The following is a 122,574-nucleotide window of genomic DNA, read 5'->3' as shown; positions in this document are numbered from 1 at the left end:
GGAGGCTGAGGAGTGTGATCCCCCTAAAGTTGGAGCACACCCTCCGGTCCCCCTTTTTAAAGAGGGGAACCACCACCCCGGGCGGACCTCATCCACCCCAGGGGCCCTGCCACCGCGGAGCTTTTCAACCACCTCGGCGACCTCAGCCCCAGAGATAGAAGGGCCCTCCCCGATGTCCCCAGACTCTGCCTCCACGTCGGAAAGCGTGTTGGTGGAATTAAGGAGGTCTTCAAAGTATTCCTTCCACCGATCCAGGACGTCCCCCATCGAGGTCAGCAGCGCACCATCCCCACCATATACAGCGTTGACAGTGCACTGCTTCCCCCTCCTGAGTCGCCGGATGGTGGTCCAGAACCTTTTCGAAGCCGTTCGGAAGTCATTCTCCATGGCCTCGCCGAACTCCTCCCACGCCCGGGTTTTTGCCTCCGTGACGCCAAAGCCACATGAGGCCACCTGCGTCAACGAATAGCTAGCTTTTCTTTGGCGTAGCTGGTAGTGGTTGCGCTTGGCAGTCAGAGGTGTCGTGTTCGAGCCTGGGCAGGGACTAACATCGGCCCAGGAAGCCTTCAGGACGGAGCAAGACCACGTCTGTTACACCCCCCGTTACACAGGGAAACATCAAAAACAAGCAATACAGGGGTCCCTGAGGACCAAGGTTAAGAAACATTGTCCTACACGTTTCCCTGCTCCAACACACTGGACTCCTTCAAATGATATGGTCATTATCAAGATCTGCAGTACAATAATGATCCTTCATTTGAATCAGGTGTGTTGAGCAGGGAAACATTTATTCTAGAACATACAGAACAAGTTTTAAACCCAGGAACTTGAACAATGAGATACGAGCATACCATTTTGATTAAAAAGAGGCGACAGGCTTGATAGGATGTCATTTAATTTTTTTCTTCAGTAATTCAGCAGCTTCTGACAGACATATTACATTAGAAGGTTTTGTTTTCTGCACAGGGCCTCGGGGGCTACGCTCCCTGGATAGGCGGAGGAGCATTTTGAAATGAGAGTCTGTATTGCGATGGAGACGGGTTTATTGTAGGTGAAGGGGGGAGAGTAAACTCATATAAATGTTTAAGTACAATCAAGTTTTTTAAGTTTTTTATCCTCCACCCTTTTCCATTTCCAGTCTTGCTGCTGTAGTTGTGCAGATAACTACTTGTGTTCTATGGATGTATGTACAAAACAGCAATGGGACTGGGCAGCTGTGAGAGACATTCAGCTGGACTAGACTGGACTATCAACTGGGGATAGGACTAGTCTAAATCCAAGAGTAGTTCCTGGTTATGAAAAACAAAACAACAACAATGAATGACACCAATCCTAATGGAAGGGCTAGTAGTCAATAATGTATGCGATGAGCCAAATCATGTTATTTCCAGACAGTAAAGCATGTGTCCTTCTACTGTTCTCAGTTCTACATGGAGACAGTCCCCAATGATTCCTCCTACACACAGAGGCACACAGCACAGAGTAGCAGCAGGTATAGGTAAGATGACACAAGGAAGGTTATGCAAATTGAGTACACGCGCGCACACACACACACACACACATGTAGGACTGTATATAGCCAGGCAGCTTGCACGTGCCTGTTTTTATCCTGCATTGATCAGAGATGAGGGGACATAGCAGACAGTATAGAAGCTATTCTTTTTTTTCATTCTTTTTTTTCATATTGGCTTGTACGCCAAGTTAGTGTACTCTCCCCTCATTGGTTGTTTAAGAGTTGACCGGCATGTGTTCTATGACCGGTTTGAGAGGTACTTTCATGTGTGGGAGATGTGAGTCATATATACAGCGGGTTAGATTCAAAAGTGCACATGTAGGTAGCTATTTACATGTAGAAAAATAGGGGGAAAGCCAGTGAAGCCAGTGCAATGAGACATTTTTGTGTTCATCAGGAATGATTGAGGGATATGAAAAGATAAACGTATTCTATTTCATGAAACGCTTGTTCAGGTTGCACAAGAAAATAAAAGAACAAAACACTTGGATCAAACACACGCACACACATGAAAATACTGCGTAACCTTGGAGAATCCTGTTGTAAAAAATCATCGGGTGTATGTATTTCACATTCGTTTGTATGTACACGACCATACACACGCAAAAGGACAATTGATGAAAAGCTAGACACTACCTCCCCACTCAAACGTGCCAAACAACGAGTTTCAGTTCATGTGCAGTGCAAAATTTGTCTCTCTTTGTAAGACATTCCTCTGAAGATATGACATTCAGCGTTTCTCCACACCTCTAGTATACAGTTGAATCAAGTTGATCAGATACACCACCCACCGTCCCCACACGGTTTTTGCATGTTACTATAGAGTCAAAGGATGTGAATGGTACAGCAAGCCCCTAAACCGGTGTGTGTGTGTGTGTGAGGGGGGGGGCTGCCTTCTAGCAAAGCACTGTTATTTTGGGGATTTCAAACCCTGCTGATCCTCCACGCCCCTCTCCATCCCTCCTTTCAGACGCAAAACCCGCGTCTGCTTCTCTCTCGGAATCTCGTAATAGGCAGCCGCAGCTTGGGGCGTCGCAACAGCTAAACACTTAAAAACTCAAATAACGACGACCATCGGTCCAAAAAGGGAGGACCGCGTCACAGCCATCTTCAAGTATTTATTTTATATTTAAATCTATTTTTTTTATTCTCGTCACGAGCAAGGTAGTGCTATGCTCTACAATGTGGGAAGGGGGGGGTGTAGCAGAAAAGCACCTTGATAAGACTGGGACCAACCCACCCCCCCTCACCCCCCTTGTGTCTTCATCCTGTCAACACTGGCCTTCCTCGAGGCACCTGTAGCGAGCAGGCCTCCCTCCGTACCCGCTACACCCTTGTGGTAGCTCACCCCTACTGGTGGGCCGGGGGCCTCCAGCTAGCCTAGCCTCTAACCTAGCTGGTGTTCACTTTCAGGCTCTTCATTCGGTGCAACAGCGAGTCTTTCTCCATTTGGGCTTCTGCCAATGCCATCTTGGCTCGAGAGAGCTCCACTTTCAAGCACTCGTTCTCCTCCACCAGCAGCTGCGAGGAACACACAAGAGGTTTAGGAGAGAGAAATCCCCTTAAAGTGCATGTGTGTGTGTGTGTGTGTGTGGGTGCGCCAACTGGGGACATGTACCTGTTCTCTGCTTGACGGACGAGGGCTGGTGGATGGGCCAGGGGAGGTCTGCGTAGCCTTTGAAACGTTGCTGACCGCACGCAGGGCCTCGGGTAACTGGCTCAGAGGACTCTCAATCAACAAGTCCTTGATCTTGGGCCCGCCCTCGGAAGCATTGTCCACTATGTATTAGAGAGAGAGAAAGTGGTTAAATCCAGTGCATGTTGTTTGTGTGTTGGGTGGTCACCACACATACATGTGTGTCAAGTTGAGTGAATGTACTCAAAGTGACTGTTACATGTGGGTCTGTATGTTTACATACATATATTAAGTGTGTGTTGTGTGTGTGTGTGGGGGTGGCTACAATAAGAGTGTGTGTTCAATACCTCCTATAGAAAAGGCTCCGTCATCTCGTCTGTGTATGACCAGACTGTCCACATGGAGGGTAATAGGGCTGGGCCCCGGGTCGGAGGCGTTGTCACGGGGACCATCATCCTATCGGAAAGATCACAAGGTGAGTGTGTGCGTGTGATTGGCTGGCTCATATGTAGGACGGCTACTTGGCGGTATTTCTCCCCCCCGAGGAGGAACGCGAACCGATTCAGGGCGTTGATTCTGAGCGCTTACGACACACACACACCTTGATGTCGACGTGCGTGTCCCGGACGCTGATCTCCATGGGCAGCACCTGCGGGGCGGAGTCGTCCTCCAGGAAGTGGGCCAGGTTCCGCAGCGTGGACATGAGGAAGCCGGCCCTGTAGCCGTGGAGACGCAGCTGCAGGAAGCCGTTGCGCTCGGCCAGCGGGGAGTGGGCGGCGGCCCGCGGGCCCGTCTCCAGCCGGGCCCGCACCTCGGGGTGGGGGGGGGAGTTGCCCGCTGCCGCCCCTGGCTCCGTCTCCAGACCCCCGCCTGGGAGAGAGGGGGGTGGGGAGGGGACAGGGGGGGGAGGAGCATGGCCGGTGGATAGAGAGAAGGGAAAGGTGGGGATTGGGATTAACAAGGTTTCAAAGAGAAAACTGAAAATACTTTCCTTATTTCATGACGTAAAAGGCATCATATCCCGGAAGACCGAGAGGCTAACACAGAATTATGACTACCACCAACGGAAGATGAATTACAGCAATTATGAGTTTTACCAACAATTTATCAGCAAATCCATACCGCACACATTTGGGAGGGATTTGGGAGGGGCTCAGCTTGGAATTAATCCCACAAAGCGATTTCAAGGCCGGCAAGCCACCACTGCGCTTTACAAGCGCTTGTGCACAGACACACACACCCACATACTATCAGATAAAATGAAGCTCCACCCCGTGTAGGAGTTGGGGAGAAGAGTAATAGGGAGGAATGGAAAAAAGATAGAAGGAAGAGAGAGAGAGAGAGAGAGAGACCGGGTATGGAAGAGGGAAAGAAAGAGGGAGTAAGGAATGTGGAAGAGAGAGAGAGTAGAGGATTACTCCTGTGTGTGTGCGTGTGTTTGTATCTGTGTGTGTGTGTGTGTGTGTGTGTGTGTGTGTGTGTGTGTGTGTGTGTGTGTGTGTGTGTGTGTGTGTGTGTGTGTGTGTGTGTGTAAGAGAGAAAAGCTGGGGTAAGCTGGTGTTCTCTCTCATTGACCAAACCAGCCAACTGAGACGGCCAAACCTGCTGCAGTGGAAGGATGGAGAGAAGAGAGGTAGAGAGAGAAGTAAAGAGAGAAGAGAGGTAGAGAGAGAAGTAAAGAGAGAAGAGATAGAGAGAGAGGTAGAGAGAGAGAAGAGAGGTAGAGAGAGAAGTAAAGAGAGAAGAGATAGAGAGAGAGAAGAGAGGTAGAGAGAGAGGTAGAGAGAACAGAGGTAGAGAGAAGTAAAGAGAGAAGAGATAGAGAGAGAGAGAGGTAGAGAAGAGAGGTAGAGAGACATGAGAGAGGTAGAAAGAAAGGAGAGAGGTAAAGAGAGAGGAGAGAAACAGAGAGAGAGGGAGAGGTAGAGAGAAGAGGCAGAGAAGAGAGAGCGTTAAAGGCAGAGAGTGGTGGAGAGGGGAGAGAGAAAGGAGATGAGAGAGAAGGAGGGAGAGAGGGCGGTGACGGTGAAAATAAGAAGAGGGGGGAAATGGGGAGGTTGGGGGGGGGACATAGGAGATAAATACAGTGAGGTACAGAGGGGGGGAGGGTTCTATTTCTACCTGAAGGGTGTGTGTAGCCCACACAAAGAGAAAAGGGGCCATTTTCGATTTCATATATAAATGTAGGTGTGTATTCACACGCACACACACGCTAAGTTCAAATTGAGTTGCTGTTGGAAGAAAACAGAATGCCGGCTTTTCGCCGTGCTGCATGTCTTGAAGTACACATTTCTGAACCACGGTCCTGATTCATGCCCAGGAAATACTAGAAAGTGCCATGTTTGGAAGGCACACACAGCGACACACACAAAAAAAAGAGGGCCATGCACACAGACACACGTTTAAGGTGTCGTTCGATAAACACACGTCAGGTAAGCTGCCTGCTCTGTGCATGCTGTGGAACACCTTGAAAACAAGGCCTGTTAAGATGACATATGAGTCACAAGCTGTGACTCACGGCGTTAGGAGAACACAGTGAACGTGTCAATACCATGGTTGTACACACGCACACACACACACGCACACACACATGTACGGACATACACGCGTGCACTATTATGCACACCCCAATATTTGCATGCGAGCAGTGATTCCACCAGTGTTCCACCTGTCAGAGGTCTTGGGGGGAGGTGGGTGATATACACTCTGTCATGTCACTAATGGAATATTGAACGGGAACACTGATGTCCACCACTACAAACACACACACTCACACACACACACACAGTTACCTGGGCTGCTCAAAACCGTGTGTGTTGGTAGTGAACACACCATACCTGTAGGGGATTGGGGAGGGGTCAACTGAGGTAAGGATTTAAAGGAAGAAGGGGAAAGTGTGTGTCTGTGTGTGTGTCTGTGTGCTTGTGTCTACACACATAATACGGAGAAAAAGCTTTCTGTATATTTGTTTGCCTTATGCATGAAGGATATGTATGTGTGTGTGTGTGTGTGTGTGTGTGAGAGTATAGTGTACATGTGTGTGGATGTGTGAGTGTGTTTCTATGCGTGTGTGTTTAAATATGTGTGTGTGTGTGTTAAGCATGTGTGTGTGTATGTATGTATGTATGTGTGTGTGTGTGTGCGTGTGGCCTTACCAAGGCTGCGGTTGCTGAGGTACTGTCTGAGGCTGATGTTGCCCAGCTGGGTGGGGCGGACCCGGCCGGCCTCCAGAGTCACGGCCGTGCTCTCCCCCACCACCTCCACCCCCACACACACACCCTGGACCCGCAGCACCAGCACCGACACCTGCACACACACACACACATCCACAGTCACCACCATCATCATCATCATCATCATCATCGGCTTTATATACATCATCATCATCATCACCATCTTCATCATTCACATGCACCATCACCAATTCATCGTCATCACTACCACCATCGTCATCAGATTTATACACGGAGAAGTTTCCCAAAAATTGAACTTGAAAACTGGACCGCGTGTATGACCAGATCATGTCCGTGCGTATGTGTGTGTTACCATGTCCTTAGTGGGCTCGTCTATGCTCTGGGAGGTGGCGCTGACGGTGTCTGGGGACACGCCCCCGTCCTGCTCTGGACCAATGGCCTCGTTGGCACTCTCTGCTGTGGCACTCTGCTGGGGCACCGCATCCTTGTAGCCGGAGATGGAGACGTCATCTGTACACACGCGCAGACACACATACATGCACACCAAACAAACACACGCATACACACAGATACAGAAACACACATGTATGCACACCACACACACACACGTACACCACACACACAACTTCAATAGGAGTGGTAATAACTGGTATTTAAGCTGACACAAAGGTATTTTCCAACAAATGATTTTTCCTTTTTTGGTATTAATTTGACATTGGTACACTGCTGCCCCCTGCTGTCAAAACCTGATGTTACAGTCCTGCTACATGCTGCATTCATACTGTACCCTGTCCTCATTACTGCATGTTTGTGGACCGACCAGAAGGTTTCAACGCACTCTGCAAGTCCGAACACGCTGGACTAAACACACCCCATGGCTGTATATTTCAAAAATGGCTGTGGACTTTTTTTTGTGTTACAGACTCAAAAGGTATGCCTAATGTTCGTAAACCAGCCAGCAAGGATGTTTCGAAACAAGTTTTTTCAAGCCACACAAATCAGAGTCCTCCAACTCAGTGTCCCGCCTGTGATCCTGCCTGCCTGTGTGTGTGTGTGTGTGTGTGTGTGTGTGTGTGTGTGTGTGTGTGTGTGTGTGTGTGTGTGTGTGTGTGTGTGTGTGTGTGTGTGTGTGTGTGTGTGTGTGTGTGTGTGTGTGTGTGTGCGTGTGCGTGTGCGTGTGTGTGTGCTGAGATGGCTCACTCAGATGGCTGAGTGGTGAGGGAGTCGGGCTAGTAATCTGAAGGTTGCCAGTTCGATTCCCAGCCGTGCCAAATGACGTTGTGTCCTTGGGCAAGGCACTTCACCCTACTTGCCTCGGGGGAATGTCCCTGTACTTACTGTAAGTCGCTCTGGATAAGAGCGTCTGCTAAATGACTAAATGTAAATGTGTGCGTGTGTGTGTGTGTGTGCGTGCTCCACCTCGTTCCAGCAGGCTGTAGGTGTCACAGTCCTCCATCATGTAGCTGTCTATGGAGATGTTGTCCAGGGACTGCAGAGATGGGCTCTTCTTCATGTTCTTATAGGAGACAGAGAAGCTGGACTGGGACCGGTCTCTCATCAGACGACCACTGCAACACACACACACACACACACATGCGCTTAGAGGGATGTGTGTGGGGGCGGTTGTGTGTGAGTGGTCGTGCACGTGAGAGGTGTGGTTGGTTGTGTGTGTGCGTGCAGTGTACGTGAGGGTATTTATGTGTGTGGTTGTGTGGGCACTTGAGTGTGTGTGTGTGTTTGTGTGTGGCCCTTCTAAACCATCTGATGGACAGACGAGATGAGCTCTCTCCTTCCTGTTTGAAACAGACACACAAGCACACAGAGCCCCCCCACACACCTATAGGAACTGAACTCCAGTTGCTTTTCGGACCCGTCTCTCCAAAACCAACTGAACGAACCCTAAGTTAACCTAAACCACAAAACTGCTGAGCTAGCTGACCACGCTATCACACTATCAACTACAGGAACACACGTGCACGCTCAAACCAAACAACTGTGGGAAAACACACACACACACACAGGTCATGCACACATGCACATCCATGAACACGTGCATGCTTCCGCACATGCACAGCACACTAGCACGTACAGACATGTACACACCACTGGAACATTATCAAACCCCAACACGCACACACACACAAAGTGGACACAGATTAGCAAACACACCCACCTCAAAAAAGAAGCCATTTGGAATCACTCCGTTTGTAACGACAGAGGAACGTCATTTAAAACCCCTTTATTTTTGGGGGGGTATTTGTATCTCCTTAACATGTCTGAAGCTTACAAAAGTCAGGTGGGAGTCAGGTGGCTGAGCGGTGAGGGAATCGGGCTAGTAATCCGAAGGTTGCCAGTTCGATTCCCGGCCGTGTCAAATGACGTTGTGTCCCTGGGCAAGGCACTTCACCCTACTTGCCTCGGGGGGAATGTCCCTGTACTTACTGTAAGTCGCTCTGGATAAAAGCGTCTGCTAAATGACTAAATGTAAATGTAAAAGACCTGATGGCCAGGTTCTCTCTGGTTACAAACAGAGCTGGGTAGCCTCTTTTTCCTCCAAAGACTGTAGCAGGCCTACACATCTAGACATGTACACAGCCAGGGGCTGTTGGGAGGACCAGTCTTACATGTTGGATATGGAATAGAGAGAGGAAGACCTGCTGGGGTTTGAGAAGCTGAGCTTGTCAGAGAACGCTGACAAGCTGCCTTTCCTTGGTGGAGAAAGAACACACACACACCGAACACACACTCAGTATGGGTCAAAGCGCTCCAAAAGGCAGTGGGTATGAAAGGGAGAGGAGAGTCGACACACTCACGTATGTTGGTCACACACACACACGCGCACACACCAAAAGACCTTGCATATCATGTAACACCATAGCATAGAGAAGCTCAAAACGTATGCAAGTATAGACATTGATATGCAGACAAACACACACACACGCGCGTATATACAGTGTCATCTAGTGTGGGTATGTGTGTTGCTTCTTCTCGACAGTGGTCAGTAATGCCAGTGTGAGTACCTTGACATGGACTGAGGCATCTTGGCTCCAGAATTCTTCTCCCTGCCGTCGCTCCAGTCAGAGAGGGGGTCTCCCACACCAGTCCTTCCCCCCGAGGGCTCACCCGGCTGGGCCACCCCCTGCTCTTCTCCCCCTGTCCGGGCCTCCACGGAGCCCTCACCAGTCTCCTCCGAACTGGACCTCCCCGTGACTCCGGCCCTCTCATCCAGAGAGGCTTTGCGGCCAGCGGGGTCGAACGGACGAGCGGAGGATGCGGATGAGGTGGGGATGAGCGGGGCGGGGCTCCCCTCGGCCTCACCTCCTCCGCAGAGGAGCTGGTCCACCGTGCAGCCCCCGGCCCCGGCCTCCGTCTTGTCCCCGGCCTCCACCGCCTCCACCCCGGCCTCCAGGGTCCCCCTGCTCTCCGAGGGGGACACCTCCGAGCCCAGGGGGGACCCCGGGGGCCCGGGCTGGGGAGCCGGGTTGAGGAGAAGGGCCACCTCGGCGCTCTTCAGCAGGACGGCCAGGCACACGGAGAAGGGCTGGGGGCCGGCGGGGGAGGGGGCGGCGGGCTGGGTGGGGTGGGGGCGGCGAGAGCCCATCTCCTCCAGGTCCTGCTGCAGGGTGTGCTGGAGAGCCTTGATGCTGCGCTGCAGACGCATCAGGAACACGTACTGACGGTGGCTCACCTGGACACACACAGATACATGCACGCACACAGACACACGCAAGCAAATATATATGTATAACATGTATTTCATTACATTTTCCTCACATCACTCGCAATAATGATGGCTTGATAATAATAACCTTTTATCCCCAGATACTGTTGAAACACACACAAACACATCTATTAAACTACATTAACATAAATGCCAGTGCCACCAGTCTCACACATTCGCCGCGAGACTCACGCAGTTCAACCAGTTCACACACAACACCTTGTATTTATCACGCTGAGAAGTAAGGGATAACTTGTCCCGCTACATTAGCAATTAGTGAGCGTTTGGTCATGAAATTAAAACAGGTCGCACCCTAACGATTATTTGCTCTCGCACAAATGCTCCCTAATATATTTTGAGGTCGCATATACACAAATTTCAGAAGCATATGCGTCCGAAGTGGTCACAATGTCAAGCCCTGACACAAAGACAAGGTATGATAAAAAATTTTTTTAAAGCGCTAGTTGTCAGTCAGCTCCTCAAGCCAAAAGGGAGCACGTCACACTGCAAACATTCCCAGATCAATCCACATGCGCGCGCGTGTGTATGTGTGTCCCGAAGCTCACCTGCGCGCTCAAATGCTTCTGCACGTGCACGAGCACGTGCACGTCGGCATCCGCGCCGGCCGAGGCCGGCGAGAGGCTGTCCAGGGAGAGGGGCTTGTGGAGACCGTTGCTGGGGGCCGCGGGCGAGGCGGCGGGCCCCGGCGGCGCCGCCCGTCCCTCCGTCCTGTAGAACTCCCTCAGCCTCCTCTTCCTCTCCTGGCGCCCCTGCTCCCCCGACTCGCTCCGGGGCAGCCCCGCTGCGGCCGCCCGCAGCCTCTCGCGGTGCTGGGCGTGTCGAGCCGGCTGGCACGCCCACAGGGTGAGCGGGAAGGCGTCGACGAAGGGCTGGGGCCGGCCCTTGGCGCCGCCCCGCGAGCCCTCGTAGTCCACCCAGAACTGGGAGAAGTGCAGGGCCCACAGGTCGGCGGCGGCGGGGGCCTTGAGGGCGTCGGTGGCCAGGCCGGGGGTCACCAGGCCCCGGAACACGTCGTGGAGGAGGGTGTCCTGCTCGTGGGCGTGGCGCTGGAACACGGGGTGGAGGAGGGGAGGGGGGGGGGGAGGAGGAGGAGGAGGAGCGAGGGAAGAAAGCGGAGGAGAAGAAGGGCTCCTCTCGGAAGGCCTGCAGGAGGGCCTCCAGCTGGGAGCGAGAGCAGCTGGCCGCGTGACGGGTGTTGCTGGCCACCATCTCCGAGGTCTGGACCGACACGGAGCGGGGGAGGTCGGCGGGGGCGGAGGGGTCGCGCTCGGCGGGGACCACCAGCTGGGGCGGGGGGAGAGAGGTGGGCGGCAGGAAGGGAATGGTAAACGGACTGCACTTCTACCTTAACGGAAGTCAAAAGGCGCTTTGCGTTTCTTGGGGGCGTCTCAGGTCACCAATACACACCCACACATCAAAGTGTTGTGAGTGTGTTATCCCAACTACTGTCCTGCTCGTCGTGTGTGTGTGTGTTTGTGTGTGTGCGTCCTACCTTGAGCATGAGTCCGTCCACACGTATATCCACGTGCTCCTCACTCTTCTGCGAGTCGTCCAGCTTGTACAGCTGCATGAACTGCTCCAGGCTCTGCTTCAGGTCCAGCCCAAACAGGTTGAGCCACACCAGGCTGCGAGGGTCCAGCACCAGCTGCAGGGCGTTCAGCTGCACGTACAGGTTGGGGCAGGGGACTGGGGAGGAGGGGGAAGGGATACAGAGTCATATAACATCCTGGGTGGGAGTAAATGGTAAATGGGGGGGGGGGGGGGATTAAGATTAAGAGTAGGGTAGGATAGGGTAGGGAGCAATGTTCCCTCTAAGATGCGTGCATGCACGGCCACACAGACCAATTCAATAGATATTTCGGACCGTGCACAAAATAAATCAGTATTTTTTCAATCATTATTTTAGAAAAACTAGTAATGTTCAGTTGATCGGCCAAATGTGGCCAAGCCCACTTCATACTGTACGTTTCAATGTCACTCTAGGCTACTCAGCCAATCACAATACAATTACAATAATAACGCCCGGAACGCACTTGTTCCGGGAGTACAACGGTACTTAGGAATGGTTCGCTTGACCCGATGTTAGTTTCCTCAAGGATCACAATGACTCTTGCTTAGAGACTTGTTGCTCTTGTGGTTAGTGGTAACTGATTTCAATTTTTGTTCTCGCTGTGATATATTGTTTTTATTACTGTTGCTTGCTTTTTTCCACAGGTACACTTGCACTTATAGCGGTTCATGTTGTTTAATTGTAACTTGTTTAACTACATGCTCTTATGGTTCTTCCCTTTGGCACTTACTTTGGTTGTTCACAATGTGTGCTTCATGTTTTGGCTACTCGCAATGTTTTTTGGCTATCTTGTTGTTATGATCAGTGACCTATGCACTTTGTAAAGCTCTCTCTTGGAAGTCGCTTTGGATAAAAGCGTCTGCTAAATGAATAAATGTAAATGTAATAATGTTACATTTGAACATTCGATCTAACGTCCATTTCGTGCTCAGAGTTTTACATTTAATCACAAATGGCTCACAGTACTGTAGTTTGCGCTCAGACAGATTTCTATTTGCTCAGTGCGGGAAAAGATTCGAGGGAACATTGGTAGGGAGTGTAACGGTAGTGTAGGGCTGTAAGGGTAGGGTATGGCTGTAAGGGTAGGGTAGGGCTGTAAGGGTAGGGTAGGGCTGTAAGGGTAGGGTAAGGCTGTAAGGGTAGGGTAGGGCTGTCAGGGTAGGGTATGGCTGTAAGGGTAGGGTAAGGCTGTAAGGGTAGGGTAAGGCTGTAAAGGTAGGGTAGGGCTGTAAGGGTAGGGCTGTCAGGGTAGGGTAGGGCTGTAAGGGTAGGGTAAGGCTGTAAGGGTAGGGTAGGGCTGTAAGGGTAGGGTAAGGCTGTAAGGGTAGGGTAGGGCTGTCAGGGTAGGGTATGGCTGTAAGGGTAGGGTAAGGCTGTAAGGGTAGGGTAAGGCTGTAAGGGTAGGGTAGGGCTGTAAGGGTAGGGCTGTCAGGGTAGGGTAGGGCTGTCAGGGTAGGGTAAGGCTGTAAGGGTAGGGTAAGGCTGTAAGGGTAGGGTAAGGCTGTAAGGGTAGGGTAGGGCTGTAAGGGTAGGGCTGTCAGGGTAGGGTAGGGCTGTAAGGGTAGGGTAAGGCTGTAAGGGTAGGGTAGGGCTGTAAGGGTAGGGCTGTCAGGGTAGGGCTGTAAGGGTAGGGTATGGCTGTAAGGGTAGGGTATGGCTGTAAGGGTAGGGTAAGGCTGTAAGGGTAGGGTAAGGCTGTAAGGGTAGGGTAAGGCTGTAAGGGTAGGGCTGTCAGGGTAGGGTAGGGCTGTAAGGGTAGGGTAAGGCTGTAAGGGTAGGGTAGGGCTGTAAGGGTAGGGTATGGCTGTAAGGGTAGGGTATGGCTGTAAGGGTAGGGTAGGGCTGTCAGGGTAGGGTATGGCTGTAAGGGTAGGGTAAGGCTGTAAGGGTAGGGTAAGGCTGTAAGGGTAGGGTAGGGCTGTAAGGGTAGGGCTGTCAGGGTAGGGTAGGGCTGTCAGGGTAGGGTAAGGCTGTAAGGGTAGGGTAAGGCTGTAAGGGTAGGGTAAGGCTGTAAGGGTAGGGTAGGGCTGTAAGGGTAGGGCTGTCAGGGTAGGGTAGGGCTGTAAGGGTAGGGTAAGGCTGTAAGGGTAGGGTAGGGCTGTAAGGGTAGGGCTGTCAGGGTAGGGCTGTAAGGGTAGGGTATGGCTGTAAGGGTAGGGTATGGCTGTAAGGGTAGGGTAAGGCTGTAAGGGTAGGGTAAGGCTGTAAGGGTAGGGTAAGGCTGTAAGGGTAGGGCTGTCAGGGTAGGGTAGGGCTGTAAGGGTAGGGTAAGGCTGTAAGGGTAGGGTAGGGCTGTAAGGGTAGGGTATGGCTGTAAGGGTAGGGTATGGCTGTAAGGGTAGGGTAGGGCTGTCAGGGTAGGGTATGGCTGTAAGGGTAGGGTAAGGCTGTAAGGGTAGGGTAAGGCTGTAAGGGTAGGGTAGGGCTGTAAGGGTAGGGCTGTCAGGGTAGGGTAGGGCTGTCAGGGTAGGGTAAGGCTGTAAGGGTAGGGTAAGGCTGTAAGGGTAGGGTAAGGCTGTAAGGGTAGGGTAGGGCTGTAAGGGTAGGGCTGTCAGGGTAGGGTAGGGCTGTAAGGGTAGGGTAAGGCTGTAAGGGTAGGGTAGGGCTGTAAGGGTAGGGCTGTCAGGGTAGGGCTGTAAGGGTAGGGTATGGCTGTAAGGGTAGGGTATGGCTGTAAGGGTAGGGTAAGGCTGTAAGGGTAGGGTAAGGCTGTAAGGGTAGGGTAAGGCTGTAAGGGTAGGGCTGTCAGGGTAGGGTAGGGCTGTAAGGGTAGGGTAAGGCTGTAAGGGTAGGGTAGGGCTGTAAGGGTAGGGTATGGCTGTAAGGGTAGGGTATGGCTGTAAGGGTAGGGTAAGGCTGTAAGGGTAGGGTAAGGCTGTAAGGGTAGGGCTGTCAGGGTAGGGTAGGGCTGTAAGGGTAGGGTAAGGCTGTAAGGGTAGGGTAGGGCTGTAAGGGTAGGGTAGGGCTGTAAGGGTAGGGTATGGCTGTAAGGGTAGGGTAGGGCTGTAAGGGTAGGGTATGAACTGAGGAAGGCAGGGTGGCGTAGTTTATCTTACTGGGGTAGTCTTTGCCGTCGGGAAAGTAGTACTCTGTGAACTCCACGTGGATGGCGGGCATCTCTGCAGGCAGGTACAGAGACTTCTTATTACAGGAGACCATGGTTCTGGGACTGGAGCGCCTCTGGTCTGCTGTGGAAACCTATATACACACACACATACACAGTACTGATTTAGCACTATTTAAACCGTATGTTTGAATTTCTACTGCGTTTATTAGTGTGTGTGTGTGTGTGTGTGTATGTGTGTGACCTGGTAGATGCTGAAGTCAGCTATCCTGAGGACTATGGAGCTGGACATGAGCTGGGTCCTGGGGGGCTGAGGAGGAGTGAAGGCAGAGCTGGAGCTGGTGCTGATCTTACCTGGGGGGAGGAGGGGAGGCAGGGGGAGAGAGAGGGAGGGAGGAGGACAGGGAGGTGGCAGTAGGAGAAAAAAGGAAACGAGGACAAGGGAGAAAGATGAGAGGAAGCCGAAACGCATGTCCACCACATCTCACCGAAACAAAACTCACCCCACCGCCCACCCCCCTCCCCCCCCCCGCCCCAAAGAAAAGTGTGTACACCACCGCACCGCGCGTGCGCACACACACACACACACCACCGAGGGGTGGGTACCTGGCTCCAGGCACCAGCAGCACTGTCCCCTCCCCCGTGTCTGCCTCTGTGTGTGCGTGCCCCACCCCGGCAGAGCGGTGTCCAGCCCCCTAAACTCTACTTCTCCTCCTCCTCCATCCACTCCTCCCTCCTCCTCCTCCTCCTCCTCCTCTCCTGGAGGACCATACACACCGTCCATAGCGGACGTCGCTGGGGGGAGGAGGGACAACACAACCCAGGGTTACTACGTCACCGGTGGCTGTTCATTCTGGTGGCCGATATGAGGCTGTCTGACCCAGCTACTGCCCTGTGGTGTGGGGCAATATGGTGAAGCCATATGCCCATTTGTGCGTGTGCATTACCGGGGGTGGTGTGCTGGGGGGGGAGGTGTGTGTGGCGTGGGTGTGTGTGTTTCTGTTACCGTGCTGGGGGAAGGTGTGTGTGTATGTGTGCGGTGTGTGTGAGTGTGTGTGTGACCATGCTGGGGGAGGTGTTGTGTGTGTGTGTGTGAATGTGTGTGTGTGGTTTGTGTGTGCGCGTGTGTGTTACCGTGCTGGGGGGAAGTGTGTGTGGGCCCCTGCTGGTCTCTCATGGCCGTCTTCAGCATCTCCACATTAGACCTGAACTCCTCGAGGAGACTGCGGGCCCAGCCTTCCCTGGCCTTGGTGGCCTCGCTGTAGTGCATCCAGTGGACACAGCTGTCACCTGGGGACAGGAGGGGACAGGAGGGGGCAGGAGGGGGCAACAGGAGGCAACAGGGGGCAGGAGGGGGCAACAGGGGACAGGAGGGGGCAACAGGGGGCAGGAGGGGGCAACAGGGGGCAGGAGGGGGCAACAGGGGGCAGGAGGGGGCAACAGGGGACAGGAGGGGGCAACAGAGGACAGGAGGGGGCAACAGGGGGCAGGAGGGGGCAACAGGGGACAGGTCTTGGTCTCAGCTGTCAACATCTTAGACTTCTCAGAGAACAACTCAAGATACAAGATACATACACTTGTAGTCAGTTGCGCAGCGCTAGCACTAATGTTGCTGCAGCGTTGTGAAGAGGTTGTGGATGTCGCGCGAAGGTTGTTTGCGTAGTGTGGAGGTTGTGTGAGGGTTGTGTGGAAGTTGTGTAGAGTTTGTGTGAGGGTTGTGTGGAGGGTTGTTTGGATGTCGTGTGGAGGTTGTGTGAGGGTTGTGTGGAGGTTGTTTACCTGCTCTGTGGGAGGGGTAGTAGTCCAGTGTGATGAGACTGAAGGACAGCTGCATGGCTCCTCCTGTTATCCTCTTGTTGACCACTATGCAGAGAAAGAAGTAGGAACACACACAAACAGGGCATTCAAAAAAGACTATCTAGAAATGTGCCCTTGTGTCTTTAATAGCACGTATGGCGATGTTATTCAGTCTTCAGAGCGCGTGTGCAGTGGTGCATCCGACTGCCCTGCTGGCGTGAACGAAGCCCTAACCCGGGCCGCCAGCGTGCAGGGGTGTGCACCTTTGTCCTTGGCATGGATGTCGTCGCAGATGTGCAGGTCCAGGTGTGTGATCTGGAGGTGGTGCGAGGTCTCGCACACGTCGTTGTCGCTGAACAGCCGGGCCATGCTGGCGCCCTGGTCGGCCGCCGCTGCCGCCTGCTGCGTACGCACCTGCTGGGCCGACGGGGGTGCCGAAGAGTCCTGGAGGACACACACACACGTGAACACACATGTAACACCATGTAAATACAGGCCACGAGTAATTCCCCAACATAAACATGACTTGGACTCCAGACTTTGATGTTCAAAGTTCCTAATTGACCATCGAACATAACTGCAGACCAATATGGAACTCCCTATCTGTATCGCCTACGTATTTTATATGAATCAACCCACGTTCGACCTAAGATAACAATTGACAAGACGCGTGCGTGTGCTACGCACACAGTGAACAGTTACACAGTTAGCTGCTGTGCCACATACGAACGCTGTGAAATAGATGCTTCCAGAAGGTCCTGGTCATGAGGACAGGTCTGGGTGGTGTGAAGTCGACTGCCTGACTCCTAGCTGGGAGTCAGTGAGCACCCACTGCCCTGCTAGAAGGTCTGAGCAACTGCTACTCTGACCAGTAGGTGGCACCAGGTACCATGTCAAGAACTGAAGGGGGGGGGGGACGAGGACAAACTGACCAACCACAGACTGAGTCACTTGATAGGGAGGGGAGGGGGGAAAGTAGAGTGAAATAGAGAGAGTGAGAGAGAGAGCACTAATAGAGCTGTGTTGACTGGCGGAGGGGGAGGGAGGTAAAGAAAAAGGGAGAGAAAGAGTTGGAAATAAAGGCAGAGAAAAGAGTGAGAGAGAGAGAAAGAAAGAAAAGAGAAAGAAAGACGCTCAGTCAAAAAGAGAGAGCACGACTGACTGTCAGTATACTGGACCATGGCGTGAGCCGTGCATGTGTGTATATGTATGTGTGGGTGTGAGTGTGTGTGTATACCTGGTCCTCGGTGGACATGCTCTTCCTCTGCTGGGCGGAGCGCTCCATGGCTTCGCTGAGGGACTTGGCGTACTGCACCATGGCTTTGAGCTGGGAGTCAGTCAGCACCCACAGCAGGTCGTCCAGGATCAGGACCAGCTTGGACGCCACCACGTTACAGTCCTTCATCTGCTCCCACACACACACACCCCCACACACACGCATGCATGCATACACACAAGCACGCAGGCGCACACACACACACACACACACGCACACGCAAGCACATACACACACGCACACACACATATAGATGCACACACACCGTGTTAAGTCACCTTTCTGGTAGTGCACACAGACCGCGCACACACACACACACAATGTTACAAATGATAGGCCTTTACACAATGACACACGCACACAAACACACGCGTTGTCGGGAAACTCATCTGCATATAAACAAACATGTTTTAAGTCAATTGGGGGGCAGCATAATGGTGTTGGCTCTAGTTAATCTCTGATTATTCTGATGAGAAGTGAGTGTGTCCGTGTTGAAAGGCCATATTCAGATTCATAGTACCCTTTGTACGTATTCACACCCACATGCAAGCAGACCCGTGCACGCACATCTGACACACATACACACACACACAGTAATCCTTTGTTCCAACACACACTCCTCAAGGCCTGCTGGTGTGTGTATGGTAGATACTGATCATTGTTTACAAAAGCCATCTTTCCAAGCTGTTGGCCCACACACATTCATCGTGTTTCGTGTTGGTGTTTGGTGTGTGTGTGCATGTGCACGTGTATTTGGTGTGTGCATGGTGTGTGTGTGTGTGTATATGTGTTTGGTGTGTGCTGGGTGTGTGTGTATATGTGTTTGGTGTGTGTGTGCACGTGTGCTGTGTGTGTATATGTGTTTGGTGTGTGTGTGTGTGTGCACGTGTGCTGTGTGTGTATATGTGTTTGGTGTGTGCGTACGTGTGCTGTGTGTGGTGTGTGTATATGTGTTTGGTGTGTGCATGCGTGCGTCTCACCCGTCTCTTCAGAGTGACCCTGATCTTGGACTGGTTGGTGATGAGGCGTATGGGGGCACTGAGCACCTCGTGCTCGCCGCTCTGGATGGCGTCCGCCTCTATGCGGATCATCTGCCAGCTGATCTCCTTGAAGGTCAGGATCTGGCGGGCACACGCAAACACTCAAGGCATCAGTCACGACAAGCTGTGACTGCCCTTCTCCGGTCTGTGTGTGGACATTTACATTTCTTGTATTCGGTTGCCCACCACCCTGCGGGTGAAGCTCAAGCTACACGTGTGTGTGTGTGTGCGTGCGTGTGTAAATGTGAGTGTGTTTGTGTACCTCTCCTCTCTGGGGGTCCTGGATGCGGGTGAACTTCAGGTCGCTGGCGCTCCAGCTAGTGTTGACGCTGTAGACCTGTAGCTGGGAGAGCTCGAAGGAGGCGTTGAAGGCCTTGGCGCTGATCCGGATCACGATGGAGTTTATAGACAGGGACATCCCCTCCACCACCTTCTCAGCAAAGCCATACTCACTGAGATGGGGAGAGGGAGAGTGGGGGTTTAGGAGGGGGTGAGAGATTAGAGTGGGGGTTTGGGAGGAGAGGGAGAGTAGAGTGGGGGTTTGAGGGGGGGGTGAGTGAGTGGGTGGGTGGTGGATGGGTGGGTGGAGCGGGGTGGTAGAGAGAGGAGAGAAAGTAGAAGGAGAGAACGTGAGATTGGGAGGCAAAAATCCCAGTTATTAACGAATCAGGGCCATTAACAAACAAGCGGGTGTTTGCTCTGACAGATAAGGTCCGCTCTGAACCACCACTCTGCTTCTGGTTGGGAGAGTCAGCACCCACCTTTGCCCCGAGGCGGTTGCTATTGGAGATGGGCCATTGGGGGGGCGGGGCTCGTCGCAGGTACTCATCTCCATCACCACCTTGTCCAGAGTCTGAGAAACAGACCCATGACAGGAATAAAACACATTTCACTAACACGCTGCAGTTTTCCAGGTCTCTGCTGCATGTCATCGACTTATTGCTAACATGCTAACAAACACTCACACAGAATCATATTTGAGTCGATTTTTTGTGTTAATCCTACTGGATACTGTTCTTCCATACAGATCTACTGAGGCTTAGTAAGACTTGAGGACAGCATGCTTTTGGGAAAAGGATGATCCTTCTTTTAGTACATTTGAACATTTAGCTTTCAGTAAATTATTTATTTTGCAATTTGTAACTGGTACAAGTACAGGGACATTGGAATTCTTGGTCCTGTTTTTATTAACAATTTCACGTGAGTGAGTAACTTGAAAGGTGTTCATCCATGCCCAGGGGATTGATGCTCCTTTGAAGAACTCCACCGCAGTGTCAACACCCTCAATCAGTTTTCTTCAAATCTGCTTACAACAGCAAACTCGAGAAAGAAGAATGGGTGCAGCTGAATGAAAAGCAAAACTGCAATAAATCTTTGTTTTTCCTGTAAGCAATTTAATCTATCTTTTGCGATTCAACCCAGGGGCATTGTTAGACATAAAACTACTGGGGCACAGGCCCCTATTCATATCCCTTTTTTTCTTCCAAGCTTGCTGCGCACAATGCACGACTCAGCTATAGAAACTCCCCTTGCTTAACCCACTATTCAACAGTTCAGGGACGCAAGTTTGATATCAGCTTTCAGTGTTTCAGGCTAATAGAAAGCAATTTGTGGTGGCGGGGGGGGGGGGGGGGGGTCATTTCATTTGGCTGGAACAATGTGTGTTCGACTTCATGCAGCGCCGGCGTCGCCTGCAGCCGCCTGCAGCCCGGCTGACTTGAAGCAGACAATGGCATTCTCAGCAGTGAATTCTGGTTATACTTTTTGTCCGACTTGAGAAGGCGCTGAGGCTAGGTCACTGTGACGTATGCCATCAAAGTACCGTGAGATCGATTTCAGAACATTTTCTCAAGAGCAAATGCACAGGTTCTAATGACGACACAGCTATTTCATGATTGGCTAGACTCAAACACGACAACTTTGACGCGTGTTTTGTATTTATTCTAACACCTTCAGTTTCGCCAATGCTCAAATCTAGATTTAATTGAATTACATATTTGCCTTTATTGACAGACTGCGATAGCCTACTATTGTTGAAGAAAGTGCTTTCGTCCGCCTCTTCACTAACAGAAAGACTAAGTTTAGTTGAGTTCTGGTTGTATAATCAATCTGCAGATTGGAGAAAGTTTAATTTAGCCCAATACATATGTAACCGGGTAGCTTTAGGACCCAGGAGCTTTTAGGTAACCCACGGCTGATGCGGTGCTTCTTTAAAGATCCTGTAAAGTAAATTCCATGTTTTGCTTCTAAGTACATTATATATGTGTGAAATGAGTTCCTGAAAGCATGTGCAAAGCGCTAAAACTTTTTCGCACTGAAATGTGGAGTTAGACCGACGAACAGTTTTTCTTCCGTTTTCAGATCAGGTTTTAATGGGTGGAGTCAAAAAATGCCCTATCTACGTCATTTCGCCCCATCTACGTCAGATCACTGAATGGCTCCTCCTGCTGTACTGTTATTGTAGCTTACATCAGCTAGCTAGCTAGCTTCAGGATGTCTCCCACCACCCGCAACTGCCTCTTCCCTGGATGCAAGAACTCCAGCTGCGCTGCAACGCCATTTACTGTAAGTTCCCTGTTGATAATGAAAGGAAAAAAAGGTGGATAGATGTTGTGAAGAGCCACGCTCATGGAAAGCTTCGGATAAACTCCAACAGCCGCCTCTGCGCCACTGACCATTTCACGGCGGACAGTTTTAACATGGACCAGACACAGACGGGGTTCACCAACACATGGCTTCTCTTGCAGCGCGGAGCCATACCGAGCATAGCCCCCCCGGCCGTTCATCCTCCGGTCGCACCTGGACCATCCACCGCCGCCAGCAGTTCATCACTCAGTTCTGTGTGCTTGTTATAATTATACTAGATAACTTTTCCAGAGGTATCTCTGCTATAATTAGTGCAAACCGCTAACTTGATATTAGGGTACTCGGTGTAGAATGATGGTATTTTGGTGAAATGGTAGCTAATGTGTGAGAAGGAGCCTAGTTGGAGAGCTCACTGTCTGCTGTCTCTGGTGTCCATTTTTACTTTTACAGCTCAGGGGAACATTTCATTTATATGCATCTGTATGTTTCACTCATTGAACAAATAAATTCTAATTCTATACGGTTTTGTTCGGCTTGACATAGCGTCCATTATCTGGGTCGGACGTAGGCACTAGGCAGCGAGGGGCGGAGCTTCAGCTCCTTCAGGCGACACGCCCCCCCAGTCTCAAGAAGAGAAAACTGCTGATTTTTTCACGATTTCAAAGCCTAATTTAACATACTTGTCGGTGTTATTTTTTCATTCTAATTTGGATGGGTAGTTAATAACACATTATTCTGTGGTGTGGCGAACTTAAAACTCATTTCCAGGATCTTTAACTTCCTTGAAGGCGGGTACTCTGTTGAAGTTTAAAACTATTGGATCTGCGCAGAGCCACTCTGGATCTGCCATAACCAATCGCTAGCATTCGCCTTAAGGCCGATTTATACAGGGAACGCCTTCTCCGACGTGGAATTCCCTCTCCGTGCCCTTTTGAGCCCCTCGGAGAGCTCTACGTGCACCTACTGATTTTCCTGACTATCCGTCTGTCCGTCCGTCATTTTACGGATACCCCTTGGCTGTGATTGGTCCGTATTAAGAACCGCTTGCGTCAGGGGCGGGGTTGCTGTGATAAACAGAACAAACATAATCCTTTGACCGCCATTGCTTTAAGTTTTTACAATTCATATTTCAGCTAAACAGTACATGTAAATCAGCATCTGAATTAAAATGTGACGAGAATTGGGTAGTGTAGTTGCTGAAAATGTGCGTATTTTATTGATGAAACGGCTAATTTGTAAATTTGCTCCGACTTCTCGATAACCTAGGTAAATAAACACTCGACGAGGACGACTTACAAAAAAACGTTGCACTAACCCTAACTCCACATTTCAGAGAAGACTGCTGATTTTTCACGATTTCAAAGCCTAATTTAACATACTTGTCGGTGTGATTTTTTCATTCGAATTTGGATGGGTAGTTAATAACACAGTATTCTGTGGTGTGGCGAACTTAAAACTCATTTCCAGGTCCACTTTAAAGGATCTTTAACTTCCTTGAAGTCGGGTACTCTGTTGAAGTTTAAAACTATTGGATCTGCCCAGAGCCACTCTGGATCTGCCATAACCAATCGCTAGCATTCGCCTTAAGGCCGATTTATACTTCTCCGTTTTTACGGAGACGGACACAGGGAACGCCCTCTCCGACGAGGAATTCCCTCTCCGTGCCCTCCGTTCCCTCTCCATGCTCCGTTTGTCCACATTTCAGTGTGACAAAGTTTTAGCGCTTTGCACATGCTTTCAGGAACTAATTTCACACGTATATAATGTACTTAGAAGCAAAACATGGAATTTACTTTACAGGACCTTTAACGCTAGTCAATGGAGCAGTCCCAGACTCTCTGTACAAATGAAATGTACGAGAGTCTGGTTAGGACCAGGCTAGTCGGAACCCCGCCACACATAAAATAACAAATTTCAGTGCACTGGTTCGTGCAAGTTCTAATGCGAAAACAATTAAATTCGCAACCATGCAGTTTGTCAGCAATAAAGTAAGCAAACAGCGCTTGATAGGCCATAACTGACGTCAACGCAGCAAACCAGGAGAAGCAGGTCCGACTTTACGTAGCCGCGAGGGCCGAAATATAATAACTCCTCCCCGACTGCAAGCGGCAACTCTCGCTGGTTGTTTCATGCAGCCGCAGCCGATGTCAAACGCACCTGATAGGTGTGGTCGAGTTTATGCAGCACCGGTGGCGAAACAGCCAAAAGAAATGCTTTCTAATCTGTGGGAAACACTGAAAGCTGATATCAAACGTCCCTGAACTGTTGTATAGTGGGTTTTATGATTTATGTTATCTAGATGAACTACATTGGGTGAAGAAGTGAACCAAGGGCCTGGAGCGATCTGTCCCTGTCAGCCTGAAGCCTGCATGGTCCTCAGCGAACACGGAGCCATGAAGGAGAGACTGGGATCCGTGGAAGCCAAGCTACTAACAATGGTGAGCCAGGTCGAAGAGTTGGGCCGCGTCAACCAAGCTCAGGAGCAGCAGCTGACAGCATTGAAGGAAGTTCTGGAACGGTCCAGAGTAGCGTTCTCCGCCGCCCTCAGAACATCCGGCTATGCGAACACGGGCCCATTTGAGCAGGACAGCATCATGAAGTACGAGAAGGTCTTCTCCAACTCGGGTAACTGCTACAACCCTGCCACAGGCTCGTTCACAGCCATGGTGAGAGGGATGTACTACTTGCGCTACACCATGTACAACAACAATTTCGGGAACTCCTGTTGGTGTCTACTTGGGACACGGATCAGCAGGACTCCCACGACAGCGCTAGCAACGCAGTCGTGGTGCAGCTGGAAGTCGGGGACAGTGTTTATGTCAAGCTTTGGGCGAGAAGGATAGTCTATGATGATGGCAACCATTATAACACCTTCAGCGGGTTCCTTTTGTTCACCTTGTAATGAGGCACATTCAAAAAAGTAACTGACTCGGCTAAAATTGTATCTCTAGTATCACTCGCATGTTTGCGCTAGTAAAGTTAGGCCTTAAGTAGAGTATCGTTAGAGCCTTGTTTTGATGATTAAAATCGTGAAATGGCACAACTGTTTTTGTCACTGAATGTTAGCTTAGATTATCTATTGCTCACAGGCTTTCACTGATCAAAACTGAATCACCTCTTTCTATTATGCTGTATGTACTCCCAGATTCTTTTGTAAAGACTTTCTAGTCCTAGTCTTATTTAGCAGCATGTACCCATCACATCTTATTCCCAGCCATGGTTTAGCCATAACCTGTCATTTGTGGTAGTTATTTGTGAAGTAGGACAAGTTTACACAAGTAATCACTTTTAACCCTTGTGTTATCTTCGGGTCATTCAGACCAATCAGTCATTGTGACCCACCGTCGTAGTGCGACAAATTTACCGCATACAAAAACAAAGTGAAGCAATTTCTTTTAACCGTTGGGGGGGGGGGGGTAAAATTGGGTAAACACAACGATGGTTCGTTATGAACCTTTGGGTCATGTGACCCGAAGGCAGCACAAGGGTTAAAGAAGACGCACTGAAGATGCCTTTACGATTTAATCAACAACTTAGCATTGGAATGGTTTACAAACAAATGCTTACCAGAGAAATGGGGTGAGTCTTCAGCTTGGTCCATGGAATCTGTTCAAAATTTAAAATAATTTGGGTAAGCCATGACTACGTCCATCTCAGACAATCTCAACTGGGCCAAACACAGCCCTGTTATGCCCCAAACCATTGCAACGCAGTCAAACATCAGAACAGGGGAAGTTTTGTTTTCTCTCCAATAAATCTTTATTTTTAAGGTGCTTTTTACATGAATATAATTGCTTAACAGGGGATTATTATTCCAATGAGTCCAGAGTAAGGTATTCCAATCCAAGTATTACGTAGCCAAACCAAGTGGGCATGCATTAAATCAACTCAGAATAGCGGGTACTCCAAGGGAGCCAGGGTAGAACCTCAGAGGAAATAAACATGTACACTCCCAGCAGGCTAAGCCACTTCATTCACCTCAGCTCCAAAGTCTATTAATCCTGTTCAGAGAGCCTCTTACTCATGTCCATGTCCAATTAAACAGCCCATACTCAAAACCAATGACAGATTTAGGGATGTTTAGTGGGTTTTATTCCCCGCTTCTAGAAGCAAACCGGGAACTTGAACACTGCGATTTGGGGAGCTCATAGAATTAGTAAAGGCTTAATAGTTCTATTCATGGAAAATATCTGACAGGGAGTCCACATGACTATCAACATGGTGCATTAGGATATACACATTCAAATGTAGAAAGAGAGAGAGAGTGAGAAAGAGAGATAGAGAGCAGGGGGAGTGGTGGAAGTCAGAGAAGACAGAGTGATGCTTATTAAGGCTGTCAGCATTGGTGAGAATGGACAGAAAAGGAGGATGTGGCTAGCGCTGTACGCCTGAGCAACAAGGGCCCACATTCACTTAACATTTCATTTGTTTGGCTACGCTAAATGAACAATCTCTTCAGAGCCCTACCTGGCTCACACACACATCCTTTCACTCTATAGAACAGCCTAGATTGCAGTGTGTTGCAGTGACTCAATGATGTTGTGCTCTGGAATTGTGTGTGGTGCAATGCTGGTGCAGTTGGTCGTGTGTGTGTGTGTGTGTGTGTGAGCCAGATAGGGCTTTGAAGAGAAGGGTGTTCTTGTTCATTTAGCATAGCCTAATGAATCAAATGTTAAGTGACTGTGTGGACTTCAACTTTTTTTGTCAACTGGTTTTGATGCAAGACATAGATGCAAGATAGCTGAAATACAAATAAAAAAAGCCAACATAGGGTACATCAAACAGGGGAGGCACTGAATGTGCAGACTCAGGCAGAACAGCGGTCCTAAAATGACCTTCCAAAAATGGGATTACATTTGTGAATACACTTTTAAAACGTTGCAAAACTGCTGAATTTCAGGAAATCCGTTACAACAAGAATGTCATCATATCACCAATTTTCAATCAAATGATGCGGGTGTGTCTGTGCACGAGACTGTGTGTGTGTGTGTATGCCTGCACATGTTACCCGGATGGCGGCCTTGTTGCACTCCACCCTGTTGATGGCAAGCCAAGTGGGCAGGTCCAGCAGGCTCTGCAGGACCTCCTCATCCAGCTCCAGGTTGGTGAGCTGGCCTTCGCCTTTCAGCGTGCTCAGATTGATCTTGTCTGGGGACAGGTTCTTGGCAAACCTGCATGGAGAAGTGGGGGGGAAGAGGGGGGGGGGGTAGATAGAGGGGTGACGGAGGAGAGAAAGTGAAAGGGGAGATTTATCTCTTTTTGTTCATTTATGGTCCTGTGGTTCTTGCTGTGAAAGTCACCGGGTGGAGGAGGGAAGGAGAACGGGGGCTGTTGGGGGGTAGATAACCGTTTTGAGGCTGCACAGAGTGAGCCTGAGTAAAAGCCGTTGAGAAATCACCAAAATACAGCACGCACCCACACACCCTGCAGAACAGCTCACCAAGTTATTACAGCGAAAGTGAGGGAGAGAAAAGGGTGGGAAGAGAAAAAAAGAAAAGATGTAGGCAGCAGGATAGAGGGGTGAGACAGAAGGAAACATAGAGAGAGGCCAGGCCTTGGTCTACTAAATTATATGTTTCTGTTGAATGTTTCTGTTATTGTCGTATGAGGGAACCATGTAGGACATGAGTGAGGATCCCAACTGGTAGCAGATGTGACATGGCAGGGTGTTTGTGTGTGTGTGTCCATGTACTTCTACATTTCAGTGCGATGTTCACCCCAAGTTTTCCCAATTAGTTAATCAACTACAGGAGAGGGGTGTGTGTTTGACTATCTATGAATTTGCATCACGACTTACCGGTAAGGGTGCATGTATGTTTGTCTGTGTATACGTGTCCACTCTGTATCTAAGTGTATGTGTCATCACCAAAACTCCAGGTCAAAGATCAGTGTCTATAACCCCTGTTCTTATTTAGTTAATAGTTAGCAGAATAGCCTCTATCTACATACCAGAGGGTTCACTGACCCAGTCAGTTTCCAGGTAGTTCACTGCTCACCGGCCCAGCAGACGACGCAGATCCTATATGTGTAGACGTATTTCGGTTGCACAGGCTTATGCTATATTATTACACAGTGTGTGTGTGTGTGTGTGTGTGAGAGAGAGAAGCAGATGGCTATACTCCGGAAAATGCATAATCAATCCATAATACCCAGCCTGCATTTGGCTCCGTCTTGGCAGACGTCCCCTTCCCTTAGGTAAAACTCCCATCTGCTGGGGTGTGATTGCAACCAGTTCCAGGAGTCACCTGCTCTCCCCTCTGAAGCTACTTTAACTCCTGTGGTTTGAAAAGAGACTGATACACTAAAAACACAGGCGCACACACGCAACCTTTTACACTGCCATGAGGACACCGCGGTAATCTCTTTATTTTGCTAATCTGAGATGCAGACACATCCAGTTTCAAAATCAAATCAATGTTCAGGGCTCAACTGGATAGACAGCCCTTAAATAACATCAACAAGCTGAATAGATGATTCATGCCGCTGCTGCTAACCTGGAGACGACAAGCCCAGGGATGATGACCTGCTAACCTGGAAACGACAAGCCCAGGGATGATGACCTGCTAACCTTGAGACGACAAGCCCAGGGATGATGACCTGCTAACCTTGAGACGACAAGCCCAGGGATGATGACCTGCTAACCTGGAGACGACAAGCCCAGGGATGATGACCTGCTAACCTGGAGGTGACAAGCCCAGGGATGATGACCTGCTAACCTGGAGGTGACAAGCCCAGGGATAAAGGCTAATTGTTATTCATTACCTTCACTCTATCCCCTCTTCTCACCCTCTCTCTATGGCTCTCTATCACTCTGTACAGTTTCGGAAATACACGAGGGCAAGGGCAAAACTGCCCCTAAGAAATATAATTTTGCCCCTTATATCACTAGGAGAGGGGCAAAAAATGCCCCCATAATTTCCTCAAATAATAATAATAATTTAACTTGAAAAAATGTAGCGCTTCTTTATCAGACCTGTGAGTGACTGCGAGTGTGAGGAGAAATGAGGAATCAGCAAACACAGTCTCCGTCACCATCTCCGATTCTAAAGATGAAATTCACTCACTCAGCGACCATCAAAAAATTGAAGCGAGATTGGCTTGGGGTGGATGGAGACGACGACGAGAAAAATACCAGATTTTTTTGCAAAGCATGTCGAACTTGTGGACGACGAGTTGCCAAAGTCAATCCGGCACAGGCGAATTCTTCTGCTGACTAGTTAAACAAAAACATTAAGAAATACGTGGCCTTTCGTCACCAGCGACCAAGCAACACGCCATCGCCTACGGTGATAACTATTAATAATTATTTGTAAATTATTTAGTTCGCTTTAGCTAGTTTAACGTTAGTAAGCTGTTAGCTAGCTCTGATAGTGCGTTAGTCACAAAGGCTTGCTTGCAAGTTAGCCTAGCTAACTTAGCTAACGTTAGACAAAGTGCAGTCAGGGAATGATTTTCCCCCCATCCTCATAAGTAACTGCCATCTTGTGGTTGACAACCAATTCTTTATTTGGGTAAAGTTGTGTGCAGTTGAAAAAAAAAGTTGAAAAATGAATACAAATAAATGTAAGAATAACAATTAATAACCACAAAGAAATAAGAATACAATTGAATATGATGGTCTGACTTGTGTTTTCAGTTTTTTGTTAAAAGAAATCTAAGAAAACACTTTGAATCTGTAGACTACTGCTTAATAGTCATATTATTGCCATTTGATGACAATTGCTCATACTGCAATCCTAAATAAGTATATTTATAATCTTGAACAAAGGTTAAATGTTGTTTCACAAGTTTCAAAAAGTTCCCCCAATTTTTTTTCAATGCCCCTGGATTTCAGTCAGTGGGGGCAAAAATGTAACCTGGCTCTGCCCTCCTACGTACTTCCGCTCAATTTTCATTTTGCTTCTGTACTAGGTCTGGGATTTCGGTGTATTAGTCGTTTTTTGGAGAGAAAAAAATGTGTAGGTCCAATCAGCGAACAGAGGGAATGGCTGAGAACGATGACGTTGATGTTATGTGCTAGTTTGAGTTGTAGTTCAGTAATGGCGGCGGAGAAAAATGCGAGCAAAGCTATTCGGTCCGTTGTGTCAACGCTGCCGAATATCCAGAGCAAGAACAATCTTTTCTGAGTTTTGTTGGTGGCCATGATGTTGTGGCCTTCCTCCCCACGGGGTTCGGAAAATGTTTGATTTTCCAGCTACGGCAGCCAGCTCCGTTACAGTAGTGGTGAAAGAGTTGGCTAAGGCGAACGCTAGCAATTGGTTATGGCAGATCCAGAGTGGCTCTGGGCAGATCCAATAGTTCAAAACTTCAACAGAGTACCCGCCTACAAGGAAGTCAACGCTTGTCTGGATCCCAGACTATCTGTACAAATTAAATGTATGAGAGTTTGGTTAGGACCAGGCTAGCAAAAATTGCCCCCTAAAAAATATCTGTAGACTCTGTAGGCCTCTCTCAAGATCTGTTTCTCTTTCTGCATCTTCCTCTTTGCAACTGTCACTGTCTCTGTTCCTCTTACCTCTCTCCAAGCACGTCTCTACAAGTATATTGGGTGTCTGTAGCTCTCTCAGCATTCATGTCTCTCTCAGCATCTCTCTTTCTCTGTGTGTGTGTCTCGCTCTGTATGCGTCTGTCTCTCTATGCATTTCCTGTGTCTCTCTCCAGCTATCTTTCTCTCTCTCATAGTTAATTATTCAGAGGTGGCAGAAGTCAGAGACTTTCATCCCAGCATGCGGAGCAGAGGGCCAGGGTGAACGTACAAGACAAACACACTTGCACACACCCACACACACACACACCCCGGTATACAGATGCATAAGCACACGCTCACACAGCAGACGTCAGGGTAAATTCTACACTGCGTAAGCAAACACAGTCAGTAGTCCAGCGCTCAGTTAAATATTCATTATTTCCAAGCTCACGGTCTGATCAAATGTCAACTTCTCCAGATACAGCTCCCCTCTTTCGCTCTCCCTCTCCCCCGTCTGCCTGTCTGTCTGTCTCTCTCCTGTTCCCCCGTCTGTCTGTCTCTCCCTCTTCTCCATCTCTCTGTCTGTCTGTCTTTCTGTCTGTCTCCCTCTCTCCGTCCCTCCCTCCCTCTCTTTTCCTCTTGTAACTTTGCCATGACAAATAACTTGCCTGGACAAACCCACTCCACTACAATCTGGGATGGTGACCTCATATGGTAGCTGGCAAGTCAGAGACACAGAGAGAGACAGAAAGAGACAGAGAGAGACAGAGAGAGACAGAGAGAGAGAGAGAGAGAGAGAGAGAGAGAGAGAGAGAGAGAGAGAGAGAGAGAGAGACAAAGAGAGACAAAGAGAGACAAAGAGAGACAAAGAGAGACAAAGAGAGACAAAGAGAGACAAAGAGAGACAAAGAGAGACAAAGAGAGACAAAGAGACAGGGAGAGAGAGAGACAGAGACAGAGGGAAAGAGAGATAGAGACAGAGACAGAGAGAGACCTCACCAGAAACAACACAATCTCACTGCTCTGATGTGATCCGCTCTGAAATCCCAGTCAGATACTCGTGAGGCAAACAACAACAAGAGAGTGATCCATGGGGTGAGGGAGTGAGAGAGAGACAGAACGAAATGGAGGAAAACAAAGGAAAAAGTGAAAGAAATACTGAGAATGTTTGCGGGCAGCAGAGAATAGAGAACAGGAACAGGGGCAAGGATACAAAGAGAGGGAGGAGGAATGAAGAGATAGAAAGAGCGAGAGAAATAAAGAAAGAAGGAAAGAGAGAGAGAAAGAGAGAGAAAGCAAAGGCTTTGTGGGGAAAAGAGTGCTAGGAGAGCACTCCAAAGTGGGCCAGCAAGAATGTGCTTTCTGGAAATACGTTTTTTTTTCTTTTTTTCTTCAGCACAAGGAGTAGACAGAGACAGCCAGGACCTTAAAACCCTCCTGACTGTGCCCCGGCAGCAGTTGGAAGGAAGGACACGTATGTCTTAGGTCATAGAGGAGACAAGCTGATGAGTCAGCAATTACAGTGACAGTGTCACATTTAAGCGTAATTTAGTAAGCATGAGACTAAAGTATAATAAAGTTGGATAGAAAATATGTTATACAGTAGGTGGAGTCTGGTCACCGACATGTTTTTCAAAGAAGTTGACTTTATGGTGGAGTGGCATTTTCACTATAAGACAAAGTTACAAAAATCAGCAAAATAATTTGACGGCCAAATTAGTCTACCTATTTAGACAACCCCTTTAGTCAAGAAGTCCCAAATTAGATATAGTTAGAACATCAAAACATACAAAAATTATTACATTAACGGTCACTGAAATTCTGGCTGGATAGATACATTGATTACGGTAGAAGGTGCTTCTAATAGGACATGAGTGAGTTTGTGATCAAATATCATCAAGCAGGTTAGCGAACTCAAGTGAAGCTCATTCGTTTACATCCAGGGATTGAGGAAGCAGGATTGAGGGAAGCCAGTGGCTCTCAATTAGATGACTGGGCTACAGTGTTAAATATGCCAGGGGAATGCTCTAGAATAATCGAGTCGAATCAAAATTACTAACCACTTTCTTACACACATTTCATAATCTAGAGACTATTGGCCTACTTGAAACATGCAGGAAAATCTTGTTCGTTCAACATGGAAAATCTACACAATTTAAAATGAGAACAATTAAACTAACACACAAATGAAACACCTGCAATACAAACGTGTGGGCCAACCAGAGACCCTAACATGACTCACAAACAAATGCAGACACACCTGCATTCTCTTTGACAAGGGCTCCCTAAATCCATACCTAAATGAATAAGCCTGGTCACTGATTATTTACGCCTGTCTGGAGTTGACAACACACAGTGCTAGCATACACACAGGCAGTAAACAAGCCTTGCTGCTCGACACCATCTCAAATTAAACTAGAGAGGGTACAATTTCTGGGGAAATTGTAGGGTGTGCTTGCTTGCGTCGGTTGCAGGTGTTGCAAGTTTTTCCCTTGTAGTGATATTTTCAAGCATTTAGCCTACTCATATTGCATATTTCATTAAGAACACCCTTTGAAACAGCTGCGAACCCCCTTTGAAACAAGCTACTGTAACAACGTTGTCACTGGCAGTATGGAATCGCGATTCAAACAGTACTGTACCGTCTGCTTACTGAAAATATGCCGGCCCCCCAAAACGTAAATAAGTTTGACATGAATGTAGGGGGAAATGGCTACTTCAAAATAAGTTTGCTAGAGGCAAGCTAGCTGCTGTTGCTCCACAGTTCACTGATTGTTTGAATGCGCCGGTAATGAGAAAGTTTCTTTTGACATAGAGTTTAGCTGTGGCATTGAAGACAGTACTACTACACACTGCCAGTGGGCGAGCCGAGTCTGACTGAGGCTAACGTCAAAACAAGCCGCGGTGTCACTCAAATTCCAAGTTTTACACAAATCACAAAAATATGCTGACCCGCTGGCTATCTTCGCAATCGTCTTATCTTTAAAACACTGCCCTCCTTCTGATTTTTTTATGTAGAATTGACCCTGGTACGAAATTAAGAAAATACTCATCAGAGATCGACAACAGCTGACGCAATCGTCAACGGAGGCTGACGGGGCTCTCACGTAGCAAACCAATCAAAGTTTTTACAGCAACCTACATTAAAATCTCACCATCTGGCTGTCTTCACAATAGTCATATCGTCATAACATTGCCCTCCTTCTGTTTTTTGGTGTAGAATTGACCAAACTATAAAATTACGAAAATACTAAACTACGATGACGATTGCATGGCTGCCGCCTGAGCAGTCTCACGGGCGAACCGCACTCGCTCAAATTACAAAGACTTTCACGACCTAAATAAAAAATCCTAGATTGCAGTTCCACTCGAAATTGCTTTCTCAACAAAACCCAATGGTTGGTAATTTTGGGGGTTGGCATTTTTCACTCATAATCCAAGCTCCAATTTGCGTGCTAGAACGTCTCTATCACGTTGTATCCATGCGTCGTTGCTAACGTGTGCTGACGTAGTGACGTAGACTAGCACTGCTACCCTTCGCCGACAGAAGACACTTTTTGCCACAAAAACGTTGTAACCTCCTAAACTGTGCAACGGAGTGTAAATAAAAATACAAGCAACTCAATCGCTACCAAGAAGAAACTTTTGACACCTAGGTTGTCTATGTAGGCCAAATAATGACTGAGTTTTAGGGGGGCAAAAAGAAATAAAAAAAATAATAATATATATGTGAGAGAACAAAGGTTGTGCCCTTGCCGAAGGCAAAGCACACCCAACAAGTCCAAAAGAATCCCCTCGCTTCCATGACAAATGCATGTCACACAAACACTCAATACAAGACACACACACACACATTCTTTTATCCTGCAACAAATAGCCGACCTGTCTAAGTAAAATGGGCTTGTGTTGGCACAGTGTGCCCAAGGGCAATGGAATATTTATGCCTCTGTGGGGATAGAGAAAAGGTTAGGCAAAGAGGGGGGATACAGGGCGCCAATTACACAAGTAGAGGACACCGAGACCTGGAAAAAGACCACAGACCAATGTCACAATACGCACACAAAAGTGTGTGTTCTCATCCTCACAGGAAACACAGACACACACCATCCAAATAAATACACCACATTGTGCTCCTTTAAATTTTCCCAGAAGCATCCTTTGACTAGACTATGAAACGGTATCACTGGTACTGTACATCCTGAGAGGCAACACCAGGAGTCGATATTAAAACCGTAATCCCAGTCAAATTATCACACGAGCAGATGTTGACCACTACATCCATGAACACTTCAGCGATCACTCAGGGTCTCCCCGAGCGTCCTTGTCTTATCTCAGTACGGATCCAGGAGGCCGTCTGGAAAGTCTTAAAGCCCAGTGTCCCCTTGCTGACCCCCCCCCCCCCCACTCTCTTCTTTTAAGACGTAGGGAATCACACTGAGACCACGATCAAACTTGGTTTATACAGTCTGTCTAGAGAACAACCAGACTCAGTAGTGTAGGGGTCGGCAAATAAGTTTGGGCGCATTTTTTTCTAAGCCATTAGATGGTGGGCCAGAACATAATCTAAGGTTAATTTAAGAAATTGATTGATAAAATAAATGCCACTGGTAATTGCGACAGACTGTTACTGTGTGTCTTGTTGTGCCTGCTTAGGAAACTGCTGAATTGCTTGCATGCTGGTGGTACGCTATTACATGGGTAGAGTGAAGTTAGCTAGATGCTACACACTACCTTTAAGCTAGATAGGAAGAGTAAAATGTTACGATAAAAAAAAGTCTAAAGAGGAAATACGTTTCCAGTAAAAATAGAGCATACAAAGAAGAATGGAAAGACAACTATGTGTTCATCCTACCTGGTTTCATTCCTGCAATGCCTGTGTGTTAGGGTGTACAGTCGTGGCCATAAGTTTTGGCAATGACAAATGTGTTTTGCAAAGTTTGCTGGTTCAGTATTTGAGAAAAATGTTTTCACGTTTCTATAGAATACTGGAATAACAATATGGCACATTTAATATTTTTTACAGCTTTTTGGGGGCGAAAATGTTAAATACATGCAAATAGTCCCCTCTTTTACAACAGTCAATCTGCTCGTAAATCCCATCAGAATGATATGAAAGTGATTTCACCTGGCTAGAACTAGTTCACACTTCCCCTGTGCCGATGATATGACTTACTGAAATTATATTAGCATTTTATGCCAAGACCCAGCAAGCTTTGCAAAAACAAAATGTATGTCGCTCCCAATGCTTTTGGCCACAGCTGTAGGTTTGATTTAATCTTTGATAGAGACAATAGTTAATTCCAAGTCAACACTTTGCAATTTTTGGTAGGGAAAGTTTGTGTGTTTCCGTGTCTTTGTTATGTATATGTAACTAGCATCCCGACAAATTCTACGCCCTTGTCGGATTGGACCAATTGGATTATCAAAATAATTTGTCATTATTGCTGGGGGGACAGTTTTGGGTCACCTGTTGCCAAACGCTGCAAAAGTGGATACTTGTCTTCCACACAGTGCTAACTCTGAAGGCTGACACTGGTCCTCCGCCACCCAGATCAGTTTAACCCAAAATAGGAAAAGTAGGGTACTTCTCAAGCACAGGACACTGAGCACTATCTTAAATGTCCAAAGACATCTTGTGCGGTGTGGCTGTTAAATGTTTGGAGGGTGATCAAAAAATGGCTTTAGACTGTCTGAGAGCTTGAAAACAACTACTAGAGAAGCAGACTTTAGGAGCTTTCACAAGAGAGGTAGCTAACGCTAAACACAGGGGAAGTACATAATGAGCTGTATGTGTTTGTGTGTGTTTTTTTGTTGTTGCTAAAGGCCAGGGAAGCTGATTCAATCTCTACTTCAGTGGCGGCTGCTGGTCTTTCAAACAGGGGAAGCTCATTTTCGGCCTACATCATATACATTTTCAGTTCACTGGCTAGTTCACTGGCTAGTTCACAACTCGTCTTCGATATGAACGTGTTCTAACGCATTTAAAATGTTAACACAATAGTAAATATTTGACCATGAATTTTTTGAAATGTTAGGGGAAGCTGAGCTTCCCTTGCAGTCTTAAAGAAATCGCCACTGCTCTACTTCCCTAAGTGGGTCGCCTATTTGAGTCAGGGGAGGGTTTGACAACAGCCTACTTGATGTGTGTTTGTGTGTGTGGTGTGTTTATAAGTGTGGTTGTGTTATGTATCGAACAAAAGTCTGTGTGTGTTTTTGTGTGTGTAACCAGACACTGCCGTGTCTGCCATGGTACTGGGTTCTGTCGATACCCGAGCCTGTAGGTAATAGGGAGAGTCAACGCCTTATCAACTCACCCCTAGGGGCCACCTGAGACTGGCATCATACACAAACACTGCTGCTGAAAACACCTCCAGCTGCCACACACACACACACACATCAACGACTGGATTTTTTTATAGTATCAAGAGAATGGGATACACTACCTTAAGGATTGTGTGTGTGTGTGTGTGTGTGTGTGTGTGTGTGTGTGTGTGTGTGTGTGTGTGTGTGTGTGTGTGTGTGTGTGTGTGTGTGTGTTTACAGTACTCAGAATGTGTTGACACACACAACATGGCACCAAAGGCAAGCCGTCTTTAGGCAAGAACACATTAACTATTACCTCCAAGGTAATACTATAAAACTCTTCCACCATAACAAGCTACAACTTTCAGTTAGGCTACGTAAAGTAGATCAGTCTATTCTGTTGACTGCAGTCTTTATTCTGTTCTACTCCATATCTATCTGGACACCTTTGTGACGTTGCTCCTACAGAATGCCTACCTCAGGCATTGGACGTTGCCATGACTTCATTATACTGAGTAGTTAAGGGCTGGGCTTCCGCCAATAGCTTGACCAATCACAACAGGACAGTTGAGGTCACGTTACAGGCCTGGGGACTGAGTGATGACATCATTTCCTTCTAATGAGTCTCTGATGCTAATTGTGGGCTTGCATACTCGCAAGTCTGTGCAAACAAACATACACACACACACACACAATTTAGAGACGTTCACACACTTTTGCTGTAGGACAAATGCAACCCTTGGGCTAGGTGCTGTGGACAATACAAAATGTGGCTTTGGTATTGTTTATGAACATGAAAATAAATCATCCATAGCCAATAGGTTTTCAACAATAGCCTTTTATAATGGGGCTTGTAATACTTGAAAAAGCTATGATAGACAGACAGACCCTAATGAAGTATGAACCAGTTAAAATGCACAGACGGTACTACCAAAAGGTGTATCCCTGTAGTTCATTCTTAGCTGGGCTAGGAAGTGGAGTGCAACCTGTATTATGAGGTAGGATGTTGAAACAATGGCATTGGCCTGTCACGCTTGGTCAAGTATCTTTCAAAGTATAAGGTATAGGTTAGTCTTCACTGATCAGTTTAAAGGGACCACTGCACCTGTGAAGGGTAAGAACTGTTGCTCTGAAGTTATCACTTAGAATAGGAAGTATGAAAAAGTATTCTAATGAAGGTCCCTTGGGCGCAGAATGGAACAATAAATAATGCAAGTGGGTTGAAAGGCTGGTAGCTCGGCTGCAACCTGTAATCCTTGTCCTGTAGCCTAAAATATTTAGAAACTAGACAAAATTAACCGAGTCAGTGACACTTGTGTGTAAACTATTAAGCTAGGAGACAAGTGAGTCACATTTGGACCTGGTGTCGCAGGTGCCCGATATAGGTGTGGAAGATGCAGCGGATAACGGAATAAGCCAGTCTGTGTGCCCTATGTTACTTGCTCAGGCTATAGTTAGCTTTTCAGTCGTGACTACAGTATGACATGACCGAGATTTGATGTAGAGCAAACATTGCTCGCTTGCAGAACGGCGCTGTACAGTCAGTGTCATCCTGTAAGGCTAGACAGATCCAAGTTAGTGGTTTCAATGCGATGTGGCCTGTGTGTTAGCCATTTATACAATTATTAGCCAGATAACGTGTTGTCTACATACACAGTGTTGTTAGCGAGCTAGGTGAGCTGAGAGGATCCTGCTTGTTAGGGTTAGCATGTTGGTAAACTAGACTAGACAGTAGAGGTGACTGATACTGACTGTTTCGCAATAAACCTCACGATAGCTAGCTAGAGCTAACCGTGCTAGCTAGCCAGCAACATGAGCCAGCTAGCTAGCTAGCTAAATACCAAGCTGCTAACATTATCTGGGCTGTCAGATTGCACCTCAAGGGGATATGCCCTTTGTTTCTCCGCCACATATCGATTGAGACTGACCTGGAGAGGTGCTTCAGGATCTGTTTCTTGATTAGTCCAGCCATGACCGTATTAATGATTCAGCTTTCTACTGTACTCCAAGGGATGCGGTAAAAAAAAATTACTTCAGTGACAGTTTTTCGGGGTGCATCTTTAGTGGTCAAAGGCAACCAGTCCTCGCGTCCTTCCCACGGAAATTAGGAAGGTTAAAACATGTGTATTCCAAGCAATCGAGAGAAATCTAGCTTGCTAAACTACCATTCCAGAGAGCGGGTATAAGCCATTATATCCACTTAGCTAGCTGACAAGCTAGCCCCCAAGTCCATCTTCTCCAGCAATACCTGTCCTGAGGCGGGCGGTGTGTGTTGTGCTTGCCCCTGTCACAGCTTCTAGAGGGCGGGGCAACAATGACAGCGAGTTTGCAGGCGGGCTAGGGATGACGGTCATTACGGGGGTGTGTGGGGGGTGTGGGGGTTGGGGGGGGGGGGGGCATGAAGATTGTAGCTAAATACTGTTTTATTACAAATACATAACTAACAATCGAGACCCTTCTATTTGAATAGGTACCCAGCTTTCCAGAGAGATATGGCTCGAATGGCTATGAATGTATGTTGTCCAATTATGTTATTAAACTATGTAAATGAAGAAAAAAAATTCATTTTCTCAAGTAGTGCAAAAAATAGTATAATGTAATCATACGTGGCTCTATTTAGCATTACGCTGCTTCTTGGGGCAAACTTATTTATGGCCATAGAGTGGTCGATCAGTCCTTTTCTGACCTCTAGTGGATAATCACCATATTACAATGCAATCAATGCAATAACTCAAATTAAGACCCTAACGTTAAATAGCAGGACATCCAGTAGACAACACACTTTTCCTTAATTTAAAAAAACATCTGCAAACAAACTGCAATGTTGCAGCTGCGAATAATTAGCATGTTAAATATTTAAAATATGCAGGTAGCCCTAGGGCGTTTTGTAAATGTGTTTTTATGACGAGCTATAGGCCTATTCAGTGTTATGGTCATGACATTGAGGTATGAGTTGGTAAAGAATCCTACTAAACATAGCTCATTTAAGAGGACTGGACACTGAGTACACTGTATGGAAACCGCTGCCACGTATGAAGGGGAGGAGCAAGCCAGAGCTAACCCCCTCTCCTTCCCTAACCCTGAAACTTTGATTTAACCGAGTTCTGGTCTAGGCCTAGTGCATCACTACATTTGTCCTTAACCCCTGCAATGTACATTAGCATATTATCTCATATGTAGACTATGATAATACTATCATATGTTTCGTTATATGGCTGAAATGATAGGCTCCTGCAGAGCATCACTACCCTATCACAGCCAATAACTATTATTGTCACACCTGCTTCAAAAACACGTTTTAGTGAAATATTTTGTCAACTTGGACTCGGAGGAACGGGATAAGGCGCTACAAAAGCCACCAATTTTAAAGTCGCCCAGCCCAGGACTTTTGATTCAACAAGAAGAGACGCCCCCTCTTCTCATACCTCAACGCAAAGCAACCTCCAGGAGAGACACGAAGCGCTCCCTGATACGCCGAATGTAAAGTAAAGCCATTACCATCAGCATCTCTTTTCTACCGCAGCTATAATAGCCTAGACCTCCCTGCTTGAAGGTCTATCTCTAGCCATGACGAAAAACAGAAAGCCCAATACAAGCGAAAAGAATTCAGCCCCATCTATTCAAGATGACGTGGCGAAGAAAATTCAGAAAACTAGCAATGGGGTTAGTGGCTCTGCACCCCATGGGTCAGGGTCGGAAAGTTGGGTCAAAGTTATAGCAGTTGTGTGTTATATCGTTTTAGTTGCTGCTGCAGGTTTTGCCGCTTTTTATCTGCAACAAGTACTAGAAGAAGTCCATGAAGTCAGCACCAAAAACGAGGAGAGTTTAAAGGAAAATGCAGAGCTCACGCGTAAAATGGAAAATGTTCTTCAGCAGGTAGGTAAAGCAATCAATAAAACAAATAGATTACGCCCGTTTAATTTGATTATGATGGCAAAGACACCAGATAAGAACAGTCGTTGTAGATTGTGGAACTAAACGGGGTAGAATACATTGACATTGAAATGTATCACTTTAGGACATGGTCGCCTTCAGAGGAAACGGGTAGGGAAACGGCTACCTCCCCCTCCTGTAAAAACACGATGAGTTGGCACAAGAAACGTAATGTATTAGCTTAATCACTGAATAAACAAAGTAGCCAAATTAATTTGCGATGTGTAGTTAAATCGGCGTACGCCGATCATAACCAACCAGGGACGTTCCTGGAACGTCCCCTGAAAGTTAAAAAATAAATGTCTATAACTGACTAAATTGTGACCTTTCAGGAACTTTAATAACGTCCTAAGGACCTCCTAAGGATAACGTCACGGTATAACCTATAGGGGACCAAATAGGAACGTCACCGAACGTCCCCAGGACGTCCTTTGTTAGCTGGGGTGTGACTGAGTTTAGTGTCTTTTTAAAACTTATGTAGAACAAATAAAAATCGTCATAATGTAACTATTTTCTTTGTTAGATTAGCTTCATATCTGTACTCATTCATATCATAAATTGTATTTACTCAATGCCTTAACGCACCCTGCTACTACAAAAAGATTTACGCATAGGGGTTTACACATTCCGGTTTAACGTTGACCTTTTTGTGGTGGCAAACATGTACAGTACGTACACCATAGCGCAACAAGATGTACACGGTAAACCTCCCATTTACATGTTAACATTGCTCGTTTTGTAGGCTTCCAAACTCCTTCCACCAAAGTTGGATTTTTATTTTCGTACCAACAGACATTTAGTTTGTTCTGAAGTAAATCATGGATGGCAAAACAGATCATCGATCCATTTTTGGATCATGTTTACAACTGAAATCTCAAAACAACTTGTAATCCACAGGTATTTTGAGACAACGTTGTACAACTGACTGATAATGTTTATAAATCATGTATTAACAATGAGAGAAAATACTGTATCACAGTTTACTGAAGTCTTTGGAGTTGGTTAATTTGTCAATTTATTTGTGTTGTAACACTTGAATAGATATGAAAACTGTAGTAGAAACGTTTTAGAAATGGAGACAATAGCCACCTGTGAGGTACAACAGTTGCCCCAATCTGTACTGATGTGTTTGGGTTCCGCCTTGACTTATTTTCACAGGTGGAGTCTTTGAGGAGCTCTGTGGATGGGCTGGAGTCGGTGCTGGGCACCACCCGGACCGAGCTAGAGGGGGCAAGCCGGGCGGTGAGGAAGGGTGAGGCGGAGACCAGGCGGGTGGAGGATGCCCTCGGAAGGCTCCAGAGCGAGCTACTCCGTGACCTCTCTGACGGCATCAAGGAGGTGAAGGAAGCTCGAGAGCAGGACTTCTCCTCCCTGGAGAAGACCTTGGAGGAGCGTCTGGTGGAGCTTAGTCGCTCCATCGCGGCAAGTGTGGCTGAGTTCACCGAGGCCCAGGGTGAGGCGCAGAGCCAGCTGGCTGACATCAAAGCCCGTCTGGGTGACATGGAGGACCCTAACCTGATCAAGCAGGAACTGTCCGCCATCGTAGACACCGTTTCTGAACTCGGCACCAACCAAAAAGCCGTAGAGGCCTCGGCCATTTCCCTGGGAGAGCAAATCACTGCGGTGGGGGCAGAGCTCCACACACGCAACCAGGAAGTGGGGTCACTGTCCCAGGAAGTGGAGGCAGTGCGAGTTCTGGTGCTGGAAACGTCTGGAAGTTTGAAGGAGTCGCTGATGGGGGCAGAAGCCGGTGTTCAAGCGTTGACAGACCAAGCTCAGATCTTGCAAGGTGGCCTCGAACTTGCCACCGGCGCTCTCCACAGTCTGGAGAAGGAACTTCAAGCGGAGGTTTCCCGGGCAGAGAAAACGTCAGACGACCTGGACGGACGACTCAGAGCTTCAGAAGACACCGTTGAGTCACTAGTAGCATCTGTATCAGACCTGAGCTCCAAAGTCGAGGCTCTGCTCGCTAAAGTTGACTACCACGACAGTAAGCAAGCAGCACAAAGTCAGGCCATGGAAAAGGCCCTGGAGGGGGAGCTGGATGCTCTGAGAAAAAGCCTTGTGGAGCTGCAGTCCAACATGGCTGCTCTTAGCGGTTCTCAAACTGAGTTAGCTGCCAAGGACTCCGACGTTGTTGAGCAGATTGAGGGGCTGAAGAGCGTGTTAGCTGCCCAGCCTCCACAAGACCTGGAGAATCTGAGGAGCACAGTCGACGGCTTGGTGGAGAAGGCAGCTAGGCTGGAGAAGCATGACAATGCAATTTCTGTCCTTCAGGGTGAACTGCAGAAAACAATAAGCACTCTAGAAGCGCTGTCCAACGTCCCAAAACACAAAGAAGTGAAAGTGGGAGCGAGGTCATAAAAAGTGAATAAGCAGTATGACATCATCCTGGGGTAATAACATAAGATGTTAAGGTTCTTCTTGTTTTGTAATTGTATATTCTCCCTTGAGGTACAACTACATTGGCATACTTTTAGCCAAAAGAAAATCCCCATGGTCATATTTCTGAGACATCTTAATAGGTGGAGCTAGAAGAGAGGTAGTTTGCAGGTAGGGCTACAGTAGATTGGGTAATAGGGAAAAGGAGTGTCACCTGCTGTTCTGTGAATCAAAACCAATATTCAAAGTGCACTGTATTTTTTTTTATATACTGTTGTTTTTTTTCAATCCAGTTTCTGATTTCAGGATTGTTTCAGACACCCAAATGCAATAAGCTCTTTTACTGAGCACATGTCATGGTTTACTGATTGTGTTTTGTTGTAACAAAAATAAAAAATAAATGTATAACCAGTGTTGTAGACTACTGATTTTTACAACTCCAAACATATTTAACTTTTCTTGCTGCCTATTGAACTTGATGCTTAAATGGGCTATTATAATGTATTTAACATAATATTTGCATGTATATTTAGTAACATATAATCTGCCAGATACATACCTGAATGATCAGAGTACACAATTGAGTTTTTTCCGTATATCAGACAACCATAATACCTCAGAAAGAGTCAGCTGACTTGTTTCCTGTTGATTGAAGAAAGATTAAAGAGCCAACAAGCCACAAGGTCAACACCCTCTTTAGTTGAAGTACTTCTCTGGGACCTAATGGGTAATAAGTGTGTAAAGATGTAAAGAGTGATGCTTCATTAAAAGATCACTGGAATATTTTATTATGACACACTGCAGGAATATATAACAAAACATGATTTATCGCGCTAATTGACAGTAATTACTTTCATCTGTAGTGGGGACAATCACTGCAAGATTAAACTGCTCATGGCAATGAAACTGAGGAAGATGAAATGAGAACTTGATGAGCCACTTAGAACCAATTTAGCGCTAACACACAAACGTGAGTGGATACACATTTGTGTGTGCCACTGCCTTGGTAGATACCACATTAATCAAATTAACTGAAAGTTAATTATTCCTTAAGCGCATGTGCTTCAGGACAAGCTCTCCCAGCTGAACGTGCCCGACTCCACCTGCAGGTGGATAAAAGACTTCCGGTCTGACAGGAAGCAGTGTGTTAAGCTGGGAACACAAGTCTCTGACTCCCGGTCCATCAGCACCGGATCTCCTCAGGGCTGTGTCCTTTCCCCTCTGCTCTTCTCCCTGTACACCAACAGTTGCACCTCCAGTCATCCGTCTGTCAAACTTCTGAAGATTGCGGACGACACCACCCTCAATGGGCTCATCTCTGACGGGGACTAGTCTGATTATAGGTGGGAAGCTGACAACCTGGTGACCTGGTGCAGCCAGAACAACTTAGAGCTCAATGCTCTTAAGACAGTGGAGATGGTTGTGGACTTCAGGAAGAATACAGCCCCATTCACCCCCATCACCCTGTGAGACTCCCCAGTCAACACTGGAGTCCTTCCGCTTCCTGGGCACCATCCTCTCCCAGGACCTCAAGTGGGAACTGAACATCAGCTCCCTCACCAAGAAAGCACAACAGAGGATATACTTCCTACGGCAGCTGAAGAAATTCAACCTGCCAAAGACAATGACGGTGCACTTCTACACAGCCATCATTGAGTCCATCCTCACCTCTTCCATCACCATCTGGTACGCTGCTGCCACTGCCAAGGACAAGAGCAGACTGCAGCGTATCATCCGCACTGCTGAGAAGCTGATCGGCTGCAATCTGCCTACCCTCGAGGACCTGCACACCTCGAGGACCCTGAGGCGAGCGAGGCCGACCGAGATTGTGGCCGACCCCTCCCACCCTGGCCACTCCCTGTTCCAATTACTCCCCTCCGGCAGAAGGTTGCGGTCCATCAGGACCAAAACCTCACGCCATAAGTTTCTTTCCATCTGCTACTGGCCTCTTCAACAAGGCCAAGGACTCCCACTGACATTCATTCATTATTTAACCCAGTATCTGATTGCACTACGTTGACCACTCATGCTGCTCATTCTTATTCTTATATATATTTTATATTTAAATTGTTTTATTCTTAGATTGTTTAGTTCTTAGGAATAGTTAAACTTCTGTACCTTTACTTAATTTAAGATTTGTATATGTTTAGTGTTTGCACCTCCCTGCCACAGTAAATTCTGTGTTTGTATAACATACATGGCAAATAAACCGAATTCTGATTCAACAGAAAATCTTGTTTAAATTTCTTCAATTATTTAGGATTGGGATTTTGACTGCTCAAAGGCAAGACCCAAAGTTTACAGAAGCAAGTGTCATTTGTTATTCTAGTAATTATCATCAGTAAAATCATGGTGACAAGGTGTTAAACTGCTACTTGGACTGCAAACTGTAAAGACTGCTTCTTGATGTTAGGCTGTTGCCGAGCAATTTCAGGTATGTAAACGTTCGATTCCCTCATTGGATGGAGCATGCCCGGTGAAATGTGATTCGCTGTGGGTTGTCTGGTGACTGTTCTGCTGTGGTCCAGGTGTTACATGCTTCCTCCTTGAAAAGAACACTTCCTGTAGAACACCTTGTACCTACATGTTTCGGACACAATGACTGAGCCCCAATGTTGGTTACTCAAACATCAAGAGTGCATCGGGTTGACATTAAGGAGAGGGACATGCTTTGAGTGGACACTCCACCCCATTGAACAAACTGACTTTTGAAGTTAATGCTGAGAATGCATTGGGTAAGTGTCCAGGGAGCAGGTCATTTAGGTAAACTAGGTAAATGTGATATACAGCCTGATGTTCGTCAAGCAAGAGGGAGGCTAGAAGGAACTTAACCAACATTGCAAAACTGGTAAATAACAAGACCTGTCAATCATAATGACAACCTATTCTTCGTGGAGAACATACCAAAGAACTGGAAAAGGAGCAATTCAAGGCCAAGTAAAATTAAAGTACACAGATTCCAAGGGCCAACTTCTAAGGATGCATATCACACTCATTCATGTATATTCAATACATAATTTCTCAGAAGAGGACAGATTAAGTGTGGGATGTGGTGTATAGGCTGTGCAGTGGTCACCTATACATTTTAGTTCTCATAACCCTAACCATATTTTTGTTTTTACCAGACAACCTTTTAAAAACTAAAAATAGACAAAACCAATTAAATGTTTTATTCAACCATAAAATCTCCTTAAACATATTTCCTTTCAATTGAGTTCAAAATCTTCAACTTCCATGTCCCTTCAGGAGTTCCTTACTCTCCCAAACTGTGTGTTTGTGGGAGAGCCTCGCTCACGTTTGCCTGCGGCAGCATCTCTCCTACATGTGGAATGTCAGAAATCTGGCTAAACTGCTTTGTCACAACACCCAAGTCGCCCTCAACAACGTTTAAATGATCAAAAGTCTGTCTGAGCTCTGCGATGTCCGCCTCCCTTTTCACCAAATCCTCTGCCAGTCGTCCTATGCGGAGGGTCAAGTCTGCCAGTTGCGGCTCGAATGCTGCAAAGTCCCTCTTTATGGTAGCAACCTTGGGCTTGAGGTCGCCAGCAAAGGTCACGGTACGGATCAGGCGGGCGCGTCCGCTCTCTAGCTCCCTCAGCCGGTCGGAGAGCTGCTTGTCGGCGGTGGCGAGCTCAGGGATCCGGCGCCGGAGCTGCTCCAGGGCCTGAGCGTCGCTCTCCGAGGCAGCGCGGAGACCCGCCATGCGATCGATGCTGGCCCCCAGGACGTCGCCGATGCGTTTGACCATGCTGCGCTCCATTACGGCTGTCTTGTCCTCCAGCTCACCAACCTGGGTCAGCAGAGACTCCACCTCCGACTGGAGGCCGTCCATCCGACGCACGTCGGTCCTCACAGACGCCACCTGGGACGAGAGAGAGTAGAGAGGGAGGACAGGGCGGAAGGAATGCAAAGAAACGCAAATACTTAGGTTAAAGGCAGGGTGGGTGATGTTTTTGAGAAGCACTTTGTCATATTTACTGAAATAAACTTCATATTCTGATAGCAATCAATATATTAAATGCTCGGAAAGTCAAATAAAATAAATCCTATATCTGTGGCCGTCGCAGGACTGTAATGAGCACAACCAATAATGGGAAAGTGGCTTTGAAGGGAGTGGGAGGGATATTTTGGGTTGGATACTTTCAAACTCAAGCCAAAATGGCTAGTTTTGCATTCAACACATTCACTCGCAACACACTACTCGGTAGCCTAATCACTTTGTTAGGAGCACATAACAAAAAACTACTGCTCATTAGGGGTGGGAATCTTTTGGTACCTCACGAGGGGTCACGATTCGATTAAAAATTCGATTTTTAATCAAATTTCAATTCGATATATGATTACATTTGATTCCAGTTTTCTGTTTAGTGTTACTTGTTTCTATTTGACTGTGATAGGCAGTTTAGTGTCGAAGAAAAAAATCCCAATGCATCAAAACCTTGAAATGTATTGTTTTTCTTGCAGTTTAGTAAACTCATTGTTCTGAAAAAAAAGAAAAGAGAAGCTAGAAGAGTGAATCGCGATTCAAATGCGAATACATTTTCCCCCCCACCCTTATTGTTCATTCACTCAATTACTATTACCATGCTCGACAATGGAACTGAATCAAAATGGCATTGATGTGAAAGCTGAGGTCAGACCTTGTTCGTTACATCCTTGGCGATGGCGGAAGTGCGTTCTTCAATCTGCCCCACAGCGCTGGACAGGGCGGCAAGGCTGGCCTGCAGTTGGCTGTGTGTCTCTGTTAGACCGGCAGCCCACTCCTTCAGCTGGCTCACATCCTGCTCCAGATGGGGGGCCAGACCCCCCCGCTGGCCCTCCAGCAGGTCTTGGATACTGTCACACTGTGGAGGGACACAAAGAGGGAAGGAGAGTGGAGAGATACATAGATAATAGTTATGCAGATTGTAACCACAACTGATTTTGTCAATAAATGAAAAAGACAGGAAATCCTTGGCACACTTTTTATTAGAAAGTCAGTCTCTTCAACAAGTTTACCTTATACTGTTTGCCATTTTTGCCTCTAATGAATAATACCATGATACACCTTGAGAACTTTCTCATTGCAACTACTTAGTAGTATAACATTACCCTACTGTACCTACTCAGAATACTTAATCGGCTGTTGCCGAATCACAGCAGTGCTAACGACAGTGCTTAATTGTGACTACATAAAGCCTTTTTTTTTATGATAATAACAGAAGGTTTTTGACATGAAGTCACATACAAATGTAGAAAAGCATAACATTGTGTGCATTGACAGAAAAAAATAAAATAAAAATAAACCCCTCCCTTCCCCATGCGACCTGCCACAATGACGTCACACAGTGCGATCATCGTCCAGCGCTAGCTGGGATTGGTCATCCGCTTGTGGGTCCTCCCACTCCTCATCCTCATCCTCCTCTGCCTCCATAGTCTCAGAATCCTCTGCTCTGAGCGACCCCACACCCATCACCACCATGCTGAGCTCTCGGACTGCCTCGGCGACCACTCCCAGTTCGTTCTTCATCTTCAGGATGCTGTTGTGGGCCTGGAGAGCATCCAGCCCTTGCTTGATTTCCAATATTTCTGTCAACGCCTTCAACATGCTGTCCTCAGTCCCAAACACCTGGAGGGTGAGCTCCTCCAGCCTCCTCTCCGCCCCACTCAGGTCCCCCCCCAATCTGAGGATGGACCGGACAGCCTCCTCCACATCGGGGAGGTGGGCCTCGCATTGCTGGGCCCTGGGAAGATGCTCCTGGAGCTGGGCGCCCATCTCGGCGTCAGCCCGGATCAGGGCTCGGACTTGGTCCTCCATTTTATGGATTTGTTTTGTGTTCCAGTCCAGCTGGTCCTGGGCCCGTTTGGTGTCTTCATCCTCCGAGCGCTCCAGAGCCCGGGCGTTCCTCCTGGTGCTGTCCTCCAGCTCCTCCAGCCTCTCTTCCAGGGCCAGCGCTCTCCGCTCTGCCTCGTTGACCCGGTCGGTGGCCCCGCCGTGGGCCTCCCGCGACTCCACCTTCAGGGTGGCGAGGTCGGCCGTCACGGCGGCCAAGCGCTCCTGCCACGTCTCTGTTACGTTGAGGAAGCGTCCGTTGACCACCTGGAGGTCGTGGGAGGCCGATTTTTCATCCGCTTGCATGGCATTAATGGCGGCGTGGAGGGAAAAGATGTCTTGCTGGAGCCGTGCCGCCACTGACGCAGTGGAGAGCGCCCCCTGGAGTTCCTTCTCTGAAGTGGTGAGCTGCACCCGCAACACAAAACAGGGAGGGCCGTTTCTGTTGTGGCTTGCAGTGCTTCAGTTTTCAAATTAAAATACAGAAACAAAGTGCAAGCACACCATGCACAGCTGTGTATAGTTGGAAACACAAGTACATGATTGTCTTGACCAAAAATGCCATGCAAGACCATTAGAACTTTTACACACGACACACATACAATACTCTTGCATATTTATGCGCACAAACTGTCAGGAGCAGGAATATTATACCCTCAAGCTACATTAGGCCTAGTTACCTTTTTAGACACCTCGAGTACTTCCTCCTCCATTTCAAGGAGACTTGCAGTCTTCCCATACAAGTGTTTGTATTTCTCCTCCACGTCGGTTAACTTTTCATTCTGCTTCAACACCACCCTGTAGGAACACATGTTCCAGTATCAAATACTTAAAGGTAAAGACAATTCTAACATATCCTAATTTAATAATATGTTGTCTTACCAGGTTAAGACAGCACAAACTACCACGGATAGTAGACAAGCAATCGTTCTTAGATCCAGAGAGAAAACCGAAGTTTTGCGTCGATCTAAATGGACCCCTTTAGTCGTTTCCACTTTATTCGCCTCATCTTCGCAGTTGTTTGGCTTATTGGACATCTCCTCATTTGGTTTTTGTGTCTTCTTTCTTTGCTTTACTTCGTTATTAGGCATTTTGGTACAATAGTGTTTCAACTTGTAGCTTCAACCAAAGAATTCAGTGTAGCGACGGCAAAACCCCCCACAGTTCTAGATTTTGTAATACAGTCTAAAGCAAGAAACTCCATTCAAATGCCGTCCATAATTAGTTATGCTTGATACACTTTCGTACATAAATAATGAAGATGATAGACGTCTACAACACAGTCTTAGCCTACATCCCTGACAGAATCAACTTCCTTGCTCCTTAGTTTGAGGAATATTAACAAATACGTCAGCCACGTAGGCGACTGCCAGCCGTTTTCCGTTCCTTCAATCCGTTATAGTACGAGTGCGTTCATTCTGTGCAGTCGACGTGCCCTATTCTACAAGACTGGCGGAACCTACAAGAAAATACATAAAAAGTTCATGTAGTGCAGTAGAATTGGGCAGCTCCGCCAAGTCATCTCAGTATACAAATTCGTATATTATGATTTATAATCAATTCAGAATTAAACAGCTTGATTGAGAGTCTGTTAGATTAGATGCCCACTGGGCAAACGATGGTTTACAAATGTTAGTTTGCTGAGCAGTAGTGTTTAAAACTATAGCAAGCAGTAAAAAGAGGGTTTTGTTGAAGAATATATGGGGGGGAGGGGGGATCTGACATGCAGTAGGAGTGGATTGGCTGATTACGAGATCTGTGGAGAGCTGTCCACATTAGGGGACTGTTACAGATAAAAGACAATCGGGAAAATGTTAATGTGATTTTGTGAACAATTTATGTTCACAATACAATGTTTATTATTTCCATGCCTGCAGGAACACTGGGAGAACAGCATTATCTCATCCATACAATATCATTTTCAGTAGCCTCACCTAAAGTTGAGTATACAGGAAAGGTTTTGAAAGTAGAAGGTTTGTATTGCTTGTAGTGTTAAGTCAAAAATATTTCATAATGGGGTGTAGTTTTAGATCCAGACCATCACTCATCACAAGCTTGCTCAACACATTATTTCCTGCCATCAAGAACAACAGGAAGTGTTCACAGTCAGTCTAATTTCGAGATCAATGTGCTGCATATCATCACAAGATGTGATGAGAAGTTCAAGATACCAAGCACAAAGTCCTCCTTTTGGTTACATCAAGACCATCAGGCTGAGCAAGCCAACAATCAAAACTAGGGATAGAATGGCCTCCGTCAGAAACCTCAGTGTTGTGCTGGCAGTTCTCATGTGTACATACCATCCAAGTATTTTATGACCAGCATAGCCACTGGTCATATCAGCCCCTCCCCTCACACTGCCAAATACCTTGTGCCCAATTCTAAGAAAGAATGCAAGGTGATACTAATACAGGTCTAAGGGAGTAACAGTTTATTTGGCATTTTCACAAATGACATTATGCCTCATTTGAACTACATAAAGCATGAAAATGTATAAATAATAATAATAGCCGTCATACATTTTCTTTATCATTTTATAAAAATGTTTTCTACTAAAGCGTATATCTATTTACCCCCCCATGTATTGGTGTATGTGAGCTCTCAATGTAAACTAACCAACTGAAGTATTGAGATATTAAAATTGAGATCATTGTTAAGTCAGGATGCACAATGAAAGCTGAAGAGCCATGCAAAATCAACATTACTTTGTATATATCATTTAATAGTTCTAGACAAAACAAAAGCATCACAATGACCTGAATTTACTGGATCTCATGTTTATGGTAACATTAGGGTAAATAATACGGAAAAAAACTAAAATGAAGCAGGTGCAAAAGGTGTGCATTAAAACAAAAAACCCCACAGCAACAAACTGCAGATACCTACATGACTCCACCATGTCTACTGTTTTTAGGGCAAACGTGCTACAATGCAACTCTTTGGATTAAGGCATAAATTAAATGTAAAAAGATGAACCGTATTATTCCTATCTTATCTTTTATGTGATTCAGATTCATAAGGACAACTTTTACCATACATAAATATGTTTGTTGTTATATTTTCTTCATTCTATAATGGAGTACGTATAAAAATGATTACATGAGAGAATTGGGCAGTGTGCTATAACATTGTCTAGAACCCAATCCTAAATCAGATGCTTACAACCAAAACACTATGCATTTGCAGGAGGTATTCAACTGTAGCAATAACAGCCAAGCTGGTGTGAGGCACAATTATGCCATTCCACCATACCTCTCAAGATCTGAAATGCTGCTTAGAGAAAGGAGCAAGGCTTGATTTGGGATTAGGCACCATCAGTTACAAATAGTTCACCGACTCCAGCAATAAAACAGTTACTAAATTACAGCCACTCAAACTCAAAACCACCGCAAAAACACTTTCATTAAAGTAAACACACCTTTCTTCTGGACATCGCATGTTATAGTGCCCAAGTGTAAGGTCATCCAACAAAGGGTCACATCACAATAATAAGTAGTGCAACAGTTGTGCCACCCATCAGGGTCAGTCTAGGTGTAGCCAAATATAAGAATGGTTATATTAAACATCTCTATGAATCTAATGCAGCCTCATCCTCCTTTGTCACTCCTGGCAAAAAAAAAAAATATATAAATAATAATTGGCCAATTATTTCCTTACCGCAGCCTAAACCATCCATTTACAATTTGGTGAGATTTATTATTCAAAGTGGTCTCCTTGTCTCTTATCAGAAAATACAAGTACAACTCAGATAAATCAGTCCTCTCAGTATAATGTGTGATCTATAAACAACCAACACATCCCACTTTGAAAAACAAAGTATTAAATACAGTGCCAATACACAGAGAAAAGTTAACCCTTGGTCCCCCCTTCAGGATCAGAATGACCAATGCTTTTCTTCAGAAAAATATAAGGCCGGCCTTCTTGACATGTAGCCATCTTGGTCCTGTGTTTGGAATTGTAAGTGCACTTAGAGGACAATAAGGGCACTTTCAAAGCAATGAAAATAAGGGATATGTGCACTGAATGAACGCTACACATACACTTCCAGATCAAGATCTGTTGGCCACAATCTGTGAGTCGACCCACAGACTACAAACAGCTATATCCACCCATTTCTTGATTAGCTACGCTCCGCCATGCTTGCTGGACAAGTTCACATTGAGTCAAACACCCATCGCACATTGTTTGTGTTTTAAAGTGCCTCAATCGGTGTCACTTGGGTATTAGCCAGAGGCTAGACCAATAGATTAGGCGTCAACACGGGCTATAGTCTGAGCAAGAAAACAAACACACAAAGAAAAATAACTAGTAGTCTGATGTTTCAGCATGACTTCTACAATCACCAATATTAGTACAAAGGGGGGGAGAAAATAAAATACCCTCCAAAACCCCACTAATTGTACTGTGTATAACAAGATTTGAATATCTCAAGTTAACGTAAAAAATGAAATAGGCTAATCATTCGCATTCAAAATGTATTAAAAATAATACAGTGCCAAAACAATTACTTTATACAACCAAATTCGTTATACAGAAAAGCCTTCCAGCATATATCACCCTCAGTTCCTAGAGGATTCCATGACATATTAACACTCCATTAATTCATTTCTTTTTTACATATAGCTAAATCCTAAACTCTTTATGGAGACATGTTTTATATTCTGCTGTTCAGGATGTTAACCCATACCTTTTTCTCTTCCTTCAGAGCCTACAACTCTTTTACCCATTCTCTTGTATGGCAGCCTTTGGTATGTGCATGTGTCCTTCATACATCTGTGTGTCAATAGCCACCTTCTCAATCCCCAACCCCTCCCCAATGGGTGTGCCACTGCCAAATGCATAGTGTTTCACACTGGACTTAGGTGCTGTAGTGGTCCTGAAAAAAAAAGACACAGGCATAGGAGTTAGGGGCGACAGAACCTGCGTGTGTTAGCAATAGCAAATACTATAATTCCAGTAGCATATCACACTTCTTAACTGCTTTACAGTGTGTGTGGTTACTCAAGTCATTCATTTACAGTGACATCTTTTCTGTGCATTGCGAAATTCAACGCTATGGTGAGACAGCCCAACCACAGTTACACATTTTCACGCTCTAAATGCTGCCATATCTCCTGTGTAGCTTTAGAGAGGGTTTCCTCCCCACCTGGATGGAGGAGACCACCCCGCTGGCCATGACAGACAGCCTTCCAGCTACGTTCCGGACCCCCAGCTTGAGTTGGGACATGTCCGGGGCGTTGGGTAGCACGTTGGTCAGGCGGTACGAGCCTGCTGTGGACACCAGAGAAAGACAACACCGCTGTGTCAGGCCTTATGCTGCTGCTAGCCTAGCACCCTGACTCATGTACATTATGTTCCCCATTGTGGTGTCAGGGTCGAGTCCTCTTGCAGACAGGAAGTGAGCTCGTACCTGGCTGTTTCTTCGGGTCGTCGAACAGGTCGGCCGAGCTGATGGAGGAGTTCCCAGACAGTCTTTCCAGCCTGGTCTTGGCCTCGTACTGGGAACAACAGGAGCAAATATGTATTTAGAAAACTTAAGAAATCTTGGACAGATTGTCTTTTGCACGTTTTAGAGGAAATTATTGTAACCAGAAGAATGGGAATAAAAACTACGAAAATTACTGTCCTTATTTAAGAAACATTTGGAATGGGACCAGTAGCGTAGAGCTGCAGTAACTGAAATTCCATTCCAACTGTGGTGAGGGTTCTGTTATTGGAGCAGCTAACTATCGAGCAGCTAACTAGAATGACCAAACAGGCAGCGCTTACATCCGACTCGTCCTGCTTGCCGAAGTACATGTCGGAGGAGATGGCCTTCACGTCACCAAACTTTTTCCGGGCTTCGCCCAAGTCTGTGATGGGGACTGGTTCGGGTTTCCGTCTGGACGTGATCCTGTGTGTGTGTGTGTGTATGTGTGTGGAGAGAGAAAGGATAAGGTTGGGAATGGATGCACAAAAACCATGTAATAGTCAAATTAGAAAAGATTAATCCAGCATGACTTGAAACCAAACTAAAATGATGAGAACTTATACAAAATGGTAACAGCAATGTTTCCAAAAAAAGCAATACATTACATACGCAACTATCAACATGTCAAATAATGTTTTGCGTTAGTGAGAGGAGTAAAACCACATGATTACAACAGCTGTGTGCCTGGTGATTGGCAGATGATTTGTGACCTCATACCTGTCGTCCAATGAGGAGGTCATGGCACTCAGGTAGAAATCAGGTTCTGCTTTGGTGCTCTCTTTCCTCCAGCCACCTTCTCCAGCATCACCCCACTGAGAGAAGAACTTATCCGAGGTCTCTGTCTGGTCATCGAACCTTGACGACATTCTAACACGACACAGAACACTCACTTATCTGTGTGCGTGTGTGTGATGACTCAAACCAGACAGACAGATTAAATTACATAGTAAGGTTAAATAATGAATGGAAAATATATACTGTGCTAGCTGTGTTATGCTAGCTGGTTTCATTTTGACTGGCAAAATACTGATGTTTCTCGTCACAAATGCCCTATAAACGCTTCTCTTGCTAGGCTACCTGTTCGCTGCCAGATATCTCACTTGCAGGGCCTGTCATGTGACTTCAATAGAAAATGAAAGGGAGGGCAAATTTTGTCTAAAACCCCCCTGAAAAAAAGTCTTAGGGGAAACACTGGACAGGGTGGTGTTTTGTGGGCCAGGGCGGTGTTGCGTGGTACAGGGCGGTGTGTGCTGGTCATACCTGGACGTAAAGGAGCCCTCGTTCTCCTCTTCATCTATGTACTTCTTTGCTTTGGTGGTCTTGGCCCCCACTGGGCTCTCCTGCTCAATGATGTGCATGTCTGACGTCACAGAGTGAGACACGCCACTAGAGGAAGGGAGGGAAGGACAAAAGGAAAACAGGAAGGAAAAACAGAGAAAACAGACAAAAGAGGGAAATTAAATGGCAAAAAGAATGCTTTTGTTATCAATATTATCAGATGGGAGGAATGTCACCACCTGTTCTTAGGACTCGTGTAATAAGACTGTTCTCCAGCAACAGGTATTCTTGAATCATCGTGGTCATCGACATTACAATCATCGCATCAAGCCCCTCCTACCTCCTGCTGCCCAGGCCCATGCCCAGACGTTCAGCCTGCTCTTTCTTCTTCCCCTCCATTCCCTTCATCTTCTCCTCCCCCCTCTTCCTCTGTTCCTCCAGGTCCTTGTAGGCCAGACGGAGAGAGGAAGCTCTGGGGGGAGGGAGAGATATGGGTGGGAGGGGGAGTTTAGAAAGTGAAGCATTCAGAAAAAGTGACTTTTCGAACTTGCAGCGTACTTTTAATGTCCGTTTGAATGCAAGGGGTTTAAGAGTACGAGGGGAGAAAGAAGAAGCGGCATATCTAATCAAAAACGTGAAACCTTAATAGCAAATGAAACGTGAAGAGGAGACTCACATGGGTTGTTCTGGTTGAGGGGTCTTCTTCTTAGTGGTGGTGCTGTCCACCTCGCGGAGCTTATCCACAGCCTGAGCCCTCTTCTCCAGCTCAGAGAAGCTCTGGCTACTCACCTTCTGGGCCCCTAGACCGCCTTTCTTGGAGCCCAGCTTAAAACACACACACCTCAAATCAATTTGTGGCAAACAAATTCATACTAAATCCATATTCCAGAAAAAAATAAACGTGGCATTCATGTCTGGGCATTCACAACGAAATACATATTAAATACTAACAAAAATGTCAGACTGCATACCGTTTTCTTTCCTGCCGCTGGTTTCTTCTTTAACATAGAGGAGGGATCTGGGAGGGAGAGAAAGAACAGAGGCTTTCTTTGAATTTTGGGTCCCCTACAACTAAAAACCTTCACCTTGAGGGTAAAGACTAAACCTTACCTACGGTGGCTTTAGGGGACACACTTAGCGCATCCACTCTAGGGCCCTCCTCTGAATTGCCTGGGAGACACAGGAGGAGGATGACCATGGACCTTCAGATACACAGTTGTGTGTGTGTGCGCCTGTATGTTTGGATACAGGGGTGTGGTGATAATCCATCCTGTGCGCGTGTTTGCGCAAAGAACGGCGTGCGTCTTTGAGGGCGAGTGCGTGTTTGCACAAGTGAGCGTGGTAATAATATAATAATAAGACTTTATTCCAATAACAAATTTCATACAAGAATTGCAGCTCAAGGTGCTTGTGTCCGTATGTGGGGTCCGTTGGCAAACGTCTGTGTGCTGAGCGCATGCGTTTGTGTGTCTGTGTCAATGAGTGCGAGTCAGAACAAGTCCTGTGTGAACGTACCATTGGTCTCCTTGTCCTGCTCCTTGGCGGGGGTCTCCTCAGGAGCCAGGGTGGAGTTGAGGCTCATACCTGCTGAGACCAACTCTTTAGGAGGAGCCTGGCCAAAAAAACAAACCACTATGTCAACACAAATTGTGTGTGTGCGCCCATTATCAGTGAAGAGGATCAAATTGGATAACCAGGAAGCTTGATGCACTTGCACACAAATGCGTACACATGCATGTACTGTCCACAGATACTAGGGATGGAACGGTATACTGAAGTCACGGTTCAGTTCATACCGCGGTTCAGATCACGGTTCGGTACAATGGAGGGAAAAGCAAAACAAACCAGGTTCCTCTACGAGTGAATACGGCGCATTGAAGATGACATGTAAATTCCGATTGCTTCAGTGATTTTTTTTACCCTATTTGTATGTGTATCTAAAGGCTGGTTAAGCACTGTAGGGAGGAGAAGTTGGACAGTTGTTTTTGTCTCATTCCAGTGATTGGCTCACCTGGGTGATGGCGTCTGATTAGCACTTATCCAGATGCGTTATATATTCGTTACCATGTATTTCCACTCACATTTACATTTAGTCATTTAGCAGATGCTCTTATCCAGAGCGACTTACAGTAAGTACAGGGACATTCCCCCGAGGCAAGTAGGGTGAAGTGCCTTGCCCAAGGACACAACGTCATTTGTCACGGCCGGGAATCGAACTGGCAACCTTCAGATTACTAGTCTGATTCCCTAACCGCTCAGCCACCTGACTCGCATACCCCACAACTGCTGAACAACGCCGACACACAGTGCTTGTCTTATCCACCACTCTCTCGCCTGTACTACTGTAACTGACTGGGAAACCGACGTTTTCACAAACTTGCGATCTTAAAGAGGCCGGCGGGTCCTCTATCTCTTGTGGGTCGCCACCACTCGCCATACTCGTCCTTAGTGCTGCTAGCCATCTCTGAATCAGAGCTTCAGAGCCAAGGCGGGACTACAGATTAGGTGTCCCTAAAGAACATGAGTATCTAACAGTAGTTCCGCATTACATTAATTAATTTGCACGCGACTTTTAATTATTTTTATACCGTGTAATTTCATGCACCGAACCGTTTCGGTTCAATACGAATACATGTACTGTTCCTCCCCTAACACATACACACACACACCTGTATATGCAGACTGAAGAAATCCTCCTGCTTGTCAACAGGTGAAGTAGGAGATAGGGGGGCTTGGCAGTCCAGCCACAACTAATCAGAAACAAAAACACCAGCAGATGGATGAGATATTTGTGGAGACTTTTAGATAGCCCAAGATGCTACACCTGGTTTCCACCCATGACGGACTGCGGCTTTTTGTAGTTTACCTCTGTGCCGTTGCGCCGGGTGGCCTGTGTGGCAAGGGTCTTGATTTTTTCCCTGTACAGCAGCGCCGCACGGCTGTTGTACTTGGTGTTGGCAGCATTGGATGTGCAGCCGTGCTGTGCAAAAAATGCCATCTGGGAAAGAGGACAACAACAAGTCACAGAAGCGTACAGGAGGGGACGAGCCGCAGGTTGTGGGGTTGTCAACGGTCATCGTAGGTCATCAGTTGTGTCGGAGCCATTGGAGTGTCTCGAGACATTTAGGTAGATTAAAAAGGCTGCTCCTTCTTACAGGGTTGGTATGGTGCCGTATGTGTAAATCCATGGAGTGTTTCAATGTCTGAAATGGTGTTGAAACTGGTTTTGGACATGCCCCCTTTCAACACTGCAAAATCAGGATACATTGGAAAAGCAGTGAAACGCTGTCTGAAGGAACTGGACATGCTTTCAATCATACATCCCATAGTGACAAGCCTTTAACCTCAGGCCCGGTTCCTCGTCAAGGTGTCAAGGACAAAACATCAGTCACTAATACAAAGGAAGCACTGAAATCTCCACCCTGCTAAGCAAAGAAAAATATTTCCGTTTCCACCTTTTTGATTGGCTTGAACTCCATAGTAAAACAAGAAAACTGGAAAAACATAAAATCCCACAGTTCTGCACCAGATGTTTTCTTCACATCTAACCGTTTATCTGTCTCTGAGACACTGGTCTACCAGAGACTAGCCTTAATTATATGCCAAATGCTTACCGCGCTGGCATTGCCACCCACTTGCATACTTCGTATCTGGTACCAGGACCAGTTGAAGTCCAGCTCAGTTGATCTGCAACACAAGAACTGGAAGTTTCAGTCCAGACTGCAGGCAAAAATTTGAACTCTATTAGCATCTGTGTAGAGAGAAGAACTGATTGGCATAGCATAATTGAAATGGTCTTAAGTCAGTTTTTCTTTACACACACACACAATGCATGTCATCCTACCTGATGAAAGTCAGATGTACACCGAGGGACCTGTGTGTCCCTGAGCAGTCTATACATAGGAATACTCCATAGGTTATACTGGCCCAGCTGGGGTTCTTTGCTGAGCAATCAAAACAGGCCTGAGGGAAAGAAAGTTCAAACTTCTACTGACACATTTCTGTACATAAGTCAGGCAAAATAAATGCATTTGACTGACCTGAGCATCTTTTTTCAATATTATGTATGTAATGTGGCAATAAGGAGAAGCAACCGTGTTGACCGAATAGATTGCAACCCATGACGCAATACAATCAAGCGTGGAGGTCTGAAGTGCAAAATAATATAAGCTTAATCAACACGGTCTACGAGGGAATGACACAAAGGCCTTAACCCCTTACTTTCACGTACTGTTGTAATTGCTGTTTTTACTCGGAATGAATGAACTGTTCAGAACCGCAAACTCAGCTCAACATTGTAACAGCTGTTGCAGTTTGCAACGCTGCGTTGGACCCGTGTATCCGTTCTTCATTTGAGTCGCTGAATAAGAGTTATATTTGACATTCGCCTATGAATGACACGTCAACGTAAGACATTCGGTTGCGTTGATACACAAACTTTGTCATCCTTGCCAAATATCGGCTGGTTTTCGAATTGGCAACACATAGCCTTGCTAGCAGCCTATAGATTCTAGCTAATATTAACTGCGTAGGAAAAATCTACTTCCACCCAACGCAGCAAAACATATGTATTCAGGATACAAACGTTCCCAGATCAAATGTTCTACCATTATAATATATGTTACAGGGTGATGGCATGCGCATCTTCCACTCTCCAACAAAACAGTGCGACGTGTCAAATGCTTTCTCATAGCCTGTGTCGCTAGCTACTTCCTTATTTCGAGTAACGATGGTGTGATCACCAAAACAAACTCACCTTATTTGTTGGTATGGAACGCAGCCGCTTGAATATAGCCGAAATATCTTGCTTACTGGGGTCACTCATCTTTCTACCTGTTGACTTTACCTGTCAGGTAAAGACCGAAACAGCATCCACCGATATTTCTCTAGAAAGATGCCTGACCCATGAGCTCTTACTCATTAGTCATGGCTGTTTGGACACGTCAGAGGATTACCGATTTGTTCTTGCTCTTGATTGGTCAGCACTGTAACTGTGGCGCATAGATCACTGGGTAATGAAGTCAACCTCACATTTTGCGCAATCTCAAAATGGACTTGACAAAACAGCTGTTAGAATCTTTTATATTTGTGTTTAATATATTTTTATTTCCTGTTTTTGACTAAAATTTACAAACTAAATTGTGCAAGTAAATATTCTGTTTGTATATTGTCTTACTGACAACATGTCCTGAAACACATGGCAAAACGTTTTCTCACATTTTCTATTGCTCGAGTGGCTACAGGCATCTAATAAAGGTCATATTTCCAGGACATCAACCGTAAGGACACTGTAATAAGTTCATTTATAGCATACACTCATATGTCAAGAACATTTCCTCTTATGAAATAGTTGATAAACTGGTAGTTAAAAGGGTTTGTGTTGTGTTAATGTATGAATGAATAACTCCCATACTTGCTAAAATAATTTTAAGAAAAATAACATGGAGATAATTTTCATCTTATTGATAAATGATCTATATGGCCCTATAAGATAGGGGGAATAAGATATATATTTACAAATGTAACAAAACAGCATGACACTTGCCATAAAACATTCAATTATTGTACAAATGGATTTTTAGAATCACAGCCTTTGTCCAACAAGCAAAAACAACAAAAGCTCTTAAGGCATATTATAAATTAACAGTCATCAATTTGTAACTAAAACCGCATGAAAACCTCCTTTATGCTTTGTTCATACGTCTTTCTATTTACATGCAAAAATTCCTCCCATTATAATCTTTCACATGTGAAAGATCATACAAGCTTTGTTTTATTATTGCATAACTTGTAACAATGTATTCAAAGGAGGCCGAAGAATATTCTTCCAAAACTTCGCATTTGACATCCAGTGCAAGCTTGGATAAAGCTCTGAGATTCAAGTGAGAAACCTTTTACCCCCAAAACATTCAGACTAGAAAAACAAAAAAGCAAAAAAACAAACAAATGATATTCAAAGACGCATAGGCCACTAAGAGAAAGTGAAGTGATTTGAGTGAGTACAGGATTAGGCACAGTTATTCAGTGAGGTGAGTGTCACAGATACTGAAGTTAATCTGCAAACACAAGTACAATCAATAGGTGAGCCGATACAATCAGTGAGTGTACAATCAGATTAAGGAGGAGGGTAGAGGCAAGCTGGCAACTAAAAACAAAGCATTGAAATTGGATGACGTCTAATGACATGGTGCACAAATTGTAAAACAGTTGTGAGTAATGAAGAGAATTGGCATCACACACTTATACTTCACCAAAGAAGGTAGAAAATTAACTAAAAAATAACTTGTCAAGACTCCCCAAAAGTAGGAGTTTGATGTTTTTAACCTGGTGATACTTACGGGGAAAAAATTGATACCTATAATTTTGGGATCAAGCAAAGGACCAAATTAGTTTGTAGATTCCAGTATAAAAAATATATAATTCACACATGATTCTACTTTACCTAAATAATGGTCATTCCAAAAACACTAGAAACCAAAAGACCACCAATATGCATTCACCCTATTTTCGGACACTTTTCCACAGTCCAACTTTACACACCAAACATGGTTGTACTGTGTATAGTTATGGACAGGTACAAATTTTTATTGGTTTAATCAGTTCATTATCCATTTTTCTAATAAATCAAAAATCAATGAAGCGATACCGATTGGAAGCGGTCTCAGAAACGCTGAAAAAAACTAATCAAGTGGGTCTGCCTATCCTTTTGCTCCAAAGACTTGTTAGAATGGCATTCAAATGTGCTACATTTTTGCACTTGGTATAGCACATATTAGTTATACATATAAATTGTTACTTTGTAGGATAACATATGAAACCACTTTTTGCTTTGTAACAGCTTGAATGGACGTTTAAGACACAATGACAAGGTCAGAGTGAAACATCACCTATAAGCGGGAGAAATCGAGAGACCAATGCTATTGGAGGTGACGTCGTTAATCTGCAACCCCTCATCTGCCCCAATCCTAAAGAAAGCAGTTGCAGGTCCAGTCTCTACCACAAGGGGGTGAGAGTGACAGGCAGGGGTGCTGTGCTCAATTCACAATCCACACCCATTTACTCTCTCCTCTTTGTTCATCCATGTTCCTCCTTCTCTTCTGGTGAATCCCCGTGCGTTACTGGATGTCTTCGACGTAGTTGGCTGGGTAGAGGCCTACTTGCCCTCCCTTCAGACGGCCTTTGCACCAACCCTGGTCATCCTCGTTTCCTACCTTGATGAACTCCTCCCCTGTAGTGCACAGAGGGACATTTGTTGGAGGATGGGAACTGATTCATCCCTTGTTCTCAACTGGCACACTTGATCATTCTCCCTTTGGGACTTCACCCCTGCCCCCCCCCCAAAAAACCCTCCTCATCCACCTTGATGTTTAAACAGACTGTCTCAGTATCTAGTGCAGTGGCACAGGTTGTTCTTGAGTAAATGTATTAACTTAGAATTGATTTAGCAAATAGAGATTTTCTGTCACTAGGATCTTTTTAATGGATGCTGACGACAAACGTCCATCCTGCATGGACGATAAAGTTTGATTCTATTTATTCTATTGACTTGTTTGAGCGGTCTGGGGATGAGTGGTGGGGCGAGTAACACTCATAGCACAGGTCCAAAAAGTCTCTCTCTCATGTTGGGATCCCCACATCACTCCCGCATTCAGATCTGCTCATTACAAGTCACATGAAACTCCCCAGTTCGCTAACACCCACCCCATCATCTCTACCCTGTCCTGATTCAGAACGTTTCAGTGGTAGTGGTGGTGGGGATGAGGGGTATCCGATTGGCTTGTTCTGTCCCTCTCCCTTCCTGCCCCCCGTCTCTGATAAAGCGCACACATACACACACACACCTGCTTTGAAGCTCAGCTCGTCCTGCTCCTGCCCCTCGTAGTCGTACAGGGCTCGGACCGGCACCGACACCAGCGGGGACGTCGGCTCCTCCTCAAACGGGTTCCCGTCACCATTGGTGTCTGTGGAGAAAGGGTTCCCGCCCGTCTCCTCGTCTGACCAATCCTGCGTCTTTTCCATGCTGCTGGCGCTGGAAGGACACACCAAAGAACGAATCAGAGCGCGGGAGAGGAGGAAAACACTTGTGTCAATCTTGCCCTTCTCAGACATCAATTGGACGATCCAGCATGCAGGAAGCAGGAACAAAAAGTTAAGAGTGAGAAGGAATACCGTACAATGACACCAAGTAAAGTACAGTTGGAAACACACAAACGGTCCAAACGCATTTCCAAATCCGCCCGGATACAAACAAGCTGCCAGCGTATCTTTCACCCTTTTCTCCGTCCAATCAGAAAATCTGGAGGAGAACAAACATGCCCAACAACTAGGATTTTTTTGGGTGAGGCAAGCTGTGGTTTCACCATAGCCATTTTGGCTAAATTGATTTGTGAGTTGCTTTGATGGCACAATGAGACAACACGCTATGTAAGCCATGGCAACACAATGACAACACATGTGCATGGAAACACTGAGGAAACACAAATACAGAGTAGTCAGGGAAGTCAGACCAAGGCCAGCCTGTTCCAGAAAAGCATGGTTGCACTTCCACCTTCGAACCACCAGAGAGAGGTAGATACATACTATCCAGGACTTGCTATGCCAAGTCAGAGAAAATATGAAACAAGCACACGTCAACACACACACACAGACACAGACACAAACACTCATAGCTGTATTGCAGTCAGACCTGTGCACACATCAAATACAGCTCCTTACTCTATGAAATATTCTGTCTTTCTCAACAAAACAAAAAATTCTAGGCAGCTATTGGCGTACTTAGTGATATGACACCCACTGTACATTTCTCAAACGTATCTATCTGGTGCCTTTATGAATTGAACATAAAACATTTTGGTTAGAGAAATCGGGATGGTTTCCCTGATCGAGTGCCTCGCTAACATCAGTTCTGACTGCAATGTACACTTTGGACTGAAAGCACACAACAGCGAACATACATGCATGTACTTGGACACACACACGGTTCTGCATAGTTAGGAGTGATGAAGGCACACACTGGGCTTGTGCGCTCGTTCACTGAGTGAGTAACCATGCAGAGTGAACACCCAACAAAGAAACAGAGAGAGAGAAGAGAAACTGGGAGAAAAGAAAGGAGGAAATAGAATTTGTAAAATGCAAGGAGAGAGAGGGAGGGAGAGAGAGAAACGCAGAGGGAGAGAGACGGCAGTGCTTTTGGCACTTCGGGGTGCCGGGGGCTCCTGTTCACCAACATTTTCCCTTCCTCTTTTTTGACAAGCAGAGGACTGCCGTTGTCCAACGTCCTCTCCTCTACGGTGGCCTCTTCCTCCTCCTCGCCATCCTCGTCATCCTCAAACGGGTTGGAGCCCGCGGGCGCTGTGCTAGCAGGCACCGTCAGGCTGACAGTACCGGGAACACGGGGGAAGAGAATGGTTGTGACACACACAAACACACACACATATATATAGTGAGTACAGACACACACTGTCTGGGACTGTGCCAGAGGGTCAAACCATAGACATGGAACATTGGAGTGATATTTGTCTAAGAGTCCAAATGTGTTTCTCTCTCTCGTTTTATTCAGATGTTCAGGTTGGAATTTAGCCCCTAAACGAGATGGCTGCCATGACACAGCATTCTAAAGCCTTTGTAGGTTTTTGACCGAGGGCACTAGGTATTTTGATCTCAGTGGGTTGAACCATGTAAACTAATAGGATCAATTGTGACATGGGATAACAACAGACATTAGGACAATGATACTGACATGATGACATATCAACACAACACCCGGACCAGGACAAAGCCAAACTTAGTATCCTTGACAGACCACCGTAGCCGTCACTGATTATGACAATATGAAGTAGTATGACATCAGACGCCATGTGTTAGAGCAGAGACACCAGCATGGAGGGCGTTGGGCCTGAGTGTAACCTGTCCCCAGGGAACAGACGATTCGTACAGCATGGTGAGAACTCACACACATTCATCTGCATTCGTCTGTCTCACGTGCAACTTGAGTCAGGCTGCTCTTTAACCATGCTGGTAGGCAAGAAAGTAAAAACCAAAATAAAATAAAAAACCAAAAAAAGGGTTAGCTGTCTAGATATGAAGAGTTTGGCTTGAAGGCATTGTTTTCTTAAAACCCCAGGTATGGTTCTAGGTGTCCTGTTGGAGCTGATCTAGAATCAGCATTTCTAGATGATCTTAGAACCTCCACAGTCAGAAGACACAACACCTGGCTGTGCTCAGATCAGTGTCCACCTCGTGTTCACGGGACTGTTAGCCTGGGCCTAGGGGGGCTGTGGCTCAGGGGGTAGAGAGGGTCGTTAATCGTAAGTTTGGCGGTTCGATCCCCGACTCCTCCCATGTGCCGAAGCAAGCAAGACTCCGAACCCCAAGTTGCTCCCGATGGGGCGGCCGGCGCCTTGCATGGCAGCCCCGCCCTCGTCGGTATGTGCGAGTGTGAATATGAATGGGTGAATGAGAGGCAAAATGTAAAGCGCTTTGAGCGCTGCTAAGGTAGAAAACGCGCTATATCCATGCAGTCCATTTAAACATTTGCCCTGAGGCACCATGGCTTCATATCAGTCAGCCAACATGTCTGTGCTGTGGACAAACTCTGAACGCCTTTATTGACAGAGTCACACAACGCTCCCAGAGTTGACACTCCCCCCGGGGCCCGCGATCAATTGCGACACCAAACATTTGCTCGGGAGTAATGCAACTTTTGCTGGCACAATGTCAGCAAATCCATTTTATTGCACAAAAACATTTGTATAAGAAAGTCTTAAAACGTGCCTAAACAGTCAAGTCAGCATTAGTTTTCCTGGCACAAATAGGCCTATGCAACAAATATACACACCAAATATATACGTCAAATCCAATTCAGTGATGTTTCCCAACAAAACACGGAACTCGAAATGTAAACTGTTCAGGAGATGTCAATATTTGAGCGGTTCGCCATGCAAAAGACAATAGTTGTCAGCCAGACCATGTTTTCCCTCTCTATTCCAAATATATATAACGTAAGGGTTCAAGAGGTGGTGAACTGTCAGTTTGGTTGAAACCAGGAGAGCGAGTTTGGGACTGGAATGCAGAAAAAAGATAAGGTTAAACTATGGCTAAGAGACGACTTCCAACGTTTTTTGTTTTTTTTACATTTCAAATCATAGACGCATGTTGATTTGACAAATTTGGTTCTTTGTTTAGCCGTAAAAAATTGAACGCAGGAAAAATTCCTTTGTGCTGCTTGACTGTCACCTGTAAGTAGACACTGGAAGCTGTATCATGTGCCCAGGGACAAACACGCTACTCTCAAGCAGAAGTGCATGTGTAGGATTGACAGACAAACATACCCCCATGTGGTCCGAGCAGCTAGCTGATGGAACGCAAACCTACTGAGGTCAAAGGTCAAATTTGTTTCCATTCCTCACATTCCACAGATTAACTTTTTTTTTTTACCCTCTCAAAAAACATACACATGGACACAGGGTTGATGTTTTCATTATGAACTGGGGGAGGAGTGTGTCCAACATCCAATCACTCCACATGACAAGGGCACCGTTAATTAGAAAGCTGGTGTGGAATGCAAGAGGTTGGAAAGATACCACCCGACAACAATCGCATAATAGTTCCTCAAACAACCTGGTTCAACTCCAGAAATCCTTATCGCTCTCATTGAGAGTTGCACAATTTGATACTTTTGAATCCAGGTTGCCTAGGATGTACTATGGATGTTTGCAGAAATATTATCAAACCATTTCTAGACAGACATTTGTACACGTTTGTATGTGTACAATTGGCTCAACACTGAATGAGCCAATTGTATCCAAAATAATATCAAAACGTCTACAATGCTGGCATTTCAAAAGAACAAAATAATTTCCATTGTTCCCAAGTTTTTTCATTCCAATGCCACATTTAAACTTCTGATTCTAGCAGTTAGATACTGTTATTACCGAGATCCCAAGTTTGCTAGTGTTAGTTCCAGACCAGCACTGAAGCCACCTGATCACCTCAGATGGGTGATGATGCATTTACTGAACAGGTTATCTCAGCAAAACTTTGAAAACTTTGTCTTTCCCTGACCCACAGTGACCATCCATCATCGACACATCACAGAAATATTAACATCCATATTTCTACATTTATTTTGGCACTTGCTTAACCGGTGGAAGTCAAAGCTGATGAAAAGCTTTTCCCCCAAATGTTTACGGTTGCCGTGGCAGCTGCTCTGGAGCGAGACGTCGTTCGGAAAGTTCTCAGAGAATTCCTGACTGAGGGAGGGGCAGTGTGCAGAAGACTGACCGCTATAGGATCCAGGACGCATGAGGATGTTTAAGTTAGAAGAGTATGTCAGTGTTTTTATGTGTGTTTGGGTTACATTGTTTCATTAGCCCTGTTGTCTTCATATGTTTTTCAAACTGTGTGCGTGTGTGTGCGTATCTAAGGACTCTCTTTAGCAGCCATGTAGATTTTTGTATAGCTGATATGCAGGCATGCAAACATGGGGGGGGGGGGTCCCCCGGAAGAAAATGTATTACATTTAAAAAGTTAAACGCATCAATCTGGTGCACTTTGAGAGCTAAATTAAGAGGCTAGATCTATGTAGAATATGTGCTCTTGTAAACAATGTAATGTTCTTTTAACCATAAAGACATTTTTTGTATAGCATACATCATAAAAAACTATTAAACAAACGGGATTACCTTTGTTGAACTACTTTATTTTCTATAAGTCAAAAGCATCACTTACTGTAAAGCTAACACAAATCCAACGGACATAATTTTTTATATTGTATTAAAATTGTTTCTACTAGATGATGTAAGATGGGTCTGTAAACCTCTCCCCACTCTGCCTCTGATTGGCTGTGAGGTTTAGGCATTAGGAGTGACGATTGGTTCCAGAGCCAGTTGTAAAGTTGCGAAGCACGGGTAAAATGCTGTGTTGGCCAAGCACCCCCCCCCCCCCCCCCCCCTCCCCTCCATTCGGATCTGCACGAATCACGCAAGTTACCCATTTCGGTTTCCTAAAGGTGAGGAGTTTGCATGCCTGGATATGAACTGCAGCTTTACAGAAGATGTGAGATGTGTGTGTGTGTATGTAGGAGAGTGAGTGTGTGCTTGCAGGAGCATGGGGGCAGGAGTAAGTGTATGTGTGTGTGTGCAGGATTGAGCAGGTGTGTGTGCAGGAGTGTGTGCGTTTGTGTGTGGTTACCTGCTGCTGCTCTTAGCCTGCTGCTCTCCGGTCTGGCTGATGCCCATCAGTGTGACCCCATCAGTGGGCTTCTTCTTCTCTCGTCGGCTCAGGCTGCGATTCAGGTCTATGGACCAATCCTGTTACACACACACACAAACCAGGCTCATTAAATGTTTTTGTAGTCTACTAAAAAGTGAGCTTTTCTGGATACAGGCTTGTTATGCTCATCTATACAGGCATGTCAATTGCACTGCACTCACTGACACCAAGAACACATTCCAGAAATGGATGCCTCGAGCAACCAACCAAATTCACCCACCATCTCTAACCAAAGACTTCTCAAGCTTCAACCAGGCAGTGGAATGATAGCATAGTGAGCGAATCGTAAACTCAATGTGTGCGTGTGTGTGTGAGTGTTTGTTCCATCACCATGCAGACAAAAGACAGGGAAGAGCAACATTTGACACCTTCACCAAACGCTGCAGTTAGGGTAGAGCTAGCCCTGACACGAGGCGAGGCAGCAGGTCTGTCACGTACGTGTGTCCCCCCCCGCCCCGTCCCCCCCGACAAAAACGTGATAGACTTTGGCGGGCTTGACGTGTAAAAGCATAGTATTATAAGCTTGATAACGTCCCATTCGAGCGTCTTGTGTTAGGCAGGACAGCTGGCTTTCGCTGAGTCAGAGCGTTTGAACAGATCTGCCTTTCGAAATTTCCCTTTCAGTCTAATATGGGGCATTTTACCTTTTGAGTTCGCTGAATCCCTTTTTGACAGTACAATATGTCACAGCCTCTCTCACTGTCTCTCACTCTCTCCTTTTGGTGGCCGCTAGCCTGACTGGTGACTCAGAAGGTCAGTGACGTGGCAAGGTCACGTGGGTCTCAACGTGACTCGCTGCGGGGCAAGGTTCACACAGAGGTCACCGTGGGGGGGGGGGGGGAACGTTCCGAAGGGGGACAGGGACGTAAGTGAGCTATGACCAGAGAGCTTCATGAGATCCAGACGTTACAGAAAACCCATGTTCACATCCCGCCTCAAAGCCTGTGGGCATGAGGGAGGGGGAACCCCCCCACCTGATTGGTCAACAAGAAAGAGCCTTGTTGTGTGCGTGTGTGTGTGAGTGTGCACATGTGTTCCCTTAGTTCTGCCGGTATGAATTTGAGGAGGGCAATCCTGAGTTGAGGGTTTAAAGTTGAACACAAAATACACGCCTCGCACACACAAACCCCCCACACCTCAACGCAGTGATAGAACAGTCCATCCATGCACAACTCACTACAATGGACCTTCTCTTATGGAAGCGGGATTTGGAGCGGTCCACATTCTGTCAAAAAGGGGGGTGGGGTTAGTGAGGAGAAAACCAAAAAAAAAATATATATATATATATATATATTATTTAAAACTGTGATTTAAATAATAAGTGTTAGTTGTGGTTTATGTACAACTTAAACAGGTTGCTTTTACTGCTTTCAGAACACAGCTTACAAAGGAACAGAAGGTGTGAAAAGATGACTGGGGGAAAAAAGATTGGTGGGAAAAGATATTTGGAAAGAAAATATTCCTGTTTTGCAGAACGGCTGACACACAACAGCTGGGGATGAAGCCAACAGAACCCTAAGATATGAGAATGAAAGGTGTGTTTTGACATTCACAAGGGTTTCTGGGGGACATGTATATGCAAACGGTCTGTGCATAGATGAGTTTTACCGTAAACTTAAACAGGTTCTACGTGTGTGTGTGTGTGTGTCATATACAGTATACGTGTGTAGTGTACATATGCGTGTGTGCGCACGTTTGAGAGATGTACGATGTACAAGTGTGAGTGTGTGTTAATGTCTATATGAGAGAGGGAGCGTCCGTGATGAGTGTGTGTGTCCTGGTCTACAGAGAGAACACACTCACTCAGAGAACAATAGTGTCTTGTGTGGCACCATCAGTCATAACCCTTCAAACTACATAAGCCAATACCAGATGGCGACAAAACACTGAAGAAGTGGAACAAGAAGTTTGGAAGAATATCACCTCAGTGGTGGTTTCCCAAAGAACGATAAATCTCAACATTTGCATTATTTTACATGCTCTCTTACTTCATCTTTCTCTTTAGCACTTTCTCCCTCTCTCTCCTTTTTGGGTGAAATGACATAATCCCTTGCTTTCCCTAACCCGCCACTCACCAGACACAATCTGCATCCGTCTCTCCTGCTTCATTTTCTCTTCCTCCTCCTCCCTTCATTCCTCCCTCGTTTCTCTCCCCCTCTCGTGTATTTAGGAATAATTGTCATAACCGCGCTCCCAAACATTCTCTCAATCCCTCCTTCCCCCTCGACGTCCCCCCATCCCAACACACTACTTGTTCACGGCCATGTCTGGTTACCCACGGTTACACCCTTCACCTCCCCTCTCTCCTAACCTCGCTCCCTCCATCTGTACCTCAAACTGGGGCCAGTTCATGGGCATGCCTGGACCGTGATTGGACCGGAACCACTTCAGGTCTTCCTCAGCGTCGGCGGCGGAGATGGTGTCTTCCAACGTGTGGTAGACCGTCTGGAATCTGAAGGGGGAGAGGAGGAACGTCACCATCACCTGGGCCCAGTCAGGCCTGTGTGTGCCCAGTCAGGCCTGTGGGCTTAGCGGGTGTGTGTTTTGGTATGTGAATTATTTATTTTAGTATGTGAATTCAGATTCATTACATTTCTGTTGGCTGATTGTTAATTTGATTTGATTACATACATACACACATATATATACACACATACAATATATTAGTGGAAATACGCTTCGCTGTAAATCTGGGGCGGGCGCGACGTGTGACGTGATAGGTGGGCGGTGTGAGGGCGTCTCACTTGTGATTGGTTGAGAGGTCCAGGTGCTGTTTAACCTCCAGCAGCAGCTCTTTGAAGAAGCAGAGCCGCTTATCTTCAAACTGCTGCCACTGCTCAAACACCTGCTCCATGTTCTCCATGTACTGAGGAGTAACCTTGTCCAGCTCCTCCAGAGACTTCTCATAGCGCTCCTTAGACTGGCCGGGGACAGGGGGACAGTTAGGGGTATGTACACACGCGCTCACACACACACACACTATGTCCTATACACACACACACACAATGTCGTCTCTACACACACACTCTCACCATGTCGTCTCTACACACACACTCTCACCATGTCCTCTCTACACACACACACACACACACATTCTCTATACACACACACACACACACACACTATGCCCTTCCTATACACACACTATGTCCTCTCTCTACACACACACACACACACACACACACAAACACGCCTCTTTACCTTCTGCACCTCCTGCTCACATTTCTCCACCTTATCCTGCAGCTTCTTCTGAAGCTCTGGGTTGTTGTTGTTCTCCAGCTTGCTGTTGTTCTCCCGGCTGGTGGCCAGCTTCTCCTCCTTACAGGCCGTGTGGTAGGTCTTCTTGGTGGTGTCCACCTGTGCACACACACACAAACCCGCTAGGTGAAGGTCCAGGCCCCACGCTCAAAATAAAGTAACACTGGAACTAGTTTGTCAGACACCACACATTTGCGGTAAACATGATTTCCCATGTGAAAAAACGGACAGCATTTTTATTTTTATTCTACCGAAAGAAACTGGCCCTGGTTTTGGATTGTCCAATATTATACTTTTTTTTGTGAGATCTGGATGCTAGTGAAGGAGCAAGGTTTAGTTTAGGGCCCTTAAACTGGCTAGCTTGTATATGAGCTAGCTAGCTGCTCACTGATTTAGTAAATAAAAATGTCTGTGTCGGAAAATATAGCTTTTGTAACAATACAGATTCTGTACTGTGTTATTAATAGTGAGAGAAAGCTACACAAGCCTTTTATACATGTATAAAATAAATATTTCTGCAAGCAGCGATGCGGGTTCCTCCGCAAAATGGCAAAATATTATACAAATGTACATTGTAGAAGGTCAAGAGTTGGACAACAAGAGAGCAAAATGACTTCATGTTTGGCAAACGACAATGGAGATTCAAACTCAAGAGCATGTGGTTGCAAGTCAGCCTCTCTATCCTCTCTGCTACACCTCAACTGTTGAGTTTATAAAAAAGGCTGAGTAATAGCTTTGGTCAGTTTTGGGACAAAGTTTAAGCAGCTGTAATTCAATCATATTTTGACATACCAAGGTAAAATTGTTTATGGTACTTCAGAATGATGTCATCCTGTTTAACTAAACAGATAAACAAAATGATGACAGGGTCAAAGACTGGCTGGATTTTAACCTATGACCTTGCACTTTACAGTACACTGTCTCAGCCTATTGAGCTATTCTCAGTGTTGGATATTGTAATGGTCAGTTACTGTATAAAAAAGTAAGATGTTTCTCCTGTGGTAAGCGTTGTTCGATTCAGCTAAAGTTTAAACAGCTCCAATTCAATCATATTTTTACATACCAAGGTAAAATTGTTTATGGTACTTCAGAGTGATGTCATCTTAAACCCTATTAGGTTTGAAAAACCATAAGTCAAAATTATGTTTGATTTATTGACACAAAGTTATTGAGGAAATGTGCACATTTACATAAATACACCCCTTTCAGCCATTTTGTTCCATTCTTATTCCATTTCACCCTATATAAAGACATGTATTCTACACATCTGTAACACATCTCAAGTCAATTGGATCTATGGTTCATGAGGAGAATGGTTTTGAAGGTTGTACCAAATTTGGACAGTACAGATAAATCTATCATGGCAGACCTTATGGGTCCTTGAGGCTTCTTTGTTCCCTATGAGAAATAAGGCATGTATACCAATTTTCAGGCATTTTGGAGTAATGGGGCACTGGGGAAATCACGTAGACTTTGGGGGTGGCTTATAGCGTCACCTATGGGCGTACATGGGCCATTAGCGGTCTGGGAGTAGTGAGCGACCTGTTGTATCACTGGGCCAAATTTGAAAACATTGGGTCAAGAACTTTTTTAGCTATTGAGCCATTTCATGGAGATTTTTTGTTGTTGAATACTAACAAAAACCATAGGTTCCCTCCTACCGGAAGAACCCTAATAATAATAGGAATACTAACAAAAACAAAAGGTTCCCTCCTACCGGAGGAACCCTAATAATAATAGGAATACTAACAAAAACAATAGGTTCCCTCCTACCGGAGAAACCCTAATTACAGAAACTGCTCATGTTATCTTTTTACTATCCCTGAAGCACAACAAGCATTCAAATTCCCATCTTGGTAACAAGTCAACACATTCTTATGAGTGCAGTCCTACACACTTCTACTGTCTCGGATATAGTGCAAAGGGAAGTCTGTCAGAGCACACGGGAAACGAACAGGCCACCTCTAATTTGATAAGAGTGGGCAGCTGCTGTTTGTGTGTGTGTGCTGTAAGAAGGGCACAGCACATGATCTGATAGTCCTTTCTCTGGTACAAAACCACCTCTGTTTGACATCTCCACTTTCATACTCTTAACACCCCTCTTCATTCCCCTTGAAGTTCTCCTTACTGTCTTTCTCTCCCTCCAATCTCTCATCCCTCTCTTTATCTCCACTCGTCCAGCCAGTCTCTCTACTCTCTGTTCATGAACTAGACTAGCTTTTCCACATAACTGGACTGATTTGTTGGCTACCCTTCTGACACTGCACAATCACATGGTCAGGAAATCACTCATTGTGACATCACAGATACAGGAACTGGCGGAAAGCCAGGAAGTCACTAAATGAGAAATGCCACACACAAAAATGCGTGCACACACACACACACACACAGGAAAGGTGAACCCTGTCCTGTAAACAGGCGACCCAAGAAGAAATCTGTGTTTTAACCTTCTGGGTTGGAAGTCACAGTGTGTGTGTGTGTGTCTGTCTGTCTGCTTCTGTCTGTATAAACAGTATATATGTCATCTCAACAGTTAAACTGGGCTCTGTTTGACACAAAATGGCCACCACTCTCTCAGTCAGCTTCTGTGCCTGGGAAGATTACATACCACGGTTTCCCATTGATGGGAAAAGGCTGTGCTGAAACTGGGATTCTGGGAGGGTGTCCGTTTGCTGCTAGCTTAGCCAGGGACCTAACAACCTCCAGTGGTGAGGAGTCACGACAGACGGGTGGATAGACAGACGGGTGGATAGACAGACGGGTGGATAGACAGACGGGTGGGTAGACAGACGGGTGGGTAGACAGACGGGTGGGTGGAGGAACAGACATACAGATGGAGGGACAGACGGACGGACCCACCTCTTTGAGTTTCTTGGCCCAGGGTTTCTGCGCCTTGCGGAAGCAGTCCTCGGCCTCCTTGGTCTCCTTGAAGCCCCCGATCATCTGCTTGTGGAAGGCGTCCCTCTGCCAGTTCTTCAGCTTCTCAAAGTCCTCCCCCATCAGAGCTGCCTTCACCTCCATATGCAGCTCGCTCACCTTCTCCGCCTCCGTACACAGAGCCCCCCACGCCCGCTCCAGGGTGCCGTACTGAGGGCCTGACGACACACACACACACACACACACACAGTGTAATTTTATAAATATTCAGCCAATAACATACACACACACACACGTGCACGAATGTGGACACATACAGCCATCGAGAGCCCCTCCTGCTTGTATTACTGGACAGAGCTGGTGATGATGTCATAGGAAACGCACATACACAGAAACACTAAAAGGCGAGCACGGTAGGACTTTGTCACACACACACACACACACACAAACACACACCAATGAAACCAGAAGCAGGTAGCCGCTGGCTTCAATTCACTGAACCCCCAATTCCCCTTTCACATCATCCAGTCAGACAAAAGGGTCTGTGTGAGTGTGTGTGTGTGCGTGTTGCACCTTTCTCGATCAGCTGCCTCCAGCGCTTGGACCACTCTGTCAGCTGCTGGGCGTAGGACTTCTCAATGCGGGCGCGCTCGTGGAGGCAGTTCATCAGGTCGTTACACAGGCGGTTGCCGTCGTCCACGCGCTTCACCGTCCTCTTGTAGTTCCCCACCTGGGGGGGGGGGGGGGGGGGGAGTAGTCAGTGTGCACGCATGCATGAGTGTGTTCCCTACGTACCCCTTATATCAGGAATGAGAGATGTCCGGCGGCCCCAAGACAGCTTGATTTGTCCCGGGGTGCGATTTATAAATACAACAAAATTATCTAGACAGCAATAGCTTTGTTTTGCTACGATAAAGGGAAATAATATACAATAATACGAATCAGGTGAGAGATTGAAAAGCCGCATAGCCCCCTAGCACCCAGCCCCACCCTTCAATATTCAGCGTGGCCCTTGAGGGATGTTATGAAGACTGAAATGGCCCTTGATGATGGGAGGTTTCCCCACCCCCTGGCTTCTATATTTAATGTACTTGATGTCATGCGTGTTTACATACTATTGTCTGTTATTGTGGTGGAGGGTCTGGGTCTGTCTGTGTGAGTGGTGTGCATGTCTCACCTCCCAGAAGCTGTCGCTGGAGACATCGATCATGGAGTCGTCGTAGGAGCCTGACATGGCTGCAGCCCTCTCAGTCCTCAGGGCCTGGATACACACACACACACACACACTCATTAGAACAGGGTCCATCAAATTGAGGAAGCCGCACATAATCGAATTCCAGTCCATAAACACACTAATTTGTGTGGATGTTCAGTAATGATGTGTGGCGTGTTCGAGAGTACTGCTCTGGTATACTGTTCTAGTGTCCTGTTATAGAGTGCTGGTGTTGAGTTTCTAAGCTGAATGGCAGCAAGGAGCCCATGCAGAAGCACACCAGTCTGTCATATCAACATGTGCGTGGAGAAGTTGAAAACTAAGTGTGAGACACACACAAATACACACTCTCTCTCTTCTGTTTGACAACTGACAGAGGGTCTCAGGTCAGAGAGGGAGAGAGAACCGGACCTCAGCCTTCATCCTTGAAGAAGGGATGAAGAATAGGAAGGGAATGAAGTGCAGAGGAAGAGAGAGAGATATGTGGAAGAGCCGTAAAGATGAACAGACAACAGGCCAATACATGACAGAAGGCTCTCCCGGAACTTTCTGGAAGGGGGAGGAGCAGACGCCCAAATACGGTCATGCCAACGCACCTGGCCTCGTGATGGAAAACCCCTGTCCAATCACGGAACCTCTCCTCTGCCTTAGAAATACAGTTGGGGAAAAAAAATATCACAAGATAACTGCCGAGTATTTGAGGGTTGGACTCAATACGCTGCCACTGATACGCAGATACTGTGAGGGCAGCACACCAATTTAAGTCACAGAGGATGCTTTGAGGCGATGCTTCTCAAAACTTTCTGCAGTATACTCCTTAACCCCCCACCTGCCCTCACCCTCCTCAGTAGCACTGACACTGGAGGAAAAAACTATTCTCGTCCTCAAATACCAACACAGGAAAGCCATGGGTGAACAATAGATGGGAAGAGAATGCGAGGAGAAAAGAGATGAGGGGGGCAATTCAAAGAAAGGAGAAAGAAAGATTTCATGGACAACCGTCGCCTCCGATGCTGTCACACACAGACCAAGGAGAGAGCAAGAGACAGAGACAAAGAATGTAGGTATGCAAGTGACTTGCTGTGATGAATCAAAAATCCCTTATCGACCAGACAGCTCAACGAGAGAGGTTTCGCTTCACCGCCATCACATGATAAACAGCAAGCACTCCTTCTCCCACACAAACACTTGTTTTATATCACAAACAGAAGTTAGCCTGACTTAGCCACAGCATTGGCTGTGGTAATGTTGACGTTTTCTTCCAACCATCTGAAAGCTTTGAAGACAACATCCAGAACGTTATCATTGTTCTCCCTTAGTGACATTTCAAGAGAAATGCAGAACTGGGAACGTTGCCACGCCTCATCTCAGTCGTGTCTGTGTGTATGTGAGTTTCAGGAAGAAAAGTGAGAAGGGTGCTGGTAGGTGAGAAGAAACGATCCCAAAAATGAGAGAAAACACTTCTAGTTTGCGAGGAATGTAGAAGAAGTGTGTGTGTTAGTGTGTGTGTGAGAGACGTGGCTTGATCCTCTCCACAGCAGGTGGGGTGGCTTCAGCCGTTTCCAGAACCGTGCCAGCGTTCAACATAGCACACACAGAAACCACTGTTGTTGCAGGCTGGCAGAGGAGGCCCCGGCCGAGTGTGTGCGTGCGTGTGTGTGTCCTCACCCCCGCAGCGGGGAGCTTCCGTCTCTTTCGGGGCGGGCGGCGCAGCGGAACACCACCGACAGACAGAGCTCTGTTAGTCTCTCCTCCTCCTCTCTCCGTTCCTACCCTACCCTACTCTCCTCCCTCTTTTTCTTCTCCTCCGTTCGTCTCCACCTTGCTCTCCTTCCGCTATCTTCCATTTCCAAGTGTCGCCCCCCCCCCCCCCCCCCCCCCATCCTTTTCTCCTTTACTCGCTCGCTCCATTCATTCGTCTCTCGTTCATCCATCCATCCTCTGTCTCGGTCCAGCCACGCCGTGGGAAGGGGGATTTGCGTCTTTCAATGTTGCTGCACTGGCTTGACTTTCTCATTGGAGAAACACTGAAAATAAGCCTAGAGAGGTTAGACAATGTGTGTGTTTGTGTGTCCTGAACATCAGTCGTCCTTGGACAGAGGTTAGTATTGTGAACAGGGTGGTACACAAGTGTTTAATTTTCAAACACACACACACACCACACACCACACCACACACACAAACCACACACACATACTGCTGCCTCTAGATTTAAGTGCCATCAGGGGTAATCCTCTTTGGAAAGCCTGTAGTACTCATGAGAGATCGATGATGGTGTGTGTGTGTGTGTGTGTGTGTGTATATGTCTCCTTTCATTTCTCTCAGCACTTTCCACTGCAGACTCGGGACTCAGCATGGTGCACAGCTCCTCTCAGCTCACTGGGTTCTGAGCACCCGGAGAAACAACAGTCCAAGAAACAGGCCTCGGCCCGGCCCATACACACCTCATCCAGAGAAGGCTTTAGAAAACCCATGGCCCATTTTCTACCGGCGCAGTCATTGACATCGAGCTGGTTTATATCGCCGAGGATTAAGTAGTCATTCTCTCTCCCTCTGTCTCCCTCTCTCTGTCTCTCTCCCTCTTTTATCTCTCTCTCTCGCTCTCTCAGCTGTCCCTATCCATCATCTCTCCATCATCTCTCACTGGGATAACTCAAAGCCAAAAACTGAACAAACGGGATGTTTCTCGCTAAACGCAAGAAGGTCGCTCGGCGTAATAAATGGTTCACAATCTACTCTGAGCAGACCCACATTTAGACACACGCCTTCAGAGAAAGAAAGTCTTCAGACGAGTCCCTGAGTTAGCAGGTGCTTCTGCAGCATGAACCGAGGCCAATATGAATCCACGTCAAATTCGCTCGTTCACGGCAAACTCAACATACAGGAACCAGAACAGAAGAGGAAGAAAGCTGGGACTGGGAGCTACAACAAAAGGTGTGTATCCTGTGTGTGTGTGTGTGTGTTTGTGTCTCCGGGTCTTAAACTGAGAGGGACGCTGAGGCATCATTTCTTTCAACCTCCAGGATTTCCTCACGCAAACTGAACCGCATGACCTGGCCCAGAGCTGGATGCTGGCCTGGACTATGGGTCTTAAGTCCACTCAGTCCATCAGTCTGGGAAGACTACCAGCCTACACTAAATAAAACACGCACACAAATAATGTAAATGTTTTGACTTCCTCAACAACGACAAAAATACGTCACCTGTTGTCTAAACGAGGAAAGGTTTAGGTAACAGCTCTGTGGTGTGTACGGCTTCGCCTGTGGGCGAAACGCAGCTTTAAATATGTACCGAGCGCATTGGAATGCGGCGTGCACTAGACTGAAGTTCAGGCCAGAGTCGTTGATAAGCTGAACAAATGGAGGCCCTATGAGCTGGCTGTGTTCCTGTGTGAGTGCGTGCTCAACCCTCGGTGGAGCTGTAGCCAACATATCCTCGAGTCATACTCAATGGCCATTAACACGGGCATACCAGTGACACAAGGGTTGAGTGTGTGTCTGTGTGTAGCACTAGCACGTTGAGGGGTAGTCAGGCCTGGTCTAAGTCTTACAGTACCTGTCGCATGTACAGCGCCACGGGTTAGCTACAGTGCCTGTCCAGACTGAGGAGTACAGGGTGCTCAGACCAGAGATGTCCTACACAGAGATGTCCTACCCAGAGATGTCCTACACAGAGATGTCCTACCCAGACATGTCCTACCCAGACATGTCCTACCCAGACATGTCCTACACAGACATGTCCTACACAGAGATGTCCTACACAGACATGTCCTACCCAGACATGTCCTACCCAGACATGTCCTACCCAGACATGTCCTACCCAGACATGTCCTACCCAGACATGTCCTACCCAGACATGTCCTTCCCAGACATGTCCTTCCCAGACATGTCCTTCCCAGACATGTCCTACCCAGACATGTCCTACCCAGACATGTCCTACCCAGACATGTCCTTCCCAGACATGTCCTACCCAGACATGTCCTACCCAGACATGTCCTACCCAGACATGTCCTACCCAACTAACAGTAACGACAAACGGAGAACAAGAACCATGCAAATAAATTGCAAAACAAACGGAAATGGCGTCCGTTTTAGTCCTGCGATGCAAAGTGTTGACGGGCGACTCTTGGCCCGAGGGCCACACTAGGGGGGCGGGCGGGCGGGCGGGCGAGGGGGAGACGAAGGGAGAGGTGAGAAAGGGAGAGAAATTGAGTCGTGGATGGGAAGAAAGAGAGGTTGAGACTGAGGAGAGAGGGATGGGGAAGGAAAGAGTGTGGAGGAATTACTTTCGTCTGATTGAGTGTGGGGGGGGGGGACTATAAGAAGAAGGAAGAAGAAAAGATGTGAGAGGAGGAAAGGTGAGGAGCAAAGTACACCATTGAGGAGAGAGAGAGAGAGAGAGAGAGAGAGAATAGGCATTGCTTGCAGTGATTAAAAGCACATGAGCAGCACTGTGTGTGCACTGACACAGGGAGTCTTGAGTCATGACACAGCACACACACACACACGCACAGAGAAACTCCACTTGCCTAACCTCACAAAAAATGGAGGCGCGTGTGTGTGTATCTGCGATGAGTGAAGACGTTAGAAACGTAGAACAAGAGAATCATTCACTGGCTCGAACCCGATTCATCGCTGTTACAGAAAACCAAACTGAACAGCGAGAATAAGGGGGGGGGGGCTTCTATTTACAGTAGTACTCTAAGCTACTCCTCATGATACTGCTGTGTGTGTGTGTGTGTGTGAGATGGGGGGGGGGGGGACATGGGACGGACAGGACGTGGAGCCAGACTCCCACACATGCCCATACACAGCAGTTCTGTGAGAAGGGACTGCGAGGGGGGGGGCACACACACATCTTCATGCCTCACCGGCCTATCCACTGCTTCAGGTGTGTCCTCTGTAGACTCCAGAGGAACAATGGCTGCCGTCACCATGTCGATGTGCTCTACAGCCACGACCGACTGAGCTCATAGGGGGCTGACAGGCATAAGCACGCTTGTCCCCTCCGGCTGTGTGTGTGTGTGTGTGTGTTTTGACGTATGAAGTGAGGGGAGGGGAGAAAACTGTGAAAAAGAAGAAACGGACGCAAGTCAACGAGCGCGTCTGTGCGTGTGCGCGCGCGTGCCAGAGTGCGGGAGATCTGGCGAGCCACTTTTAAGAAAGTGGCTCGCGAAAAGTGAGGAGTCGTCCGTGTGTGCGTGCGTGCGTGTTCAGCAGCATGCCACTTCCCTGCCAAGTCTCTTCCTGAAGTGGAGTTCACCTCGGGGAGACACGGACACACGGCACTTTGAAGCAGCCACAAAGCCGTGCCTCCCCCTGATCTTCCCCCACACCGTAGACCGATACAGGGCACAGGACGAGCGCTAGCGGACGAGCCGCTCCTAAGAGAAGTCCGTTGAGTTGTACCGACAACAGTCCTCTTGCTGCTGTTTCACATATCACTACCCAAGAAATAAAGACACTTCTCACCCGATCTGACTCACTGTGCCAACCCTCCAGTTACATGAGGGTTTGGGTGACAAGGAAAAGATGACTTCCTCTATTATTATAAAGCAGAGGGACAAGTCGCTCTGCTGTCGGAGAGCAAAAACAGGAACACAGAGGTCTCATACAGTGGAAGGTCCAACGCTAGCCACTGGGCTAAAACACAGTTTTGTAGCTAACATCACAGGTAACTTTAATGACATTCCAGGTTCAGTTTAGTCCAACTAGAAGCTCATTTAAGCAGGAAGTGTTTCATGAAAAATGCACGGAGAACAAATTCCTGTTGCTTTGCCCCGGTCCATATTGCTTAACATGCCAAATGTTAGGTTAAGAAACCATTTGAAACCATAAACTTTCTTGACTCAACTGAGGAGTAGGCCACTAGCTCAATAATGTACTGTTTCCTCATAAAACTATTTATATTTGCTGTCATGGGAACAAAAAACAAAGAGTTGGGTACTCTTACATAAACAGCAAGCTTCCCGGAAAGGAAAAAGAAACATTATTTTCCTGTCATTGAAACTAATACTATTAAAAAATACCTTTTCAAACATTATTTCTCTCCATTCCCTACTTTTGGCAAAAAGGTTAGGCCTAAATATGAATGACATCTCTTTGAAAATAGACAACAGCTGCTAAATGCAGGGTAGCCAAGCCGAATACTATAAATATTCTAACGGGTATAGTCCAAACGAAGGGGAAAACGGTGACTTTGGACGCACTTTTGTCCGTTCAGCATTTGGTTGGTCAACAGCGTGACCGTTGATCTCACAGTGACTGGATGGGCTGCTCTACAGAGAGTCTATCCATCGATCCTAGATAGAAACCTGTGAGGCACTGAAGCCTCATATGGCTAAGGAACGTGGAGCCCCAAAGCTTCGCTCAAACTCCTCCGTCAACACTCGGGGTCAGCTGTGGCTTCTCAACTTCTAAAACGGCCACCTCGTTCCAAAGTTGGCCTTACCCAAAAAAGCCCTTGGTCTTTTGATGGTGTCGAACAATAGAGTTTGTTCCAACTCCTTTGGGCATTTTCCATCCATGGTGCCAACGGAGGGTTAGCAACATAATGGGGCGAAACGCTGCATTACGTGACAGGGAACGGGGGGGGGGGGATCATGACATCGCAGGATAATTTTCTTCCAGGTTTCCAGCGGAACCCCCGGGTTACATAATGAGCCTAAGGTGTGTGTTGGGGAGAGGGAGGGGGGATTACAACAGAACAAATAGAGCTCTCTATGGAGGCTTTTGCATTTGATTAGCCAGAGAAACACAAAGCACAGAACTTCAAAACATCAGCTCTGTATTACCTTGGAGTGTAATAGTGAGTTGCTCTCTACATCTTCTTTCCATAGATCCCTGAAGACAGCACTAAGCTTTCACTACTCTCTCACCCCAACAATACAACCCACAACCATGTGCCTTCATATTCGTCATGCTTTAACTTCCCTTTATCTTCCTGATAACAGTGTCCTCAGGAGAAAGACTACTATTTAAATAAAGTCTGCAGTTGCACTTAATTTAATGATTGCTCAAGGATTGGCTGACCAGCTTAAGATTTGTTGAAGGAAGTCTGTAAGAGCATTCAATATTAATGTTGTGAATTGTTGTTTTAAAGGACAACTTAAATGTGAGCCATTTCATATGATATCCTCTTGTTCTTTCATACACTGATTGCAGCTCAGCAAATGACTGACTGTTGAAATTATGCCTGCACACAAATATGGTGCAGCCAAAATACAATGTTTTGCTGGCACTCATGGGTAAGTGTCGGCAGGAACACTGCAATCTGACTTTGGCTGAGCATAAATATGTAAATGATTTTTTGTGTGCAAGTGAAACAGAACAACATGTCATTCGAATTCAACGTTCTTTTGAGACAACATTTTAACCACAATGCAATACCACATAGAATTACAGGACATCACGACAGCTATGATATGCGGAGTTCTTGTGAAATGTGCCCCGCCCTTGATCAGTCAAGGAAAACACTGCGATACTGCATTAAAAATAGACTAGAGTGAAACTGGAATGCAATCACGTACTTAGTTTGGCCCAAATTAACAACTTTTTGGGTAAATTGCACAGGTCCTTCGACCATAAAGACTTGTGCTGTGGGTCTGAATACAGGACAGTTGGTCATTATATCGACCTGATTGATTCACGAAGCTTAGAATCAAGCATACTCTTCGTTGATCGGGTTGTAGTCCTACTGAATTTGGCTAATTATGTAACACCAGTTGATGATTTGCTAGTGGTACCGTAACACCTATTAACTTGAACTTTTAGTGACAGTGTAGTACAGTAGTTGAGCTACTTCAATACAATCAGACAAACCGGTGTTAGATGCTAACATGCTGATTCTGACGACTCAGTCATGGGTAGTGTACATAACACTACTAACACACACGGTCTAGTAACTCACGAAAACAACAGCAAGTAAGTTTTCAAGGCTGGCTAGATCGCAAAAGAAAACTTTAATGCAACTCATGACTATTTACCAAGTTGTTGTAGTAGCTAGCTAGAGTTGCGCTAAGTTAGACATTTGCAGTGCTATCCAGTCTGCACTATATTGGATGAGAAAAAATGTATTATCAGTTTATGGCCGAAATGTAAGTACTTAAACTTTTACCCCACCTTTTAGAGGTTAGCTTCTCTTGTCGGTCTTGACAGAAGGTGTTAAATGATGAGGTTAAATGATGAGGTTAAAAGCCTTGGTGAAATCCTTCGTTTTTTCAGAGCAGCAGGACTGCACCACGGTCGGTTGACTGAGGGGAGGCGCGCCTCTCTGACGTCATATCCCCAAAACTAAGTAACGTGATGGAAAAAGTTACTTTCAACCCCTTATCGATTACACGTAGACTGATAAGTGACACAGACTTTTATATGCCTAATCATGGACGCAATTGACATTTCAATCGCAAACTTTTTCCCACATTTTGTAATAATGCATTCATGTCCACTTTTTATAATATTAATCGGACTATATCATAATCATTTACTAAAAATGCATGAACATCTCGGGAGTAGGCTACACACGCTGTGCACGTACCCTTAACAAATACCCGAAGACAGACACAGTTAAGACTAGATACAGTCAGTAATCAGTCAGTAACAAACTATCGTTAAACACACCTGCAGTTTTGTGGCAGTGTGGATAGTATCATCAAATTTAACAGTAGCCTATAGGCCTAGGCTGCTCATATTACGCTCCATAGCCCACTTCCCTCCACACCCAATTTAACTAACCCGCATAGAAAACACCTGTTCAGTTATGTATTTGGTCGGTTAATCGAAAAATATAAATATTCCATTATCCATATAAATAAGATTTACACAAAAATCCAATGATTAGATGTGATTTAATACATGCGGAGTTGTTTGAGGCACCAGGAAATCTATATGAGAAACATTTTCTGCGGCAATTCACACATCCACATCTTAGCTAAATAAGTTTCGGTAAATGGATTATGTTTCGTAAGCGAAAAATGAACCGCATATTCCATCTAGCTAAGAGAGACATGCATTCCAAAAATATCCCAAAAATTAAACAACAGTATAGAAATGTAGGTCAAAGGCAGCACCGTGGGTATTCTATTAAACATAATACATTGTAATAATAAAAGTACTAACAAACAGACTTACAATAAGAAAAAAAAGACTCCCCACTGTTACTGTAAATCTAAACCGAACATATGCTACCAACCTATTTATAGGGAAATAGCCAGCACAATACTGAAAGTTCAGTAGTACTGAAATATACGAGTTTAGCCGTGAGCGTAGGCTACATACAATCAAAGCCATTCTATTTTTGTGATCCAACTCCAGCTTTAGTCTTTATACTGACAAAAATGTGAATCTTTCAGTCTGTTCCCAAGTCTTAGTTTTACCCATATCCAGTGCTCTTTCTGACAAACATTGCCAGTTTCTAATACAACTACAGTTGGGGAAAAAAAGTTCTTAAAGTGTGGCACACTGTGAACAGAATGTGAATATCTGACAAAGGTTAACCAAGAGAAGGCTGCTGACGAATTCAAACCCTCAAGGTCACACAAAAATAAAATGGAAAGGAACCATGCTAGGGTAGCTCTTTTTCAGCATGGCAACAAGGGCAACACAAGAGTGGAGGTCATTTACCTTTTTAAATGTTGACTTGGATTAAGACCCAGAGTGATTATGTTTTCTTGTAGTGGCATTAGTTTACTCATTTAATCCACCTTCAATGGATTAAGTCAAGCATTGTAAGTGAATACTGAATTTGTCAATGTTTTTTGGTCAAACTCATATAACCACATCAACACAATAATTTGTGGCATTTATATAAATGCAGTGGCTTCAATTGAACTGTATGGTATCTTTACACTAATTTGACATTTTATCTTGAAGCATAGTCCTTTATCATGTTCTAACATTAACTAAAATACTTAAAGGTCCCATGACATGCTGTTTTTGTATGCTTTTATATAAGCCTTAGTGGTCCCCTAAAACTGTATCTTAAGTCTGTTTCCCAAAATTCAGCTTTGGTGAAGAATTACAGCCACTACGAGTAGTCCCACAATGAGCTTTCCTTAGGACATGCCATTTCTGTGTCTGTAGCTTTAAATGCTATGAGGAGAGAGGTGGGGCTAACTGCCATGCTTCGGTCGTTTGCAAGCCATGATGTCTCTCGAGGAAAAAAAAATATCGCGCTCGCACGGTTGTAGCTCATTTTCTCATTGGCGGGCCAAATTCTCTGGGCGGGCAAAGCAGAGAAAGGGGAGGTAACCTTTCCCCTTATGACGACATAAATGGAACATTTCAGATTGGGCCATCTGAGCTTTCATGTCCTCCAAGGCGGAGCAGGATACCCAGGGCTTGGTTTACACCTATTGCAATTTCTAGCCACTGGGGGACCATAGGCAGGCTAAGGAAACTAATATTAATGTTAAAAAACCTCATACAGTGACATTTTCATGCCATGGGACCTTTAAATCCAATTACTATTCAGTGTACACAGAATACAAAATGTAAAAAATGTTACTTTTTCAGAAGCATTCTTTTTTTCCACAGAAACGTATTGGAAGAAATTAGAGCAAAATAATAACACATTTCCAGGTGAAGGATTCCAAGTGTTACAAGGGAGTTACAGAGACGTATTCATCTACCTATAACAAACTGTACAAAAATAGGCATGTACATTGTAGACATTTTCTGGAAAGCTCTGAAATACTCAAAGCATTGGGGTAGTCACTGTTTACATCATAGCAGTATGTATTCCCCTATTCATTAAAAATAAGAAATAAAAAAACTGTGATTAAACTTTAAATGTAAACACATCAGTCATCCTGAAAAAGCCTCCCCTTTAACGCAGTATAAAAGATTGAAACAGTAAATGCTATTTTGTGTACAGTCCAGTTTTCTACATGGGTTGCTTAACAGTTCGAGAAAGTTTTAATGTACGCAACACAATAACACCAATTCTACATCTGTTTATTCCATTTTCTATCTTGCCTTAACTGCTATTTTACTCTGTCTTGAACAGGCTTACAGAATGGTGAAAGTGTCCTTAGACATGCATAGTTGCAACTGAGTCTCAACTTTCTCTACTTCCCAGATGCTAACTTTTTTGGACTGATGTACATAGACTCACACTCTGTTCACCTGTTCTCAGCCACAGGCCAACAGTAACTCTGCACTTTGTATTTCTGTCACTCTCTCGCTCTTTTGTATCCCTTTTACACAGCCACACACACAACTGCACACACACACTGTAACCCCCTCAAAACTGCACCCCCTCAAAACCCCTCACCCCCTCAGTTGTATGTGTGTGTTGTGCAATGTCATGCAGGCTGGAGCAAGTTTGGGGAGGGGGGGGGGGTGTATTGGGGGAGGGGGGGTACTATGTGTCTGTCAGTGGAATGAGCAAGGCTGAGGACTACTCTTCCCTGGTGGTGGTGGTGGTGGTGGGGGGGGGGGGACATAGTCTGGGTGGTTCTTTCTCCCCACCCTTAAACTTCACCCTGCCCCTCCGATCCAACAGAAAGTGCACCAAGGAGGTGACCCCTGGAGAGGTGATTTCACTTCCAGGTGGCGGCTGTGGGTCTTAGACCGGCGCCGCCCTTTGTGCCCTTGGACCCCAGGGATTGACCGGAGCGACTCCGCAGGTCCCGCTCCGCGTTCTCGCTCATCGCCTGCTCCTCATCATACCTGGAGGGTAGACAACGAGGGATGAGAGACAGTCCCGAGAGGAGGAACAAAAGTAGGGGAGTAAAAAGGGATTGGAAAGCAAGGGAGAGAAGAATGAATTTTAGACCGTCTTTCTATGCAGTTCTGCCCTTCTGCTCATATAGATTTGCCATGTAAACAAAACAAGCTTTGTAAAGACCACAACCCCTCCTGGGCACAGGGAACTGGCCCCCATCCCCAAACACAAACTCCATTCGTGTGACCAAAAAACGGTTCACCTCCATTGCTGTGTCCAAGTCCCTTCGATAGCTCAGTTGGTAGAGCGGAGGACTGTAGAATACCAAGTCAGATATCCTTAGGTCGCTGGTTCAAATCTGGCTCGAAGGAAATTATTTTGGCAAAGTATTGCAACCTGCTGTCAAGTACTACACAGTTAGCTGTGTGAATGAATGATGAGATATTAAATATTTGGAGCACACTGAAATGTTTCAACATATCGAATATAAGATAAAGTAGCTTTCCTGTATTTACTGTAGTGTAAATTAATTAATTTTCCTCAAACACATACTCACATTTGAACTTAAGTCAATGTTTCCAAATTCAATTCTGCAATTTGATATTTTGAATCAAAATCAAACCATAAATGACACAGAACTGGCCATTTTAACACTTTCACATTACTATTAAGCAGTGGCTAAAAGAAGTTCCTTCGAGCCGGATTTGAACCAGCGACCTAAGGATTTCTCACTTTCCCACTACAGTCCTCCGCTCTACCAACTGAGCTATCGAAGGGAACTAGCTTCAGTGTGAGTTATTTGAGGGTTAATGGATATAGACGTTACGACTGTAGCTTGGCTATTGGCTAATACCCTGCCCTCGATCTGAAGCCTGCACTGCCACTGGAGCTGCCAAGAGGCTCACTGTGCAGTGATAGGAGGAAGCACATGTCACTCACAGGACTTGATAGTTGCCCAGGGCCTCTCGAGGTGGGCTGCGGTTCCAGCGGCAGTCAGGAATGTCCCCGTTAGGAGTGACAATGTTGAGTGTGTCATTAATGAGGTTGTACTTCAGGATACGGTCGTTGGCTGTGCTAGAGGTCAGTGACGGGGAGGCATTTACCTGGAGGAGAGGGGGCACAGGGTACACAATCACAAACATTGTTCATGCAGACAGTGAGTATGTGCTCCGATTGATTAAAAAGATTACAAATATTTACACACATTGCCCTCTTTATTTTAGCACACAGGCATGCGCGTGCACACACACACACACACAAGTCAGGACAAACATTAGCCCTTAAACACACAGACTCTTTTATAGAAACTTATGTCTGTAGGGGAGCAGACTTTACTGTGGAGCCCAAGCAGAAATTAGTTTAATTTCCTCTCCACTCCCATAGGGAGATTTTTATCTAGCAGGAAATGTTAGTACTACATAGCCAATGTGTTACTGGCTGTGGGTTGGACACAGGCATGTACACATACATGCGGGGACACGCACACACACGTGCACGCGCACACACAAATACAGCAAATAAAACCACACCATTGAGAAAATCAACAAACACCAGACAAGTGGCTATAGTAAGCTTGCAAGACACAAAACACACACATAATTTAGCGTGAACGAGCTTCTGAGCGTCTGGCCTCCAGAGACATGCCTGCCATGGCAGAGAATATGACACTGTCGCTTCCCAGCTGTTATTATCCGTTACACATTAACCACAGCTTGACATCGGCACGCAGTCCACACTGTCTCCAAGTACCAGACAAGCTTCCAGCCCAAAACAGCTGAGGCCCGGAAGACAAACCACTTCTACTCTGAAGCAAACAAGCTCCAAACAAATATTCAAGGGTAACTTTATGAGACATTTCCAAGAAATCTTTAAACAAAGTTTTGCAAAGAAAGATTATGAGGCATTTCTGACCCCGTAGCCCAAATAAATAGGCTATTTGGGGGGCATTTTCATCTTGTTCTGTTTCGAATAGCACATGGAAGAACGTCAGTGCCTTCCAGCACTGTGCCTCAACCAAAATAGATCTGTGTCAGTGAGCCGAAATAGCTGGGACTCGTTTCACAAACCGAGGAAATCATCTAGATAGAAGGGATGACTTACAGCATTCTGTTTGAACCGTAAACACAATATTCTAGTTCTACAGATGTAGTTGATAATAATTTTACTGTATTGGTAGTGTGTCGTCCCTATGGGCCCTCCTTCACACTAGAAGCCTACTTCACATCTCAAAATGGCATACTGCCATCCTTTATCGTGTGTCTAACAAAGATTTAGTATGCCTGGTTACATGGTACATCTGATACAGCAGGACGAAAATGCTGGAATGACAGACATACTACATCCGGTTGCATATCACAGTGTGCAACTCAGCGAGTCACAATCCTCTGCACAGGGCATGGGGACGCCATCTCAGATGGCGGCACGATAGCAGACCGACACAAACCCGTCTGTGTCGACTGAAGGCACAACGATATGACAAAAGAGTATGTTTGTTTCAAAAAGGTCACGATTCAGACTTACTGCCTTCGACAGTATGGACTATGTAGCATCAGATGCCTACTAAAATAGTGCAGACTCAAAGTATGTACAGATTTGGGCTCTAAAACGGACATGGTTTAATTTGTCATAGTCAGAGCCGTGGTCCTGACTAAAACTGTAAATTTGGATGGTAAGTTTAATTTGTCATAGTAGATTCAAAGTGATCTGGTATTTAGGTATGGGGTACTTTAGGGCAATTGGCTCAAAATCCTGTTTTACATCCAACCATCCTGCATATGATGGAAAAAACAAGTGTAAAACGTAAGTAAATTATGTATATAGTGTAACTATATAACTTTGTGACGTATAAAAAAGCAAAACCAAAGACCGCCATTGGTCCTGAACAAAGTGGGTGTGGACCGTTTTCACCTGTACACACATCACCTTGACCCTTGACCTTTGACTTGTGTCAGTAGCTCCTCCCCAGTGCTTCTGAGCAGGCAGAAAAGAAGCCACAGGTATAAAACGTGTGTTTCAGTTCTACCATCCACCCTGTCCCAAAAACACCGTGGCAACGTTACAGTGGTCTGTCATCTGTACTTCTAAAGGCACACATTAGACTATCCCACAGACACACAAACACACATAATGAGAAGACAAGAAGAGGGTTCCAAATGGCGAGAATGATACGGGAACACACGTTTGGTTTCACAGGGCTAATAGGCAATGTTTAAAGACAAATGCTTTAAAGCATAGCAGGAGCAGGAATTCGAGTGAATCATTTTCATAGAGGTAGTGCAGATTGCTGGAGGAACGTGTGGGTCTATAAATGTGCTTGTGAGTTTCTTGTTGTATGTATTTATGGTATGTATGTGTGTTTATACATGTTTGTTTGTGTTGTTTTGCCAGTCTCTCACCTCAATCAGCCAAGGCTTGAGCTTATCGTCAATGATGATGTCATACCCATAACACTCAAAGCAATGTTTGTCATTGTTCATCACAGGCTGCAAAGACACACACACACACAGAGAGAGAAGGGAGGGGGGAAAGAGACCGAGACAAAGAGAGAGGGAGATAAGTCACCACTCCAGCGTCTGCTAAATAACAAAAAATGACTCAATGTATACCCCTTTAAGAAACTCAGTCAGTTTCTTATTTGAAAAAAAAGAAAGAAGGGAAGTGCGTCGATGGATATAGAGCAGGGCTCTACACAGCTGAACATTGCAGGTGCTATATCGGAGGACTTGTTTATTTTTAGTGTTTCTGCACGAGCGCGCGCGATTGTGTGAGAGTGAACAGACACGCAAGAAAGAGCGAGACAAACTAGTGTGTTGGACTAAACCTAATTTTCCTGGCACATGCTTGTGTCTTGTTAGGCCTGAGAGTGTGTGTGTGTGTGTGTGTAAGGTGTTTTACTAACAGCGACTGCCTTTAGGGACTGAACCATGATCCAGTGGATCTGGTCGAACAGTCGGCTGGTGACGTCCTTCCCTCTGGTGCTCTCCAGGTACAATCGTAGATTACTCACTGTCCATTTACCGCCATGAACATGGTTATAGTCATCCTGAAATAGATACACAGTGTATATATATATACTACAATTCACATGAAATGCAGTGTATGCAAACAATATATGCAAGGATTTGAATTATCACATACAGCACTGAAACATTACTAATTAAATTACTTATCTTCAACTTACTGTTCTTGTCTGGAACAGTCAATCATGAGCAAACTCATCTCAACCCTCTCACACAAACACTAAATATTTAAATGTTTTGGGATTTCATACTGTAGTCAGAGTCTGATGAGTACAGTGTATTTGATCAAATAGGCATGTCTATAATCTTTTAATACTTTCCTAATTTGTTTTATAATAATATTTTTATATATCCAATCATGAGAAGTAAACTAAATCAGTATACACCAAGTATTGACATTGACAATATAATATTTCTTACATATAACATACAGTACATGAAACCTCGTAACACTATCCTTAAGTAGCACATGGCTCGGACAGCCCCCCCCACTCACCCCGTGTTTCTGGATGGCCACGTTGGTCAGGTGCACAAACATGTTGTCCAGTTCGCTGGTGCTGGGGGTGTACTTGACGGTGCAGAACCGACAAAAGCCCAGTTTGTACCTGGAGCACACAGCCAAGACACACATCAGGTCTGGAGATAGGAGCCAGACAATTGACACACTTCCTCTTCAATTCATGCTCAAAAACATGATTTCAAACAGGATTTCAAACATGCATTCAATGCATACTCTATTTAATAATGTCGTAATCAAGTATAACTAGGTGTAAGGTATTTATGGGGGTCCCTGGGGCTAGTATTGAGGGACAATGGTGTTTGTGTTCCATTCCAGAAAGGTTGTCCCTTAATCTTTTCTCTACCGAGGAGTATAGACAGTGTGCGAATTACGGGGGGGTTTGGGGGGGGTCTGACTCCCCTAATTAAGACTTGGACCCCCCCAAAAGAGTTAAAAACAACAGGTCGTGGGGGTCGATACATTTATATATCGTTCTTACCTGTAATCGTAAATATACAATATTTACCATATTCATTCAATAACAGGTTGGCGGATACACAGAAATGTTGACTTTATGGCAGGGAATACCACTCACATAAACACAGCGCGCCAGTGTGCAATACAGAAGCTGGTTGAATCACCTCAGTGTAGCTACCGCATAGTGAGAAAGTGCAAGAAAGGTAAGTTGGCTAGCTAATACCCCCAAAAATTACTAATATAATCTATAATATTTTTGTCACAATTGTATTTTAAATGGCAATTAGCTAGAGAATATTCACAAGAATGTTAATGATAGAAGCATGCGCCTGCGCTGTACTGGGTTCCCTTAGCCCTGGAGAAGAAGTTGACCCCCCCCGATTGTCATTGTATAATTCGCACACTGAGTATAGAACTGGATTGATAAGTAGGTCAATCTATTCCTAGACAAGCTCCTTGAATGTGGGAAGTGAAAAAAGGCAGTAGGAGGGAACAACTTCCTTGAGTTGAATGCGACCTGTCGCAAGTGAAAGAGTCGTGCCAGAGAAATGGAATATGGCCCATTTGTAGAAAAACCTTAAAAGCAAACTCACATGTAACACTTGAGGGGCCGGTAGGTGGTCACCAGTACGTAGAGACGCAGGTCAAACTTCTTGCCTCCAATCAATAGTGGGTTGTCGATGTACAAGGAGATGACATAGGCCTCCTTGCCACTAGAGGCCGCCACAAACCTAAGAAATAAAACACTAAAACATAGGAGTCTAGGCACATGAACTTGCAATGTCAGTCTCTGACTAAATCTGCAAAAGGATTCTCCACAAAAGGACTGGAGACATTCTTGACCTAGGTGGAATGCTTATGATGCTTGCTTTAAGGCATTTGGTTTTAGTTAAACCTTGGGGATTAGGATTAGGGCAAGGTGCAGTGATGATATTTTAAAAGGCCTTGTAGAATTTAGAGGACCAAATTTTATTTTTGAAAGCTCTTTTTACAAGCAATATGACAAAGGGCTTCACATACGCCCATAGAATTGCACCTAAACCGACCTAAACCCTCCGAGAAGACAAGGAAAAACTCTCAGGACAATTTGAGAAAGAATTTGGGAGGAGCAGTTAAGTGAGGGATCCACTCCTCCAGAGACGCTTGGCGAAACAGAGGGGTGCAGACCACAGGATCATCTAATGTTTATGCTATAGTTTCCACACTGTGTTTTCGGTGGGTAGGATGGAAACTTTTAATCCCTTTCATAGACCACCAGTGGGGTAACATGGTAACACTTAATTTACAGGGATTTTCATAGGCATTCGTAAGATATTCATGAAACCATTCACCAGCAGTGAGGCGTACAGTATCGCTCACAAAAACATTTTTATGATGTATTTTATCGGTCTGTGTCCAATCTCCTGCCACACCCAAGTCAGGTGTGTGTGTAGCCATGCATGCTAATGTGTGCTCACAACTGCATGTTTGTGTTGAAGGGCAGAGAACTGCGACCGAAAGTAAAAAGTGCGTCTGCGATTCAGTGTAACAAACAAATAAATGGCTTTTAATGTGTGCAGAATAAATGTGTCATGGGGTCGTTATGAATTTTACCGGTGAGGGGTGTCATATGGGTGTCATGTACGCTTATGGAGAAACCCCCATCTAGTCTTTCTGCTCTGTGGATGATGTCATGTCGCACGATGCAAATACATGCAAAGGCTAACCTTTGATGGTAGTCATCTACCAATGGTGTTTACCAGTGCAACTTGAGGTGTGGCAGTGTCACAGTCAGAAGTAAAGATATCAGTGTGTTTGCGTAGCAACCTGTGTGCCAGTTTGTCTGCTTGTGTGTGTGTTGAGGGCGGGACACGTGTCAGTGGTGTCAACTGCTTCTTAATCCCACATTCATGTGAGGAGAGAGGGGGTTCTTAACCCTTCATAGATCTACATGATGTGAGGAGTATTGTGAAAAAGAAGAAGATTGAATAAACGAAACTGAATAAAGTTAAGGTGTTGAGGTGTTGTGAACAGGCTGTTTTTTGGTTCCATTTCTGTGTTTCTCTAGCTGCTTCTCCCTTTCTTGATAAGCCTCCTTTCCTTTTGCACTTCTCTCCTAACTGCTGAGACACACTGAGCCACAATCTTTGCTTTCTGCTTACTACATACTTACCTTCTCTACTATATGATATCACAGATTTATATATATATATGTTCCCATTCTTGACTTATTCAGGAGGGGACATTTGTTTAGTACAATAATAGCTGGATGCAGCTGTATTCATATTTCCTTAGCCGTTAGCAAATCAATTAGCCTGCGTTGTTGCGAATGACACACACAACCTGCGTGACCCACAGGTTGTGGCCAACATTGAGTGAGTGAGTTGTCATGGTGATGACAGTATTATAGCTCCTGATTGGACCTTTGGACTGGACACGGAAAATAGAAACCAAATGAACAAAAAGATGTGCCGGTTAAAATGGAAACTTTCCATCAAAATGAATTAATTCCATAATAATATATCGGTTATAGGTCCGGGTCCGGATAGGGAACCGCCTGGGTCCGGACCCGGAACGCGGTCCGCCAATTAGTGACCCCTGCTATAGCACTAGAGAGGTTTCCCTTATAGAGATAGTTTGTCATTCTAACCTATATAAGCGAGGGACTTCCCAAACCGATCGCCACGCCCCAAAAACGAGGCCAGGATCAACAGTGTTAAAGTTGCACATAACCATAAGGAGGGTGTTCATTTTGCTCATTTTACTGGGTGTCCTGTACATGTACACAAGTGAATGTTGATACGGTGTATACGTGTCTGCGCGTCAGCACTTACGTGGAAGTGCGGCTGTCTCTGGACCACTTCTTGATCTGTGACAGCTTGTTGATGAGGAAGATGCCCTTCCCCTGGGCCTTCCCACAAGGCTTCATGATCCACGTGCTCAACGGACTCTTCCGGAACTCCTCCACAAACAGATTGTAATCGGACGGGAGCATGAACGTCACAGGCACAAAATCTGTAAACGGGGGGGAGGGGATGTAGAATTACGAATCCATGCAAATAAAGAGGATGTCTGTCATATACGACACCTTAAAGTCTGCCTTTGTATACATGCTAGCACCCAACTCCCACCTAAATAGATGTGTTTCCCATTCTCGTCCTTCTCAGCCAGAGGACTGCCCTCTTTCTCCAGCTCCTTCCTATAACGTTTGATGTTCTTGATCATCAGGTCCTTCCTGGTCAGTTCATAGTGGTTGGGGAAGTGGTTGACCATCTGGTCATCCGACAGGCGGTAACCAGTGTCCACGCTGAACACGTTCCGTATGGTCTGGATGCTCATCCTGGACAGGGTTCAAACGTGGTTTGCCTGAACACGGTTGTCCTGGGGTTTTGTTAACTGGAATTAACATATTTTATCCCGAATCGAAAGCCTAACTAAGACCCTACCCTTGAGTGTGGTAAATCTGACAGCAAAAGTACCTAATTCAAGGTGGGTTTGGGGAGTAGGGTAGCTATGAAGGCTATACATTTATGTTTTATTTTCACAAAACTTAAAGGAGTCGCAATGATGGTGATGGAGATTTGGACGATTCTGGTCAGACAGAGAAACCAACATAACGCCATACTTCCTGTATGATTTGGGGCTTGGAGTACAAATCAGCCAAGGGGCCCATATACCCTAGCGGCGCCCCTGGTGATGAGCATATAAAAACATTGATTCTCACTAACGTATTATATATATATTATAGTTTTGATAATATTATGTTACTGTATACATATTATAAGTAATAGCCAATGTTTATACCAGTGTTGATGTATATACTCCAGATGTGGGCACACACTAACACACAAGTCTGCCTGACTGAATGAATAACGGTATTACTCTAAAATAAAGCTATAACGACAGCTTACCAGTAAAAGTTCCACTCCTCGCTTTCTGTGACCTGTATCCATCCTCTCTTCTCAAAGTTGTTGATGAGCACAGATTTCTCAATGTCAGTCACCCATTTTACCTTACCAGCCATGATACCTCCTAGGGTGGAGTTGATAGAAACACAAAAGCATGCACACGCAAATATTACTGTTTACAATAGTCCATGCATTAGGGGTATCATATCCAGCCAACATTTTTGCATGGCTGTACAGTTTGCCGGTGAACTAGAGCTGCGTTGGGTTAAGGTAAACCATAGACTGGTTTTTGAGTAGTCATTGACCACAATGTAGCTATCTCATAGTGCGAATGAATATTTCACCAAAAAAAAAAATATATTATGATACTGGGAAATTCCACTGCAGGATAGCTAGGCTTTCTAGGATGGCTAACACTAAAGAGCTAGCTAGCTACCTGCAAATTGATCTTGAGAAACAACCGGTCATCAACATCTGATGTGTGGATCCACCCTGCTACAACTGCAAAACCTGAAGATGATCGAGTCACGGCAAAGTGACGCTTTGACGAAAAGGTGTTCCGTAAATGCTCCCTAAAGAATGCGAAAATCCTCTGTATGAGCACCATCTATGTTTTTGGTCAAAATCAGGTTTGCATTGTTGTTAGCGTAGCTCATGCAGTTATATTGATCTACCGAGTCATCTGGAAGATGAGACCGATTTGTACTCTTCCGGGTGAATAACCTAGCAACCGGGGACGCATCAAAGATGTGGGCTTTCTCACCTCTCGTCCGCCGGGGGTCGCTAGTGCAACAGGGGGATGGGATGCTCTCGAGTCATGACGAAATGATTTTGACCAACATAAAAAAAAAGAACTACATTAATGATGTGAGAATATTGTTCGTGTCCTGTCAGATTAAGTCTGTTTCACTATAAATTGGTATTTTGGTTGGATTGAATGTGAGCAATGTGACGTCTTGGGGTTTCGTTAGTCAAATACACCCTCTGGTGGTGATAGAAACATGGTATTTAAAACATTCTTCCTGGGTGTAACTGCCTTTAGGCGTGGTCGGCGTTATGATAAATTGAATCACTTACCTGAAAACAACAAGATTAAAGGGCGCTGCAGTAAGTACTGTTTTTAACGATTTTTTTTGAAAATGTTGGTTTTGGATAACTTAGACAAATAATGGGGTAATGTGTTTTACAGGGCGGCGTCAACTTTAATCTACAAATCCAGTAAGTGTGACTTTTTTTATTTTAATGCACCTGTTTCTTTGTTGTCTGAGGCAGTTGACAAGCAATGTGTAGCTAGTCGATATAAGTTCATTTCAGTTTGCGATAGGACCAAATTATTCACATTATTTTCATAGTTTCTATTGAAATGGAAATTAAATAAGGGAATGACAGATGATTCCACAGAAGTGATCTTCAGAACGACCTTATGTTTGTTTTGACAATACATAGATGACATCATCTCTCCTGACAATGATGTATTTTGAATCGCATTATAAAATGATGAAACAATTATATATTTTGAAAGGTAATAATTGATGCCTTTAGTCAACACTGATAACTAATTTGATATGAATATTTAAGCTTTTCTGCTTTATGGGAATAAAATAAGAAAAATAAAGTCTTCAAAATGTTAAGACTAACCGAAACGGATCTGTACCTATACTTTAAGAAACAAAACAAAAACACAGTAGACAGAAAAGGCATATAATGGACTGCAAATTTGGAATATGTTGCTATGATGTTAGCCGTTAAGATTTGAGTAATAAAATTCGCAATTTGCATTCCGTCTACCTTTAGTACGTGAATATGTGTATGTGTGGTTAGGGGGGAGGAGACATGATAGGAACAGGTGAGGACAGGGCAATCTAGAGCTTGAAGTTGAAACAGAAATGACAGGAGGAGAGACATTGGAAGGGACTTTCTGTCATTTGAAGTGTGTAAAGGAAGCATGCTTTGGGGAAGTTTGCTCATGAAACTGGGATGTGCCTGCGTTTCTTCACTGACTCAACAAACGTGTATGCAAATGTATCATGAGACATGAGAAATAATCATTGTTAAAAATGGAAACCTATATGTCTATACCCTTATTCACACATGATACACCAGAACTACCAAAACACCACTAATGCAACATGAACACAGGCTTATTCTGCGCTTACAAGCAAATGCAAGATGTAATGAATGTTCTACTCCTGAACATTGACATGAAATTGCACAAGTTGGATCATCTTTCCAATTTAAAGTGATGCACTGCTGTGGTCTACGTCCACTTCTACTATCTCAAATATAAACTCCTCAGGTCACATGACCCAGTGTTTACACAGGTTGATTAGGCTGTTAGGGAGTTATGGATAGATAAGAAAGACACACAAACATAGAAAGGGGCACACAGTTGAACCATGGAAAATGAAAGCATTGTATCCCATCCCAAAAGGTAACCGGAGAGTGTTTGAAAAGCTCGCCAGCTATTCTCGCAACACATCAATACTCATAAAATGTAACGTTTGTTTTTTCAAGAAAGCAAAATGGTGGAACAAACAAGACAGAGAAGCAGTGTCATATCCCTCCAGGCAGGACCTAGCGAGGTTGACAACAGCTCCCTGTTTGATGCAAATCTTAGGTAAAGACCTCATTTGAGACTGGCACATAGTCGTGGACCCATTTTATCCTTTGAATTTGTGTAGGAATAGTAAAGCAATTTTAACAGGAACTGTCTTTCTGTGTTTTGTGTATAATGAACGTCAGAGAGATCCGGGCAATCAGTCAGCAGCTGGCAGAGATAGGAGACCAGCTGAACCGAGAATGGGCAGAGAGATCCAACCCAGCCCAGTGGCCCCCAGCTCTCCGCATGGCAAGACCTGCCCAAGCCCTGACCAGGGACATCTACAGGTCAGAGGTCAAGAGGATAAGCTTCAGTCAAAAAATCATTTTTTTTCACTGATTTTAGTGCCTTTACTTTTCAAATATTTACTATGTTACTTCAATGTCATATAGACACATATTTATACAGAATGAGCAAACTTGAGCAAAACTCTAAAAGATAGTGAAGAGTTTGAGTGCACTGTCATTGTATGGACAGTGTATTTGTTACATAAATGTAATACTGTTACATATGTGATACACATGAATATTTGGTGAGGTACATTGTTACTTTCTTAAAGGGGAATTAGAGGACCATTCTGGGGCATAAGGAGTTGGTCTGCTGTGATGAAAGCTTGCAGCATAGCCACTTCGACCAGTCAGGACACCCTGAGTGCTGAGGCGTGGGCAGCCTGGGTAAGAACACACCTGGTGTCACAGTTTATTCTCCTCTCCCAGGGTTCTATGGGTGATTGGTAGGTTCTGTTTCTGAAACAGGATAGAAAAATAAACTAATTTTTCAGATGATAATTGCTCTATTATTCCACTTGTTGAATAATATAATTCAATTCTGACAATCTTGAAAATCTTTAAGTTATAATTTCCAACCACAAGAACCACTATTCTAACCAGTTTTCATCAGTGATCAGTTAACAGAGAGGGTGGAATTATTATTTTGACAGATATTTCGATGTTGATCACAATGCAAGAATAATTGTTTTTTCCCTTTCCACAGGTATCCAGTATTCAACATGTTAACTGCACTGGCTGGTCCACAAGGGTTCTGGTGGCTGTAGCCCTGGTGGCCACAGCAACCATTTGCACTGCATTCTGGGAGAAGTGGAAAGGCTAACCATTGCACTGAAGGGTCATGGGCTGGTCTTTGGCCGCAACATATTTTTGTTTTTTATCTTACAAAGTGCATTCTCTCTTTTAACTTCTCTATTTGATTGATTGTTATAAGTGGTATTGAATTTGAATTGATGTGCAGGATCACAGAGGTTGTTATTGTCAACTTGAAAACCAAACTGGTTGGAGCATGTTTCAGAAGACCATTGCTGGCCTGCAGTATTTTGTATGAAGATTGAGTCTTTTACTGGTTAATGAGGCCAATTGGATTGCAATTTCATCATGTAACCTAGCTTGTTTTACCAGTCAATGAAAGCTGGTCTTTCAATTACACAATTGGACATTCATTACTCTATCATCAAAATAAAACTTTTAAGACGAAAGGCATTGACTTATTCACAAAGGCAAAATATTTATTCAACACAAGAAAAAAGACAAGAAAAAAAAAAAACATACAGCCAGGTGGAATGCGTTTTTCAGTTTGTTACATAAAGGTTGAGTTTAAAGTCTTAGCTCTCACACGAGTGTGTGTGTGTGTGTGTGTGTGTGTGTGTGTGTGTATGCCCAGCATGACTCCCCTCAATGTTCAGGTCCATGTGGTGTCTGCACTGGTACACATCGAGCTGTCACTGCATGCGTGTGCATACTGGCATGTCTCCCCCTCCTCAGTCCTCGTGAGTAATCACATCCACGTGTGTGTAGCTCTTGTAGGCCTTCATGTTGCACTTCTGCAGCGTGGCCCCAAGCTGTTTCCCAGGTCCCACCTCGTATGTGTGGGGGAAACTCTGACCCTGAGTCCTCTCGTACACCTCGTGGAGAGTCTGCTCCCATTTTACTGGTGACACCAGCTGCTTGACCAGTTGCTTGCGCACGTGGCCCTCGTGCATGTAGCGCTTGCCGTCCACGTTGGAGTACACGCTGATCTCCGGTGGCCGCACCTGAACGTACGTGAGGGAGGAACGAGATGGAGCGAGAGAGACAGAGTGGAATGAAAAGCTCTGCTTTAATTTCACGTTTACAAAAGGGGAAATTCCCATTGAAGTTAAAAGCAGGGTAGGTAAGTTTTGCAAACCAAGCAATTTTTGCACGAGTTCGTAAGGATTCAAACCAAAAACAGGAGGTAGGTAGACCTACCCAAACAAACAGTCCAATCATTGCATTCGGTCCAAATGCCGTCCAATAATTACTGCTGATCCCACCTTAATGATTGGTCGTGTTTATTACAGACCTGCGACGCCCACAGATATCGGGTTGAGTTCATTTTACTGTCAAACTTTTAGTTTTGTTGGTTGCTATCAGGATGTGAAGTGTATTTCAGAAAATATGACCAAAGTGCTTCTCAACAAAATTACCTACCCTGACTTTAAGAGTGTCAGAAGCATAGGTGGGACATGAAACGCACTAAAGTAGCGCATGCTAACTTTCCCACATGCGTTGACCTCCCTTCGTAGTCTTAGCGCGCAACATCCCTCGCTACACAGTGAAACAACAAACTAGAAAGCTGACGGGTGATCGTGTGGTCAGCCGACCAGAGAGACTGACCTCCACCTGTTGTAGGACATCTCTGAGGGGCTCGGTGGCCAGCTCCATCAGCTGCGTATGGAAGGCCCCGCTCACAGGAAGGGGCCGTGCCCGCAGGAAGTTAAGCTGCCGGGAGTTTTGCTGCAGGAAGTCAAGCGCCTGGAGGGAGACGGACATGGTTAGGGGATAAAGGGTGTACGTCGAAAGACAAGGGAATGGCATCTTCCCAACAACAGACTACTTACAACAAATGCATTGAAAATACATGGATGATTAGTATTGCTTTGAGGAGGAAGAGTTATTATCTTGCGACTTTGCAATGCATAACATATATTAATGTGTGACATAGTTAAGGCACCCCTGGTTGAGATGATTTCAAATTAGGACTGTCTAATAAAGACAATTTTTTTCTATGGATCACTGTGCTTGAAAAGTAAGGATCAGTGTTACTTCCTTGGGCAAATACCCTAACCCTTGACTGGATACCCTACCTCACGGTGCCCAGCGATGACTCTGCCATCTGGGAACAAGTAGTTGGCCACACTGCAGACAGGATGTTGGATGCCCAGACTGAGGCAGTGTTCTCTGGCCTGCAGGCAGGCATAGTTGTACTTCGCCTGTGGCCGACCAATTACTGATAGCATACCGCTAGGGATCAGTTCAGAGGCCTTCTGCATGGCCTCAGCTCTCACTTTCACCGCATACAAGGCTGGGAGACAGAGAGGCTGTTATACACTATAATGCATTCTGGGTTCTTTCAGACCCACGGTGTTGTACTGAAATCGGTGACCTACCGAAAACTGTGACCATTAGAACCAGGTCGCTGTTCTAATGGCTTGCCATTCTGTTTGTAGCCGGTGTGTATCGGTGAAACTCACTCCTCAGGTATGTAACAGGCCACCCGTGTCAACGAATTGTTGGCGTAGTTGGTAGTGGTGGCGCTTGGGAAGCCAGAGGTGGTAAATTCGAACCGAGTCCGGGACGATTTGCCAGATACCTCTGACGGAGCTAGCAAGACCACGTCTGTTACATGTTCAGCAAATGTTCAAGCCCTAACCCTAACGCTAACATTGGCAAGCCATTAGAACAGCAACCCCTGGTCATAGTTTTCGATAGGTCACCGATTTTGACACTGGCATTCAACTGAGAAAAGGGCCCCATCATGAGTCCTGAACGTTCTGTTGCAGGGCAATGAGCAACACATTATTTTAAATCAAGCGATTACACCAATGTTGGGTAGGTCTTGGAAATGCTCGATTAAGAGTTGCCTATTATTAAGTTATTATTAGACGGTTGTTGTCACCAAAAGTTGTGTTATTGTGTGTCAGCTATGATAATTAGCGATTACACCAACCTTCAGCAAAATCCATGGCACCAGAGAATACCAAGGCCGCAAACTCTCCCACACTGAAGCCTGCAGCTGCCACGCACGTCTCGATAGCCTGGGAATTGATGTGCGCGCATGAAATATTGTTATGAAGAAGTGTATGTGATACCAAGCCCTCTAGTCAAATGTAGCCTATGTCCACATGTCACGCACTACGCAGAATTATATTCTGCAAGCTATAAGATTTAATGAAAAGTTTGCTGACAAACATGACTTACACGGGGGTTTTCGTGGTTTAGTTTCTCCACGGCTGCCAGTGACGTGACAAAAATTGCGGGCTGACAGTGTACTGTTTTCATCAGTTCCTCCGCTGGTCCGTTAAGGCACATGGAGAGCAAATCGTAACCCAAAATTTTATGTGCAACTGCGAACATGTCCTTTACGGTACCGTACTTCAAAAGCCCGCGACCCATACCCACGAACTGACTTCCCTGTCCGGGGAAGAGTAGCACCGAACAGTTGTAAGGTTTTTTTTTCTCTCTCATTTTTTCAATTAGAAACTCCTTGTCTGGCGAAGAAATTTGGGACTCACTCGGTGGTTGGGACCCACTGTTTCGGTCACGCTGTGTGAAATGTATCAGTCTTCTACACATTCTTGGGAAAGATCCAGACAGTTGTCTTGAGCCCAAACTCATGACGAGAGTGACCAAAACACCTCCAAATATCAGGATCCTGTTAAATGACAACGCAGCCTCTTACCGGAATACGTCTTTTTGTCAAGATACAGACAACGGATTAATCCTTCCCCTTCTTCTGTATTTTTGTAAAATGAATAGATATGCTCACATTGTGTCCTTAAGGGCGCAGACATGTTGTTTTATAACTGCGTCATTACGTCGTCTTTTTTTACGTTTCCGTCTGGTTGACGTTTTTTTTCTTATTATTATCAGAGAATGTCTAATATAGATCCTTAAACAGGCTCTGTTATTATTATTATTCAGCATTGTTTGCAAAGATAGTGTTCCACAATTACACGTCCATTTACGTAATACGGTTATTTACGTCAGATTAAACATAACAAATCTTTCTTTTTTTAAGACAGCAGTACCACTTCAATGAATGAATAATGTATACAAGGGGATATATAACACAATATAAAAAAATAAAAAACAACTAAAATAAAAGTAATATCATTATAGGAAAGCATAATCACATAATTTCTCAAATTATTCTGTGTTACCATAGATTATATCTAAAATTTGAGAAGATTTAATAGCTTTAAAAAAAAAATTTTTAGAAATAGTCAAATAGCGTTTTAAGTTGGTAGGCAAAATATAGCCAGCAAAAGAGGACTAAAGTGCAAAAATGTAGCTTCAAAGCTACATTTTTCCAATTCACAGTGCTACATGTGAAGAATCTTCATTCCCATTGACCATATCAAACGTTCCAAAGATCCCAGTGTCAGGGTTGTGACCCTTTGTTGGCCACCAGAGGCCCTTGCTGTGTTTTCTTGGTTTTGGTTCTGTTAATCTGTTCTCATTATGACATATAGTTTTCACCTGTGGCTTGTTGTCTGTGCTTTTTCAGTGGCTTGGATTCTTATGCTGGGTATATTTTTTAATCTTTTAAGATTTAAAAAATGTGAGAGACCGCAAACATGAGGACAAATAAATCATAGATTCAACCGTTTTGCTCCTGTAGTGTATGGTGTTTGTCCCACACATCAGGATTTCTGATTGTAAATATTCAAAATGTTGAATATTTACGTTTCGCGATCGGAGCGGCTCCAACGTTCTTCCGAGCAAGTTCGGTCACTCTTAACACACCTCACACCAAGGGAAAATCTGATAAAATAATCTGTACATAATCGGGACATTACCTAGGATTGTCGGGACATTATCTAGGTTTCTCGGAAGGGGGAAATCGGCCATCAACCTCGGAACCAGAGACGGGTCCTGACTGCAGTTGTGACACACCTGGAGACAGGATGTTGGGTTTTGGAGACAGAAGGTAGAGCTTCTATCAGCTTCTGGTTGTGTGTATGTGTGTACCAGAGGTGTCAAAAGTATTCACATTCATTACTCAAGTAGAAGTATAGATACTAGGGTTTAAAAATACTTCTGTAGAAGTTGAAGTATCAATTCAAGCATTTTACTCAAGTAAAAGTATAAAAGTACTGGTTTCAAAACTACTTAAAGTATAAAAGTAAAAGTAGTAAGGGGAAAAAATGCCATTAAGGACAAAAGCTTAGGCACAGGAGTCTATAATGCACAACCCACCTCCCCCCCCCCCCCAATTTTTTTCTTCCCAAAGGCCATAATTGTTATATTGAAATGTTAATGTTGAAAAATGTGGGCTGCACCAGTTTATGCCCATTGAAAATGAACGCATTTTAGTACAATGCAAATACATTCAAGAACCATATGTGTAGCCTACTACTAAGCATTAACATGTGTTTCATGGAGCGGAAGATATGACTAGTTGCCTATAAGTATTGTAATGCTGCAAAAAGTCAAACTTCAGAGGCATGTTTGTTGTGGTGTTGTTTAGGAAGGCATTAACACACACGAAGCATATAGGAACAGAGCGTAGTTTACTCAGTCTCTTTACTTCCAACCGTACATTCAACACAACACTTCCGCTATAGTACTAGCGCCCCTAGTGTCTGTACTCGCAAGTGCATATAACACCATACTACACCTGTGAATGCATAGAACAATGCAATGCATCAATGGAACATCTTCCCCTTTTGAACAAAGCATACCTCTGGTTACCTAGTTGAGCAGGACACTGTCACTCTATAACAATGTAAGAGATCAAATCACACTCTTTTAAACACATTCACATTAGTAAGTAAAAGTAAAACATTAGTCAGAAACAGTTCATTTCTCCATGACAAAGTCCTTAGTCCAGCAAGGTGGATTTCTAATCCTGGCAGGCCTGGGCTGGCTATCAGAGTCAGTGTCAGGTGGTTGATCAGCCCCTGTGTTACAGTCCATTGTTTAATTAGAACCGGAATCTGTGCTCAATTCTGACAGCGCTGACCATAGATATATGTCTATGGCGCTGACAAATGGGAGGCATTCCAGATTCTTCCGTCGTCCAACAGGTAAGTGTTGGGTCCTCTCTTTGTCACGAAAGTCCTTGGTTTAGAGAATTTCAGTTCTCCTTTCTTCACTCTCCATGGCTTCTTAACCCGTACTTATTCACCAGGATGGAGGTCGGTGGTTTTAGCATGCCTCTTGGCATCAGTGTATTCTTTCATCTTTCATTGTTTATCCTTCACCCTTTCACCCTTCACCCTTTCATGACATGTCTGTCAGATGGAGGGACTGGCATGTCAATCACCTGAAGCTTTGTTCTCATCTGTCGGCCATGGAGCAGTTCTGAAGGGGATACTCCAGTGGTAGAATGTGGGGTTGCCCTGTAGTCCATTAGGTACGTTCTCAGGAATGGCTTCCATGGTTCCCCTTGAATTGAAGCAGTTTGCAGGCAGTCTTTCACACATCTGTTGAATCTTTCAACTTCCCCGTTAGCTCTTGGGTAATAAACTGAAGATCTCATGTGTTGAATTCCCCTCTCTTTGAAAAAGTCTGAGAAGCCAGCAGAGAGGAATTGAGGACCGTTATCACTTATCAAGTCCCTTGGATTCCCTTCTCGTGAAAAAACTGTTGTCAGAAATTGTATGATGGTAGCCGTATCAGCCCGGGGAGCGAAAGCTACTTCCGGCCACTTACTGTAGTAGTCAACCATTGTGATGGCAAATCTACAGTCGGGAGGTGCTATCTCAAAAGGGCCTACGAGATCCACCGATACTTTTTCCCAGGCAGCAGATGGTAAGGGAACAGGTTAAAGTGGGGCATCATGGGTGACAGTGGACTTATCATTCTGTCTGCATGTTGTACAGTTCTTGATCATAGTTTCTATATGACAGTCCATTTTAAGCCACCAATACAATTCTCTAAGGCGCTGTTTGGTGTGCACAATACCTTGGTGCGTTTCATGGTCGATGTTAATGAGTCTCTTCTGCAGTGACTCAGGCATAAAGAATGTATAATACATTACAACACATATTCTAGAACTGTAATCACCAGCTGCATATCAGGCACGGCACTAACTATGATCCCAGTTATTAATGTGTGGCATTTTAATCACTGAATGCATCACGGGCACTGTGCACGAGTGAATATAACAACAGGATTTATGAAGGAGGGATTAAAGAATATATTGTGCTTATTAAAGTTATGCATTGTGCTTATTAAAGTTATGAACTTAGAAGTGTGCTCAGGCTTAAACATTGGGTCTCACACTGAGTGTGGGAAGCAGGCTGTTCTTTGTGTCTCTATCTTTTCAGTTTCAGAAACAACCTTGAATCTGGGTGGAGATGGCACCCGAGCAGGTGGGACGCAGAGGCAAGAACAACTCCTTGATGCACGAGAGAACAAGCTCAACCCTCTTTTCATCTTTCTGTTTTAATTGCACTGTATATTATATGCTGGGGAGGGAAAGATAGCCAGTTGGACTTCGTGAACCAGCCCAAACTCTGTTGCGGGTAGGGAAACGTAGACAGCCCCAGAGCTCTGTACTTGTTGATTTCCAACTGCTGCATTAAAGCTGATATTATGGGACCTCTGCGACTCCAGACCACTCTTTCTAGAACACAGATTTGTGTCATTGAATACTATCATTACATATTGGAATAGACACATAGATTTTGAATCCTTCAGGCACCAGCAGTCGGTGAGTACCTCTGACGATGCATTCATTCATGACTGCAAGTTCATGGCGAATTGAGAAGAATGGCTGTAAGTCAAGTTACAATGTTGCTTTATGTGAGGGACAGCCTTTCTGTAGTTGTGCACGTAGCTTTGTTAGCACAGAGCAGGCACAGCACTCTGATTGAAAGTCTCCCTCAGACACCGCATACAGGTCAGTGAGGATGGCTGCAACTGACTCCAACTCTTCTGCACATGCAGTGTCTGTCTCCGGAAGTGGGAGCCTCGATAAACAGTCAGCAACATGATTCAAGGGTCCAGTCCTATATTCAACATCAGTCGAACTCCAGCAAGCGGGCTGACCATCTGGCTATCCGAAGACCAGCACGGTTATTCCCCTTGGTCGTAAGCAATGTAGTAAGGGCTTGATGGTCAGTACGTAACAGAAATCTTCTTCCCCATAGCCAAGTGTGCCACTTCTCAGCAGCCCAGACGCAGGCTAACGCCTCCTTCTCTACAATGGAGTATTTCTTCTCAGCATCAGACAGACTGCGAGACGCAAAAGCAAGTCTGTTCCGCACCATTACTGTCCAGTTGAGTCAGAACGGCACTTACTCCATAGTCTGAGGCATCTGTAGAGACTATTGCAGGCCTGCTGGGGTCAAACACCAGGGCAGGGCTATGCACTATCAGCTGCTTGACTCTGTCCAACGGGGCTTGAGCTGTGTTATTCCACTGAAATTAACAGTCTTTTCGCAGCAGAGCTTTCATGGGCTCAACGACAGTTGCATAGTTTGGAACAAACTTGCTATACCATGCACTCAAGCCAAGAAATGAGCGCAGGGTAGTAGGGTCAGTAGGCGGTGGAGCATTCAGAATGGCAGCAACATGAGTCATCCGGGAGCAGACCTTCTGGACCAATCCTTTGGCCAAGAAAGGTTAGAGTAGTTTGACGTAGCTGACATTATCAACATTGAGTTGCAGTCCTGCATCATTGATCCTGTGTAGCACAGCACGCAAATTGACCTCGTGAGCGGCTTCTGAAGTTCCATATATAATGACATCATCAAGATAGCACTGCACCCCTTGTAGGCCACTAAGAATTTGTGTCATCATCTTTTGAAATGTAGCTGGAGCTGAACACAGTCCATAGGGTACTCTGCAGTACTGATACAGACCTTCATGTGTAATGAAAGCAGTGAGTCCCCTGCTCTCTTCATGTAATGTCAACTGATGGTAAGCAGATTTGAGGTCCAGGGTAGAGAACATAACAGCCCCATGCAGTTCTGACAGTATGTCCTCAATCAGCAGCAATGGGTGGCTGTCAGTGATTACAGCTTTGTTTGGCTCTCTCAAATCTACGCACATGCCTATATCACCAGATTTTTTTTTGTGACTACAATCGGGGAGAACCACTCCGATGCATACATTTTCTCAATGATTCCATGTTACTCCAGGGTCCTGAGTTCCTGGGAGACAGCATCACGAACTGAGAGAGGTAGACGTGTAAGTTTTTGCTGTACCGGCTTCACTTCCGGTCGGACCTTCACCTTGTGTACGAAGCCCTTTGCACACCCGAATGCTATTGGAGACTCGCATTCCTGTTTGAAGTGGGTGTCGGATTGGCGAAATGTTGCACACATCTTGACAGTCTCAGTCTCAGATATAACCTGGGGGGTATTCGTCGTAGCTCGCTAAGCAGTTTAGCGAGCTAATTTTCAGGCTAAGATAAAAAACGCCCCTCTTTTTGGTTCGTCGAAGCAACTTTCGATAAATCACCATAGTAACATATCAATTAGCACTAAACTGCTCCAGAGCAGGCTAACGTAAGTGTAGCTGGATAAGCTTGCCACACCCCCGGAAAATAACATGGCAGCTCCCTTTTTGAGAGACCCAGTTGACCAAGGAGCTATATTTTAGTTCGATTAGCTTTCCATACCAATAGAGTTCTTCGCGATTGCCAAGATCCTTTATTTCACACGGATGAGTTCTTGTTTGAGCGATATCGATTCAGCCGACAAGGACTCATTTATTTGCAAGACCTTTTTGGGCCGTACATTGCAAATATCACACGCCGCAGCAAGCTTTATGCTTTATTATGAGGTTATGCTGCTGTATGTGAATATGTAACGCTATGTTTTACGAAATGTCTTGTCTTATCTGTTGTGCCTGTGCTTTTTATATGTTTCACTGTGGGAGAGTGGGAAACGTCATATCGATTCCTTTTTATGTCTTGACATGTGAAGAAATTGACAATAAAGCTACTTGAAACTTTAACTGTTCTTCAGACTGCATAGCCTTGAGGTTTTTTGCGTCAGGTAGGCTATAGGCTACATTTTTATACAGTATAGGCGATGCAGAAAACATTGGCAAAGCCGCAGCATGCGTTGCTGTAAGAAAAGTGTACTTGGCGCTTAACCAGCTGATGAATCAATTCATCATATTCCCTGGCCATGTCCCAGTCAATTAAATCAAAGAGGGATTTACACATAGGCCTACATGCACATATATAGTAGGCCTACATGATATAAGCGCAGTATATCCTCATAATTGTCTATGAATTCGTATCAATTAGATACTCTTTGGCCTTGTTTTTATCTAGCCTACTTATTCTGAGAAGAGTTGAGATCATTATTTTCGCTAGCAAGATCTCATTCGATTATTAATTTCCATTAAGCCTATACCAGCAGGCACATTTAAAGAAATGTGATCTGATTGATTGGGGTAATGAGGCACTTAAAATGAGCCTATACATTTCCCCAAAACTTTCGCATTTAGCTTATTGGCAATTTTTTGCCAAGCTGCTTGTCTTGCTCTGGCAGCGGTGGCGGTGTTTGACTTAGCCATGATAATATATGCTTATTGTCTTATAGAGACTCATTATAATAGTTTGCTCGGATGGCGAGAATAGCCTATCACCGCTCTCTCTTTCGTATTTTCCGCCACCATACCGTTAGAAAATCACGGTTTTGGTGATCGACCTTTCCTGCCTTTTGAAGTAGGACGTGCACGTGCAATTTCCCTGATAAATTGAAATTAACCACATGATTTGGATGCGGATCAGCCGTTGACGAACCGATATTTGCTATTCTCACTCATCTCGCTAATGTTAACGGGCTAAAGGGACAATTGATTAACTTAGCTTCAACCCTTACGACGAACGGGGCCCAGGTCTCCTTTAAAGTGTAACTGGAGGGCAGTCACCTGGGCCCCGTTCGTCGTAAGGGTTGAAGCTAAGTTAATCAATTGTCCCTTTAGACACGGCCGGGAATCGAACTGGCAACCTTTAGATTACTAGCCCGATTCCCTAACCGCTCAGCCACCTGACTCACATGTCAAGACATAAAAAGGAATCGATATGACGTTTCCCACTCTCCCACAGTGAAACATATAAAAAGCACAGGCACAACAGATAAGACAAGACATTTCCTAAAACATAGCGTTACATATTCACATATAGCAGCATAAGCTCATAATAAAGCTTGCTGCGGCGTGTGATATTTGCAATGTACGGCCCGAGAAGGTCTTGCGAATAAATGAGTCCTTGTCCGCTGAATCGATATCGCTCAAACAAGAACTCATCCGTGTGAAATAAAGGATCTTGGCAATCGCGAAGAACTCTATTGGTATGGAAAGCTAATCGAACTAAAATATAGCTCCTTGGTCAACTGGGTCTCTCAAAAAGGGAGCTGCCATGTTATTTTCCGGGGGTGTGGCAAGCTTATCCAGCTACACTTACGTTAGCCTGCTCTGGAGCAGGTTAGTGCTAATTGATATGTTACTATGGTGATTTATCGAAAGTTGCTTCCACGAACCAAAAAGAGGGGCGTTTTTTAATCTTAGCCTGAAAATTAGCTCGCTAAACCGCTTAGCAAGCTACGACGAATACCCCCCAGGTCTATGCCCAGTATAAGTGTCAATGTTTTCACAACAAAGAAGTCTGTCACAGCACTCTTGCCATGATAAGTAGTGCTAGCTCTAAGGCAGCCTAAAACATTCAGTTTCTCTCTAGAGTATGTCACCAGCTGCACTTCAGGCTCCTTTGTTTAACTGCGCTGAAATGTGCACTGTAAATATTCTCTGGCAGTATAGAGACACTAGACCCTGTATCCACTAACAATCTAACAGTATATGTTTGTTCAGTGTCCGGTACAGTTACAGTAACATTGCACATGAGTTTAGCTGTGTCAATAGTGCAACAATGTCCAACACTTAAAACAGAGAGTTCCGGCACAGTCTCTTCATTAACCGGCTGTTGAGATGATTTACAGACACGTGAATAGTGCCCAACCTTCCCACATGAGTTACATGTACAGTCTTTAGCAGGGCAGGATTTATCGTTAGCTTTGTGATCAGCCGAACCACAACGGTAGCATAACATAGTTCCCTCCATTTTCCAATGTCAATTGGTTACTGGTGTGTTGTATCATGTATGTCTGATACTTTATTAACATGTATGTATTACATGAACTTATACATAACGCAATATTGTGAAGCAGAGCTAGAAATTGCTATGCTAGCTACCATACTGTACAAACTGTACCATACTGTACATACCAAACAGTAGCCTAATGAGGTCTATATTGTTCCACTTAACGTTTAACCATAGACGGTTGAAGTAAATGGGTCTTGTTAAACGTTTTTTTTATTCATCAGCCCACTTACAATTTAGCCTACCACATTAACAACACTTATATTTGTAGTACTTGATGCAAGTTGAATCTAACCATTATCACCAGCAACTGCTCAATTTAAGACAAGGAGTTTGGTAAATAGAACAGAATAAACAAGGCAACCAACTACATTCAATAAAACATTTTATTATACAATATGTCCTGTGTTCTTCCACTCCTTTTGTTTGTAGTGATCCGGTGATCTTCTGGCTATGATACATGTACAGCTAGCTAGAGTAAAAGTGTTGCTTACGTAGACATACAGTCTAGCTCCAACTGCATTTAGAATCTAACAATCTTACGATAAACTTTAACTAAAGCTGGCTATATAAAATACTACTAATAACAATTGATATGTGGTGGTAAAAAAAATATGAAAAAATGAAGGATTTTCATCAATTTACCAGCTAACTTGCTTCGGAGACACTGAAAATGAATGGGGTTGAACGGTGGAAAATGCAATGTTTGGAACTACAGGTCGCATGTGACACGCTTTACTTCCGCATTCCTCGATAACAATGGGAGTCTGTGGAAGTGTCGCAACTCTCTTTTTCTATGGCTCTGATCCAACCAGAATCAAATTCACTCTATCCGGATGGCGCCTTTTTTCTGGATAGTTTTTTTGTGTGTTTTTTTGAACGATGACAAGCCGGAATGAAAACCAGTCGAACTGAATTTGGAGTAACGAGGCTATTTTTGAAATGTAAGGAGTAGAAAGTACAGATAACTGCGTGAAAATGTAAGGTGTAGAAGTAGAAAGTCAGCTGAAAAATAATTACTTCAGTAAAGTATAGATAGCCAAAATGTCTACTTAAGTAAGGTAACGAAGTATTTGTACTTACTTGACACCTCTGGTGTGTACACAGGTTCACATTCACCTGGTTCACAACCACCGTGGACAACAGACTCATTGTCTGTTGGAAGATTTTTAAGAAGCTGGTGGAAGGTAGAAAGATGGTGATGTTTAGCTGCATCCTTTTTTCTTTTTTTCTTTTGGCTTTCCTTTTGGAAGCACCACTATTCCAACATTTGTTGGCCATATTTCTGCATGCTATCTATATGAATATATTTTTATATACATTTACTTTTATGCATTTAGCAGACGCTTTTATCCAAAGCGACTTCCAAGAGAGAGCTTTACAAAAGAGCATAGGTCACTGATCATAACAACTAGATAGCCCCAAACATTGCGAGCAGCCAAAACATGAAGCATACATTGTGGAAAACCAAATAAGTGCCAAAGGGAAGAACCATGAGAGCATGCAGTTAAACAAGTTACTACTAGATCCAAGATGGCGCCGACGATGGCTGCCTCGGTCGTTAGGTGCGCCCTTTGTTTTGTCTGTTAATTCAGTGTTCTGCCAAGATTTCCGGGGTTCTCTAACTAGAGAAGTACTTCTAAACATCAGGACTACAACTCCTGTGGATTTATTTCCCACTTTTCTGCTTCCAGCGGCGGAATTAGTGGGAATTATAGTCAAAGCCACCCTCGGCTTTGTCCTAGCAGCGAAGCGCCGTAGGAGAGGCAAACGAGCCGGTGCTCTGGTGCGACTCCGTCGGCGTGGGGCACGCACAGCGTTACCGGGGATATTTCTCTCCAACGTGCGTTCACTGAGCAACAAACTGGATGAACTTCAGCTACTGGTGTGGAAAAACAGAGACTTTCATTCATCTTCCGTTTTGTGCTTTACGGAGACATGGCTGAGTGAACTGATCCCAGACTCTGCGCTACAGCTAGCAGGTTTCAAACTGCTGAGAGCGGATCGTAACCCTGTGCTCTCTGGCAAAACGAAAGGCGGTGGTATTTGTTTTTACATTAACAGTGGCTGGTGTGAAGATGTGACAGTGATTCTGCAGCACTGTTCTCCTGATCTGGAATCATTTTTTATTAACTGTAGATCTTTTTACTCGCCACGAGAGTTTGCATCATTCATTCTGGTTGGCGTCTACATGCCTCCGCAGGCTAGCGTTAACGAGGCTCAACGTGTGCTCGCCAGCCAGATACTGAGTGTGGAGCATGAAAATCCGGATTCCTTGGTTATTGTGCTAGGCGACTTTAACAAAGGCAATCTCACTCAAGAACTCCCAAAATATAGACAATTCATCAAATGCCCTACCAGAGAAGGAAACACCCTGGATCACTGCTACTCTACAATCAGCAAAGCATACCATGCGGTCCCCCGAGCAGCACTGGGTCACTCTGACCACGCCATGGTCCACCTGATTCCTGCATACAGGCAGAAGCTAAAGCGCTGTAAGCCTGCTGTGAGGACATCAAAACAGTGGACCAGTGAAGCTATGGAGGATCTGCGGGCGTGCTTGGACTGCACTGACTGGGACATGTTCACGACTGCTACCAATAGTCTGGATGAGCTCACAGAGGCTGTGACATCATACATCAGCTTCTGTGAGGACTGCTGTATACCAACACGCACCAGGGTAAGCTACAACAACGACAAACCCTGGTTTACAGCTAAACTCAGAAGGTTGAGGTCAGAGAAAGAGGCCGCGTTTAGGAGTGGGGACAAAGACAGTTTCAAGGAGTCAAAGAACAGGTTTAGCAAGGCGGTGAGGGAGGCTAAACGACTGTACTCAGAGAGGCTAAAACACCAATTCTCTGCAAACGACTCTGCTTCTGTCTGGAGAGGGCTCAGGCAAATTACCAACTACAAGCCCAGAGCCCCCCACTCCACTAACGACTCCCGCCTGGCCAACGACCTGAATGAGTTCTACTGCAGATTTGAAAGACAATTGGACAGTCTTGAACTACCCCTTCCCACCCAGGAGGCCTCCCACCTCCCCCCCTCTACAGTGACGACTCTCTCCATTCAGGAGGGTGAAGTTAACAGACTTTTCAAGAGGCAGAACCCCCGCAAAGCAGCTGGGCCGGACTCTGTCTCTCCAGCCACCCTCAAGCACTGCGCTGACCAGCTGTCTCCGGTGTTTACCCACATCTTTAACACCTCCCTTGAGACATGCCATGTGCCAGCCTGTCTCAAGTCCTCCACCATCATCCCTGTGCCCAAAAAGCCAAGGCCAACAGGACATAATGACTACAGACCCGTCGCCCTGACCTCTGTGGTAATGAAGTCTTTCGAGCGCCTGGTGCTGGCACACCTTAAATCCATCACTGACCCTCTACTGGACCCCCTGCAGTTTGCCTACAGAGCCAACAGGTCTGTGGACGATGCAGTTAACATGGCCCTCCACTTCACCCTACAGCACCTGGACTCCCCAGCATCCTATGCCAGGATCCTGTTTGTGGACTTCAGCTCTGCCTTCAACACCATCATCCCCGCCCTGCTTCAGGACAAGCTCTCCCAGCTGAACGTGCCTGATTCCACCTGCAGGTGGATCACAGACTTCCTGTCTGACAGGAAGCAGTGCGTTAAGCTGGGAACACAAGTCTCTGACTCCCGGTCCATCAGCACCGGATCACCTCAGGGCTGCGTCCTTTCTCCTCTACTCTTCTCCCTGTACACCAACAGTTGCACCTCCAGTCATCCGTCCGTCAAACTCCTGAAGTTTGCGGACGACACCACCCTTATTGGGCTCATCTCTGGTGGAGACGAGTCTGATTATAGGTGGGAAGCGGCCAACCTGGTGACCTGGTGCAGCCAGAACAACTTAGAGCTCAATGCTCTTAAGACAGTGGAGATGGTTGTGGACTTCAGGAGGAACACAGCCCCACTCACCCCCATCACCCTGTGTGACTCCCCAGTCAACACTGTGGAGTCCTTCCGCTTCCTGGGCACTATCCTCTCCCAGGACCTCAAGTGGGAACTGAACATCAGCTCCCTCATCAAGAAAGCACAACAGAGGATGTACTTCCTTCGGCAGCTGAAGAAGTTCAACCTGCCAAAGACAATGATGGTGCACTTCTACTCAGCCATCATTGAGTCCATCCTCACCTCCTCCATCACCGTCTGGTACGCTGCTGCCACTGCCAAGGACAAGAGCAGACTGCAGCGTATCATCCGTACTGCTGAGAAGGTGATTGGCTGCAATCTGCCTACCCTCGAGGACCTGCACACCTCGAGGACCCTGAGGCGAGCGAGGAAGATTGTGGCTGACTCCTCCCACCCTGGACACTCCCTGTTTCAGTCACTCCCCTCCGGCAGAAGGCTGCGGTCTATCAGGACCAATACCTCACGCCACAAAAACAGTTTCTTCCCTTCCGCTGTTGGCCTCTTCAACAAGGCCAAGGGACCACACTGACTCAAATGACTTATTGCTTAAAACACACTGCTTTTGCACTGCACCACAACATGGTATCTTGTACATTTGTATTTTTTGTAATATTTGTATTTTTGTATTTTTATATTGTAATTTACGGCAACTTATATTTATCCCACTTAGTACTGCTAGTTTATGTACCCTTAGTATAGTTAGTCCACATATTTAAATTTTAGGTATATGTTTATTGTATGCACCTTCCTGCCAAAGCAAATTCCTTGTCTGTGCAAACTTTCATGGCGAATAAATCCCTTTCTGATTCTGATTCTGATTCTGAACAACATGAACAACATTTATTTACCTATCTATGTATTTATTGGGTGTGCTTTGCCTTCGGCAAGGGCACAACCTTTGTTCTCTCACATATATATTATTATTGGGTGTGCTCAAGCCTTCGGCGAGAGCACAACCTTTGTTCTCTCACATATATATTATTATTTTTTTTATTTCTTTTTGCCCCCCTAAAACTCAGTCAATATTTGGCCTACATAGACAACGTAGGTGTCAAAAGTTTCGTCTTGGTAGCGATTGAGTTGCTTCTATTGGAATTTACGTTCCGTTGCATGGTTTAAGCGTAAGTTAAGTTTTTGTGGCGAAAAGTGAAGCTAACGGTGGCTAATTTGCTAGCCACAGTCACTGACGTTACTAACGTCACTGCGTCACTAACGTCACGAAAACACGCGTGACTACCTTTGCCAGAACATTCGTTTAGCATCTGTTAACTTGGGGGATAGCTAGGCTAACTATAGCTTTACTGCAAGGCAGCTGCAGAAACGCCACAAGAAAAGAGGCCAGGGTGATAACTATTTACTCATTTTACTTTGTGATATGACACACAATTGTGATGTGTAATGTACAATATAAGCTGATATTATTAAGGAAGTACATCTACTTTCGGAAACAGTAGTCTACTATTTCACTGAAGTATTAGCATCATGACATTAGCCTGTGTTGCCCGGGCAACACATACTACAGTGGTCTATGATGTATCTGTTTTCAATCGTTAAAATAAACATTCCTCACATATACATTTTCGTTGTAGGATTTATTCTGACATTAGATTACAAGTAAACGATTTGTGGGTGAAATTATCATTACCTGTGGTTTCAATCCAGTGTATCACTGCAACGCTGTAGCCTACGCGAGACACTACAAAAACATCTACACAACTGTAGGAAGTCAAACGGCGACAGAACATGTTCGGCACTCCCCTTATATCGCATTTTGCGTTGTTACTGACAATGATCGCTACCAGTGAGCTTTTTATGAATGAGCGATTTTCCACTAAATAAATGTCAAGCTTATTTACGTTTTGGGGGGCATATTTTCAGTTAGCAGATGGTACTGTTTGAATCGCGATTCTATCTTCTGCCGGTAACGTCGTAGAATAATCTTCAAAGGGGGTTCTTTATTAATGAATGAATGCAATATGAGTAGGCTAAATTCCTGAAAATATCACGAGAAGGGAAAACTTAAAAGGACGTTTAAGTCATAGAGATTAGGTCCATTTTTACACCGGTCTGCCAAATGTATTCGTTTTGATTCAGCCTGTCAGCTGCCTCTTGCAGGGGAAATGAGAAGACATCATATTTCATTCTACACTTCACTCGTATTTTGAGTTGTAAATGAGCAGCAAAAAAAAGATGCTTTTAAATCTATGTAATCTTTATAAATAATAAGTAGGCCAGATGCATTTTTATATAAAATATACAGACCCCTGTGCAACCGACGCAAGCAAGCACACCCTACAATTTCCCCAGAAATTGTATCCTCTCTAGTTTAATTTTGACTAACACGGCATTCCATACTAAAAGGGGTCAAATGGCTGAGCAGTTAGGGAATTGGGCTATTAATCAGAAGGTTACAGGTTGGATTCCCGGCTGTGCCGAATGACGTTGTGTCCTTGGGCAAGGCACTTCACCCTACTTGCCTCGGGGAGAATGTCCCTTTTCACCTCACAGCCAGTCACACCCATTTTGATCTCTATACCAAAGTGACTGAATGTATTCATTCACTCATGTTATTCACTCGCTCTTGCATGGTATTACCTGCGACAGAAGAATACAGAATACATACCCATTGTTTTTCTACTTGAGCCCTTTTCATAGTAAGGTGAGGTTGATGACATCTTTGGCGGGGGTACAGTTATACAATTTAATTTGATACTGTAATGCCTATCTACCAATAGACTAAGTAAAATTATACTGTTGATAGTACAATTTGAGAATGACAGAGCTTACAGAACCATTTCATCACAACATACATCTTACTCTTGAAATGATTGAAAGTGTTTGTAATGTGTTTTGATATCCACACCTAGTATATGCAAAAGTTGACACTTTAGAACGTCAATGGTTGATACTACATTTGCCTATTTACTTCCTGTTCAATGGAAAATTAGTCCATAAGTCTTGACAGCACAGGCTTATGAATTAAATCTAGATCAATTACTTTACAGCAGTTACACCAGGGTTTTTATTAATATTATTATTGACACTGTTTATTGTTTATAATGTATATCGATGGCCTTCATAGTGTATTTTCCATCTCACACAGATATGATCATGGTAGTTTTTAAAGGAACAGCACTACGACATTCTTTGGTTAGCAGTCTTGTGGCAGTGTGCTTCCTTGTTCTCCTCTACATGTACAACAACCCCAAAATCCTGTCCTACTTTTCAAACAAGTCAACAAATGTCAGTCCAGACATGCAAAATCAAGAGGGGAATCAAACAAAGGTCCCCAATCAAACCACACCACATTCCCAGAAAGCAGAAAAGCAGAACTTTCAAGTGATCTCCAGAGATGACAATCCAGAACCGGACACTATTCTCTTGATCTGGATGTGGCCATTTGGAAGTTCTTTTGACATTCACTCATGTGCTGATTTCAACATTCAAGACTGTCACTTGACCGACAACAAGAGCCTTTATAATAAGGCACACGGTGTCCTCTTTCATCACCGGGACATCCAGGGAGATCTGGGCAATATGCCACAAGAACCACGACCCTGGTTCCAGAAATGGGTGTGGTTTAATGCTGAATCACCAGCCAATTCTAACCCATGGCCCAAATTTGACAACATTTTTAATCTGACCACAAATTATCGACAGGATTCCTCTGTGCCTGTTCCTTATGGTTCCTTAGTTGAGGTAACAGGTGTGGACAAACACTTTGAGCTGCCAACAAAGGATAAATTGGTGTGCTGGATTGTGAGCAACTGGCACCCATCCTTCAGAAGAGTTCAGGTCTACAATGAGCTGAGTAACCATGTCAAAGTAGAGGCCTATGGACGACACTTTGGTAAGTATGTAAACGACGAAGACTATACAAAAACCATTTCTGGATGCAAATTTTACCTGTCCTTTGAAAATTCAGTCTTCAAAGACTACATCACTGAGAAGTTGTACAATGCCATGAGTTTAGGAGCAGTCCCAGTAGTTCTGGGCCCATCCAGGCAAGCCTACGAAAAATTCATTCCAGCTGAATCTTTTCTTCATGTGGATGACTTCCCCAATCAAAAGGAACTGGCAGATCGGCTGCTTTTCCTCGGCACGAACGATGTAGAGTACATGAAGTACCACAGCTGGAGGAAGAACTTTAAAGTTAAGGGCGGGTATTTTGGACGGGAACATGCATGTCGATCATGTGATTACATTTCACGGAATAAACGATACAATGCTATTAAAAATCTGAATCAATGGTACTGGGGCTGAACAGGTTGCTTGCGGTGGTTTTAGCACACTTTCAAAAGGGTTTGAATGTTGGGATAAACATACTACTGTAAGTTTGCATTGCCTTAAGGCCTAGGCTATTTATGCTTATATCATAGAAAAGCTATGATATATATATATATATATATGATTTCCAACATTCAGTTCAGACAGAATGCAGCTATAGGGATTGTTGACCAATATCATGACTGTTGTATGTATAATTGCTATATATAACGTACTTTTAAAAAAAAGATTATTCCGTAGAGCTACATGAAGGTTACTGTGGTTATATGCCTGTAGTTGAGACCTATATTGACCAAAGTTATAACTGGAAAATTCAGATGTGATGATGTTACCTGCTGTGCAGCTACTATGGGTAATTTCCAAGGTACAAAAGTTACATTTGACATCAGAAACAGTCACAACTGGATGGGCTTTATTATTGTCATTTCACATTGTTAATCTATCTGTTGATCACAATTCAAAGTTATAATCACAAAGCAATGTCATGCAGCACATTGCAACTGTTTGAGCTATTCCAAATAAACAGCAGCTTTTTTTATCACATTAACATTTTAAAAGACTTATCTGGTTTATATAATGATTTTGAAAAATATAATGATTTAACCAAATATTGATGATAAAAGCACAGTTATCTGAATCCTTTGTATTGATGTTAGCCATTGAGAAAATATTGGGAGCCGTTTCACTGTTTGTGTTTAGGTGTGTGTCACAGTTCTGTGAAACGGATGTGAAATGGAGCTCTCTCCTGGATAAGACGGATATATTCATGTTTCTCCAGACAGCCACGACATTCCTCTCCCCAGGACGCCAAAACTCTCCTCAGCTCAGCAACACGCAGCCTTGACAAACCAGCGCTGCTCAGGTCCCACAGCTGTTGCTCTACACGAGAAAACACACATCAAACACAGAGAAGTGAATGACCCTAGACCAAAGCCCTGTACTACGATGCGGGATTTAGGGTTAGCGAGGTAACTTCAGGTTTAACTCAGGAACTTCAGGATTTTCAGTGTCACAACGGTGGTTCACTTCTCGAGGATATATCACGATCAGTGGCGATTTATTTAAGACTGCAAGGGAAGCTCAGCTTCCCCTAACATTTCAAAAAAATTCATGGTCAAATATTTACTATTGTGTTAACATTTTAAATGCGTTTTGAACACGTTCATATCGAAGACGAGTTTGTTCAGAATCAGCGACATATAAATTGGATTGGATAAATGCTGCGATTATGACCCGCCCTGGACGCTCAGCGTCTCTGGGGGTGAATGGAGGAGTGGGCTGGCCTGGACGCTGGGCTTCCGCGTGATGATTGGAGGGTCTGTCGAAAGACTGCATCTCCTTTTGATTGACAGCGATTTTGTACTATAAAAAGTCGCCGAAGCCATTCAAGCTCAGTCCCATCACGGATTTTGCAACTGTAGTTGAAAGACAAACGGCTGCAACCTATTTCTTGGTATTTGCTTGGCGAAATTGCTAGCCAATTTTCATCATACATTTCATACAATTATGCATCACATTCCTTGTTTCAGTTGAACCTAATTCCCATATTTCCTTCGGGTTTAAATATTTTTTGGCTAGATCGTTCATTCATTCATACAGTAGGCTAGGCTAGTGTCGTAGGGGTGAACTAGCCAGTGAACTGAAAATGTATATGATGTAGCCCGAAAATGAGCTTCCCCTGTTTGAAAGACCAGCAGCCGCCACTGATCACGAACAGAATGACAGGTTGTTCGAGATCACCTGATTCAAATGAATGTTCATTACCCGGCTTCCACAGAGCTTGATAACAACCCCATGGGCTCAAAACGGGGCCAAAAGTATTGCAAATGCGTATAGAACGATCCACAAATGTAAAACGTGTTCCACAAATGTAAAACATGTTCCGCAAATTCATTGCGGTAAACTAATTCTGATGTGAAATAAAACATGTGGGAACACAGCCTGTTACACCTGAAACGGGACAATTTGATCATGCCTCTGCCTTCTATTATCGAGGGATGGGAGGACGACCTGAAAAAGTGGCCCTCAAATAACGTACACTGGCATATTTAGCTACTTTATTAACTCTGTTGCTACGGACGGTGATCGATGAATAACCTGAAAAGCTCTGATCTTATCACTGATAAGATCAGTACTGTAGCTACCTCCACAGCAATAAAGTTGGTCGCGTTTTAATAAAGGAGGTGGGACACAACCTTGTCTACCTTAAAGCAGATATAGAGCCTATAGTCAGAGAGCCCCACATCACCGGTCCTGGGTTTTAGTTTCATCGTCAGGTGAAATACAAACGGCTGGGTGCTCATGTGTTGCTGGATCAGGGCACTACTAACCGACAAAAATTCCTATATGAACACTTGCATCCCACCTTTACTGGCAGTAGGCTACTGCAACAAAATCTGTGGAGGTCTTTCGTAGCCCAAACAAAAAG

General features: G+C 45.2%; 10 protein-coding genes, 1 non-coding gene and 1 pseudogene across 19 annotated transcripts in view; 4 read left to right on the top strand and 8 right to left on the bottom strand.

Moving 5' to 3' along the window:
* Window positions 1-886: 886 nt before the first annotated feature.
* bltp3b (bridge-like lipid transfer protein family member 3B) lies at window positions 887-38,423 on the bottom strand. Its single transcript, XM_067254091.1, is given in 24 exon segments — window positions 887-3,034; window positions 3,132-3,292; window positions 3,497-3,605; window positions 3,751-4,019; window positions 5,942-5,986; window positions 6,305-6,455; window positions 6,696-6,853; window positions 7,763-7,911; window positions 9,364-10,031; window positions 10,631-11,164; window positions 11,166-11,369; window positions 11,578-11,771; window positions 14,712-14,853; window positions 14,964-15,073; window positions 15,854-16,009; window positions 16,499-16,582; window positions 16,780-16,960; window positions 17,754-17,921; window positions 18,773-18,913; window positions 19,095-19,284; window positions 19,594-19,685; window positions 24,986-25,024; window positions 26,427-26,589; window positions 38,117-38,423. Coding segments are annotated over 24 exon segments (4,281 nt in total). The 5' UTR covers window positions 38,161-38,423; the 3' UTR covers window positions 887-2,905.
* On the top strand, window positions 23,788-24,320 carry LOC136960420 (complement C1q-like protein 2; annotated as a pseudogene).
* A 1,218-nt stretch (window positions 38,424-39,641) lies between the features above and the next one.
* ckap4 (cytoskeleton associated protein 4) lies at window positions 39,642-42,905 on the top strand. Its single transcript, XM_067254559.1, has 2 exons — window positions 39,642-40,064; window positions 41,280-42,905. Exons 1-2 carry the CDS (start codon window positions 39,756-39,758, stop codon window positions 42,483-42,485), a joined length of 1,515 nt encoding a protein of 504 aa, XP_067110660.1. The 5' UTR covers window positions 39,642-39,755; the 3' UTR covers window positions 42,486-42,905.
* Window positions 42,906-45,659: 2,754 nt separating this feature from the next.
* ikbip (IKBKB interacting protein) lies at window positions 45,660-49,752 on the bottom strand. 3 transcript variants are annotated; one of them, XM_067254437.1, is made up of 4 exons: window positions 49,198-49,752; window positions 48,996-49,113; window positions 47,144-47,347; window positions 45,660-46,365 (listed from the first exon to the last, which is right to left on the bottom strand). In XM_067254437.1, the coding sequence occupies exons 1-4, from the start codon at window positions 49,404-49,406 to the stop codon at window positions 45,757-45,759; spliced, it is 1,140 nt and encodes a 379-aa protein (XP_067110538.1). In that variant the 5' UTR covers window positions 49,407-49,752; the 3' UTR covers window positions 45,660-45,756. The 3 variants fall into 3 exon arrangements, with proteins under 3 accessions (XP_067110538.1, XP_067110537.1, XP_067110536.1); XM_067254436.1 differs by lacking the exon at window positions 45,660-46,365 and adding an exon at window positions 47,810-48,723 and having other exon boundaries at window positions 47,295-47,347; XM_067254435.1 differs by lacking the exons at window positions 45,660-46,365; window positions 47,144-47,347 and adding an exon at window positions 47,454-48,723.
* A 979-nt stretch (window positions 49,753-50,731) lies between these two features.
* On the bottom strand, window positions 50,732-59,971 carry arfgap3 (ADP-ribosylation factor GTPase activating protein 3). Of its 4 annotated transcripts, none has more exons than XM_067254599.1 (16): window positions 59,820-59,971; window positions 58,908-59,026; window positions 58,678-58,750; window positions 57,930-58,061; window positions 57,733-57,813; window positions 56,579-56,675; window positions 56,174-56,233; window positions 56,035-56,081; window positions 55,740-55,888; window positions 55,404-55,535; window positions 55,046-55,171; window positions 54,503-54,652; window positions 54,085-54,208; window positions 53,726-53,813; window positions 53,462-53,586; window positions 50,732-53,191 (listed from the first exon to the last, which is right to left on the bottom strand). In XM_067254599.1, the coding sequence occupies exons 1-16, from the start codon at window positions 59,886-59,888 to the stop codon at window positions 53,174-53,176; spliced, it is 1,590 nt and encodes a 529-aa protein (XP_067110700.1). In that variant the 5' UTR covers window positions 59,889-59,971; the 3' UTR covers window positions 50,732-53,173. The 4 variants fall into 4 exon arrangements, with proteins under 4 accessions (XP_067110700.1, XP_067110701.1, XP_067110702.1 ...); XM_067254600.1 differs by having other exon boundaries at window positions 53,462-53,583; XM_067254601.1 differs by lacking the exon at window positions 56,174-56,233.
* A 162-nt stretch (window positions 59,972-60,133) lies between these two features.
* Window positions 60,134-83,947, bottom strand: pacsin2 (protein kinase C and casein kinase substrate in neurons 2). Of its 4 annotated transcripts, XM_067254160.1 has the most exons (12): window positions 83,804-83,947; window positions 75,648-75,731; window positions 75,044-75,200; window positions 74,453-74,688; window positions 71,537-71,692; window positions 71,080-71,255; window positions 70,667-70,787; window positions 69,513-69,560; window positions 68,255-68,373; window positions 64,291-64,437; window positions 62,905-63,092; window positions 60,134-62,291 (listed from the first exon to the last, which is right to left on the bottom strand). In XM_067254160.1, exons 2-12 carry the CDS (start codon window positions 75,702-75,704, stop codon window positions 62,179-62,181), a joined length of 1,518 nt encoding a protein of 505 aa, XP_067110261.1. In that variant the 5' UTR covers window positions 75,705-75,731; window positions 83,804-83,947; the 3' UTR covers window positions 60,134-62,178. The 4 variants fall into 4 exon arrangements, with proteins under 4 accessions (XP_067110261.1, XP_067110263.1, XP_067110262.1 ...); XM_067254162.1 differs by lacking the exon at window positions 64,291-64,437; XM_067254161.1 differs by lacking the exon at window positions 69,513-69,560.
* A 578-nt stretch (window positions 83,948-84,525) lies between these two features.
* Window positions 84,526-96,710, bottom strand: ttll1 (tubulin tyrosine ligase-like family, member 1). Its single transcript, XM_067254378.1, has 10 exons — window positions 96,666-96,710; window positions 96,233-96,353; window positions 95,453-95,661; window positions 95,156-95,336; window positions 92,936-93,073; window positions 91,863-91,971; window positions 91,246-91,389; window positions 90,743-90,829; window positions 88,287-88,450; window positions 84,526-87,352 (listed from the first exon to the last, which is right to left on the bottom strand). The coding sequence occupies exons 2-10, from the start codon at window positions 96,343-96,345 to the stop codon at window positions 87,223-87,225; spliced, it is 1,275 nt and encodes a 424-aa protein (XP_067110479.1). The 5' UTR covers window positions 96,346-96,353; window positions 96,666-96,710; the 3' UTR covers window positions 84,526-87,222.
* Window positions 88,037-88,123, bottom strand: trnay-gua (transfer RNA tyrosine (anticodon GUA)). Its single transcript is given in 2 exon segments — window positions 88,037-88,072; window positions 88,087-88,123. It is a non-coding gene; the product is annotated as a tRNA-Tyr (tRNA).
* Window positions 96,711-97,230: 520 nt separating the features above from the next.
* Window positions 97,231-100,311, top strand: bik (BCL2 interacting killer). The gene is made up of 6 exons (XM_067254746.1): window positions 97,231-97,336; window positions 97,419-97,447; window positions 98,744-98,846; window positions 98,972-99,115; window positions 99,388-99,502; window positions 99,822-100,311. Exons 3-6 carry the CDS (start codon window positions 98,752-98,754, stop codon window positions 99,936-99,938), a joined length of 471 nt encoding a protein of 156 aa, XP_067110847.1. The 5' UTR covers window positions 97,231-97,336; window positions 97,419-97,447; window positions 98,744-98,751; the 3' UTR covers window positions 99,939-100,311.
* Window positions 100,312-100,344: 33 nt separating this feature from the next.
* On the bottom strand, window positions 100,345-103,577 carry mcat (malonyl CoA:ACP acyltransferase (mitochondrial)). Its single transcript, XM_067254619.1, has 5 exons — window positions 103,061-103,577; window positions 102,810-102,897; window positions 101,947-102,164; window positions 101,477-101,614; window positions 100,345-100,872 (listed from the first exon to the last, which is right to left on the bottom strand). The coding sequence occupies exons 1-5, from the start codon at window positions 103,475-103,477 to the stop codon at window positions 100,600-100,602; spliced, it is 1,134 nt and encodes a 377-aa protein (XP_067110720.1). The 5' UTR covers window positions 103,478-103,577; the 3' UTR covers window positions 100,345-100,599.
* Window positions 103,578-118,964: 15,387 nt separating this feature from the next.
* On the top strand, window positions 118,965-120,143 carry LOC136960279 (4-galactosyl-N-acetylglucosaminide 3-alpha-L-fucosyltransferase 9-like). Its single transcript, XM_067254710.1, has one exon. It carries the CDS (start codon window positions 118,965-118,967, stop codon window positions 120,120-120,122), a length of 1,158 nt encoding a protein of 385 aa, XP_067110811.1. The 3' UTR covers window positions 120,123-120,143.
* A 393-nt stretch (window positions 120,144-120,536) lies between these two features.
* The window catches only part of cdnf (cerebral dopamine neurotrophic factor), a 3,815-nt gene continuing 1,777 nt past the window's right edge, over window positions 120,537-122,574 (bottom strand). Inside the window, exon 4 of the mRNA XM_067254706.1 lies at window positions 120,537-121,025. Within this exon, the coding sequence (XP_067110807.1) occupies window positions 120,853-121,025 (173 nt within the window). The 3' untranslated portion in view covers window positions 120,537-120,852. The remainder of the gene's footprint in view (window positions 121,026-122,574) is intronic.

This window comes from Osmerus mordax, chromosome 17, assembly GCF_038355195.1.
Source record: "Osmerus mordax isolate fOsmMor3 chromosome 17, fOsmMor3.pri, whole genome shotgun sequence".
Classification (NCBI taxonomy): Eukaryota; Metazoa; Chordata; class Actinopteri; order Osmeriformes; family Osmeridae; genus Osmerus; species Osmerus mordax.
Note: the sequence above shows the minus strand (reverse complement) of the source record. Positions and strands in the feature narration are given on the sequence as shown.

Bases quoted from the DNA above. Each gene is read 5' to 3' on its own strand.
- arfgap3 (XM_067254599.1), bottom strand. From the start codon at position 59,888: ATGAGTGACCCCAGTAAGCAAGATATTTCGGCTATATTCAAGCGGCTG. The intron at 55,889-56,034 runs GTATGCAGTCTG...GTGTGTTTTAAG, and splicing joins CAGCGGCAGGAAAGAAAACG to CTGGGCTCCAAGAAAGGCGG. The intron at 55,536-55,739 runs GTGAGTCTCCTC...CCCTCCCCCCAG, and splicing joins CCTCAACCAGAACAACCCAT to AGCTTCCTCTCTCCGTCTGG.
- ttll1 (XM_067254378.1), bottom strand. From the start codon at position 96,345: ATGGCTGGTAAGGTAAAATGGGTGACTGACATTGAGAAATCTGTGCTC. The intron at 95,337-95,452 runs GTGGGAGTTGGG...CCCCGTTTACAG, and splicing joins TGGGAAACACATCTATTTAG to ATTTTGTGCCTGTGACGTTC. The intron at 91,972-92,935 runs GTGAGTTTGCTT...TGTGTGCTCCAG, and splicing joins CGGCCCCTCAAGTGTTACAT to GTACAAACTGGGCTTTTGTC.
- bik (XM_067254746.1), top strand. From the start codon at position 98,752: ATGGTGGAACAAACAAGACAGAGAAGCAGTGTCATATCCCTCCAGGCA. The intron at 99,116-99,387 runs GTCAGAGGTCAA...ACTTTCTTAAAG, and splicing joins CTGACCAGGGACATCTACAG to GGGAATTAGAGGACCATTCT. The intron at 99,503-99,821 runs GTAAGAACACAC...CCCTTTCCACAG, and splicing joins CTGAGGCGTGGGCAGCCTGG to GTATCCAGTATTCAACATGT.
- ikbip (XM_067254436.1), bottom strand. From the start codon at position 49,406: ATGCCTAATAACGAAGTAAAGCAAAGAAAGAAGACACAAAAACCAAAT. The intron at 49,114-49,197 runs GTAAGACAACAT...GTGTTCCTACAG, and splicing joins GTTTGTGCTGTCTTAACCTG to GGTGGTGTTGAAGCAGAATG. The intron at 48,724-48,995 runs GTAACTAGGCCT...TTGCGGGTGCAG, and splicing joins TACTCGAGGTGTCTAAAAAG to CTCACCACTTCAGAGAAGGA.
- mcat (XM_067254619.1), bottom strand. From the start codon at position 103,477: ATGAGTTTGGGCTCAAGACAACTGTCTGGATCTTTCCCAAGAATGTGT. The intron at 101,615-101,946 runs GTAGGGTATCCA...GTCTCCCTCCAG, and splicing joins TCATCGCTGGGCACCGTGAG to GCGCTTGACTTCCTGCAGCA. The intron at 100,873-101,476 runs GTCAGTCTCTCT...ACGTACGTTCAG, and splicing joins ATGTCCTACAACAGGTGGAG to GTGCGGCCACCGGAGATCAG.
- ckap4 (XM_067254559.1), top strand. From the start codon at position 39,756: ATGACGAAAAACAGAAAGCCCAATACAAGCGAAAAGAATTCAGCCCCA. The intron at 40,065-41,279 runs GTAGGTAAAGCA...TTATTTTCACAG, and splicing joins TGGAAAATGTTCTTCAGCAG to GTGGAGTCTTTGAGGAGCTC.
- LOC136960279 (XM_067254710.1), top strand. From the start codon at position 118,965: ATGATCATGGTAGTTTTTAAAGGAACAGCACTACGACATTCTTTGGTT.
- pacsin2 (XM_067254160.1), bottom strand. From the start codon at position 75,704: ATGTCAGGCTCCTACGACGACTCCATGATCGATGTCTCCAGCGACAGC. The intron at 71,256-71,536 runs GTAAAGAGGCGT...GTCCCCGGCCAG, and splicing joins GTGAGCAGGAGGTGCAGAAG to TCTAAGGAGCGCTATGAGAA. The intron at 64,438-68,254 runs GTAACCACACAC...CGGTACTGTCAG, and splicing joins CAGGCTAAGAGCAGCAGCAG to CCTGACGGTGCCTGCTAGCA.